The 113,038-nt window shown below is 47.2% G+C and overlaps 4 protein-coding genes across 20 annotated transcripts; 2 read left to right on the top strand and 2 right to left on the bottom strand.

Moving 5' to 3' along the window:
* Positions 1–16,804: 16,804 nt before the first annotated feature.
* Positions 16,805–35,641, bottom strand: AARS2 (alanyl-tRNA synthetase 2, mitochondrial). 2 transcript variants are annotated; one of them, XM_054195928.1, is made up of 22 exons: positions 35,392–35,641; positions 34,888–35,076; positions 34,088–34,233; positions 33,100–33,294; positions 32,447–32,591; positions 31,851–31,996; positions 31,435–31,543; positions 30,780–30,818; positions 29,908–30,019; positions 29,228–29,355; positions 28,336–28,486; positions 26,331–26,500; positions 25,249–25,362; positions 24,744–24,884; positions 23,966–24,103; positions 23,447–23,556; positions 22,217–22,325; positions 20,568–20,690; positions 19,537–19,647; positions 18,619–18,702; positions 18,361–18,471; positions 16,805–17,970 (listed from the first exon to the last, which is right to left on the bottom strand). In XM_054195928.1, the coding sequence occupies exons 1-22, from the start codon at positions 35,614–35,616 to the stop codon at positions 17,806–17,808; spliced, it is 2,961 nt and encodes a 986-aa protein (XP_054051903.1). In that variant the 5' UTR covers positions 35,617–35,641; the 3' UTR covers positions 16,805–17,805. The 2 variants fall into 2 exon arrangements, with proteins under 2 accessions (XP_054051903.1, XP_054051904.1); XM_054195929.1 differs by lacking the exons at positions 34,888–35,076; positions 35,392–35,641 and having other exon boundaries at positions 33,100–33,257; positions 34,088–34,232.
* Positions 35,642–35,791: 150 nt separating this feature from the next.
* RNF8 (ring finger protein 8) lies at positions 35,792–49,429 on the top strand. 10 transcript variants are annotated; one of them, XR_008465810.1, is made up of 9 exons: positions 35,792–35,973; positions 38,541–38,669; positions 40,186–40,926; positions 42,099–42,161; positions 42,982–43,071; positions 44,232–44,339; positions 45,298–45,509; positions 46,338–46,624; positions 47,402–47,536. XR_008465810.1 is itself a non-coding variant. In XM_054197457.1 (9 exons), the coding sequence occupies exons 1-8, from the start codon at positions 35,890–35,892 to the stop codon at positions 46,354–46,356; spliced, it is 1,446 nt and encodes a 481-aa protein (XP_054053432.1). In that variant the 5' UTR covers positions 35,792–35,889; the 3' UTR covers positions 46,357–46,375; positions 47,402–47,531. The 10 variants fall into 10 exon arrangements, 7 of the variants coding, with proteins under 7 accessions (XP_054053432.1, XP_054053434.1, XP_054053431.1 ...); XR_008465811.1 differs by having other exon boundaries at positions 46,338–46,564; positions 47,402–47,529; XM_054197457.1 differs by having other exon boundaries at positions 46,338–46,375; positions 47,402–47,531.
* Positions 49,430–51,544: 2,115 nt separating this feature from the next.
* Positions 51,545–79,887, top strand: CMTR1 (cap methyltransferase 1). 3 transcript variants are annotated; one of them, XM_054197453.1, is made up of 24 exons: positions 51,545–51,694; positions 53,137–53,271; positions 56,670–56,812; positions 59,206–59,364; positions 60,829–60,921; positions 61,647–61,718; positions 61,969–62,063; positions 62,168–62,240; positions 62,449–62,647; positions 65,118–65,236; positions 65,490–65,586; positions 66,834–66,966; positions 67,525–67,704; positions 68,109–68,165; positions 69,106–69,163; positions 69,825–69,893; positions 70,069–70,200; positions 70,702–70,824; positions 71,562–71,653; positions 72,261–72,329; positions 73,718–73,765; positions 74,296–74,408; positions 74,963–75,071; positions 75,851–76,752. In XM_054197453.1, the coding sequence occupies exons 2-24, from the start codon at positions 53,142–53,144 to the stop codon at positions 75,870–75,872; spliced, it is 2,385 nt and encodes a 794-aa protein (XP_054053428.1). In that variant the 5' UTR covers positions 51,545–51,694; positions 53,137–53,141; the 3' UTR covers positions 75,873–76,752. The 3 variants fall into 3 exon arrangements, with proteins under 3 accessions (XP_054053428.1, XP_054053427.1, XP_054053425.1); XM_054197452.1 differs by lacking the exon at positions 75,851–76,752 and adding an exon at positions 76,826–79,887 and having other exon boundaries at positions 51,546–51,694; XM_054197450.1 differs by lacking the exons at positions 51,545–51,694; positions 75,851–76,752 and adding an exon at positions 76,826–79,887 and having other exon boundaries at positions 53,106–53,271.
* Positions 79,888–80,328: 441 nt separating this feature from the next.
* On the bottom strand, positions 80,329–93,044 carry CCDC167 (coiled-coil domain containing 167). 5 transcript variants are annotated; one of them, XM_054197464.1, is made up of 5 exons: positions 92,975–93,043; positions 87,277–87,453; positions 85,687–85,781; positions 83,248–83,300; positions 80,329–81,123 (listed from the first exon to the last, which is right to left on the bottom strand). In XM_054197464.1, exons 1-5 carry the CDS (start codon positions 93,011–93,013, stop codon positions 81,020–81,022), a joined length of 468 nt encoding a protein of 155 aa, XP_054053439.1. In that variant the 5' UTR covers positions 93,014–93,043; the 3' UTR covers positions 80,329–81,019. The 5 variants fall into 5 exon arrangements, with proteins under 5 accessions (XP_054053439.1, XP_054053438.1, XP_054053441.1 ...); XM_054197463.1 differs by lacking the exon at positions 92,975–93,043 and having other exon boundaries at positions 80,329–80,946; positions 80,984–81,123; positions 87,277–88,105; XM_054197466.1 differs by lacking the exon at positions 87,277–87,453 and having other exon boundaries at positions 92,975–93,044.
* Positions 93,045–113,038: the final 19,994 nt, after the last annotated feature.

The following is a 113,038-nucleotide window of genomic DNA, read 5'->3' as shown; positions in this document are numbered from 1 at the left end:
CCGAGCGGAGCCGGCGCAGGGGACAGTGCTCCGCACCGGAGGGGACACGCTCTGCCGGCGGCCGGGGCTGCGTGGGGCGGCGAGAAGCAGCGGGAAGGCAGAGGGATGGGGTTTGGGATGGTGGTCCCGCCTCACAGGGCCCCACCGCAGCCGCTGGAACCCGCTGGTGGTGTTGGGAAAATACTGGAAGCGCAGGGTAAGAAAGTGCAGGGTAAGAAAATAGTGGAAGCGCAGAGAAAGAACAGGAGGATGCCATAAATTAGCCAAAATAAGGGAATACCGAGGAAAGCACAAAGGGAACAGAACTGCTACAAGGCCAAAGAAGAAATCACAGAAGCACAGAATGGTTCAGGTTGGAAGGGACCTTAAAGATCATCTCGTTCCAACCCCCCTGCCATGGGCGGGGACACCTCCCACTAGACCAGGCTGCTCGAAGCCCCATCCAGCCTGGCCTTGAACACCTCCAGGGATGGGGCATCCACAACTTCTCAGGGCAACCTGTTCCAGTGTCTCACCACCCTCACAGTAAAGAACTTCTTCCTGATATCCAATCTAAACCTACCCTCTTTCACTTGAACTATCCTAATTCACATAGTAAAAAAACCACCCTCGGGTAAGGAAAGCCCCCTACTAACAAAAGCCCCCTCCACAGGGAGCATTAAAAAGCGAGGATGCTGCGACACTAAGTAGAGACGAGGCACGGCAAGAACCCACGAGGATGAGGATGACTAAGCCTAGCTGTAGAAAGAGCTGATAACTATGGATTAACTGTTGCTCAAAAGGCATAAATGCTTTACCGTGTGCTAACTGACGCGTGCCAGCTTTGTGGATGAACCACCTAGCACCCATCTCTGCACAGAAACGAAATAAACATCTCACTTCTGGGTGTATATCGGCTTCTTGCACAGCGGGTTAAAAGAGCACAGATTTGGGACAACAGTGGAAACCCCCTTTTCCAGCACAGAAGAAGCATGTGAGTGAACCACAGCGTCCCTCGCGCCCCTGTGTTGGCCCGTGTTGCTTCTCCAGGGGTGCTGGTGGGGACATTTGCCGAGGCCCTGTCTGGTCCTGTGGTGGCAGCTGCATCTTGGCAGCAGGGAAAGAATGGGGCAAGCACTGCTCTGTGAATGGCTACCAGTATTCAAATGGTGACATTTTGGGGCCGTTGCAGGCAGGTCCGAGGGGGAGGAGAGTGAACCTGACAACTCCACTGAGAGCGAGAAGATCATGGTCCATCTGCTGTGTGCCCATCTTTCTCCTCCTCATTCTGCTTTTTTTTTCATTCTATGGGTGAGCACCTGCCTGTAGAGCAGGGGAAAAAAACTGAATCCTCAGCATAGCAGCCACTGCACACGTAATGCTGTGGAATACGGAGAGGAAACAAAGGGATGAAAACGTGCATCTCCTCTTTCCCATTTCTCAGCTCTAAGCATTTTTGGTATTCACCAGTAGATTTTCAGACTGAAAAGTGGCTTTCTTTCGCCCCTTCAAAATGTCGATGCGCGCAGTAGCGGGCACATGTTGAGCGTAGCCGGGCTGTGCCCTGTGGGAACATACATTATGCTGGTGCCAGCTCTCATGATAGTCCTGCAAATCCCATGATAGCTGGCATTTTTGGGAAGCTGCACTGGCTTTCATATAAAATACATCTCCTGGTTGTGAAGAAGACGTTACAAAACGTTTGGATTACCCAAAAGGCTTAGCAACAACGCAATAAATGCAAAGCCGCATGGATTAAAAAAAAAAGGATCAGGATTTTGGTGCCTCCTTTGTGAGTTTCAAAGATGGTGAGTTAGAGTTTGGCAGCAATGCATTTCTTTTCTAGGTGTGGCCTGATTCTGTCACTCAAGTCCCCAGAAGACAGTGACACCGCCTGTGAGTCCGGCTGGTGTTGAACACTGTGGGGGTGTCAGAAGCCTTAACCCTCCGCAAACACTGGCCCCGCACTGACCACGTCATTCCTGGGAACACACATCATCTTCAGGGCTTTCACGATCTTGAAAAGCAGAAGTGAGAGCAACACAAAACTAGAAATATTTTCTCTTGCACTGATTTCTGTGCACGTCTTCAGTTTGACTCCTGAATAGCAAAGGAGATAGATAAACCAGATCCACAAAAATAGCCCCCCTGAGTTACCTCCACAATTGTGCTCAATTTCTCGGCTGAGCTTTCAATAAGCCAGCAATGGGAAGTCTTTATCCCAGCTCACGGCTAATATAATGCAAATATCATGCTTTGAAGACTTCACGGTCCAATGGAGTCCAGCTGTGTCTGCCCGGAGTCATTGATTCCCAGAGACAATATTGCCCAAGCATTGCAGTCAATTGTTGAACTGGATACAATTAGGTGTTGAATCATACGCTGAAAACAAGTAGTGGCACCCCCAAAATGGCTTTGTTAACTCTTTATCTACCTTAGCATTTATTTCCATGCGTTTCCAGTGGGGGGTGCAGTGGCACACCTCCTCAAATGCTATGGAGTAGCTGACGATGTGGAGGGTAAAACGTCCATATTCATTCCCTTTCCCATTCCCATGTCTATTCCCCCTGTCCACACCTGAGGGAAGGGATGGAGGAAGACACGAAGATTTGGGTGCTGTTCTGGAGACAGGGCTATGGCTGTAGGGTGACAACCTTTTTTAGTGTCCCAGGCATGGTGGACTCGAAGCACGTTATCCTGCCTGGCTTCTCCCACTCTGATTACTTTGTCTCTTTGAGGGCATTTGTAAGGACTTGCTGGGAGATGAGCCGTGTGGGGATGAAGGCAGCACCATGTCATCCTGGGAAGGGGAGAGAAAGGAAAATCCTTGCTTTACCTGCCCATGACTTAAGCTCACAACTGGGTGTGATTACTAGAGCTGTGTCCTGGTTTGAGGTAGAAAAAAACCAATTTTCTTTTCAGTAATTTTACTTTTCAGTTAAGTCTCTCCTAACTAACTGCAGTCTCTGAAATTAAGGGTGTGTTTTTCAGACAGTGTCTGCTTTGAGCAGTGATAACTTCTGATGTTTATAGTTAATACTAAGGGATGGTACGCAGAGAGGCTCTAGCTTATACTTATTCCGATACCAACCAAGGTCAGCTAACTTTGTCATATGCCCCATTGGAAGGTCAGAAGCGGAAAAGCGTAGAGGGTTCCCAGCTGTGGGGAGGAGGGGACAGGACAGATGACCCAAAACTGACCAACCATTCCATCCCATCTGCCCCATGCTCAGTATGAAAGCTGAGGGAGCAAAGGGCTGAAACCCTCTTTTCTTCAATGGCTGGCATCGAAGGAAGACTCTACCCATTCTTCTGCCTTTAACGCTGGTCTGTGTGTTCCTAAATCCAGTTCCTGTCCGCCGCTGAGTTCAGTCTGGGATTTTCCCATTGCCTGCTGGCTATGTGATCATCATCCTGGTAGCTCAATATTGGTTTTGTATTTATTTGTATATATTTCATTATCTTCTTATTAATATTATTATCTTTTCTTTTTATTGTTAATATTTCATTAAAGCTAGTTTAGTTTTTTTCCAACCCATAAGTCTCTTCCCCTTACTCTTTCTCCCTTTCTGGGAAGGGAGAGGGGTTAAGAAAACATCTGTCATTTGTTTAGTGGCCAGCCCAGCCTAAACCTTGACAAGCTGGGACACCAGAAGCTCAGGCTTTGTCAGAGAGCTCCAAACCTCTGCTCCATCTCCAAATAGTCTTTTATAGCACCGCAGGCTGCGCTTGCTGAAGGTCGTCCAGGGAGAGAGACTGGTGGCCTGTACGCAGCCCGTGTGCTGCAGGGACCTGCAGAAGTTGAAGACCAAGTTGCCTGTCCATGGCTGGCCCGGGGAGCTCCCTCTTTTGACCCGAACCTCTGCTCTTAAGTTTCCCTTCTCTGCATCTGTCCTGGTTTCTTTCGCCAACAGGCTCCAGCAAGAAGCAGAGCCTTGCTCCTCTTGAAGAAGATCCTGGATGCGGCCCCTCACAATCTAGGCATCTTCCACTTCAAGCTTAGCAGCTGAGAGAAGGGGACCCAAGGGAAACCCTCGCCCCAGCGGCTCTGAGTGCCAGGATTGCTGACAGCCGTGCGGCACTGGCAGTGAAACTGTGCTGGGTGTTGCTGGGGCAGGGCCTATTGCCAGGCATTGCCTAATGCCAGAGCAGAAGAAGATGGTGCCCAGGCACAGAAAGGTGCCTTTCCCTCCTGCAGCCTGCTTTGCCCGGCCACCGAGATGCCCTGCAGCCAAGCAGCTCTCCTCTCCTCTAATCTGCTTCTCAGTTTCTCCCTGGTGGGGTGGCACCAGCAACCAGCTGTCTCCTTGGGGACTGCACAAACGCATCTGGTGAGGTTTATGCCCATGGCGAGCGGCAGGCTGTTTGTTTGCGGTGGCAGCTGGAGGTAGCAGGAGTAGAAGGGGGAAAAAACCAGTTCCTTCTGTACACGTGTTTACCCGGCCAGCTCTGCTAGTGCATCTCCTGCAGCCCCCTTTGTCCTCACATCACACTGTGACAGCCAGAAGTCACCATACCGGGTCAAGATACCATTTCATTTGAGTCCTTTACGCCCTGCAGGGCAGCTTCTCTAGCTCGTGCCTTCAGCGAGGCAACCCCCAATCTGTCAGGTGCGGTTCATCTCTCCAGGGGGGAAGAACGGCGGGCGCAGCTGAGGGTCCGGTTTGAGAGGAGGCAGTTGGTGTTTGATGTCTGCCTGACACTGATGGGATTCACTAGGGCAGGAACCAGCGAGGTTCATCCTTGGCGCCGGGGGAGTCCTCTTGCACGTATGGCTTCTACCCTTTCAATGAGGAGCACAGAAAGTTGCCAAAACTGGGGGGACTCAGCAAATTGAGGATGCTGAGGAGAGCAGGGTCTGGCTCCAAAGCCCTGTCTCCAGGCCCTTGTCTGGCTGGCTCCCTGCAGCTCTTGCTGGAAAACACTGCTTAAAAGCAGCCAGCATCTCCTGGAGTCCTTGGGGAAGCAGCAAAAGAAACGGCATCCTGGAAGGAGGAAAAAAAACCCTGCACAGCCAGCACTGAAGGACAGGGGAGCAGGATGCTCTCCGTGCTGCCGCTCCTCCCAAAGCTTTCTGCTCTCTCTGGGTCCCAGCAGGAACCGTGCAGCTGCTGACAACTATTAATAGGCAGGGAGAACGTGGGCTCTGTCTCCTACGGCTTCCTGGGATGAATGGTAATTACCCTTAATTAGACTGGATTTGGTTCCACCTCCTACCTTCCAGCCCCCTTGCCTGCGCTGGCAGGCAGAGACCGGCCCATCTGCTGCCCGCGGTGGCTCTGTGGGGAGCAGGGCCCGGCAGCGGGAGCGGAGACTTCTCTCCCCGGGACATCCTGCAGGCTTTGCCGGTGGATGCTGGGCACAGGGCAGGAGGCAGAGCCCTCCAGCTGGTGGGGGCTGCAGGAGCTCATCTCACCCTTTGGCCTTTCCAATGGCACACAGGAGCCCTGAGGGGTGGTGAGATAAATGATCCCACCCAAAAGCCGGAGGGTGCGGGTGGGTTGGACGCTCTCTCTTTGAGATTAATTAAAGAAACAAGACAGGGGAAGAAATAATCAGGGGATCTGGCCTGTCATTGTGGTTGACATGCCCACCACCGTGCATCGCAGCAAGGTCTGTGAAAAGGGGCATCCTTCCTCCGCTGCTGGTGCAAGCCAGTCCCAGAATACACCTGGACTTGTCCCCCGTCTCCCACGGGGCACATCCCGGGTGCCATAGGGTTAGTCAGGATACGACCTGCCCAAGGGGAATGCTTTTTTCCTTCTTACACCACTCCACCTCTGGCCTGAACTCCAGAGCAGGAAGGTTTCTTTCATCCAGGTAACTTTAATTCAGGTACAAAAATAGTGCGGGAGGTTTTCTTTGTCCACTGAGGCTGCGCCTCCGAGGAATCACATCCCAGGAAGACAGAGGCAAAGGTGGATGGCTCTTAAACCTTTCCTGTACATCCCAGACTCTGGCTCTGGGGCAGGACACCCCCGGCCCCGGTGTTTGCCCAAGATGCTTGCTAAGGCTGCACTTTGCTAACCCCACCTCTGTGCCATCCTGCCCATCTGAACAGCCGCACGGTGTCTCAACAAATCCTTGCTGCTTCCCTAAAACCTGGATATATCCCCACTTGGTTCAGCTCAGCAGCTGGCAACGCTTTCCACCACAGAGACCCCTTTCCTTCAGTGACCCTTGCTGCTTGTAGCAGGGTGAGAGGAAAAGGGAGGACACACTGCCTCATCCTGCCAAGCTGAAGCTCTCCAGGTGAGACAGTTTATTTGCCTTTCCTTAGGTTTTAATTATTTTTTTTTCCAGATTGTATGTTTTCTTGACTGAATCACGGAAACCCTTCTGTGGGCAGGATCTGTGCCCAGGGCTCCCGTTTGCAAACGCCTCTCTCCTTGCTGCTGGAGCCCTCTTTCCTTCCCTCGCTCCGAGATCCCTCCAACGTCAGGCCAGAAGACTCGGGTCCCTCTGCTGCCTCCCACTCAGCCCCTCGCGCTACATCCAAATGCCAGATGGCACACCAGGCTCCGGCAGGAGCTGTGCCAGGCTCTCCTCCCTTTCTCTCCACGCTTTCAATCTACAGTAAAGAGGCGGAGAACCAGCACAGCCAGACTTCAGGCTGACGTGTTTGCCCCAGCTTCCCTGGTCTTCAGCCCCAGTCGCGGTGGGGTTGACGTTGGGACCTGCTAGCAGAGCTCCCTGGCTATGCTATAATTAAGAAGCAATGCCTGGGCTGTGACCACAGCCCCTGCTTCCTCCACGCTCCCTTGTCCCCGCTTCCTTCCTTATTTGTTGGAAAAACATCTTGTTCAGTTGGGGTTGCTCACCACCACTGGGGAGTTCCCTGCCTGCAAAGCACAGGTCTGAAGGTTTAGCAAGCTCCTCTGGGGCAGGACAGGCCCCCAGTTCCCCCTTACCGAAATGAGAAGGAGAAGGGGAAAAGCAGAGCAACCGTCCTGCCAGAAAGTGTGACTCAGAGGCTGTGGGCAGCAGCAATGTCCTATTTGTGAGCCCTGCTGGGGGCTTGGGGCTGTGTTTGGGCAGCAAAAGGGACTCAGGAAGGATTTAATCAGATATTCCCAGCCTTTCGGCTTCAGATGGCTGGGTTAGCACAAAGTCCACTGCTTTTGGCACAGAACTGGGTGGCCCCTTGAGCAATCCCTCATATTTCCTGGCGGGACTCTGACACTTTCTGCTGGCTCTTCTTGATACCCCAGGATGGGCATCTCCATTAGCACTGCCTGAGCTCTAGAGTCTCCGCTGTCACTGCTGTGTCACAGCAGTTCCCACAGATCCTGTCCCTGCAGCATGTGTCCCCTCACTGCCAGGTCGCTGCCACCCATCTCCTTGGAGGTGATGGGGAAGACATCTCCCTTAACAGACTGCAGGAGGAGAAACGCACAGAAACAGGGCTAGCTGCAGCAGGTCAGGCCACGACGGAGGTAATTAGTATACAAACGCTGGTCACTGAACGCTTTTGCTAGCCCTCCTCCTCTGCACGTCTATTCCTGTGAAATGGGGTGCCATTGCGTCCTCACCAAGGGTGCTGGCTGTGGCCAGTTGCCCTCGGCTGTGCTGGCCATGCCTCTCCCTGCCCTGCACACTTGGCCGCTCTCTGCAGGGCTCTCCAACGCGGATGGTGACACCTCGCTCGACAAACCTGGCAGCGGGTGCGTGAGGCAAGCTGGGTGCCGTGCGGGAGAGGAGAACTGGCTGCACTTTTCGCTTTGGAGGAGGGAAAGCATCTAGTTAGTGACTTCTATTCCTGTCTGGGCTTGTTGCAGCCTTCACGACATTCAGAGCAGGTGTGAAGCTTTTCCCTTCCCAGGCTGGGGATGAGAGTTCGTGGGAGGCTGTTTTCCAGCACTCTCATGGAGATACTCTGTTGGTTTTGAGTGGTTTCTATTTTTCCCTGGGGTGGCCCGTGCTTTGCATTTTAGCTTGTGACTCTGTGTCATCCCCTTCCCTGTCCCAATTTATTTCCACCTCTCCCTGTTGTGCTGTGTTTTGATAAACCCAAGGTGCTTGCCACAGGGGTAAGTGCTCTAGAGGGACGTGGAGGGGGATCAGGTCCCACAGCACAGGCGGTGCACGGGGAGATTTTGAAAAGCCCAGGGCAGGCAGTGCAGCATCTTTCCCTCGTGTGGCCACCAGAAAGCAGCTCCGAGGTGCAGAGGCTTTGTTGTATTTGCAATGAGGGCATCATCCCTGCTTGACTCACCTCCGAGGCCAGCTTGCCTGTGATACCCCTTGCAGAGGGACATCCGATACGCCTTGCAGGGGTCCACCTCTTCCCTTGAAGGCTGGGGTTGTTCCTCAGAACCTTGACCCACAGAAGGCGTGCAGTGGGGTGATCTCTTGCAGCACCCCTGAGCCAGCTGGGCTGTGCGGGCTGGGGAGGTGGGAGCACCTGGGGAAGAAGGTGCCTTCTCCATCTCTCAGACCCTCGGTGTCCCCCAGCAGCAGCTTCATACATCTTACATGAGCAGTTGCAGGGTCTGGTGTGGGACAGTTAGGGTTGGCAGAGGGGGGACCCTGTCCACCCGGTCACAGCGAAGGACAATGTCAGGGCGGTCACTGTGGCGGGTGCGGGACGCTGATGGGATAGGACAGCTTGGGAGCTTGCGCGTCGAGGGCTGCTGAGTTGACACTGTCCTTTGGTGCCCTCTTCTCACCGCAGCAGAGCCCGGCACCGGCAGGGCTGGGGAGCTGCCAGCTGCCATCACTGTCCCTCCAGAGCCATGCTCTGTGACAGATCTGCTTCTTGCCGCTGCTGTGCCCAGCTCCTGGGCGCTCCCCAGCCCCGCAGCGCGGTGTGGGGGCCACAGCAGAGCCCCGGCCCCCTTCCTGTTCCCTTTCAGGCCTCAGCCAGTGGAGCAGAGGGGCCCCAGGCGTTTCGCTGCGTGCTGGGGGCAGCTGGGTGGGGGCTGCCGAATGCCTGCGGCTGCAGCTATCTGCCCCTGCTTGTCTGTGCGTCTGCCACGCCAGCAGCATCGCAGGGCAGCTCAGGGAGAACCACTGGGCCTCCCTCTGCCCCCCGTCACCGCACCAGGATCCTGCTGGCGAAGGGAGCTGGGCTCAGCCCTGGCACGCTGCCGGCTCTGCTTGCAGCTGCTGAGCCGGGCGGCCTGGAAAACGCACGCCTGAGGGTTTGTTCAAGGGCCAGAGCTCGCCTGATGCCTGCAAGGCGGCCTTTGAACCCACGAGGAGTGACCCAGAGTGCTCCCAAGGACTTCCTAAGTGCCAGCGATGCGCCAAGCCCAGCTGTGCCTGGCCTGTCCCTGGGTTGTGCCCCTTGGTTCCTCTTCCAGGCTACTGTAAACGCCTTCCATCCCTGATTTCCAAGCCCAGCTGTAACCCCTCGACTGTAAGGCCTCCAGCTCCGCCTGCTAGGGCCAACCCTTACGCTTGACTGTACTTTTTTTTTTGGCTAGGTGGGTCTCTCCGTCTTCCATCTCCCCGGCTGGGTGCTGCCCCGGGGCTGGGGGCTCCAGCCACAGAGCCCTCACTTGCGGTTTTCTCAGCAAGGAGCCACCAGCGTGGGAGCTCCCCGGCCCTCAGATGCGGACAAGGGAGGGAGTCTCTTCTCCTGGAGCCTGTCCCTCTGTGGCAGGACACCCCAGATATCCCACCCCGTGCTGCTGCTGCGGGGCCGTGAGAACCAGCAGCTCTTGGGTCACTCTGGGGGTGACCGTCCCGCTGCAGGGGGCTCTCCTGGCGAGGAAGGCCAGGACAGACCTCCTGTTCCTTCCAGGCAGGCAATTATGGTCTTTCTAACAAGGCAGGGGAAGAAAATTAAAAGCCCAGGTGGGCAAAGCAGCCAGGCTGAGACAGGAATCGTCAGAGATGCCTCTGTCGACACCGCAGCCATGGCAAGCAGGCAGGCAGGCAGCTTTTTAATTATTGATGGTGCTTATAAATAAATGCTGGGACAGGGAGGAGGTTACAGCGGAGCAGAGGAGCCGCTTCCGGGTGGGGGAGGGAACCTGCGGGCTCGCTTGCTTTAAAGGTCATTTCGTTTTGCGTCTCTTTCCCCCTTTCTCGGTAAAACTCGGTGATATTTGAGTCGGTGGATTATCTTCCTTGTGAGGCTTCTTCTTGCACCTGCCTATCCGAGCCAGCCGGGAGGAGGAGGAGGAGGAGGAGAAGGGAGGAAAGGCACCCGCATGTGGGGACAGCAAGGGAAGGAAGGGGGAGGGAGGGAACACCGTCTGAAATGTGGGACAAACAGGCAAACGAGGAGACAACAAAATTAGTAGAGCAGCAAATCCCAACCCGAGTGTAAATAATTCCTCACCATGTGAAAAGAAGGTCTACGTAGGCTCAGATTTATCTTCCCGTTCCTGGAGCTCAGGGCCAGGCAACCCCTGATGTAAAGCAGGAGGGAAGTGTGTGAAACGAGGCTGGGCAGGGACTATAAGGAGATGCAGGATCTTGGTCAGGGACTGGAATAGTAACCCAGTGTCTGAGTAGCCTCGGGGACTTTCTCAGCAGGCTCGGAGTGGAGCATCTCAGAAAGAACAGACTATCTGATGGCAATGGCTCTGGGACAGGGATCTCACAGCCAGCTGAAGACACAGGAAAGGTTTTGGACTGGAATTGCAGCAGGACTTCAAGGTCGCCAGCCCCCATGGGAGTCTTGGGAGTCTGATTGCGGATGGTAGGACTTCACAATTTAGGCTTGCAAAAGCGACACACAGGCGCTGGGTGCAACACAGACCCAGGAGAAATGGAGTTCTTTCCAATCTCCCCCACAGCAGACCCTGCAGGACAGGGTCTCCTTCCATCCCCTCTCCAGTCTCAGGGAAGCCATTACACATGGTGGGAAGCTGAGCCTCAATGCCTGGGGCTGGTCATGGATGTAGCTTTGCTCATCTTCCCCCTGGGAGCCTGCTCTCGTTGCACGACGGTAGGGTGAGGGGCTTTGCAGTGCACGAAGGATGCAGTGGTGCGTGGCTCTCTGGATGCAGACCAGGTGACACCGTGACAGCCTTACGGGCACACCCTCTGTACCGACATCCTGGGCCCCCACCAGTCACCTTCCTGTAGGCTAAGCCCCAGAATGGCATAAATCAATCAAACTTCATCCTTCAATTTCCCTCCATGGGGCTGTGTCCTGGTCAGGAGGGTGGGCTCGGTAGCAGGGGGCTCCCGATGGCGGTTGGGATGGTGGTGGTGCTGGTGGTGAGGAGGATGGAGGTGGAGTGGAGCCCTTTTTCCAGCCCCCCCTGGGTTTTCCCAGCACTTTCTGGAGGAGAGAGGAGCTCGGATTGCAGCGGAGCGGCAGGGAAACGCCAGCTGCAATCCAAGCTGAGGAGATGCCTGCAAGGTGCCATTGCTCTCGCTTGGGGAACGGGCTGGCTGTGAAGGGCAGGCACCAAAGAGGAGCTGCTGGGATTCCCTATGAAATGCCACTCCTGCCTCCATGGACGCTCGGCACACCGGCAGTGCTCCCTGGGTGCCAGGGGCCCAGGGATGGAGGGGTGATTCAGCCATGGGGCTGCACCTGCCTTGCCCGCACCCCCTGCATGCTGCCCATCCCTCAGCCGAACACCTCTAGTACGGAGCTATCCTCTCCTTTCCCGGGCAGCTGGGATGTGGAAGATAAGCGGCAGCACCAGCTCAAGGTGGCCATGAGCTGCTCCCGAGGGATGGGATGTCCTTGCCTTGCCACGAGTGCTCTGGGCTCGCGCGTTCACCGCTGCAGCCTTGTGTGTGCCGCGCAGGGGCTGCCCACGTGTGGGTGCTGCTCGGCGTGGGCACCCAGCTGCTCTGGGAGCGGTGAAGCAGGGTTTGATATATTAAAGCTTTAAACTAATTGAAGTTAGGTGCTTAATATATTAGAACTGTAAATTAGAGTAGGAGCTTAATTTAAGAGACTGGGTGCCTTAAGGCTGTACAAAGAGCAGATGCAACAGTTGTAGTACTAAATGTTAGAAATTATCTCCTATTTTTTTAAGAAAGAATGCTTTAGGTCAATATAGCCTTGTAGTAGAAGCTTATCTCTCAAAACAAGGGGCCCAGGGTTACTGAGGAATGCAGAGACTAGTCAAAACTAACACTTTCGATGCGCCAGCAAGAATAAAGAAGTAGAGCAGAGGCCTGCAGTTCACTCAGAAGTCACAACGATGAAGAGGAGTGGAGGAAGTAAACGACCACCAGATGTCTCTAAAGACCACCGAGAGACTCTAGTGTGCATGCGGCAGTAGGCAGTAACCTGTAATAATGAGTTAATGGATAGGTAATCATTTCTTGGAAAACCAGTGAATATGCATACATAGTATGTATTTAAACTGTACATCTAAATCCGTCGGGGCGCACATTAGGTGGAGCAATCCCCTGTGCGCCCGGCACTGCGATAAAGAATACCTGCTTAATCGTCACCAAGGCTATTGAGTCTTAACTTTGGCATTTCACGGCATCAGTGGGCAGCCCCGCGTGGGGAGCGGTGTGATGGTGAGAGCCTACAAGCGTATCCCAGAAACCCACACGTACGTGGATGTGTCCATGGGTGATGTGACTAGCTCCGGTGCACGCTATCTCGACACACATAGAATCATAGAATCGTAGAATGGTTTGGGTTGGAAGGGGCCTTTAAAGGTCATCTAGTCCAATCCCCCTGCAATAAGCAGGGACATCTTCAACTAGACCAGGTTGCTCAAAGCCTCACCCAGCCTGACCTTGAATGTTTCCAGGGATGGGGCATCTACAGCCTCTCTGCGCAACCTGTTTCCAGGTGGTGTGAAGGAAATCACACCTCAAATCACGTGAAGGGAGATCTGTGTAAGTGCAGGTGAGAATCCTTATGGTGGGTGCTTGAGAGGCATGTGCTGGTGTGCGAGGATGTCCCTGCACATGCAGGGGATCTGCTGCTTCTCCCTGCTGGTGGGCTGGTCCCCGGGGATCTGCCTTAGCCCAAAGGACTCAGTGCCACACTTTGCTGTGCGCTGGGAAAGCCCTTACTGCTACTATCCTGGGGCAAGAGGTGGTGGCCGATGGGTGCTGACGGGAACCCAGCTGCTCCTCATGGCCCACTGGCCACCTCTTGCAGGCACTGGTGGCAGGGATGGGGTGTCCCAGCAGGGGAGGAGCCATGCTCTGGTTCCCTGCACCAGCCTCTGAGCTGCTCTCCCACCCTGCAGAGCTGGGCTTGGACACACTGCGTAACATTCAGCATCTGCAGGAGATGCTCAGCTCCAGCCACAAGGGAGCAGGAAGCCCTGTGGCTTTTGAACCTGTGTCTCAGCAGGCGTTTGGCATCCTCTGTGTGTCTTGGCTCCACTACCACCACTGCGATCCTAGCACCTTCCCGCGGGGAGTCCCAAGGGACCTGGAGTGCAACGCCTTGGATCCCTACAGCAGCCAGTACCAGGGCTGGGGGGGGCAGGGGTGGCCAGGGAGAGCTGGGCTTCTCGCAGGTGCTGCGTGCCAGCCTCTCGCTCCACAGCCCAGGCTACTGAGGGAAAAGCTCCTGGAGCCAAGCGGGCAAGAAGAGACAAACACATAGTTTCTGCTCCCCTTTTGCCAAAGTCAGGTAGTTGCTTGGGATTGGGTCTGGCAAACTCTTGCATTGCACGTGCCCTTAAGGGACCTTGGGGTCCATCTGGACTTAAGGAGGTGTTGCCAACCTGACAGCACCTGTTCACAGAAAAAAAAACCCCATCATCTCTTTAATTAGTTTCCCGCTTCCTGCCGTCCCTGTCCCTTCTGTGTGCGTGTGTTTGGAGTTGCAAATGAGTGCCCAGGGTACTGCTCACACCTTAGATCCTTAATGACTGTGAGGGAATGTAGGCTGCTATTTTGGCTGGAGAACTACATTTAAAACTCATGTTTCCTTCCCCCAGGCCCTCCCAGCTGAGCACCTCTTGACCCGACACTGAAATACAGGGTGTCCCCAGGCAGAAACCTGGCAGCTACTGTGGCTGCAGCATGGGACGTGAACGTGTTGTCCTTCTGTGGCAGGGAGAGGGGAGGAAGGGACGTAAGCCTGTGCACTAGGGGTTCACCAGGAAAACGGCAGGAAATGCTGTCTCCAAGGACCAGCGATGACCTGGCATGGCCACGGCTCAAAACCCAGCATTTCTACTGCCGCAACCCACTTTACCAGCCTGGGGGGAAATGGGCACCACAGATGCCTCCACAAAAGTACTTTTTGGTAGGATAAGGTAATTTTTCTCCTTCAATTACAAAGCAGGTTTAATTCTACTGAGTTTATGAGATGCAGCAAGATCGTGACTTGGCTATGCTGTGAGCTCGTTGATGATCCACTTAAATCCTTGCAGGCTCATAAAGAGGAAAGGAAATACTGAATTTCATACCCCAAAAGGCCAAGAGCTGCAAAGGAGGAGAATGAAAATGGGTTCCAAGCTGTAAGGTGCCCCCAAGACTGCCCTGGCTAAGGCAGAAGAGCCAGCAGGCTAACCAGATGGTTTTTAACATTTATAGAAAGGCGGTGCAGGAGATGCAGCACCCCCGGGCGCAGAGGATGCTGGGGCTGCTGCAGATGCCAGAGAAGGGGCTGCAGCTCCAACTGAAGGTGCAGAAATTGAGGAACGTGGATATCAAACTGGTGTGGAGATGGTACAGGACTGGCCTGATGCCACATGGTGGGTGGCTGTTGCAGAGAAACTCCCCCCGGCCTAGGAAGGTCTTTCATCTGACCCCGCAGGTCAGTGGGCACGCAGAAGCTGGGAAGGGCCATGCAGGTGGTTGAGTGCTCCCCGCACAAAGGTGTGCTGCCACCACCTCCAGAGCTGTTTGATGAGCTGTGGGGACAGCAGCCTCCTGCCACTCTGGGCTGTCTTCTGGAAAGCCTGGCTGCAGAGGTCACCTGAGACCAACCACAGACCCCCATGTAGGATGGCCAGATTGACAGACCTACTCTGCTTTGGAGCCCTGCAACCTTTGCTGGCTGGTGTTGTGTGCAGGGTAAGGCTGTGGTGGGCCTTTCCCATTGCCCACCTTCCACCATCACTTGTCCAAGCTCTAACTTCCATCACATAAGCAACACCTTTTAGTTCCCCAAATGGCCAGGAATCGGCTGCAGGATTGTTAAGCCTTCCCATAGTGCACCTGCTTGGGAGGTGGGGGCTTATTTCTCACTGTAGGGCTGGGTCTGTCACCCTGAGGGCAGGGAGACACTTTTCCTATGGGAAAGGAGAGCAGAGCTGGGGTGCTGAGCCATTGGGCCTTTGCTGCTCACTCATCTCACAATGCTGAGAGCCCAACAGCTCCTGCAGGGGAGATGGACCTCCTTCCAACAGCCCCAAGGGCCACTGCTCCGGTTACCTCTGCAGCAGCAGCCCTTGGACCTCCAGGGGAATGATGAGGAGGCTCATCTTCGCCATCAGTGAAGGCATTCCCTTGAAGGTCAGTGTGCAGACTCCTGGCCCTTAAGGGGTTATGCAAAATGTTACAAGGGGCCAGTGGTTTTTAAGCTAGAAAGTCAGGCTGAAGGGGGTTAATTTTGTTAGGTTGGTGCTGGCAAGCTCAGGCTCTGGTTTTGGAGCACAGTGCAGGAGCAGCATTCCTCAACCCAGCATTCCTCTTCTCCTCCTCCTCACACCTACTCTCCAATACCGAAAGGAGACATCATCTCCTGTAGCAGCTATTAATACAGTAACACAACAGCACCCCGGGAAAGCGCTTTCCCGGTAAGACTGAGCACCCGTTCCCCTCCCTGCATCTGGTACCGCTGTGGCCCGAGTGAAAGACAGGAGCTGTGCAACACCGGGCACTAACACTGCTTTCAACCCATGGCAAGAACCCTCCCCTGGGACACCACAAACCCTCTCCAGCACCCTACCAGCCTTGTCACAAGGTCCCCGAAGCACTGCGCTGGATGTTCCAGCTCTCCCCTGCACTCAGGTTCCTTGCAGAGATGTTATGAGCAACAGCAACACCCCTACATCCAGAAATGGAAAGAAATTCGGGAAAGCACTGAGCTGTTCTGCTGCAGGATGTGGGAACGCGGGCAGGGTGTGCAGTGAGCAGCACCCTGCCCCGCTGGCGGGGTGATGAGAGAAAGGGGCCTGTGCACCCCTTCGATGGCTGAACACTTTGCAGCAGGGCTGGTGCCCAGGGACCTTGGCTCAGAGCCCCCTTTGCAACAAGCCCTGCTTTAAGCTCTCTGGGTAAAAGTAGCATTTACTGAATAGGTAAAGTCTGCAGTCCTGCTGTAACTGGCAGCCAGTGCTTTGGGGGAGCAGAAGAGGACAGTGGGGAGCTCTGGGGACAGTGGAAGGCTCCCTGTTCCACAAAGATGAGGAGCCTGAGGTACCACATATGAGATAATGGGCTGGACAGACACCGAAATAGGGAAGAAAACCCCTTGTCCTCTAGTGATGCATGCAAGTCCCATCTCCCTTTTTCCCCAGGTGAGCTGTTTGCTGAAGAGAGAAGGGAGAGGAGGCTCTGCTTACAGCAGCTATTCACGCTCTCCCCCTCGTGCAGACAGCTAAGAAAAGCGGAGGAAGTCTCTCATTAGGAGACTGGGCCATTGCCCACTACATCCTCTTCACCAATCCTTATCTATATGACAGCTATTTCCTGCTCCCCATCCATCACAGCATCACTATGCTTCCAACTCTCCTCCCCCTCTCCCCAAAAGCATGCAGCTACTGCCTCCTCCACAGTGCAAGTGACACCCTAACTGCTGGTGAAATTCATGCCCAGCAGGCTGCTGTTGCTGCTCACAGGGTGAAAACTGCTTGTATCACTATCCTGTTGCACCTTTGCATCACCTACCATTTGTGATCTCTCTTTATTTAGGTCAATGCAGTATCTAAAATAGCTGTGCTTTGCCTAAGAGCTCTAGACATCATGCTAACACTGAAGTCTGAAATGGCTTTATTAGTCGAGTTTACTGTGTCTGCTAGCTCTCATGAAAAGCGACCAATTCAGGATGGAAACCTGCTCACCTCACAGCTAAGTGTCCTGCTCCAGGGAGTTCCATGCCGCAACACAGCAAAAGTCCCCCCCCATTCGCACAACTCACCAGATCGGTTTTTAGGTGCTGGTAAGTAAGAAGCCAGGAGGCAGTGTGAGAAGGAAGGAGTTACAAGGGAGTAGGGGGAAGAAACAAGGATAAGAACATTCATCCAAAGCAAAGAGGTAGACGCTGGGGTGATTTTGTTCCCTTTGTGCTTCAGTACTGAGGACTGGCTTTGGCACCACTCATTGCATAGCCTAACATGCATAGGCTGAAAAAGCTGAGCCTGCAGGCTGCGGGGGGGGGTTCTCCCCCCATTTCTAAATTACAGGAGCATTTTTAGTCAGAGGGGTGTTCCAAGTTTTGCAGTAGGATGGGACTGCTTACAAGAGTGTGTGCTGACTTGTGGGGTTGCAGGGACAGAACCAGAGCAGGACAACAACAGGAAAAAAAAAAAAAAAAAAAAAAAAGAAAAAGATGCAGCTAACAAGAAACATCAGGGGATCAAATGCTCTCTACCATTTAATGGCTTTAGGATAACACTGTGCCATCTGCCTATGCTCTCACGAAGCCTCTTGGTGCTGGTCTTGTGACAAGAACTGCACCATTCCAGAAGTAGTAGATCTGCTGCTGCAATTGATGCTTTCCAAGGCTCAATCCCCATACGTCCATACTGAGAACAGGCAGCATCATTCCATGAGTGAGATCAGAAGTGGGGTCTCTGCTGATCCCTGATGGCCAGAAGGCAAATGCTCCAATGCAGTTGTTGTGGCAACGTTCAGTGTGAGAGCGGCTAAACCTTTCAGATCAGCAGAGTGTAACACGTGCTCTGCATCAAGTGTCCATATAGCTTGCAGCTGGGCTGCACACAGCTGTCCTGCCACCAAAGCATCACAGTTATTTCAGAGTTTGCTCTGAGCAAACTGCAGTGCAGTAGTCAGGGCTCCCTGCATGCCCTTGGCATTTCCACTGCCCTTAGCGACGACGGGAGAGCCTCCTGCCTTCCCTTCCATCTGCGTACAGACAGCCACGGCCCAGTCAGCAGCGGAGAACGCGGGGAGGCATTTCTGGGGAAGAGACACAGAGCAAAGTAATTTGGACTGTGGAGCACTCCGCAGGCTGGAGGAAGAAGGGTAACAATGTTCTTTCCTTACACAGCCTGGGCCCTCACCAACCTGAGGCAGCCGTGACCAGGAGGACTGCAAAGGCTGAGCTTACACACTAATGCTGTGTCCTGCCCCTGGGCAAACACAGCCTGGATGATCCAGGGATATCTGTGCCCAGCAAAGACTGAAAGCATACCTGGTACCACTATGGTCATCTCAGGTCCTACCCCTCCACGACTAACCACCACTGAGAAAAGTCCCAGGAAAAGCCTCAACTGGGACCTGCTGAGCAGTGGATCCAGTCCCCCTTTGCAGGCAGGTTCCCTGTATCTCTACCAGGGTTCTGCTTACCTTGGACACCTGACAGGCACAGAGCACCTCACCAGAAACCTGGGGGCTGAGCAGCAGGACTGATGTGCCAGGAGACTTGTCACACAGCTGGTTCACTACCTTCATTAGGATCTAGGAGAGGCAGGGAGAAGAGGGGTCAGGCTACAGCAAAAAACCCAACAAACGTAGCATGCAGCCGAAAATCTGCCCAGCAGCTCCCTCTTACTCTATGCAGCACCCGAGGTACTGCTGGGCCAACAAGTAATGTGGATTACTCACAGAGAGAGAGTCAGCTGCGACGGTATCAATGATGATAGGTTGGTTGCAATGTTTTGCTAGCAGGCTTTGTGCCTTCTCTTCAGCCTGGAGGAGGAAACACAGAGCACTTGAGGAGCTACAGGTGGCACAAGGTGGGCTGGATGGGGATATTACATATACAATGCATGTACAGAGGGAATGGAAGCGCTGCTCTGTGGGATAGAGGGGGGATGTATGTTAGCAGAAGTACAACCAGCAGATTGAAATCTTCACATGAAGACCTCTACAACCATCCTTTTTCAAAAGCAAGCAGAGATGAACCCTTTCAAAAGTGGAATAGAGAGTGACCCGTTCGGTCCTCAGCCTCTCTCCTGGACCTACACATTGCCTCATGCCTTGTGCAGGCTCCCGCTTCAAGAGAAGAATAGCTCTTGCTAGAACACTAAGTCACAAATAAGCATTTCCAGAGGGCTTTTAATGGAGTAACGTAAATTAGCAAGACACAAATGCAGCAGGAAGCCAGAGCAATATTCATATAGGGGAGAAAGGCTCTGTCCTGCCACTGTCTTACTGTGTGACCTTGTAAAGCCCATTTTCAGGGCAACTTCATCTTCCCCGTGTATAAAGAGCAAAGTGATGCCCATCTACCTGTTGGTGTTTGCCAAGAGTGCTGATACGGGGCTCTCCATCCACTCAGGCAGAGAGACACAGGGATTCTGCAGGTGCCAAAGCCCAGTCAGTCATTCACTGCATTTTAAATGATGGCCAGTGAAATCAGCCCAACACAGGGCTTGTGTTGCACCGTGTGTGATTGTACCTCCTTTCTTCTGCCTTCTAATGGGACCCTCACGACTGAGTGGCTGTGAAGAGTGACAGCGACACCAGGTCCACTGGTGTTTGCGCAGCAGGCTGCAAGTGAGCATGCTGCTGCCACAGTACCTGCTGCACCTCCAGTTTCTTGATGGCTGTGTTGGCTGTTCGCTGTAGTGCTTTGAGGATAGTCTGTAGTTCTTTTCTTTGCCACTGGGGCATTGCAGTGTTAGCCACCACCTGCAAGACAATTTTCTGTGTAAGGGCACTAAACTGTACCTAGAAATAAACTGCTAGTTCTCCAGGAGGTCAGGCTGGAGCCTGGCCTCTTCCCAGACCCTCTTATACTCCTATGTGATCAGGCCAGCCAGTCACCGTGGCATGTAGCTTTCTCTTTTCAGCTGGGCATATAAAGCCTGGGGACCTTTTTTCACTGTTTCACCCTCCCCACCACTGTCTTCTCTCACATTCCCTCTGATAGCAGGTCATCTGCAACAGAGTTACCTAGAAACCGGTTGAAATCTTTGTGACCAAAGTGGCACCAGCACTTAGCAACACACCCTTGCTATTGACCATGGTAAGACGTGAACCTCTGTCCTGGTTTCATCTGGGAAAGGGTTAATTTTCTTTCTAGTGATTGCTGCGAGAGGTTATGTCAATAATGCATATTGCTTTTGTTGTTGGCTAGACGACGTTTGCACTTTCCAAGAACTCTTTCCAGCTTCCCATAGAAGCTGAGAAGGAGCATAGACAGAACAACGGACCAGCCAACGGAACATTCTGTACCATAGAGGTCATGCTCAGCATATAAACGGGGGTTGGCTATGGGGCAGGAATCCATGATCACTGCTCGGAAAGGTACCAATTCACTGGGTGGCAAGAGTGACTTGTGTCATTATTTTTGTTATTTTCCTTTTCTGTTATTATTCTGTTAAACTGTCTTTATCTCAACCCACGAGTTGTTTTTTCTTTCCATTTCCCTCTTTTTCTCCCTCTTCTCCCTGCCCTTCTCAGGGGAAGGGGGAGAACTACAAGAGTGGCTGCATGGTCCTAGCTACTGGCTGAAGTTAAACCACAACAACCTGGTAGGGAAGAATTCATGTGCCTCAAGTGTACAGAGACCACGCTAGGATCTTTCTGTACATGAGTGTAATCCTTACTTTGGTCAACTGGCCCACTTCTTTGGAGAGGTTCTGCATCTCAGGAATAGAGGTAGTCCTCTGTTTCATTCTTAGGGAGACAGAATCCACTTCCATAGCCAAGCACTGGCCTACTTCCCGGGCCTGGAGAGGAGGAGGGAGAGAATGCTTCAAACACAGCAACAGAAAAAATGAACGGGGATGGAGAAAGCGGGGAGGCAGCAGGGTCATAACCACTGAAGTACTGCTCTGCATCCAGTGGAAAGACATCTACAGACAGAGGCTTTAAGAACGACTGTCCCTAAGAGACTCTGGAATAGAACGTTTCTCTCTAGATTTGCAGCCAACACTAGATGGTCACACCCAGGGGACCAAGCTGTTGTGCATTTGTGTTTCCTCAGTATTTCACACTAAATCATGGGGAATTCAATAAAAACAAACTTGGGAGCCCCGTTTACTTCTTAGTGCTCTTTTTTCATTAGCAAATACAATATTGAAACTAATGACTGAAGAAACAAAAGAAACACTAGAAACTAAAGAAAACTCATTAACTGCTCAAGCACATTTCCCAAGAACCAGTTCAGCTCGTCTTGGTGCATTTCTTATTGTCTTCCCCAACACCAATGCTACCGTTAATAAAAAAGGTAATACAAGCTTTTTTCATCAGTGAAAACCCTTACGGTTTGGAGCATCTCCTCTCTGCCAGATCTTTGTGCCCATGATGGTCCTGCTAGACTTTAGACCAGGACAGCAGAGAGTATATAAGAAAAGCTGTGGACAGCAAGGACTGCTCTGCCTAGCTAGGATACACATCCCTTGTTTCAAGTCACTCATGCCTGTAGTCTCCTCCCTTGTCTGATTAACACTGTTCCTCTCCGGGGCTCTCCAGGTCAGCACTTCCAGCAAAGCACACGGATGTGCCCTGAAGCTTTTCATTCTCTCTGCACCAAGAAAAGCCTTGCTGGGGACACAGATGCAGAGGGGACAGCCAGCCAAAAAGCAACAGATTTGCAGGGGTGGGCTTTGCTTTTAATATTCCCAGTTCCACTGACAGTGAGTCACTCTATTCTGACTGCAGCCTTAAAGGAAGCAGGCAAAAGGTTGGAGGGCCCCTGACACTCCCAGGTATTCAAAGGACAGAGCGATCTCACAGACACAATAATAGGTTGCTTACTTTTTATACAGGCCCATCCAGACCAGAACCACAGCCTAGCAGGGAAAAATACCAAAAAAGAAGCAAAAGGGCTGCAAGAATGAGGCCACAGCCCCGTAACCATAAAGTGCAAATCCAACTGTGATAGGCAGGAGGCGAGCAGAAGGTGAAACCAAAGCACAAAGGATCACACCTTTAAATACCTACCTGGGGGCTGAAATTTACAGTCTAGAGACTGCCTGATATTTTGTGCCAACTTCTTATTTTGGAAAAGGGGGTCTGAGGGGAAGAATGAAGGTCCAGGAGACAGGAGGCTAGGATGCGGGAAGTGGAGGTGAACAGTGAGATACGGCAGCAGAGCTGGGTAAAGGGGTGAAGGAAGAAGCCAGATCAGGCATAGCAGGGAGGCTCCAGCCAAAGCAGAGGGAAGATATAATTGTCTAAGAAGGAACCCACAAAGTTGGGTCCTTCTGGCACTGCCTTGACACAGCAGAAATCTCAGTTCCCCCTTTCTTACCTGTTTGGCTTGTCCCCCTGTCACTGCAATGACACGGCTAATCCCTTTAACAAGCTGACGCTCACTGATGATGGCCAGATCTTCCATAGCTCCTGTTTGTAGAAGGTGTCTGCAAAGTCAGCAGAGAATAGGACAGAAAATAAGCTGCTCTCTGGGAACAGAAATCAGGAAGCCTGCTTTCATTTTAGATGAGTCTCAAGTCCAGCAGCCCCTGCCCACTCCCAATAGCTTCAATCCTTTCCCATCCCTAAAATCCTGATGGCACCCTGTCAGGCAAGAGACGGCATAGTTGAGGCTACTCCAGAGGAACCTCTGTGCTACCTGCCCAGCAGGCTGCTGTCAAACAGTGCATAATAGCCAAGTTCTGCCTTGCTTTCCTCCGGCAGTGGGATGAATTGGGATTTTTCTCTTCTACTCAGCTGCTACTGAACCTTGTAGAAAGTAATTTTTTTTCCTCCAACTCCATCACTCTCTTGTCAGGCCAGTTCAGAGTGGCCAGCAGACTCCAGTCACAGGGTAGTTGCGCAGTCACGGGGCACTGACAACCTCCTGTTTTCCTTCTTGGCTATTCAACATTGGATGTTAAGACAACTATAGTGTCTCAGATTCTGTTACCACAAGTAATCGTTTCAGACAGCTTCACAAGAAGCTTGATCATCTCCACTCCCATGCAGTTTCTTGTTCCACTACTCCCACAAGAATGATCTCATGAATAGAAACTTGCTCATTTTCAGCTGTACCTGCTCAAAGGCCAATTTGTTCCTAGATTTTTTCTGTCAGCATCGTCCTAAGATTTATTAGCTCTTCCTCTACTCTCATTACTGCTAAAAGCAGAAAAGGGCGAAGATAATTAATTAAAATAATCAGAACAGTCTCAAGATCTCAAAAGCATCTCAGAGTCTCCTTCTGGGTCCCCAGCTCTCCTGCAAAGCCAAAGCCCTGTAACTGTAGTTTGACAGGCTCTTTCCCACACTCTGCTGGTGCCCTGCAGCTTTCAGGTTTTCCGTGATTTCAGACTATGAAGCAAGGAAAAATGCTTTGCATTTCACTGAAGTTTTCTCACCCTGGGACTTCCAAAGCTTCATAACTAGCCCATCCTGTCCTCACAAGATCTTTCTGGTGATGAAACTTGGTTGCACAGGGACAGGGAGTGGAGCTTGCAAGAATGTCTCTACCTCAGCCACTAGTGCCCACAAACACACCTTCTGACTGCAAGTAAAAGTCACTTACGTCCCACAGCAGAGCTCCACAGAGGTCTGCATTGCAGCCTCAGAGTCGCGGGTCAGCACAGTCTCCACAGGGACCCCCAGGGACACTATCCTCACTGGATCTGGATACCCCTGACAGAGGAGACAGGGATCAGCAGCTAACAACATGGTCCTTCAGGGGCACTTACAGACCAGCTACAAGGCTTCAGGTCTCTACCTCACTTTTCCCCTATTCTAGAGTAGCCCCTGAGTCAGGGGCAGCACTGCTTCTCCCCCGCGACCAGCCGCTATGGGGAGAAAGAAACAATTGGGTGACACTACAAGCTTTTGGTCCAAAGAAACGAGCTAAAGGCTATGCATTACCAGCCTCCACGTTTTACAACACAGTGCTCCTGAGATCTCATCTCTGTCCTATTTTCCTTCATGAGTTTTGGGAGTCAATTCCTTTGCAGAAGCCTCTTGCATCAATGCTTCTTGTGACCCAGGTGATTCCTGCTGGAGGAGAAGGCTCATGAAGATGTGTCCTGCCATCCTGTCATACCTCATCCACTGCACGGAGTCCCTGAACTTTTCTTGCCAGCGTGAGGGGGACCTCAGCGATATGCACAGCCTCATTTCGTTTGATCACATCCTGGACCACTTGCTCCACTTGCTGCAGCTGCTCCACAGTCACAGGGCCCTGAGGAAGTAAATCAGCCATCTTCAAGAGGAGCCTCCTGAGAGGTGCAGAACAAAGGAGGGAGAACTGGAGCAAGGACCACAGGCAACTCAGGTTGGGCACACCATCTTCCCCCTGCATCTCATCTTCCCTGCTTGTAAAAGGGAATTGTGAGCATCGTGACCCTCCCACCCCTTCCTCCCACAAGGGAGAAGGAATTTTTATCAGAGAGCATCAACCAAACTCTTCAAGAGAGACGCTGCAATAGGTTACCAGGGCCAGTGCTCAGCCTGACCCAATAGCTTTCAGTTCCCAACCCCTCTCCCCTGGATGACCAGCACAGACCTCTGATGCAGACACAGCCAAGCTGGTTAATGTCTCGGAGACCCCTTTACACTACTCAGGTTAGCCCCATGATCACTGGCCTTGCTAGGTCCTTTCCCTTCTGACCCCCATTCATCTTCACAGCAAGGCCTGCTCAGAGTCAGGTCAATGCAAAGCAGAGCCAGTCACGTCCAGGGAGCCAAGTTTCATCACTCAGATAAAACATGACCTGTCTCTAAAGAAGCCATTATGGTCAGAGGAGAAAAATCCCTGGAGAGAAGGCCAGTACTGGGATGTTGGTACTGCTGAGAACAAGAAAACAGAAGTCTAAAGTCACCTTGGTATCAAAGTCAAAGCGCAGCCGCTCTGCTGTCACATGGGACCCTCGTTGCTCTGTGTTGTCACCCAGGACGTGGCGGAGCGCAAAGTTCAGCAGGTGGGTAGCGGTGTGGTTCGTCATGCAGGCTAGCCGCTGAGCCTGAAAGCACAGACAAGTTGGCAGGGAGTGCTGGTGCTCCACACCTCGGGGGGGGGAGCAGGGGATGGCACAAAGAGATAAGGGAAAGGCTGCCTGTGAGGGGATGTCAGATGAATTTATGTCACAGAGCAAATTTAGCTTTTCCTCTGTAAAACAGCAAAGGGTAGGCTGGATACTTCTGGACAACTAATGGCTCACAGAAGATTACAGAGTTACTTGTGAGGTCTCCTTCCCATTGCACATCACAATGAAAAGCAGTCTCAGGAATACAAGGGACAAGGCTCTGCTGTGCCCAGGGTTACTCAGGACATCACAAAACTCTCCAGGCAAGGCCAGGAAAAGGTTAAGAACAGCAAGTTATCACCTCATCCACAAAGAGCTGCACTTGGTCCCCAGCACGCAGGGTTTCCACAGCGGTGACCTCATGGATCACATAACCACCACAGAGACGAACTGATTCTACAGGGAAGAGTATGTCCTGAGCAGAGAGACAGAAAGATGAATTAGGACACAGGGAACATCCAAAGACCTGTGATAGGTGCATACTTGATCCGACTAGGAAACACAACTGCCGTTGATCTCTAGGGGTGGAAAAAGGGACAAACTTACTGCCAACGTAACCAGAGTGCCTCAGGCTTTCCCTGCATCCAGCCACTCACTGCACAATACGTTGAGGCTGTCAGCTTGCAGCGGAGGGACAACACCACCACCCAGGCTGATGAATTTTTCTGACAAGGATGCTTGTCCATAAGAAAATGGACAGCAGCTGCCAAGGCACCTGTGTCAGGCATCCAAGGTGCCATTTCTGCCTCACTGGGCTGGCAAGAGAAACATGATCCCTGCTTCAGCTTGAGAAGTGCTGAGTAAGGCACTATCACATTCTGCAAGGCTAAAAAGGCTGCATCAATGCCCACGGGTGATTCTCAAGAGCTGGAATGTGGGAAGGAGAAAAAGCTGCTTCCCATGTAACTTCCTAGGAGAGGGTGAAAGCTCTCCCTCTGGCAAGGCACTGCAGAGGTGGGCGTCCTCCCTGATGCTTTTGGGAGGGATAAGAGCTTTTGCACTGGGTTGCAGGTTGGGCACTGCTTGCATTTATCCAGGACCAGTCAGAGACAAGTTACTCAGCTTGTGGGCTCTCTCATCATTGACTGCCTTCTCCTGCATTGCAAGCTCAGCTGGCAAGACTGCAGCACATTAAAGACCTTCCATCATTCTCCAGCAACAAGAAATTGCAAAGGGCTGAGAAAGACAACCAGAGGAACAGGTCCACCTCTGTAAAGTTACTGCTACTTCTCCCTCACTCCACCAACCCCTAGGCAAAGCCAAGAGAACTATCAGGAGTCAGCAGCTTACAAATTAACACAGTAAAACGGCATGTCACTTGGGGAAGTCTGCCTGGCCTCAGTATCCATGGCAGCCTTAGGTTCAGGCACCAAAGGGTCTCACCTGCTGTCCTAAACGTATCATGTAGCCTTGGTCACAGGCTTGTCCGCCCTGCTCTGCATAGAAGTTAGTCCTGTCCAAGATGACACCACAGCGTTGCCCTGCCCCAACCTCCTTCTGGAGAGACTGATCTCTGTACAGCATCAGGACAGTGGCCTGGCATGGGCTGAACTCTGTCAGGGAGAAGAATATGGCACCAATTAGAGCATATAACCTGTAAGATTGCAACATGAAAGGAGGGGTCACTTCCCCTCACCATCCCTACCAACACCCAGTCTATACTGAAAGCTGACACTTTCCTTTGCCTTGGCAGGAGAGGAACGGCTATTGGAAGAAAGCATAAAGAATCTGTTATTTGGAACCAAGTCACCCCTCGCTTACCTAGTGACAGACCTGCTGGGTAGCAGGTAACCAGGCTGGGATGCCCAGGCTGGCTCCACACAAGTCTGATAGAGCAAGATGTGGCACACACGTCTGCATCTTGCTACACTACACACTTGGCCAACCTGACTGCCTTCTATGAAGAGATCATTGGCTTGGTGGACAAGGGAAGACAAGGATGTCACTTTCCTTGATGTAGCAAGTTTCTGACATGCTTTCCTGTAGCCTCCTTGTAGCCAAATTCGGGTGACATGAACTGGGCAGGCAGACCATAAGGTGGGTGTATAACTGGCTGGGCAGCTGGCCCCACAGAGAATTGCTCAACAGTTCAATGTTCAACTGATATTCAGTTACCAGCAGAGCTACTTGGTGGCTGATATTAGGGCCCAAACCATTTAACACCTTTATTAATGACTATCCATGACAAGACAGGATGTACCTGTATTCTGCTTGTGTATGGCAATAAATTTGTGGGGACTGGTTGATATATTGAAGACCATGGCTGCTTTTCAGAGGCATCTCAGCAGGCTACAGAAATGGATTGGCAGAAACCTTGTAGTCCTCGGAAGCAAGCTGAGCACAAGTCATCAGGGTGCCCTTGCAGCAGGGAAGACTGACTCCCTGCTGGGCTGCAGCCAGCAGGTCAAGGAAAGCAGTTATTCATCCCTATTTAGCATTTGGGAAACTACATCTAGAGCACAGGAAATTCTGGTTGGCACATAAGCAAAGAAACTTTTCACACTAAGAACGATAAAGAACTGGAACAGGGCACAGAGAGGCTGTGGGATCCTTGTTCCAAAAGATACTGAAAACTTAAATGGACAAGGCTCTGAGCAACCCAATGCAACTGTGAAGCTGATGAAGATGATGATCAAGAGATTGGACATCCAGAGATCCCCTCCAACCTCAATTATTCCATGATTCAGTGACTGAGGAGGCGGGACAGTGCTAGCTTGGAGATTCCAGCCAGTGTCGCTGCTGGGTTTTCTTCCCTCCATTATGCTCTCGCTGTAGTATATATAGTTTGAATTGCCTCACTTTAATGTGGGTTGCCCCCAGCACACTGGGTAAGAGGGAGCTGGCTGTACACAGCTATCTCTAATTGTTTGTGACAGCCACACCACCTCTTACTCTCTGTGGTTTAGCTTTATGCTTTCCCTAGAGCATCAGAAACCCCAGTTACCCTCACTGATAAAAAGCCTGCGCTGGCATCTAGTGGTCTGACAAAGAAACAGCAAGTGCACTATTTCAAACAACTGCCTGAAGCCTTTGCATAATCATTCCTCATTCTCCCTAGCACTCACACCCAGAAGTCTAATTGCTGGGGACAGAATTATCTCTAGTAGGAATCAACAGTCCCTGCTTCACCACTGCACAGTAATACCAACCCAGAGCTCACAGCCTTGTCACCAGCCCAGAGCCTTCCTGGGGACCCACCAACAGTAATAAGAAAAGCATTTACTTCGGGATGAGGTACAGGGGCAGAGAAAAGATGCAGTAGCAAGGTGGGCAGGTTTGAACCACAAAGTACGTGTTCTGCATGCATGAGGTTAGGCAGTAAAAGAAGCCTTGTGAAGGATTCCAGTGCCCTCAGGCAGAGCCTTACAGACGGGACCCGTCCACTTACCATACTGTCCATGCTGCCCAAGCTTGTAGGCGTACTTTGGTGAATCATCAGTAGTAGGCACGTTGCTGTTCTGCAGCTGAGCCAACGAGTGCACATCAAGGCATGTGTTTCTGTTATCCAGCTGTCCTGCCTGTGGGCCACCAGCCTTACGCTACAGCGGAGAAAAGGCACAGTTAGATGGAAGATATACCTGGGGGCACTCAAATCGATAAATGGAGCTATAAGGCTAGGAACAACTTCTTCCACCTTCCTGGAAAAGGCTGGTTTAGATCCAGGCTGATAGAGGCTACTGCTAAACCAACCCCATTCCTTCAAACCCCACAAACACTCAATACCACCCTGTACTAGCCTTGAGGCAGGCCATAAGCAACAGGTAACAAACCCTCCCCCAGCACAGCTTGCTGTGTAGCTGTGAAACTTCCAAGCCATTAAAGCTCAGGAGAGCAAGGCCTTGAACTGATTACTACACAGGGTGGGCAGTGCAAGTCTTCCAGCACTACAGAGACCAAGAAGATTCTGTAAGCTTCATAAATCACTTGCGCTTTGGGCTAAGCTGGTTATGCTTTGTGTGATGAGCTGGAGCACATGACTGACAGATGACACTCCTAACCCGTATAATTCTATGATAATCTCCACTCTAGCAACAATGAGCATCATAAAGCGCTTCTACTCATTTGAAGAGAATCACCAGACAGTACTTTTTGGTCCTGCACCCACAAGCAAAGGCATTGTGACCACAATGCTGTTTCAGATCCACTTTCCCTTCAGGGAAAAGGCACATGGCCCCATGGTGCATCTGAAGAGCCTCAGTAGTGAAAGGAATTCTGCCTCCATGCTCACAGGTGAGAGGAAAGGCTCTGAATTCTTCTGACAACATGAATCTCCCCCTTACCTTTGCATCTTCCAGAGCAAGTTCATTAAAAGCAGCTGAATCCAAACTGATTCCCTTTTCTTCAAGCATCAAGCCAATCAGATCCAGAGGGAATCCCAAATTCCCATAGAGAGACCAGGCTACTTCAGCTGCAGGACAAAAAGAAGGATATGAACTCTGTGTCAACACAGAAAGCAAAGGCATCTCAAGATTTGTTTGGATGGGTCCAATCCAGTGTGTGTCTTGGTAACTCGATTCTCCTGCATTGTGTGCAACTACACTGGTAATGGGGACGGGAAGAGAAGCCATGTAATGATTCTTGTACAGGACCGAGTATTAATGATGCCCCACAACCCCATCCCTGCTAAAATTCAGTGCAGTGCATCTAGACAGACGGCTGCTCTGGTTGGGTCCTGAGCTCCTCCTTTCACCTGTGTCTTGTAAGGACCCAGTTAACAGGTCAATAATGCAGCAAGGGAATGCTTCCAACTTTCCTGGTGCCTAGTTTGTTTTGAGAACAAAGTACTAGAAAACAATTGTAATTTGAAGAAAGGAGCAGTGTCTGCTCCTCTGTCCAGGGCTAGAAGGTCGCTGAAAACATGTGGGGGAGGCAAACATCCACCAGAGTTTTGACTGCAATGCTTGTGAGGGCCTAGATCAAACCATCTTTGAGCACAGCTTGTCAGAGGAGCGAGACTCACCTGGGAAATTTGTGGAGGGCTCCATCTGCTGCACTGTCCGCTCGATAATGCGCCTCCCACGCTCAAGGGAAGACAGAAAAGCTACTTCGTTCTCATTGATGATACCCATAATCTGCCCAAGGATCAGAAAGGTTAGTCAGAATGCCTCAGGGAGCTCCCCAGCTCAGCTCAGCCCTACTACCACTGGGCTCCCTGCTATGGTCAGCTCAAAGCACATCAAGCAGGTGTCTAACAGGGGTGCTGTGTCTGCTTGAACAAGCCGTTTTGTTCAGTAAGTATCCATCACAACACGGCTCTGATGCATTACTAAACAGTGCCAAAGTCATTGTGCCTCCTATCACCATTCCTGTCAAGGAAATATTGACCATCCACCTGGGGAACGCTGGAGGCTGAAAAATGCTCCCTGCCAGACATTCATGTCTGTGACCCAATTAAAATTGCATGGCTGGAACAGACAGAGAAATTGCTCATTACAGTTGCTGTCAGCAGAAACAAGCCAGGACTAGCCTTAAATCACCAATCCACTTTGGACAAAAGGTATCCAGGCTAGGACAGGCTGTACTTGCACTCAAAAAAAAAAAGCTACCGTAGCTTTTTTAGAGCAACAGCTGCCTTATACCAGGACAAGCAGTGCCTGGTAAGGATCTAGCAGAGCTCCCACAAGGAAATCTGCCACAGATACATCTTGTGCCCAGGATAAAAATGTGTTCCCAGCACATCTCAGCCCACCCATAAGAACATGGTTACGGAGGTGGCTATGCAAACTCCTCCAGCTAAGTCCCAAGGAAGAGGTGACTTCTGCCCCTGAGAACAGCACCTCACTAAGATAATGAGAGAGGGGGTTTCTCTCCAGGGGATTCCACATTGCTCACCTGGTCTGCATTCTTCGTCAGCTCTGGATAGGCATCTCCCTGTGGAATGAGCCTCCATTAGTGACAACACCCTCATTATCTTCCTCAGGGGATCTCACAGCATGCCACAAGCGTTACAGAGGTTTCTCAGGCAGGTGAGCGTGAAGGGAGCCCCACTACAGAGCCCCAGGTACAGAAGTACAGGGGAAGAATCACACATGGACTTACACCTACCATCTCCTGGCTATTTCCCTGTGACCCACCACTGTTCACCCCTGCACAGCATCTCTTGGCAAACACATCCATCCACAATAGGAAGAAAGCACTGTCTTTTAGGATACTGTTAGTACTCACATGGACCAACTTCAGATAGTTTTAACCAGATATGACAGGTTGTAAGCCACTGCCCCCAGGAAACAACAACATGCACTTGCACAGACTTACACACACACTTGTGCTGACTGCGTCGCTGGTCACACTAGGCCCGCTCCCTCCCACCACAAATGATCAGGAGACAAGTGATTTTTATTGCTGTGATGCATAGCGCCAGATACACTCCTGGAGTTCCTTACATCCAAAATTGTCTTCTGACAGCGTACAGAAAAGGGACATGGGGATGAATAGGACATGTGTGATACTCTTTTTTTGCTCCCCCAAGGCAGCAGTTTTTACTCACCAGCACTTCCACTACGGTAGGCACCAGGGAGGCTAGGAGCCCAGGTGGAGCATGAAGGACTTCAGAACAAAAGCGGACAGCCCTGCGCAGGATCCGACGCAGCACCAGTCTGAAAGCAGAGGAGGATTCCCCAGGCAGCCATGTGAGCAACCCTGTCCAGCTCCCACGTCCAGCACAACCCCAACAGAGCTCTTCTGGCCTGATCTATTGACACAAGCCAGCTGCTCCCCACACTCTACACCCATCCGAGGATGAGCCTGCAGGCTGGAACCTCTTCCAGGCTCTCACCTTCCTGCCTCCTCAAAGCTCATGCACTCCTTATCTTGGTCTCATACCAGAACCTCTCCCTCTGGCTGTCCATATTTCTTTTCTAGACCTAACTTGCTCCACGCCATGCCATTTCCTTATGTCCTTACTCTGCTCCAGAGAGGCCTGGGTAGATGCCATCGGTGATGCACACGCACAAGGTGCGCACGTGATCTGCCACCACGCGGTAGGCCATATTCACACGCCCAACATCAGCATCCCCGACCAGACCTTGGTATCTGGGCCCCCCACAGCCCTGAAAGAGAAAGTAAGGAGACAGATCAGCAGAAATCAATGGCTGCAGAAGGAAATGTTTCAATGCAAGCAGCAGTCAGCTACACTTGACGTCATGCTTCTCAACTACCTCTGAGCCTTGTGCACCTAATATATGCTCATTAAATCCTTCCAGAGCATTATAGACCAAGACTTCCGTACCTAAGACAGCTCAGCCAATGCTCTTGCACTGAGGAATTTAAGAAACTATGGAGAAAAAAGGGATCAGCAGGGCTGGTACCCCAGTGGATTTCCAACCTGGAATTCTCACCAGTTTCCCTAGAATGCTGCTCTGGACCTGGCTGGACATACCTCCTGTCTCAAAATACCACACAGCAACACACGTAGAGAAGGCTGTACTATGGTACCAGGCAAGCAGTCCGCATTCAAGGAGCTTTTGCTTAGCTATGACTCTGAGCAGAAGCACTGTCACCTTGTGAATGGCATCCAAGATGGGAGTGAAGAGATCTGTGTCATAGTTGGAGCGTTTGTTCTGCAGAATTGTCACCAGCCTTTCCAGGCCCATTCCTGTATCCACATGGTGCTGCGGCAAGGGAAGCAGATTCCCCTCCACCTCTCTGACAGACAGCCAGCCAGGAAAAATAAAAGGCAAAATAGAAGCAAGGGTCAGTTCAGGGTCAAAGAAAAGGAGCAGGTGAGTCAAAGAGAAAGGGAGAGTGACAGGGGATGGAAATAGCAAGTGACAACAAAAGGAAGCCTTGGCGCTGTCAGACAGCCAGGATCTGGCCATTAGATAGCCAGGATAGACTGTAATGTAGGGAAAAAGGCCTTCCCTGAACAGGGGCTCAAGGCCTTCTACTTCTGCAGGTTTCTCCCGGCTGCTGCAGACCTCAAGAGACCTCTGGGATGCAGCAGTGAGGGAGAACAGGGAGCAGAAGTTGAAGGAAGACAGGACAAATAAAGCAAAGGGGAAGAAGTGCCACACTGGACACACCTCCACAGCTTCTCTGTTGCTCTTGTACTGCCACCTCCTGGAAAGCAGTGAGATGTCTGGGAATATATACATATGATCTCAGAGTCAGACAAGGGGGAAAAGCTCGGGAGTTCAGACCAGATGCTGGGTACCTGCTGTACTGCATGAAGACCAGGTTCCAGATCTCCACTACATCAGGGCTGCCCTGGTTCACCAGTGCCGCAGCATTTCTGCCACCACCCACGTGGTCATAATGGATCTCTGTGCAGGGACCACAGGGACCTGTGTCCCCCATCTCCCAGAAGTTGTCCTTCAATGGAAAAGGAAGCACGTGACTGACAGGCACCCTGGAAAGGCAAACAACAGAGGCTCTGGGGCATGCACACAAAGCACACAGTAGCCTAGATCGCAGAGAAAGTTCGAAGGAGGAATCCTTTATGACTACTACAAAATCATTAACCAAACGTATTAGGATTCCTTTGCTTCTGTTCACACAGAATTACTCTCCTCAGCAGGAAGAAGCTGGACCAAGCCAGACAGGATCCTACTCACTGCCCAGAATGGCTGGCAAACTCTGTCTGGCTCCTGCTGACAGAGACAGGCTCTCCACTACATCTGTGGAGCCGCCTTCCTCCTTGGAGGGAATCCCAGCAGAGACGAGATCTCATCACAATGGACAAGGCTGAACACCAGCAGCAGCACAGAGCTGGCTGCCTTGGGTTCAAAGCCCACATACAGCAGCATGGAACAAGCTCCCAAATCACAGCAGTGCTCCCTGCAACAGCTTCATCCTCACACTGAAGCAGCCATTGCTAGCTTTCAGAGGAGAATGTATTCTCCACAGCTCACAACGGAGTGGAAACAAAGGAGAGCCTTCACAGACTTTGTCCAGGCCCGCCAGTCCTAGCTACACAGCCCCCCAGACTGATAACATCTGAGAAACAGCTTATAGGTCAAGTGCCCCAGAATGCTCAGAGCCCAGCTGACTTTTAACAGCCCAAACAAACCAGAAATTAAATTAATTTAAAAACCACCTTTTCACGCCCGTATCTGACTCCACGAACTAAAGAACAAATGGGAGACTATGGAGACTGAAATGTTAGCACCTGCTGCTCAGAACCTCTTCTCTAACACACTTACCCGAGGCGTAGCCATACGTCCCTGCACTCCTCATCTGCGCTCAGCCCCAACGAGGAGTCTCCGCCAAAATAGGTGACGTAGAGACGATCTTTGGGGATCTCGTAGACCTCTGTCAAGAGCTCCCAGGCCATGCTACATGCCTCCTCCTGAGCAGGCAGGAAACACAAACGAAGCACATTAATCCAGGGTGCACAGCAACGCAGAAAAGCTCTTTAGAATGGGAGTCAATCACTAAAGACGTTTATTTCAGTTGCTTTCTCCCTTTCCAATTTTAAGGCTTATTGCAAAGAGCAGGATGAGGGTCAGGTTAGTGAGACAGCTCACTGCTGCCTGTGGAAAAATGACACTCCTAATTTGCTGACAGACCCTCAGGATCACAGCATGGTCTACACCCATGTGCTTACCAGCAGAGTTACATGGATTACAAGGGAAAAATGTGTTCACTGGCAAAACAACTAGCATCCTTTATCCTTCTTCCCTTTTCAAACTTTCTAGTTACAAGCATCAAATGAACCGGTAGCCTCTTTTCACCATATTACATAGTCAACACTGGTATTCACACAGAGAACTTTGATTTGTATGTGTTATTCACAGCTTTGAAAGGCTGAGCACTTTGAGAGTCTGCAGGGCACGCTTTGTGATTCATCACACCAGCTGACTATTTCTGCTCCAGGCCACAAAGCTCCCAAGAAGTAATTTGGAGCCCACTAAAATGCTTTCCACAGACAGTCCTGTGGCACTACCGCAGATGTCTGAAAGAAAGGTCACGTTTCCCCCTGGGTTTGCTCCTGTTGCCCCACCTTAAAGTAATCCCCAAAGGACCAGTTCCCCAGCATCTCGAAGAACGTGTGATGGTAAGTATCTCGGCCCACATCCTCCAAGTCGTTGTGCTTTCCTCCCGCACGCACACACTTCTGGCTGTTCACCACCCGCCGGTGCTGGGCCAACTCGCTCCGGGGGTGCGCCGTGCCCAGGAAAATGGGCTTGAACTAGAAATCAAGGCAGAGAGACGTCCGCTATTGCTTGATGCCACCCAGCGCGGAGGCAGGGGACGGGACGGACGACTGTCCCTGGGGCTCCCGAAAAGCAAACAGCGCGCTGCCAGCGGCGAACGGGAGGGCCGGGGGGCGATGAGCGCGCCCCGCCGCAGGGGAGCCCGGTAAACGGGGTCACGCCGAGACGGGCCGCGCTCTAAGGACGAGGCCTCGGGAAGCCGCTGGAGGGGACCTGCGGGGCCGGGCCACCGTCGGGGTCGGTCCGGAGCCCCGGGGGGAGGCAGGCCGGCGGAGGCATGGGGGAAGCACCTGGTTCATGCCCGCATTGACGAAGAGGAGTCGCGGGTCTCCGCGGGGCCGCACAGGGGCGGAGGGCAGACGGCGGTGCCCGTGGCGCTCCTGGAAGAAGCGGAGGAAGGCGGCGCGGACCTGTCCCGCCGGCGGGCAGCCGCTCTCCCCGCGGCGGGGGGTGCAGCGCCATCGCCACGGAACCGCCAGCAACAGCCGCCGCCGCAGCCGGCTGGCCGCCGCCATACTGGCCGAGGGCGGAAGGCGGGGCGGCGGCTTCCGGAAGGGGCGGGGCGAAGCGCGGCCGGCCGAAGGGGCCGACGGGATGGCGGAAGACTCCCCTCCGGGTTTCACTGCGCTCTTCCCCGCCGGCTCCTCCAGCGCATGCGCAGCCTCTATCCTGCGCTCGGAGTTCGATTAGACGGGCTGATGGGCGCTGTGCTGCTGCTCGCCTCGTGAGAGCGCTGGTACCGCCGCCGCCGCAGCGATTGCTCCCGCCTGTCGCGGCGGGCGGGCGCCATGGCGGCGAGTGGGGGCCTGGCCTGGTGCCTCCGCCGGGTCGGGGCCAGCGGCGACTGGCTCCTGCTGGAGGCCGGCACACAGGTGAGGGCGCCGGGCCGGGACCCCCACGGGCTCCGGCCTCTCGCAGGGGGCCGCCGGGGGCGTTACCGGTGCCGGTCTGCTGGCCGGAGCCCCGTGGCGGCCCGTGCAGGGGCCCCGCGCTCCTCAAAGTGCTTCCCGTGAGGAAGAAGCGCCGTCCCGGTTAACGAGAGGCGGGGAGGAACCGGCCGGTCGTCCCGGTGCACGGCCCGCCTCCCGCGAAGGGCGGCTCGGCGGGGCGCCGCGGCGGGCAGGGGAGGGGGAGAGCGGGCGTGAGGGTCCGACGTGCCGAGGTCGTGGCCGCTCACCGTTTTTAACGCGTTCTCGTATTTACGCAGGAGCTGTTGCTGTGGGGGGTGGTGGTGGGGAATCCTCAGCCTAGTTATCAGGGCGATGCTTTGGCGAGGGTAACAGCGCATAAAGCATTTTGGGTTTCGTGGCTTAAGTTACTCAGGTATAAACGCGGTCGTGTTTTAAATCTGCTTCAGTTGTGTTTCGGTATGGTACAAGAATAACCTTTTTTCAGCGATCGTGTTTTTCAACTGAAAAGCCCAAATAGGCCCTTGTACCCTCTCCCATACCCCCAGCGGCCACACGCCCCTGCGGAGGTGGGGGTGCTGTCAGGGGGTCGCCGTCCCAGCGGTCGCTATCGGGCATTTGGGGGTGGCGGGTCCGTGCTGTGCCTGATTCCTTTGTGCTGACGCATTGCAAGCGGCACCCCGCTCATCTTTCAGTGACAGGCAGCCCTTCGAGCAAATCTGTAGTTCCGTTACTCTCCCATCACGGATCTGAGGCCAGGAGGTGTGCAGGCGTGCTAGGTGAAGGGCTGGAGTTAATATGTCTGCTAATTGTGCAGCCGGGGCTCTGCTAATGGTGCAGAGAATCTTGTTCAAGGTGTTACGACTCCGATTGTCTGCACAGCGCTACAGCCTCTGTCACAGGTAACAGGGCGACTGACGGCATCCCCGCTGCCGCAGGCTTGCCAGGCCACAGTCTGGCATGTCAGCAGGGACTGCTTTCACTGGGGATTTAAGTGTCCACGCCAGACTGCACTGCTGAGGTGTGGGGATGTGCCGGGGTCTGCCAGGGCTCTGTGGGCAGCAGCTGCCTCCAGCAGGAAAGTGGTCTCGTCTTGGCCCCCCACCCCAGTTTGCGCAGTGAAGTTGATCGAGGGAAACTTTTGTGGCTGGCTCTACTTGGTATTGCTTGTACTAGTGCGTGAGGCCACGCAGGTGTGTGTGACCAGGCACTAATGACGGTTCACGTGGGTCAGGCATTCCTATTGCAACTGCAGGGACAAGCGTGAAGCCGAGTTTATAGCTGAATCTGCCTGTCCTTCTTACATGTGCAATCCATGTTGATAGAACACTAATGCATATGAAGCATTTAAGAGGTAGGGACCAAACATGGTTAACTTTGCTTTCATGATCTTAGTTTGCTTCCTTGCATTTAGTTGACATGGAAGTCTGAGTTCTTGCTTTAAACTCAAGGTGAGACCTGCTCAGGTGATGTGTAGCCAACAAACTTTTCTTGACTGCAGCATCTTACCATCTCGTAGGAATTGGAAGGTGTGATGCAAATGAGTTGGGATTGCAGGGGAAAGGAAGGACATCCTTCATCTAAGGCATAAAAAACAGTGCCCTTTTATAATATTCTTCATCTGATTTAACTGTGGGCTTCTGCTAAAAGGTGTTTGTCCTGCTTTTTTTGGCTGCGTGTTCCTGCTGTATTACATCGGATCCATGCAGTTGTCTAATGACATGATGAACTGACTGAAAACTTGCACAGATGAATAAGAAAAGTGTGTATGATCATCAGATCTTGCAAAGGAGGCAGTGGAGGGAGGGAGAGCAGAGCTGTGCTTTAAATGGGAGTCTGCAATTAGATCAAATTTAATAAGATACTGTGAAACGGTACAATTAAATTATGTCCCTTCTTCCAGAAGATGCTATTAGAGTCTAATCAGATTATTTAGATCACTTTCACTACAGGTTATGAACTGCATGTAGCTTAGTTTCTGTGCTGTAAGACTGATGGTGTGATTTACAAGAGTGTTGTGCGTTTAGGGCACGGTTACATGTGCGTTTTTTGATGGCAGTTTTCTGGTCTATTTTTTCCTGCATCTTTCCTGTTTGCAGACAGTGGAACAGATGCAACTAGTGAAAGAAGAGAGTGAGAAGTAATCCTGAGACCCAAACCCAATTGTACTGGTTTGCAGAAATGGTATTTAGTTAAGTAATGACTAAGGTGGGACATGGGTGGATTGAGAGTGGTTTTGTGCAGCTTTACACCTGAGGAAGATTTCCATAAAGCCAAGGCTGTAACCTGCCTTAGAGCAATCAAATTTTCCTCAACGGGAGAGGAAGAGAATAATTCAAACTTTGTAGGTTTCCATTTTCTGTCTACTCTTGAATTTAAGCGCAAAAAAAAATTTGTATTATCCTGAATTCTTTGGAAATAGCTATAAGATGCTAATCTAGATAGATTCCTGCTGTAGTTAAATTGAAATGACATAAACTGAATTTACCATGTCATTGCTGATTGTGGTAACTAAACTACTTTGTTTTTAGGTAACTATAGGCCGAGGATTAGATCTCACGTACCAGCTGGTGTCAAAAACCTGTCCCTTGATGATCTCTCGTAAGCATTGTGTTTTCCAGCAAAATGCAGAAGGGCAGTGGACTGTCAAGGATAACAAGGTACAGAGACTGATTAAAGACTTAGTGCTCTGAGATTCACTGAAGAGAGTGCCCTGTTTGGACTCAAACAATGTATAGGCTATGATACAGTATGGAATAAATGTGATAGAATGTCCATGGGAATGTGTCTTGCCTGTTGTGCCCTTCCAGCAGGAAGCTTCAGTCTGCTGCAATTGGGATGAAACTGTATTGCTTTCTCTATGTAGATTTGTGTCTCGGTTTAGCATTTTTCAGACAACTGTAGTCTCACCAAGGGCACTTTGCAGCTTGTGAACGTGTTTTGTGTTGCTTTCTTAAATAAAAAAATTCCTGTGAGTTTTGGCAGTATTCAAAAGGATAACGTACTGCTAATGAAAGGATAAACTGATACTCCTTATTGCTTTAATTATAATCAACTACAAAAAGAATCTGCTGTTAGAAAAAACATGCTTTGCATTATGTTCAAACAAGTTTCTTCTGAAAGTCTTCCTCAGCTGATTAGAATAAAGTGGTGACATCAGAGTCCTCAGCTAGGTTTCACTTTGACTTCAGAAACATGGGGTTTTTTTATATCATGATCTCTCCACTTTCTTATTCGGGCTGAAAACTGTCAAATCAGTAACTTGCTTTAAAACAGCACTGGTAGAACAAAAAATGTTCAACATGTCATGCAGATTTGATGGATGTTTGGGTCAACAGCAGATTACTCAGAAAGGAATGGAGTGGCTACTATTAAAATTACACTGCTCTTAAACTCTGTTGCAGAATTTAAACTTGAAAAACTTAGGGTTTTTGCATGATTGGAAACATCTATGGTAGATTAGCTACTAACACTTCCTCTGTGTTATCACTGCTACCATTTTCTGAAGTTGTTTTATTGAATTGCTTTGAGATATATCAGTTGTTAATGATTCTGCAGTTCATCTTGATCAGTTTTGCTGTTTTTCTAAATGATATCTTGAGCTAGTGCCTAATTTAAAACCTCTTTTTCTGCTTTGAACATTATCTCTAGAAGAACATTTTACTTCTTGTTTATATTCTTGTATTTATGGATTACTGTCTCTTTTTCTTTAAGCAGTATAAGCTCTGCTTCATTTTCTTTTCTAGTTTCTTCTTGGATTTCAGGTGACATTAATTGTCAAGAATAATTACTACAATATTGTATGTTCTTGACAATGATCTATTGCAGTCTCTTTTCTTTCTGTTGGTTAGTTCTTATTTACTCAGAAGCTTTTGGGCAGTTTTTTTCCCTTTAGAGTTCATTCTTTTCCTTCTGCACAAGTATATATATTAATGTTCTTAGTGATTGTACACAAAATCTGTAATGCAGGAATAATGCACAGTAAATAATATAATGCAGTAACTAATAAATGGGACACTAAGCCAATAAATTGGACACTGCAAGGTTTATTTAAAGAGGTGGCTTGTTCTGATTGCAACACTGAAGAGGTTGGATATGTTTACAGTTGCCAGAAATAACTTGCAGAGGATTCTGTAACTCCATATTAAATTTTGCTGATTCTCTGTTCATTTGCAGAGTCTAAATGGAGTCTGGCTTAACAAACAGCGCCTGGATCCCTCAAAAACGTATCCTATCACTGAAGGAGATCGTATTCAATTGGGAGTGCCTTTGGAAAACAAAGAGACTGCTGAATATGAGTATGAAGTAATTAAAGAGGAATGGGAGAAAATCAGACCCTTTTTAGCCCGAAGGAATGACCTGGGAAAAGCTAGGAGTTCAAGAACTAAACGTAAATTTAGTTTGGAGGAATCGGAGACATCTGGATCAGAAGGCCCTTCAAACTCCAAATCCAAAAGAGACAGAGTGTCCTGTGGCAATGAACCTTTGGGTGAATCATGGGGAAGGGTAGAAGAAGCCAAACACTTAACAGGGAAGAGGGACGTCAAGCTGCCTTCTCCTGGACCAAGCGAGGAGGATAGTGGTCCAGTGGGTAGTAGCCCTGTGCACTCTGAGAGAGCTCTGTCTGTCACCCATAAGGAGCCAAAAGGCTCTGGTCTTGCACAGTCATGGACTGGCTTGGAAATGTTGAGGAAAACTCTAGTAGACATAATGAAGTTAAAGGTCAAAGTGCAGGAGAAGCAGACAGCAGTACTGAACGTGAAGCAGAAGCGCAGGAAGTGTGCTCAGAGGGAGATCCTGGCAATGGAGCAGGAGCTGCGGGAGCTGCAGGACCAGCTATGCATGGAACAAGAGCATCAGCAGCAGCAGGTGGAAGAGCTGGAGAGGACATTCTCTAAAGAGCAGCAGAACCTTGAGGTATAACGGTGGTAAACTTTTTGGCCTGTGTCTTTTCACTTTTATGAAATGCCTAATATAAGACGTAGATCCAAAATAAGATCTTGAACCATACAGTGACACAAATAATGTTTGTGTGAATTACTCCTGTTAAAACTGTCATGGAAGTATTTCACTTCCAGGCATGTGTACCAAAAGAAAGTGCAGAGACAGAAGGGATTGGGCTGCATGTGGAATTAGGAAAAAGGCAGAAAATAAGGTTTTTTTAATTTTTTACAAACAGGTTCATTATAGCAAGATAGTAAATCATTTCAGTGAGTAAAAAAAGCACGTTTTAAATTAAAAAAAACAACCCAAGGTCTCTGCCTGACCTCCCGTGGTTACAGAGAGGCCAAGTTGAAAAGTATTCACCGTAAGTGTGAATTTCTCTCTAGTATATGGCTGAATTAATGCCCAGTTTGCATGGCAAATCCATTCCCTTTCCAAGCAAGTGAATTATTGTATGCCTTAATCCCTGGAGGCAGACCTTCCTTTTTTTTTTTTTTTATACTTTCAAGAAACATTTTCTTGCAATCTGTAAGTGTCTTCAAGCAGTATGTTGACAAGTAGCTTTTTTAGATAACAAACTAAAGCCTTTCAATTTTAAGTTTGCTCAAAATCTGGTTTAAAGGAAGTAAGAATTTATCTTGAGGTGAGTTTCATAATTTATCAGTTACTCCCTTTAAAGTGTGCTGCTAAAGGCAAGATACCTGTATCAGAAGTAGAGAGAGTCTGGAGTTGTGTGCGTAGGCACACCGGGAAGTTCAGCTGGAGCTGTGGGTATGTCTGGCCTCTTCGAATGTGCTTAAAGAGCAGGTTTTTCTCATGTTTAAGTTGTTGCTGACCTCTTGCTGCTATGAACATGCTGGTGCCATCACAGCTAGAATAGCTTGTCGGTGTTCCAGGTATGTAACTGGAAATGATATATGCATTTTAACTCTTCATAGTAAATGATGGCTCTAATTTCTGATGTACACATAGAGTGGGACATCCCAGGGTTTCCTGAAAAACAGTGTTGTTTCTTTAAGCATATCCTTGAAAGAGAGTGTGCAAAGTGGTAAATTTCTGTCCCTTGCTTTCTTAATTTTTTTTATCTTTCTCTGAGTGTTTTCTTCCAGCAAAAAGGCGTTGTTTTGTTGTTTTTTTTCCCTTAGGGAGTAAAGTGGCAACACAGGGAAGAGAATCTGAAGGAGCAACTGGCCCAAGTCCTGCAAGAGGCAAGTAGTTATGAGTCTAGATTTGGCCTAACTGTGTATCTTGGATATTTAAGTCTTTGTTAGTGCTGTGACCTCTTGATAGAAGAATAGGACTTTGCCTCAGGTGCAGATTGGGTGATTTTCATCTACAGACCAAATTTCTGTCAGAAAGTGGCATACCTCTCATTGTGGGAGTTGCTATTTGCCAGAAATATTGTGAGAATATGCATTCAGATTGAAAGCATTAAGTAGTGATTTTTATTTGCATTTGGTCCTTGGGCTGGTGGGCTTTTTTGTGAGGTCTGTCTGCTAGGTATCTGTTTTGGGGGAGTTGTTTTGGTGATTTTAACCAGATGAAAAAAAAAATTGGTTACAAACACTCTTGGTTGGGAATGTTTTTGAAAGAGATTGCCACACGCTTAGGTTTCCTAAGCTTTTTCCAAAAGGCCTTTGCTTTTGTAAAGCTAATCTGAAAACAGCTTCATGTAACCCTGCATACAGTAGCAGGATTTTATGATCCTTATGTGTCAAATACCCCTTGAGACTCAAATGTCTCAGATGCACTCAAAATGGTGACTGTAAAACCTAACTGAAATGAAAGAGTAACCTGGGAGAGGGAATGAGAAGTGCCTTGACACTGGGAAGGTTATAAATAACTGGTACTACATTCCAATGTTAAGGCTAAAATGCCTTAACACTCCAATTTATGTAGACGTGTGTTGCTTTTCTAGGAGCAGAGTAGGAGAAATGAGTATGCTGAACCTCATGATTATGGCCACGTATATTTAATAGGATAGCTGATAATGGCACTCTTATAATTTCTGGGATGGTATTGTTACAGCATCATGCTTTGATGGAAGAACTGAGCCGTAGTAAAAAAGATTTTGAGGAGATAATTCGAGCCAAGAATAAAGAACTGGAAGAAACCAAGGTAAGGTATAACTGAATTCTTAATTTTATTCGTAAGTTAAACACCATATGCTGCAGCAGAGGAAATGGTTTATTTATCGTTTGTCTTGACTGTACTTTGCCTCCTATACTGAAAAACTCCTGCATTTTGAGGTGGCAGCTGACTCTATTTTCCAGGATTGCGGGTAGGTACACCTTGCCCTCTTCATGAAGTAGTATTGAAGAGTCATTACTAGATCTTTCTCGGTCATAAAGAAAGCCCAGGGCACCTGATCTGTATGTTGTGCAGGAGAAGTGGGCCCATTCCACCCTTCCCTTAAAAGGAAATAAATAAAAAGAGGAGTGTGTTTGAAAAGTGAGGGGCTTCATTTTCAGTTAGAGTGCACTCAGGTAAAACTGCAGTGTTCCAACAGTCCTGCAAGGGAGTGTAGGACTGAAACAACATGGAATTTGAATAATGAATGAGATAAGCCGCATTTCTTCCTGCCCTTGGCACAAGGTGATGAGTGGAAAAATAATTAAGGAGATCCTTTCCCGTGTCTTACTCTTGGAAATTAGCACATTATCTACCTCTGGGTGTTTGCTTTTGTTTTGTTTTGTTTTTTTTAATGTCATCTTTGCAACTCTGTTGCTGTTACAAGTATAGCTTGAATTGGAAGAATTTCTCTGTTATTTTTAGAAGATAGAGGAGGTACCTAGGAGCCTAATCCAACTCCAAACAGCAACAAAAAAATATTGTCCAGTTAAATGCAAATAAATGTTATGATTCCTTTTTTTAAGTATTTGAGGTATTTTGTCTGTTGGGTGTTTCGCTCTTTACATCAAAGGACTGTTTGGTTCACTTAAGCCAAAGTCCTGCCAGGAAGAGGTCGAAAGAGATTCTGAAAAGATTGATCCAGCTGGTAGTTTCTTTAGGCTGAAGGCAATTTTGGTAACGGCTGCTGTTCTTGCTTGTAAGTTCCCTACAGTGGTCAGGAATATTCTCAATAGTGCCGTGACTACAAAGAGGAGAGAGGTTGCAAATCTGGGTATATCATAGACAAAGACTTGACATGTGGAAACTGGCAGTTGTATGATTTTCTACTTGTACTATCTTCCCCTGCACATGCGCTTCCTTCCAATATTATATTGAGTAAAATCTTGTTCTTTGTTGATATATGACCATGTGTACTTTGCCACTAGGAGGAGAAGGAAAAGGTGAGAGCCCAAAAAGAAGAGGTGTTGAATCAGATGAATGACGTGTTGGAGAATGAGTTGCAGTGCACAATCTGTTCTGAGCACTTTATTGAGGTATGTTTAAGCCGGTATGGGTTTGCCAGTAAAGAAGAGACTTGAGAAGCTTTCGCTAGTTGTATTAAAGTAATAGTCAAGCTTATTTCTTTCCTTTGCTAGTTTAGCAGTTGCAGCAGACCCACAGTGAGTCCCGGGTAAGGGTTTGTCCAGAAATTCATTCTGTCTGCCCTAACTCTTCTTCTGGGCAGCAAATTCAACTTTAGTGTTCCTACCTGCATAGAGATGAGTGCTTAATCCAAAGAAGCATATAGGCTTGCAGCAGTTTTGGGTGGTTTTGCTGCTGACAGCCTGCTTGGGGAAGAACAATTTTATAGTGGATCTTGCTTTAAGTTGACTAGGGTTGGAATCCTTCAGGTTTAGATATAGGAAGAGGATGGTAAAGGGAGGGGAGGTGCGGTGTTCACTCAAGTCCTGAACTGTTTATATTGTTCAGATAAACTCTTTTTTGAGAAAGAGAAAGTGGCCTGCTTTCATTTGAATCTGTAAGTAGTAGGCAGGCGACACCTGAAATGTAGACATTATTTCTGTTTGTGTTTTGCTATAACTTCAGTTTCATTACAGTCATTTCTACTACTTGGTGTGTTAACCTTGTTATAATGACTTAAGAGCTAGCTGAAGCTTTATTTTCTGGTTTCTCAGTGATTTAAGATGCTATTCTGTAGTATCTTGAGTTTTTCCATAATTCAGTCCTTTTCACATTGGAGAAATTTATAATAAAATTAGTTCTTTGTGTTTCTGACTTGCTATGATCTACACTGAATCCATTAACCAACTTGTAAAATGTGTCTGCACTCTGGCATGGGAGAGTTATTTTACGTGTAACCCCTAAAAAGACTGAAGATGGGGGCTTTGGGCTTCCTCCTCTTCCCTTAAAGGAAGTGTTTATCTACTGTTTTTCTGACTTAATGCTTGTGTGAGCGTGCACTGATACGTATTCTTCCCTCAAATTCCACAGGCAGTCACTCTGAACTGTGCGCACAGCTTCTGTTCCTACTGCATCAATGAGTGGACGAAACGTAAAGTGGAGTGCCCTATCTGCAGGCAGGAGATCAAATCAAAGACACGCTCTCTGGTGCTGGATAACTGCATTGACAGGATGGTAGAAAAACTGGATGTGGCAATGAAAGAGCATCGCCTGACCCTTATCAGAGAGCGGAAAGGTGAGAGGTGGGTGGATGTGGCATGATGAGTACAATCTCTCATTCCATCTATTTTGTACAACTTTCTTTGGCACCTATATACCAAGGAGATGCTCAGGGAACGCAGCAGAAACACTAGAAAATTGATTTTTTAAGGTATTTTGTGTAACTAGCTTTACTGCACATTAAAAAAAATAATAAAATTAATAAAAAGTTTGGAAAAATAAGTCAGTGTGAACTGCGCAGTCGAGCGGGACAACTTAACCGTACTAAAGGTTATGCTGTTTCAGACAAGATCACTAAATAAAAGCAAAACTATAGAGAATGGGCCTTGAAAAATTTACCAGGCACCTTTTGATTCAGCTGTTGACTACATCATTGCAAAAACTCAGCAGAGCAGCGCCTGATGAGAAACTCTGAACTCTCTTCTGTGTGCTCAACTCGTATAGGAAATCTCTGAAGGGAATGTCAGTGTGTCATCTAAGAGTGTGGCTGAGCTGGTAGTTGCTTTGCCATGTTAATTTTTATGGAATTGGCCACTGTGACTTAAATGCATAATCTCTTGCCTGGTTGTAGCTAAAAGACTGTGCATTATGGTGACAGCTTTAAGTAAAACTCCAGTATGGAGTATTCCTGTTCTGCTTCCCTTTTCCAAATTTGTTTCTAGAGCACTTGACACTGGTATCTAGGTGCCGAAATATAGAAATCTCTTCCTGCTGCCCCTTAACAAATTTCTGTTGCTGTGTTCCCTTAAGTAATTGGCTTGTTTTCCCCTTGTAGAGGTGAATGCATGATCCTTCATTTTGCAATGTGTCAAGGCTTTTACCTAATGAAAGGTGTTTTTGAAACATTTCAGGTTCTCCATGGTGACATAGAATGACATCGCTAAGCAGTGTTAGTTCAAATCTGAAATTGTCGCTTATTTAACCAACTCAGTCTGATGCCCTCAGGAAATGTTACATTGCTCAGAGGCTGCCCAACTCGGCTTTGTGAGTTGCTGTCACCTCTGCAGAACTGACGCCGCTCTTGTGTAATATGCACGTCTGCAGAGCAGGCCGTAGCACGATTGAAGTGTCTCATCAGGTAGCTAATGGTGACGGGATGAAGTGATGCCTTTGTTGGAGCCCCCTTCATTTCTGTTTGGTAAACCAGTGGTCTTTGTGCTTGTTTGAACAAAAAGGAAAAAAGCTCATAGCCTATCTTTGCATGTGATAGGTGCTCTAGTTATTTAAAATGATTATTAGTTAGTAGGAAATCACTTAGCTTCACCATGACATGCTTCAGGAGGAAGGATGAATCGTTTATGGGTGGTCTTTTTATTCAATGATGGAAACATGTTGATTGAGATGAAGATAACCATGTGTCTAGTTAAACAAGAATTCCTAAGAAGAAATCAACTGAAAGAGAAATAATGATCCAAGAGGCCCTTGGGAAGTTCAGTCAGAGCTTCCCAAGAAGCCTTTCCAAGAGCTTTAGTATAACAGGCACCAATAGGACAGGCTTTCACTCTTAAATGTGCGGAGGTTTTGATGGGACCGTAAGTGTCCTGAACAACCATTGTTTGAGGGCTCCTTACCACATTTTGTTTCCCTCTTTCTTACCTGGCAAGGCACTGTGACAGTTAGCCACTTCCATTGCCAGTTGTGTGCCACTGAAGGGATGGAGAATGTCTCCTTCTCGTCTTTGCTATCTTAGCAGGAAAAGGCATATAGGAAACTTAAGAAAACAAACCAAAAAAAGCCCTTTGGTCTTTTAATGCTGAAAATTGACAGGAAAAAGGCCTATGCCATACAGCTTGACCAGACCTATTGCAAACTGACGGTGAGAGGCTATAAGTTTCAAAGAGAACTAGTAATTTAGCAGCATTTGTAGGTACAGTGGTCACTGCTAACTTTTTGTATCTGTGTATTTTGAATGCAGAGAAACAGAATGCGGTGGTGAAACCAGCCATGGACAATGATGGCAGCGTCATTTCTTCCGTCTCCTCCATCTTTTCAGTGAGCAGTTGTGACAGTGAGGACTCTGAGGAGGATTCTTACTATAATGAAAGCTACTACATCATCTAAAAACTGTTACTGCAGACTTGTTTGCCTATGTGCTGCCCAGAACCAACCTAATGGTGTTTGGTTGACTACTGCTGGATGAGTGGACTGGACGTCTGAAAGGAGAGATTCTATGAAGAGGCTGGAGCTGAGAACTAGCAGCATTTGGAAAAAAGACCTTTATTTTTTAAATGAATGTACAGAAGCTTGATCTCTAAAACAAAACTGGGATTGCGAGAGAACAAACCGCCATTTTGCTAGATGGCTGACCTACAAAACTTAGGCTTCCATGATTGCTTGTGACCTATTCAGTGTAATTTAATAGTTTGTACGCATCACTGCCCTTTCCTTAGTGAATGACATGTTTAAATGCTTCCCTTATTTCAGGCAGCAGAGGGAATGGCCCAAGCTATTTGAGAACTTGGCCATCCCTGCCAGCAGGCAGGAGAGGTGTATCAGGAAGAAGTGCCAACATGGGTTTTCTTCTTGAATTTCATATGGCAGCTAGAGTCATCTCAGGCCTCTGGCAGTAAAGGAAACAAAGGGTGGGTTATGGACCCTGTCAGCTTAAGTACATTGTAATCTGAGCTGCTGGCCATCTGTTTGTTCTTGTGATGTTACTCATTTTCAGTTAGATAGGGATGGAGAAGATGAAATCTTCCAAAATTCCTTAGCTAGTGCACTTTTCATGTAGTATGTTTGGTTTGTTCCCTCTTCAGGTTTTTGCATAAAGAGGTTTAGAATTTGAAAGCAGCACATCCAGAAGGTACTAGCAATGACTTCAGAAACACGTATAGTTCTTGTCAGCAGCAGAGAAATATCCTGTTGGCAGGGGAGAAAAGCAGCATCTGTAGGCAACCACAAGATACAGAAGGAAGCATTTAGTTTTATTGTTTACAAAACGTTGCTGTTGAGCCGTGGGTTGTACTACCCTCACAGCAAATCACTCATCCCTAAGAGACTGAGCGAGTCTTGCCTCATCCTATCATGACTTTGTCTATGAAGTTCCATGTTCAGTAGCATATGCTTTTGACTTAGCTGTTACATGGAAAGGACTGTTTTACACTGTGAGAAGAGGATGGGGGAAGCTCTTCTCACCTGTAATATTTCTTTGGCTATTTGTATGTACCTTCTTGTTTCTATGTTTATTTTGTTTAAGAAGAAAAATATAAATCCATTTCTGCATTAGTCTTCCTTGATACAACTGAGGTGTATATCTTTCTCCTAGTTTTCTTTGATTTTTTTTTTTTTTTTTTTTTAGAAAACACAGACTGTCTCATTATAATGATTTTGCTTCAGGTTTTAATTGCTGTAAGCAGTGTGACTATTTTAAAGTTCTTTGAAAGACTTGTGTATTCAGGAATTGATAAAAGATAACCCAACTCTTCAGGCCTGTGGCTACCCTAACAGTAATTTAGTAGGTACAATCATACCTCTTATCTTCTTCCACTAAAGAAAGATCCCATTAAAAGGGTGCATGAATGATGATGCTGTCCTAAGGAAGCAGTGCATTTCTGACAGATTTGATTGGTAGGACTTAAACAGGGGAGGTAGGTCTGATCTGTGGGCCAGGAAACTTTCTTAAAATCTTAGTGTAAGGTTTCTTTTGTGAAGGAGGCTCAACTCAAACATCTTGAGTTTTCCTCTATCCCTTTTAATGTTCATTTTCCATATGTGCTCTTAAAAGTTTCTTTTGCGAATATAGGCTCTAGGATGTCTGAGAGAAGAGTGTTCCTCAAAATGCTTGTGAAATAGGCTGATGTTTGGAACAGGCATTCCTGATGAAGAGGAGTAGGAGGAAAATACTCTGGTTACCTAGGACTGCAAATTCTTCTACTCTGTATCTCTTCCATGTTGCTGTGCTTTTTTCGCTCCTTTCGTTTTGCTAAATATATTTATTTTGTTATGTTGGTGTTTATGCATACTGCAGAGAAGGACAATGCTTCTCCTAGTAACAGAGTAGTTCTTTGGTGTGATTTCTGTGTGTGTCCTCTTTTCACTATAATATGAAGACTATAAGCGGTATAACAAACCTTTTCCACTGTTACCAGTAGGTGCATAGTGTGTAAAGGTCGAAGGAGAGAGATTAAGTAATAATACTGTTCACTTGCAAAAGAATTTCACTGACAAAAGCAGAGCTCTCCTCCCAGTTCACCAAGTTCCTGCAGTAAAACTACTATCAGATTCAGAGCTGATGCCTAGACATACAGAAGTGTCAGGTGAACTATTGAGCTTCTGGAAAAGATATCCATATTTCTAATACTAATTCTAATTCTCCTTTGGTCTGAGGTCTGGATCCTTTCTTCGACTCGATTGTCCATCTGAATGTCCCCTTGGAGATGTCACGTAGTGTGATAATCAGGGTAATATATTGCTTATCAAAATCAGCAGGAATAGCTGGGAGGGAGTGCTAATGGATCGCGGAACGGGACCATCACAGGAACGGTGCGCTGCTTAACTCCTGCAGATCTATGGATTCCAAGATAGTTTGACAATCCTTTTCTCTTGCATGTGTAGTCTACCACATTAGCGTATGGTGAGCCTTAGCAACAACTGTCAGCTAACTTTGCAGAACATGTAACAGGCAATTTAATAATCCAGCTGTGTCATCCCCTCAGTATAAGTGTTTTTTTTTTTTTTTTTTCAAAGATAAGCTCTGACTACTCAATGTTTTGCTTCCTGCTCATAGCCCTTCCGTGCCACCGTTCCCTTTTGCCATAACTTCACATATTTAGATGCATACCTTACAGGGACTAGATAAATCCTAAACTACACCTCTCAAATAGTATACTGCTGTCCCTTGGTGCTACCATATTTGTTTTGTTTTTTAAGATTTAAGCATTTATGCCTGTGTATTGAGCTGTATGCCTCTTAATGTGATTTACAAGACAGCTCAATTAGTGTTTGAAACCCTCACGACAAATAATCTGTAGACACGTATTAGGCTTTTATTATGTGAAAAGCTCTGTCATCACTGGCCTTACAAAACCTCTTCTGGCTCTGCTCAGGTAATGGAGCTGTAGGTAATTAATGGTGAAGTGCCCGGTGGTGAGCAGGTTATTGGCTTCTCCACAGGCAGCCAGTTTCTTAGGAAACCTTCACTTCCTGGAGGAACAATGACATTTCCAGCCAACAGCCAGGGCCCTGAGCCGGCATGGGGGCATGCTGCCTGCAGTCACCCCCACGGCAGGGAAACTGCTAGGTTTGTCTCCTTCAGTAGCATGAAAAAAGCTGTTTTTCTAAGAAAGTGACACTTCTAAGGCAGTGGTTGAATTACCTGTGTGTTAACACACTATATACACTTTTTTATATACTTTGTATACATTTTTATACACTCCATAATTTTTTATACACTTTATATAAATTTTTATACATGATATATTTACAAAAAAATATACATAACATTTTACATAGAATTTCGATATATTTGCACCCCTACCTCATCTCCTGGTGGAGGTGTGTGAACACACTTTATATACATTTTTTTATACACTATATATATTTTATACACTCTATACATTTTAATACACTTTATATACATTTTTATACATGATATATTTACAAAAATTTTATATATATGTAACATTTTACATAGAATTTCGATATATTTTCACCCCTGTGCAGCCCTACCTCACCTCCTGGTGGAGGTGTGCGAACACACTTTAAATACTTTCTTTTTATACACTCTATATACATTTTAATACACAAAATATTTACAAAAATTATATATATGTAGCATTTTACATAGAATTTCAATATATTTTCACCCCTACGCGACCCTACCTCACCTCCACCGGGAAGGACTGAGGCCGGCGGTTACGCGCTTCCCCAGAGAGCCGGGCTCTGCCGGTGTCCTCGCAGCGGGAAGACCGGGGCGGCCCAGGCCCAGGCCTAGGCCCTGCCCGCCGCCATGCTGCCGCACTGCCGGCGTTGCTTAGCGACGGGGGGTAGGGGAGGGCTAACTTCCGGTGCGTCACTGCCGCGCGCCGGCGGCCTGAGGGAGGACCCGCGGGCGAAGGGGGCGGCGACGGCGACGGCTCCGAGCGGGGAAACGAAACCGCCGCCGGCGGCGGAGGAGCAGCAGGAGCGGACCCGCCTCACCGCCGCCGGGCCCTCGGGAGACGGACCGAGCAACTCGCCTGTCTCTGCTTCGCCGCCTCCTCCTTCTTCCGTGAGTGCCCCTCGGCCTGAGGGGGGCCCGCCGACGCCTTGCCTGGCCTCTGGTACCGGGAACGGGGGGCCCCGTACCAGAGGCCAGGCAAGGCGTCGGCGGGCCCCCCCCTTGTGGGGTTTTGTGCTGCTAAAGGGCTTTTTCCTTCCCAGCTGGTGTCGCCTGAGGGATGGGGTGCCGCTTAACCTGCCGTTAATTTTGCGTCGTTTTGAAATGTAGCGGGAAAAGGGATGCGCTGAGGGACCCTTGGTGGGGTCGGGAGGGTGGGGGATCTCGAGAGAAAGGTAGCAGAAGTGAACTAAAAATGTGTTAACCTGAAATAATATCTCAGAAGAAACCGAAAATGGCTCTCGGTTTCTTAGAGATAAGCAAGCAAGGAAAAAAGACAAAAGCAACCCTAATTGATACAAGAGCAGATAAACATGAGTTGGCTGTAGATGGAAAGGCAGGGGAAAGGTTTCTTAGCCACAGTGCAGTGAAGTCGTGGGGTGATTTTGCAGTCAGAGTCGTGGGGACGAATAAAGGAATTGATCTTTAGCTGCCCTGTATGTGTTTGCGGAAATAAGTTTGATAACAGAGGATTCAAATTGGTGCCCCAGGACATCGTTTCTAGCCCTAGCTAGAAAAACATAGCATAGCATTGCTATGTAGTATAATAAACGCCAACAGGTTTTTATTAGTTGTTATCAATAGCAGGGAGGTTTAGCTAGTGCTCCATATATCCGTGCCTTTTAATTTTCACCTGCTTTCCTGTTCCTTGATTCTTGTCCTCTGCAGGCCTTCCCAGCTAGCTTCTATTAACTCCGTCTTAAGCATTAGTCCTTTCTCTGGGTTTATGCAAAGTTTATCAGCCACATCCAGAAGCTTGATATCTTGCCAGTGATTCCTGGTGAAAAACACAAACACCCTCCAACTTGAGCACACATATTTAATAAAGTTCTGCTATGGCAGTAATGTAGAAAAGCTCTTTTATTAATTCACGTTTGCAGTGCGGAGGGCAGAGGTGTTCTGAGGCTCTTGTGAGAAACTTGTTCCACCTTGCATGTTCTCCTATTTCTTCTTTATTTTTTTTTTAGTGTTTGGATAAAATAAATCTGTGATCAATTGTCATATATTTAAGTTATCTAAATGCTGACATCTGGGTTGCCTTTATCTACTAGCATTTAATGATAAGTAGGTTGTAGAAATGATTTGAAATTCAAGTAATCAGTAACAGAGAAGCTTCTGCATAGACTTCATGTTTGTTTAGTTAAACTAGCTATTAAAAAAGGTAGGTTCAAAAGAAGCCAATGCTTTTACCTAAAGCAAACTTAGGTTGAGAAGCATAATACTGAATAGTCCATAAAATCATCTATGCCACAGTGCTGCTGTGCCTTACCCTTCAGCATGCAGGAGAAAGTTAATTTGCTTAATGTTTACCAAGTGTGATGCTCTTCTTTCAGCAAAAATGAAGAGAAGGACAGAACCTGAATTTAGCAGCCCCCAAAAGAAGCAGAAGAAGAGGATAGAAGACTTGGGATTGACCCTCAGTTCTACTTCAGATGATGAAACTCAATTTAGTAATCATACTACTCAAGGTAAGGTTGGAGACAACGTATATGCTGCTGCGAGGAATCTAAATAACTAGGAATTGAACTCATGTCTGCTAAATCATCCTAATTGATAGCCTGAATGTCAAGGGCATACTCTCTCTTTAGGAGAAAAACTACATTAATTCTGTTCACAACCTTGGATTGGTGTGAATTTTTTTATGCTTTTTTAAAAATCTCACGTAAACAGTTTGGTCTGTGAATTGTATGAATTCAGACATAGAAAACAGAACTTGAGGTAGATGACAAGTGCATGGTCCAAAGCTGTAAAGATTCTTATAATATATGAGCAGCATTAATGTTCTCAGTCTCAGCAGTTATTTCTGTTTTGGAAGCTTTCAGTAGTGAGGAGTTGTGAGTGTTGTGCTGGAAAGAAATGTCATAATCCCTCATTGTTCAAAAAATAAAAATAAAAAATCAGTAATCATCACATTTTTGCAGATGGGAGAAATTGAGATGAATACAAAGGGCAGGCTGATTTGGACTCCTGCATTGTAGCACCATCTCTTTTGCCAGCTCACTGTGATTTTTTTGCGGGTAAGGGGAGTTGTGAGAGCTCACAGGTGTTTGGTTTCAGAAAGAAAAACTGTTTCAGAGTTAACTAAATTGCCTAGTTTTTCTCAAGTTGGACTGTGCTTTCTGATCTGGAGCTTGAGGTATACCAAAGATGAGGCGAGTGCCCTACACAATTGGTATCGCTGTTGCAGGGTGCTTTAAACTCTCCCAGGATGGTACTTCAGGTTGCCTCATGGTCATGCCTGCTACTCCTGAGTCTTGGGATTTCCTGTGGTCATAAAGTGTTAGTGAGAAAGGGCCTGAATGCAGAAAGAAGCCTCCATCTTGTGAAAATGGAAGGAGATGCGTATGGAAGATGAGTGGGTCAGTTTGGGAGTAATTGTAGTGACAGGGTATGGTGTGTGCATCTGTCTGGCAAGGCTGTAGGTGGGTGAGGAGGTTAGGGGTGCAGGGTGCGAGAGCTGGGGTAGGGAATGCTGTGTGCACTCAGGGCTGAGCTAAAAGATTCAAACCAATATTTTTGTTATTTTTTTTTTACCCCTCTTTTGATTATTGAGTTCATGTATGGGTCAAAATAGGCTGTGAGTCCTTAGTGTTTAAGAAACAAGTTGATACAGTTCAAGGACAACATTTCGGGTAGGGTTAATTGCTTATTAGTCTGTTACACCCACTGTAGTTTCCGATAAAAGAAAGAAGGTTGGGGGAGAGAAGTGATATGAGATCTGATCTCAGCTGAGCATGGCCTAGCAAATGTTAAAAGCAAGAGTTGTGAAGGGACTTTCTTGAGACTCGTGTAGTGGGTGTGGCCTTTGAGGCACATCGTGAGCCTCTGGAAAATAAGACACAGCTCAAAAGCAGGCAGCAAAATTAATTGAAACTGTGTATTGGAGAAACAGAAAGTATTAACTGACCCTAAAGCAAAATCCTTTGTGATCCTGTTCATACCTAAGAACTTTGTGAAGGAAAGAGACATGTAGGTTGTGTGACAGACAGACATTTGAAAATCAAGATGGGTATATAATATTGCAAACACAAGTTAAATCATAGCCTTCCATGTCTCAAGCTGAAATCCTCAAAGGTTGACACTGTAAAACTCTAGCATAGGAGCTATGTGGGGACACAAGTCATGAATCTTAAAAGCTGATAGTTCAGCAATAGGCACTGAGAACACATTGAAAGGGTTTTAACTACAGTCATATATTTCCCTACAATGTCTTTCATTTTCACTTCACTTTCTTGTAATGGCCTTTCTTTACTGATTGTCCAGCTGTTTCCTGTTACTTCACTGATGCTCGGTTTTCCAGAACAGGAAAATAGATCTGTGAGTTGGGAGAGAAATAATCTGTGTTTTTTCTTAAATGAGAAAAACGTGAGAGAAGTTCAGTCCTTCTTCTAGATAATTATAATGTGTTTTTTTAACACTTCTATGTACCTAAATAATTCCTTTTTAAGCGATAAACAGAAAAAGATTAATTCTGCTAACAACAATTTTCTGCATTATCCTCCAGGTAACTTCTGTAGTTCAGCTTCTTCTAGTTGTATGAAGTAGCGCAGAATGTTCTAGCGCTCGTCAAACAAGGCAGGCTCAAGAGGCAGAGGTCCAATGAAGAGCGTGGTTGTGCTTGCTGTGGGTTGCTGCTCTAGTAGTCCGTATGGCCTGCCCCACAGCATTAATTTTAGTATGACTGATGTGGTGCTAGGCAAATTTCAGGAAGGAAATACATGCCATTGCTTCATCTTGGTAGTGATATTACCAGAGGAGAAGCAGAAGGACTCAGTGAGTTGTAGGGCCTCCCTCGCTACCTACCTGGTGCGGAGCAGGCTGTGAGACAAATAATTGACTGCCACGATTCCTGCCCAGATCCCAGTTACATCCAGCGTAGAGCAAATAGGTTTGGGCATCTCACAATGCTAGAGCAGGAGTGAGGACTATACAGCTCATACAGGCCTGGGCTCTTCCCAAGTAAATCCCAGGGTGCGGCTGGGCAGCGACAGAGCTTCATTGTTTGGTGCCCATGAAGGCTGTGCTGCATCTGTCTCAGGTGACTTTCAAGCAAGAGAAGTTTATTTTGAGTGCCTGTTACGTATGGTGGTAGATATTACCTTGATTGGACCGTTGACTTGACTAACTTCTTCCTCAAATCTTCATCTCTGTCAGGGTATTTTTAAAATAGATTGGTGTCTTCTGACATTATCTGTCACTTGGGTGAAAAACTGTCTCATTTGCTGTAGTGAACTTGTGGATCCTTGCTACTAAGGTGGGAAGTGGGATCAAACTGAAGTTTAATATGGGGACTAAGTGATAGTCCCTTAGTCTAGCAAAAAAAACCCTCTTTTTTTTCTGCAGTGTTGGCCATTTGGTAGATGCCGGTGTACTCGATGTAGATTTTTGGTTAAGTTAGGATGCGTTTACACCTGTAGTTAGGTAGGAAACTGAGGAAAATCCAGTATGTTTTATCAAGATGTCAGTAATAGTCATTATTCTTGGGAGAGAATCTCTGTGGACTTTCTCAGCTCCTCGGGATCATTGCAAAGGTCAGGCACACCACAGTGTACTATCGTGGTCATGCTGTGGCCTGCTCTGCTGCTGTATTGGGGTTTGCCCAGCGCTTTGGGAGGCCGGGGATCCATTGGTTCAGAGAGTTTGTGTGTGGGGCGGATAACCAGTTGTTGGTTCCATGAGGTATTTTATATTACACATGCGTGCTTCCCATAGCGCATTTGAGATACTGAAGTGTCCTCTCTATGTGTTTTTTGAGAGGATTTAATGAGTCATGCTGTATATTTCTTAATGTGATTACTGAGATGTCTTTCTTCCATTTTATTTTTATTTTCTTACTCACTTTTCTCACTCTTTTTGTTGTTTTCAGAGTCTTCCAGTAGCAGCAGTGGGTCTGACAGTGAGAGTGATGAAAAAAGACCAGTCTTCAGCAATGAGTTCAAACAAGACTCTCTCGTGGAGGGTACTTCATCTCGCTACTCAATGTATAACAGTGTCTCCCAAAAGCTCATGGTAGGTCAAAATAGTTTTGGACCAAACTGTTAGAACCTGATGAGAGCAAAGTGAGAAGACCAGTCTGTTTTAAGAGATTTTGATTCTGATTATCCTTGTAGCAGGATTCTGTGCTTCTTTGAGCCAGCTACTGAGCAACTGGAGGAGGCTGAGATAGCTTGGTTTAAGTGGACCTGTTAAAAAAGAAAGTTGATCCATATTCAAGCCCTAGGAGCAGGGAGGTGAACGTGAAGGGAAGGATGTCTGGGTCAGGCAGCTTGCTGAGCTTGAAAAGAGAGCCCTACCATGTGTTATTTTGCAGTGCTTGAGTTAACAAATGCCTTGTAGGGAAGGCCTTAACAAATTATGTGATTGACATTAATTTGTTTCGTCTCGGAGGCTGGCTGGCATACCCTTGTAGAATTATTACCTCAATTATTAAGGTATTTCTTTTTCTTTCAAGTAGTGACACTCTGCTTTATGTAGAGCCAGAAATTTCTTGGAAAGGCAGGGAGTTGCGAATGATAGCGAATGTGACAACTGAACTTTGAAGGTGATCGCCACCCCCTTGATTGCATAGTGTTAGTGTGTGGGGGGGGAAAAAAAGTACTTTTAGAAAATTCTAAGAAAATAGTTGATTGTCTCTGTCTCATGGTAGTCCCAAATTCAGCAACTTGTTCCTGAGTTTAAAGGCAATAGTAGGCTGTAGAGAAGAGGAGTGTCTTTCAGTGCACACCTTTACACTTTTTCCTGATGCAAACTTTGTCACTGTGGTATTGCAAGTATCTTGTAATCCTGAAAGAACTTCCATTATTGGTAATGGAGAAACAACATGTTATTTCCAAGGGCAGTAGAGAAGATGAGATATCTAGTTGTGCATTACTTGAAATGTGACAGGAAGTTTAGGACTCAATGGGGGACTGAATTCGGGTCTCCTTTTGTTCTGTGCTGGTACTGTACTCACAGGAGCAGGCGTCAGCAATCTTCATGTTGCTAGGGCAGCTTGTGCCTGCCTTTGCCAAGTTTGAAGTTCAGTCTTCTAGAAGCTGGGAAGTGCTGGCTGCTCCTAGGAGTGGGAACAGGGAGATGCTGCCTCTCAAGGAGGTGGAATGCTGCTGACCAGCAGGATCACACCTCTGCATGAAAAAAGAACTTTCAGCTCTTGCTGAATTCAAAATACCATGGGATCCATAGGCTGAGAGTTGCTGATTGTGCCTCTCTGTAGATAAATCCTGTTGCTGATGATTCAGAATCTGTCCATGGGCATTTTTGGCATGGGGCTGCAGTTTGCTGATTCTAGCACAAGACTATGTTTCACCTGGAGAGTTCTCTCCTGAGTCAATTAGGATGTGTGTTTTCAATTGGCACAATACAGGAGCTTTTACTACTGAATTTGGGAGGCTTTTATTTATAAGGCCTCATAAATTTGAATATAAAGATTGGTGTGGTGTCAAGTCCGGTTGAATGATTTGGTAGCATTAGCTAAGTAAAAGGAAAATAGTCTTTGACTACTAGGTGTTCAAAATTCTGTCCTCAAGAAAACGTTGTGTAACAGGCTCCGTGGCTGTCACATTTGGTGTATATATTTCAAGGTCTGATTCAGACCCAGGTAGCAAAGGCAGTGGGAAAACACCATGTACTTTTGTATAAAACCTGTCATATGTTCTTGTATTGTTTCTCATACAGATTGGTAATAAACAATGTTTTTGTTGCTTTTCACAGGAAGGAGTATGGGGATAACATTCATTCAAAGTGAAACTTAATCTTTGAGTCTTTTATTTACATATTGTCTTGTAGATGCATACTGGAGGGATTGAAATTGACTGCATTCATGCTTTTTGTTGTTGTTCTCTTGTTGCTAAAATTTATGAAGAGAAAAGCCTGAAAAACTAGCAGTTAATGAACATACTTCTTTTAACCTAAGAGATGAGAATGTGCTTCAGGAGCAGTGTGTGTCTTGCATTCCTCCTCTGAGTTTTAGGTCAAGTTTTAAGTGATGCTTGAAATGTATGTGAGTGCATGTTCACAACAATGAATATCATCGCAACATGATTTTTTTTCCTGTGCCAGCATCTTTTGTTTTATGAACCTTCCATGCTTACTGAATGCTGTGATGAATGGCCCCAGGCTCCTCACTACTTCTCCCTCTGAGCAGGCTGTTCCCGCATTACTGAACCTTTTGTAATTTGCTGTTGTCTCAAACATCGTTCTTCAGATCTAGTTTTTATGTGCTCTGCTTCAGTGAAGTGAACTCGGCATTAAGTCCTGAAAGCCACAACTGAGATTAAAAATGCTCAATGCCTTCGAGTCACTTCAGGGTGATGCGCCATTTTCCCTTGTAGTCTTTGAGCCTAGTAGTAGTACATAAACTCAAGTCCACTTGCCTCAGTGTGCTCCCTTTGCTTTCTTTATAGGCCAAGATGGGCTTCCGAGAAGGAGAAGGTCTGGGAAAATACGGCCAAGGCAGGAAGGATATTGTTGAGGCCTCCAATCAGAAGGGAAGGAGAGGCTTTGGGCTGACCCTCAAAGGATTTGATGGGGAGCTCAATATTGATTGGCAGGATGAGCCAGAGGTAAGTACTTCCTGATTTGAATCCTTTTTCTGTTGCTGTGTTCAGGATTTGCCCACTGGGAATGGTGTTTAGTGTTGTCTGCTAAAACTGCCTATCTATTAAGTGACCTTGCTGGGTGGACCCAGGCCTTATTTTGTCCCATAACAGCATGGCAAAACTTGTTTTCTGTCATGTGTATTAATGTTCTGGCACGAAATTGGTTTCAGGTGGATTGTTGCTGTGGTCTGTAGGATTTGTTTCTGAATTTGCAGTAGTGAATGTGATAGAAAATTGTTATCAAGCTCTTTTGGGTTTACCATTTTTATTTTGTATATCATTTTCCATGCCTGTCTAGGTGATATTTATTTTGATTATTTAAATCTTTTCCGGGTGTGTTTAATAGTCCCAAATAAAATACTTAGATGTTCTATTCCTGTGTCTTGTCAAGCTCTTCAACACGGAAGAACATTGGGAAATAGAAATAGATGTTGTCAGGAAAGTAAAGCCCAGTTTTTATATTATTTGGTGTGAAATAGCTGCTGTATGTTTGTATTTAAAAAGAAAAATCAAACCACAACACTGAATCCTAGGGATGTGGCAGCCGTAGAGTAAGCCAGAAGGTCCCAGCCGTTGTTAGTCAAGGATGGCAATGCTTGTCAAGCCATGTATGGTGCATGTCGTGGTACTTTGCTCTCCATTCTTTGAATTGCTTTCAGCAGTTGAAAATAATAACAGAGGTTATTCCTTGAGAGCCAGGAGAGTTCTGTAGGCTCATTGGTTTAGGTCTCATTCTCCAGTGTGTTTCTACGGCTCACAGCAGTTCAATGCATGATTAACCCTTGTGGATGATACTACTATAATAAATATAAGAAGGTTAGTAGAACTTAGCAGCCTCTCTTTGTGGAGGAGTAGCATTACTTTGATCTTAACTGCTACAATTCCTTCCCGAGATTATAAAAATTGTTTGAAGCATGAATTAAGTTGTGGAATGAGGGAGCCTTTCAGAAAGAACTGGGAGAAAGAATATGTAAAGCACCATCACGAAGTTGGGTTTTTTTTGGCACACATCTCTTTTGCAGTGTCTCTAAAATGTACCTTGAGGGTGGTAGGCTTTTGCTTTGTCTTGACTATTTATCAGACTCTTCTCATTGGAGAGGAAAGTGGTATGGGTTTTTTTTTGTGGTGGAGTGGTTTTACTTGATTTTTGGTTTGGTTTTTTTTTGGTTGTTGGTGATGTGTGTGTGATTGGTGGGTTTTTTTGTCATTTGTTTTTGTTTTTTTGTTTTTTGTTTTTTTTTTTTTAATTTTTAAATCCAAACAAATAAGACCTCTTCTAGAGTAGGAGAAAAAACCTCTATGGTTGGTCCTAAAGTCATGGCATAACCCCTTATGCTAGGATCAGGAGGCAAACTTTTAGGGAGCAATTAGTCATTATATTTTGCTAACAAAAACATCTTTGGCTCTTCCCATGTCTTGTGTTTGCAGCCCAGTGCCTACGAGGAAGTGGACTGGTGCCTCGAGTGTACCACGGAAATCCCTGATGCCCAGGAACTGAAGGAGTGGATGACTGTGGGGAAGGTAATTTTTTAGATCCCAGTAGTTACCAGGCTAAGACAACGCAGAACTACTCAGCCTGAAACAACTGCCTTGTCAAAGAGTTGTAGAATAACCTAAGCTGGAGGGAACCTCTGGAGATTGCTAGTGCAGCTTCCTGCTTAAAGCAGGTCCAACTACATGTTGCTCAAGGCGTTGTTTTGTTGAGTTTTGAGCATCTCCAAGGATGGAAATTTCACAACCTGTTTGGGCATCTGTTTCAGTGTTTGATAACCTAGTTGACAAAAGAAAATTTCCATATGGCTGATCGGCCTGTTTTGTGTTGCAGCTTGTGTCCATTGTTTCTTGTCGTGTTGCTGTCCGTCTCTGATAGTCTAGATCAATCTTCTCTATTTTCTGCCATTAGGTACTTACAGACAGCAATAGGATCTCCCTCTTTCCATTTTGAACAAACTGTTTCTCGCTCTCTCCTTGTACTCAAGGTGCTTCAGTATCCTTGTCATCTTGGTGGTCTTTTTGCTGGGCTTGCTCTAGTGCGTCTGTCTTGTACTGGGGAGTGCTAAACTGGATGCAGTATTCCACATCCGGCCCTAACAGGGGAAAATAATTCCTCAGCCTGCTGGCTACACTTTTGCTAATACAGCCTAGTATGTGGTTGGCAGCCTTCATCCATTACCGGTATATGTTGCATTCTGAAATGATTGATACCATGTTTGCTACTTGTTATCTGTGTTCTCATCCTGTTCCAGAGGAAGATGGTGATTGAAGATGAAACAGAGTTCTGTAATGAAGAGCTTTTACGTAACGTCCTGCAGTGCAAGGTAAGTCCCCTTCCTTAGAGAGGAACTGAAGTTTTGGGGAAGCAAGTGAAATAATTTGCTAAAGAACTGGGATGGCTTAGAAGACGAGTGAATATCATGATGTGACAGAAAAACATTTTGTATTGGTGAACCAAACCCTGCACGGAGTTTTCTGTCTAAGGAGAGAGAAGCATGAGGATAGGAAATGCTCATGACTACCTATCCCTCAAGCCTTGCCAGGTCCAGCTCAATTTTTTTTCTGTTTGTACAGAGTGTATTTGATGAGTTGGATGGAGAAGAAATGCGTCGAGCCCGAACAAGGTCTAACCCCTATGAGATGATCCGTGGAGTTTTCTTCCTGAACAGGTTTGCAGAACTTCTGGTAGTGTAGCCCCTTTCCCATTTATGTCTGCTTTCAGCCTTGGGAGCCAAGGTTGAAACTTAATAGGCCCCTGTTCATGTGTTCACAGGGCTGCAATGAAGATGGCAAATATGGACCATGTCTTTGACTACATGTTTACAAACCCTAAGGACTTCCATGGGGTGAGGGCCTCTAATTAACTTTCAAACAGCAGTGCTTTGTCAGAGAATGGAGAAGGTGGGGAGAAAGGAGAATCCTTAGGATACTAGCTGGGAAAACAGGTGCTCCAAAGAGACTTCTCTGACTGGGTAGTGCAGTTTATGGTGTTTGTCTTTTGACTGATGGGAGCTGTTACTGGGTCAGTAGAATTTCTTCAGTTTCCTTTTGCAGAGGCCCTTGATAAAGGAGCGAGATGCAGAGCTGCTCTACTTTGCGGACGTGTGTGCTGGTCCTGGAGGCTTCTCTGAGTATGTCCTATGGAGGCGGAAGTGGCATGCGAAAGGATTTGGCATGACCTTGAAAGGACCAAACGATTTTAAACTAGAGGACTTCTATTCTGCTTCCAGTGAGCTCTTTGAACCTTATTATGGTATGTACTGCATGCACGAGTGTTACTTGATGTTTTTGCTTATGCTGCAGCCTCTGTATCAGGAGCAGGGCTGGTATTGATACCAGCATGGGGATCTAAGAGAAGCCTGTTTATAGGGAACAATTTTGCAAAGTAGAAGGGCGTTGCCATCTGAGAAAGGGGTTCAGATTGGTGAGCTTTCATATCAAGTCACATTTCTGCACAGATTTCCAGTCTGCCCTGTGAATGTGTGTTCCGTTGTAATAGTTGATACTTGAGTGCTTTACTTATCTGAAAATTGTAGAGTCGTTTAAGATTGCTTGACAGTATTTTTCCCACTTCACTGATGTCAGCCTGAAACACCGTGAGTGAGATGACTTACAGAATCATAGAATGGCTGGAAGGGACCTTAAAGATCATCTAGATCCAACTCCCCTGCGGCGGGCAGGGACACCACCCACTAGACCAGGCTCTCAAAGCCCCATCCAACCTAACCTTGAGCACTTCCAGGGATGGGGCATCCACAAATTCTCTGGGCAACCTGTTCCAGTACCTCACCACCCTTACAGTAAAGAATTTCTTCCTAATATCCAATCTAAATCTCCCCTCTTTCAGTTTAAAAACATTACCTCTCGTCCTATCACTACACTCCCTAATAAAGAGTCCTTCCCCATCTTCCCTGTAGGCCCCCTTTAGGTACTGGAAGGGGCTATAACATCTCCCCGGAGCCTTCTTTTCTCCAGGCTGAACAACCTCAGCTCCCTCCGCCTGTCCTCATAGGGGAGGTGCTCCAGTCCCTTGGCTTGCTCAAAGATCTGTTAGCAGAGCCAGAAGTAGAAACCTTACTTGCCTGACTGGCAGTATGCTTCTATATCAGACCTCCCTAGCTCTGCTTTGATAATTGATTGTGAGCTCTTAGTAAAGATAAATAAAACAGATTTGGGCTAGAGGCTGTATCTGAATCATTGTTACTAAATTAGCTTCCTAATCTAAAGAGGTTTTACCTTGCTTTGAGACAGACTAAGCAGGTGTACACAGACAATTGCTGCATCTCGCCTCACTGGATGGTAACTTGTTAAGCTTGCTGATATGTTTGAGCCCTCTATCTGCATATCCTCTAGAAATAGGAAGGGAAATACAAGGCTTGTTAGTATTCTTGCTTTCTCATTTCAGACTGTATATAGGAAACTCGAGTGTGACTATTTTGTAGAGAAAAGGGTTTGCTTTTCATTGTTGTGCTTTGTTTTTTCCCTCTACCACTCTGACTCTTGTTGACTGCCACTTTTGACACCTGACCATGAACTCTCTGAGAATGGTTAGTGCTTCAGGATTAGTTCTGTTAAAGAGAAGGTTCATGGCAAGGGCAGCAAGGCAGATAAACACATTGTTCTAAGGCCTGCAGCATTTGGATCTTCATAACTCACTGCAAACTGGTGTTCTTGTGGAGAGATGGAGATACCTGGAGAAATGAATAGCCCAATGACTTTGATGCATTTTCTCGATCCCTTTCTGTCTGTTGTGCTATAAAATCTAGTGAGATGTGTACAAACTCTCTTCCAGTGATGGGAAGGAAGTAGACTGCCATGATATTTGTGTTGTGAAGAACGGTAACAAATTCTAGTGTCACTTCGCATACTGACAGGATGATTGACGAGGAATTTAGTTATCAAAGCACTATCATGCATCCTGATCTCTGCTGCTTTCTAGTCCTCCAGTTCAGTTAATAGAAGCTGTAGTTGTGGAAGATTTATAGGAACTAATACCAAATAGAAGTTCAGGCTTCTTCAAAGTCAGAATTGGTGAGCTCTAGAGTACACCTTAGGTTCGCTTTCTAAAATACCAACCTGGGTGACAATTTACTTCTCTCTAAAAAGAGATGTATGGGAATACAGTATACACAAACCCTATTTTCCTTTCTCTACTCCCTTTATAAACTTGTTGGCAGGGTTTTTTGTGGTTGCTTTTTAAATTACAGATTACATTGTGTTTGGAAATAGAGTACTGTGTTTCTTTGTAATGATTTGAATTCTTAAGAGAAGATTGTCAATGCACAATGTAAATAATTTTGCCCTGTCTGTAATAATGTGTTTTTACAGATGAGCTGTGCAGTGAGATTGAGCCTTACATTTTTAGTAGGTTCAGCTATGTGTATGCCTACTTGGATGAGACTATTATGTCGTCATGTATTCAGTTCTCATCTCAGGGGAGGGTAGTGAACCATTTGTCTTTTGCTGAGGCTAATGTACAACTCATAATTTGAGCATGGTTATTATATGGCTTTGTTTAGCCCTGACCACACAATCTGAATAGTTTTCATTAACTGACAAGCAATCTTCGGTGGTGAACAAGGGAACGTGTTACGGCTTATTTGCCTATCAAGGTCTGTAGTTTCTGACTAAATGTTGATTGAATACAATAGATCACCTGCACATACTGATCTTTTGTCTGTACTTGCAAACATGTTAGTAATTGTCTCCTCTTTTCCCCCTAGGAGAGGGAGGGATTGATGGAGATGGAGACATCACTCGCCCAGAGAACATTACTGCTTTCCGGAATTTTGTTTTGGACAATACTGATCACAAGGGAGTGCATTTCTTAATGGTTGATGGGGTTGGTCCATTTCTTTTTCTTCCTGCACTAATGACCAAAACTGATACCTCAGTCTGCATGTACTAGGATATTTGACATGTGTCTGTAGTTACAGTGTGAAATTCTTCAAGGCTTGCCTTAAAAATTCCCGGTGGCAGTGTTTTCTATCTTAAAGAAAGAGGAATTATCATGATTCTGTGATTTAGCTGTACAGAATTCTTTGCTTCACGAGCAGATTTGTGGAGATACTAATCATATGTTGTGTGCTCTGCAGGGTTTCTCAGTGGAAGGTCAGGAGAATCTGCAAGAAATCCTAAGCAAACAGCTCATGCTTTGCCAGTTCCTTACAGCACTGTCCATCGTCCGGACAGGTATGTTTTATCCATTAATCTTCTTCCTCCTTCTCTAAGGTGTGGATGGCATTGCAGAAGGATGCTGTACAATTTTTATTAACCTGCCACAAAGTCCGCTCTGCGGTGAGGCTAAGTTGCACAGAATTAAGTGTGTATGGATACATCCTGAGATGGTTGTCACAAAGCTAAGAGAACTGTGGCTGAAAAATAAGATTATCTATGTCTGTTTTGCTTTAATTAAAAGTATGAGGTAAAGTGCACTAGTTTAAAGCTTTTTCAAAGTGTTATGTTATGTATCTGTCTTGGGCTCAGGTCACTAGTGTGATAACTGGACAGTATATCCGAGTTTTAGGTGGACCAGCTGCTTCCTGAATATTTTAACAGGCTGGTTGGAACAGAGTGGTGTTTATCCAGTTCATCCTTCCCTCTAAATTGTGGCTTTTCTCCTTTAAATCTGCCATCTCTGAGATCAGAACAAGAGATGTCTCACACTGCCTTACCTGTCCCTGATTATGGCCAAATGATGGACGCTATAGCTCTATCTGGTTTTGATGGCTCCTCTCTTCTGCTGAGTTTAGTTAGCATTTGGCACTGACGCAGAAGATAAAAATGTTCATTATGTTATCATTTGTCTTGTGCCTTATGTTTAGAAGTACCTGAGGCAATGATTTACTTAGCAGTAGTCTCAAATGTGGTATGGTAAAAGGAGCAACCTTCTTTAAGTCTCTCCTGTCTGGGTAGATAATAGCTCTGTAAGACTGACTGCTTTTTGCTTGGGGAAATGGGGAATCTTGTTTGAAGGCAAGGGGTGACATAGACCTTTTTTTTTTTTTTTTTTTTTCTAGATGGTGAGTTGTTCTGATTAGGTAACATCTGTTAGTTTTCTCCTCCAGCCTGAGGTTCCTTGTTGCACATATCAGAGCTCTGCTTCTGTAGAGGCTTTTGCATAGCATGCTGCTGTGCCACAGGGCGCAGTTTGGGCCTGAAAGGGGAGAATAGGGGGTAGATAGATGGTTTGCTCGTGAGACAGCATGCATACTGATTTGATCCTGGTTGGGGAAACGCTTTTCTCTTCGCAGCAGAGATGCGGGGAAGATGGTTTGTGGAGCCCCATTGGCATACTTCATGAATGTGTTTTAGATGCTGTTTAACTGTACAGAAACACTCTTGCCAGTTCTGCAGAGGAGAAAGTTATTGAGGTGCCTAGTATCTCCTTGTTTCCTTATAATCTGCTGGTATCGGTGTGCTTCCTCTCTTTTTTCCAGGAGGACATTTTGTCTGCAAAACCTTTGACCTGTTTACTCCATTCAGCGTGGGACTTGTTTATCTGCTGTATTGCTGCTTTGAGCGAGTGTGCATCTTTAAACCTGTGACAAGTCGCCCTGCTAACTCGGAGAGGTGAGATTTTTGAGTGTGAGGGACTACTAAAGAAACCCTGTCTTCTACATACGGTGATAGATGGATTTGGGTAAGTGTAGTGGAAGCTCTGTGACCTGCCTGAATTAGCAGTTGTCTTGGAGGAGGAAACATTTTAGATGCTTAGCAAATTATGATGTTTGAGAAGGTAAAGCGGATATTTGCCAAATTACCCTTCTGGGGAGAAAGCAGTGGAACTAAATATATAACAAATTCTGTTTCACATGAAACAGTTATGGTTTCCAATGAAGCTAGAGCATATTATGTGTGTTATCATTGTACCTGTCAAGTTTAGTAGAATTGATTTACTACTTGAGGGAGATCTGTGGGGTTTTTCAATAGGGTTGAGTTTCCCAATCTTTCCCGAGTCTAGAACATGTATGATGACTTTGTGATAGGTGGGATTGCACCTTCCTAAGAATACCCAGGAGGAAAGAATTCCTGGGATTTGGGAAACTGTCCTGATAAATGGCAATGTGGCAGGAAAGTTGGCTGTGTGGAAGAACTGAACCCACATGATCTTTCTGCCTTGCTCTGCAGGTACGTGATATGCAAAGGATTAAAGCTAGGTATTGATGACGTGCGGGACTATCTCTTCATGGTGAACATCAGACTCAACCAGCTGCGCAACACTGATGTGGATGTGAATCTTGTTGTCCCATTGAATGTGATCAAAGGCGACCAGGATTTCTATGATTACATTGTCCAGTCCAATGAAAGGTGAGCGCCCATGGGCAAGGAGGGCTGCTGGCTGTAGGCAGGTTAACCAACATGGCTTTCAGTTGTAGCTTCTTGCGCTCATGGAGGTACTTGCTGATGCTGCGACACCACTCTGCTTTTGCTCCCTGAGAGGCTTAGCAGAGCAGAGGGACCCTGCGCAGAGAGAAATATTGTTAGTAACTGTTTGGCCTCCAAGTACTGCATAAAAAGGAAAAGAGGCTACTGCCTACTTCTTTCCAGTGGTCTTGCTGTCACTTTGAATCATGTTGTCAGTGATCTACTGCTGCTTTGAGGATCAGACTGGCTTCCTCCTCTTGTCCCAGCACTCTTCCTTGTTTTGAACAGTAGAACAATCTTGGTGGTGATTGATTTGCTCCCTGACTGAAGCTTGTTCTCTTTTTCAGCCACTGCAAAGTTCAGATAAAGGCACTAGCCAAAATTCGTGCCTTTGTTCAAGACACGTGAGTATATTCCTCTGGCTTTTGGTGAGGACTGACTTAACCTACTGTAAATGAATTGCTTTGCCCTTCTCTAGTGCGTTCTTGATTTGAGCTGGTACTTGGCTTGGCCTTTGGAGCTAGGAAAGTGAATAGTGCTTTTAGGTAGCTCAGTTTGTGTCTCTGCCTGAGTTATTTGCAGAAATGTGTGGGTGGCTGGAGGAGTCCTGAAAGTTGGTGGTCTATTATCACCCTTGTTGAGAAGGCTTCCATGTGTTGCATGATTTCCGATTACCATAAGCAGGCCTGCTTCTTAGCAGGAATGCAAGCAGAAAAGTAACTGCCAGCTGCTATGTTCAATTCTATAGTAACCATCTAAGTTGAGTGTGGTTTATAACTCTTCATTTTCCAGGGGCAATTCAAAGCATCTAAGTTATATACCTAGACTTACCTAAAGCTTATGACATGAATTTCTTATGTAAAACTAAAGTCATTGCAATGTATAGCTGTTTCCCTGGCATGACTTTTCTGTTCAAGTCTCATTCGGAGAGAGTATGTAGTAGAAAGTTGAATGAGTCTGGTAGCCTATCTAAGAGTTAATCCTAACATTGACATTGGTGTGTGGCCTTCAGCAGGTCTTCACTGCCATTTGTAGACAGGGCTATATACCCAGCTCTTGGAGATTAGGATAAGTTAATATTAATACATAACTCCTTGAAAATACTTGGTACTTTCATGTGATGGAGTAGTGCAGACCATGAAACAAAGCCAATACGGGGACTGGAGATGGGTGGAGGGTGGGGAGGAAAGGCAGCATCCTCTTTGGTGTAACCTGTTGATGAAGAGTGTGCATTTGTCATTCTCAAGCCAGACACTGAAAGTTGCGAGTTTTATAGGGCTGGGATATGTAATGCTGCAAGAGCAAGGAGGTTTCACCATTTAAGAGTTTTTTGTCTTTCTCTAGGACGTTGATTGAGCCACGGCAGGCTGAAATCCGAAAGGAGTGTCTCCAGCTATGGGGGGTAAGCAAGCTGCCAAGCAGGGAGGTTGTGAAGGTGTCCTTGTTGTGGTGAAACAAGAATGGAGCTGCAGTACAGATAGGACTTTCTAACCAGAGGTTTAATACGTTGTCTTGTGGGAAATTCAGAGACCATTTCAAGCTGTTTATGTAAGCAGACAGGATGTTTCTGATTCATTATGTGTATGGCTTAACTGAGCAGGCTTCTTTGCCGCAGTTGCGAATATTTCATTGCACACACAGTGAACTCAGCACCTAGATCCCAAGCAGCAGAGCTCTCCAAAGGGTCTTGTTTTATGACTCTGCAGTTTCTCTTTCCTGAGCTTTTGACTGCAGTGGGGCCATAGATATGGCAGTCAGTTTCACAGCCTAATTGTGTGTCTTCAGTGAAACAGTATTTCGTTGAAACATGTATGAAAGCAAAGATTTAGCCTGAAACTTTCTGAAGTTGCCAGTTGTTTCCTGTGAGATGTGGTATGCCTACATTAAATTTGCAAAACACGTGAGACCTTTTATTTGCCAGATGACCTCTCCAGCCACTGGACTCCCAAGAGCAGGAGGAGTTTCAGGGGGCAGGATGTTCTGTCATGTATTGGAACCAGAAAGGTTCTTATGAATGTGCCAAAGAATAATGCTTATTATCAATTGTTTGGATTTGTTTTCAGATTCCTGATCAGGCTCGTGTTGCTCCTTCATCTTCAGACCCTAAGTCCAAGTTCTTTGAGCTGATCCAGGTGAGACCTTACCCAGAAGCTTGTTCTGAGTCCTTTCATACAAATAGAACTTTCCCCCATAGGAATTTAGAGATGAAGAAGCTAGTCCTGGATTATTGTTTCATGTAGAAGTTGCATTTACCTACCTGTTTGATGTATTTTGTCTAATTTGCCTTTTCCTTACTTTGCTTTTTAGGGTACAGACATTGATACCTTCAGTTACAAACCCACTCCTCTGAATTCCAGTACATTGGAAAAAATTCGCCAAGTGTTAGATTACCGGTGTATGGTGTCTGGAAGTGAGCAGAAGTTCCTCTTGGGGCTAGGGGTAAGTGCTGAGAACAGTCCGGGAGTTTTGCTTGTTCATTTTAATGCTACCGTTCTGCCTTGCAGTTTCATCCCATCCTTTCCTGTCCTCAAAGGCCGGAAAGGATCCCCATCACCAGTCCCTGAGACTGCTATTTATTTCATGTTTCTTTCTCCTGACTTCACTGCTTTTCACACTAATTAACCCTGTTTTTGTAATCGCAGCCTACACAGAGACCTGTACTCTTGCTAGTGCCTCTAATTATCTTCACTGTCCTTTTAAAGCTGTTCTATTTATGGTTCTTTGTGTGGGTATGACAAGTCACTGTCAGATTAGAATCAGTGGTTTTGTTCCTTTGCTGTAGAGATTAAGGTTCTTCCTTAAAACTTCTGACAAAGAAACTGCCTGTGACAGCCTAGGACAAAAAGATTCTCTGAGGGCTGCTCTACACTTAGTCAGAGGTCTCCCCTCCACCCCTGGCCTCATGAGGCTTTGGCTGAATCTGACTCTTCCTACACACAGAAATCACAGATCTACACCTGGGATGGTCGCCAATCAGATCGCTGGACAAAGCTGGATTTGAAAACTGAGCTGCCACGAGATACCCTTCTCTCTGTGGAGATTGTTCATGAGCTGAAAGGAGAGGTAGGAGGCTATTCTCTCCCTTACCAAGTGGCTGCAAATATAATGAGCAGTTTCGCGTATTCTCTGTAAGATACTGAAGAATAAATGTTCCATCTGTGCCAGGTGCAAGGTTTTTTTGTATATGATCTTTAGAGAAACTATTTTGGACTAAGTTCCTTCTTTATGTCCATTGCTAGAGATATGAGCTTTTAACATTATTTTGAAATTATTTTGGACCTGACATGCTGCTCTTGCCCTATGAGCAGCAGCAGATGACATTGCCAACATGACTTAATGGGTTCTGTGGCTCTTTGAGTACATAACTGCTCAGTAGTGCTTGCAGGCTTTGGGGAAGACACTCATGGTATATGCACAGTGTAAGGTATTGCTGCCTGGGATTCTGCCTGTCCTCTGACACCTCAGGTGAGGATGCTGTAGTTGCACTGGGCTTTGTGCTGTGGTACCTGACCAGGCACAGAGAGCTGGTGATGCCAGCTGTGGTCCTGCCCTCTCTCCCTCCCCTGAGACAGAGACGTATAGTTGAGATGCATGAATTCTAGGAGGATGGCATGTTACTGTACAATGGGCAGCAGGAAATTTGTGTGCTTCTAATACATGGAAAGGTCCCTTCCAACCCTATGATTCTATGAAAGGTGCTCTCTTGCTAGAAGAGAACGATGTCCTGTCAAAAACAGGCTATAAATCAAAGCTGAAATAGCATCAATCTGAGTAGTAAGTCTCTGTATTACCCTCCCTAGGGGAAAGCCCAGCGAAAAATCAGTGCCATCCACATCCTTGATGTCTTGGTGCTGAATGGCAATGACGTTCGAAAGCAACATTTCAACCAGAGGTATGTAGGATCTGGAGAAGCTTCTTTCTTGTACATGGGTACGAGTGACTGTAAGCAGCATTCAGCAGAATGCTGAGCACAGGGAGACAAGTGCATTCAGCTGAAACACTGCTATAAAGATGAACTGTGAATGAACCTGCTCTGAAGGGAACTGTGTATAGCCTTTTCCAACTGTACCCTCTGTATGAGGGCACGTCTAGCTCCTTTCTTAGTCTGGGGTGAACCAGGCACAAGTCTGGATAAACTGAGCATCCTGGGTATATGAATGAACATAGCTGATAACTGTCTGAGGGAAAAGGAACGAGCCCCGCTATTTCCTTCCTCAGGGACATGATGTCCTACGTTCCTCGTGATACCTCAATGTGTTCAGTAGCATGTGGGCTTGTAGAGGAAGCTGTAAAGACCTATTCCTAATGGGTAACAGCCAGTATCACTGGGCACTGAACTGGAGGGCAGGGTGAAAAAGTCTTGCTCAGTACCCATTGGGTTAGCAGTGGAGGCAGTCTGCATGAACTGAAGTGTCTAAGCAGTTTCTCTGCTGAAACTGCTACCTACCTGCCATGCCAAAGATCTCGCGAAATTGCTGGATTCTCCTGTTTTCATTCAGGATTCAGCTGGCGGAGAAGTTCGTCAAAGCTGTTTCTAAACCTAGTCGGCCAGATATGAACCCCATCCGGTGAGTGACATCTCCTCCCCTCAGCCTGGTGTGCTTTGGTTTCAGTGTGTTGGAGGATGAAGATAAGGAGCTGAAGGAGAGTTAAATTTCAAGCTGAAATTCATAGTTCTGTTATGTTCAATGGAAAGAGGCTAAAAGCCCTTTAAATACCTAAGATAAAGGTTGATAGTGGAGAAGTACGCTCCGTTCACATATTAGACAGTCATATTTTCATCATAGGTGGATTGGCTGGTGCTGATTTCAAGTATGTGCTACAGTAGGTCTAGCACCTAGTTAGCTTAATCATTGCAAAGACTTGTCACAAAGACAAAATCTATGTCCTTGTCTGCCCTGAAGGGTCAGCAGCGGTACAGAGATGCTGACTATTAGTAGATAAATGAAGTGCTGGCCAGCATTTACAATCTCCAAATGGTTAGCCTGAGGAGAAGGCTTTAGTTACAATCCTGAAAAAGTTCCTGACAAAGGGCTTCAGCTTTGGACGCCTCCTGACCTTCCATTTCACTGATTCTGCTACGGTGGAGCATAAAAGCATCATTGTGCTCGGTATCAGGGTAGGTATTGCAGACAAATAGTTTCACAAGTTAGAAGTGCCATGATATTGTGAGAGAAGCTGGAGGAAGGGAAAGAGGATGTTCTCCTTGGTGGCTTGTGAAGTGAGAAGGAGACCTGTAGAAATGGGTTGTAGAGGGGTTCTTTGCTGCTTTTGCGAAAAGGTGTTCAAACAGTGCTCTTTGCAGCCTGATGCTTGTAGCAGTGTGTGGGAAATGGGTGTTCGGGGTGTCAGATCAGAGGCAGTGCTTTTGAAACTTCCTGATTGTCTTTCTGTGTCTCAGAACAACAATAACAAAAGCAGTTTGACATAATGATAAGAATGATGACTCCAAATCATCTTTACTGATTTTAAAAAAAAAAAAAAAAATCTGTTTTTACCTCGGGGTAACTAGTGAATTTGTGGTGTCCCTGAGGATAATAATGGTGAATATCAGGCAGTTTAGTTTTACTGCAAGGCCAGCATGCTGAGGCCTGAACCTGCATGGGGCTGACCTTGGTGAATTTACCTCATAGGAAAACAAAAGCGCCTGACTTTCATAATTCTTCCTCTTCTGCATATTCAGCCTGAGGTAAAAATGCACAGCTTCCTTAGCAGCGAGGATGCTTGTATGCTGCTTACAGCAACCCAGCTGTGAGCATGCAAGAGTCAGGTTTTCTCAAACCAGGAGAAATGAGGCACTGGAGGAGATTGAGGAGAAGGGTGAACCTCAGTCATGCCTGACCACCTCCTGCTGTACAAGATGAACTGTCTGGCTGCTCCCCGTAGCTGAGACAGAAAAAGAGGACAGTTTAATTTTTTTTTTTTCAAATCACATTTTTTTCTTTCCCCCCCCCAGAGTGAAGGAAGTGTACAGATTGGAGGAAATGGAGAAGATTTTTGTGAGGTAAGCGATGGGCACAAATGAGAGACTTCAGGGCCCCACCCGATGCACAGCTGCAGGTGGGATGTGCTGATCTCTGCTTGAGGAGTCCTGGAGAAAGAGCTGTTGGAGCTTGTGCAGCATTCTGAGATGCTGATGACTCAGAGCATCATCCTGCTGAGGTCTAATGCCGTAGATGTGGCCAAAGTGCGTTACAACACTAGGAGTAGCAACGGCGCTTGAGTTTATGTGCAGCAGTGTCAGTGGCTTGAAAGATTAAGAGTTCACACCTGAAATGGGAACGTCATTTGGATTAAGTGTGGTGGATCATCATAGATCCTTCATGGCAACACTCGATTTGCTACCTGATCTATAAAACCCTGCTAGTCATGTGGGGGAGGCAAAAGACTGAATTCTCCAGGATGTGATGATTTTTTCCTGTCATATGCAGTGCTGTCAGTTTTCACTGTGATACTCTGGAGAGGGTGTGCAGGTGGCAGGGTGGTGAAGGAAGAAACAAGGAATCTCTATGACTGTCTTCTCTCAACATTTAGGTTAGAGATGAAAGTCATCAAGAGTTCAGGGGGAATGCCCCGGCTATCCTATACTGGCCGAGATGACCGACACTTTGTGCCCACAGGACTCTACATTGTACGGACTGTGAATGGTATGTAGGAGGAGAGAGTCCTCACTCTTATTTAACTTTTCTTTCTGTCTCAAGTAAAAAGTATTGACCAGGCTCGCTCCTGTTGAAACTTAATAAAAAATTAATGGGAATATTCCAATGGCTAGAGATTAACTGTTTGCATGTGATGAGGGTAGCCTGGATTTGGATAAGGTTTAGGGTATTTATATGATAGGTTTTTCTGTTGTGGGTTGATTAGCTATTGTGTGGGTAATTCCATTTATTTACATGACTGATGACTTTCTTGTTTAACGAGATCATAATTTTTCATCAAGAAGACATTTTCCAGAGTAATAGTATATGGAAGTATCCTATTTGGAATGTCAACTTTTAAATGCAGTGAGAACGGAGTTTTCTCAGTGACTAGAGAACAGCTTGGGAAGCAGGTCTTCTTGAGCGAGGGAAGGGAAAAGGAGTAAAAGAAGGATCAGAGAGAATTACAGATTCCTCCTCTCTCCTTGCACTATGTGTATTTATACTGTGCTTTTTTTTTTCCTGTTCCATTTTCTGTCTGATCCCTGTGGCTCTTCTGCAAGATCCCTGGACAATGGCATACAGCAAAAACTCCAAGAGGAAATTCTTCTTCAACAAAATGACCAAGAAAGCAACGTATGACCTCCCTTCTGAATCCATTGCACCCTTCCAGTGAGTATAAGCCAGAGCGGAGGCTATGGCAGGATAGCTGTGTGTGGGTCTGTGTGTGTCTGGGTATTTGGAAGGGAGTTCAGGCGTGCTGTGCTATGTTCTTGCAGTCGTTTGCAGTGCAAGTGCAGCTTGGTCACCAGCAGGGTGTGCTGCAGAAACTGGTGCGTTCTCAGGCTTTTAGGAAACTGCTGATCTGGATTCGTGGATTTTTTGCAATTAACTGCTATGAATAACACACATCTGACAACTTTGTTCCCCTGTCTGCAGCAGAGTACAAGTTACAGAACCTCCCTGCACACAGGGATGTGGACATTGAGCCCAGCAACTGTAATTTGCTGTATGCCTGTATTTTAAGATGTTTGGTTGGAAGTTGCTAATTTAAAAGCAAAGCCCAGTTCATTTAGCCCAGGCTCTGGAATAAGCTGTAGGTAGCTGGGAGCCATTTAAAGAGAGAGTGGGAGAGAAAAGCAGCAGCTCTTTAGGAAAAGATGGAATGGCTTGTCATTGGACAGTCATTGACATTGTGGCTGCTGAACTCCATCTGTATCTATTGAGTACTAGGCTAAGGCCACGTCTTAAGTACAGCAAATCCTGAGTCTGTGTGACACCTCAGGGCTCACGGGTGGAGATGTTCTGCACACCCTGCCCTCAGGTAGTCTCAAGAGATGCCCTCCACTACCACTGCTCAGGACTGTGCCTCTGAGCGAGAGCTTCATATGAAATAGGGCTCTGGATTTTCTCAGATTTTCTCACCTTGAATCTCCTTACCTACTTTACAGCAGTGCTCCTAAGAGTCCTTAAGCTTTCCTTAACCAGCTAAATGGAAGAACATGCTTAAAACTGTAAAAGCAGAGGCACACGATACTTTTTCCCTTCGTGTGTCGGGATGGAACTTGCATGAATGGCTGAGGAGGCGGAGGGAGTGCTCTTGTGGGACTCCAGAAGGGATGTGTTGTACTATGGTTAGTGAGTACTAATGTGTCTGTAATTAGCCACTGACATGTGCTCTTGTTGCTGTGCTAGTTCTGCTTTGTTAGAACAGTAGCACTAAATAAGCTATGAATATTAAGTGTCAGTAATTGTACAAAACTAAAGGCTGCTGTGTTGGTAGTAATTAGCAGCTCTGTTTTCATTATGGCTGGGACTATGTTGATGCAGTGAGGACGGGCTGTGCTTGATGGATGGAGTGAGAGATGGCGTTGTAGGACCAGAACTCTCAGTAGCCAAGCGGAGCTCTGTTATTTCACATGAGGGGAAAGAGGGGATGATCCTACCCGCTTTTGTACAGCGTGAAGTGCTGTTCATTTGCAAAGCTCCATAGGACAGCTATTACTGATTCTAGTAGGTTTGTGGTGAGTGATTAGATTGCTGCTTGCTGCTGCTGGCGGACTTTCTAAATTCTTCATTAAGGCCTTTCCATTGCCTGCAATGACAGTTTCATCCTCTCAAAAACTTGGAGGGAGGTAGGTTTTCCCTAATGACCTGTCTCCTTCCAGCAGATAGTGAACTGAATCTTGAGCGAAGCTAGACTTAACACGTTTGTTTCCATGGAAATCTCTTAGGTTTGGAAGTTGCTGTAGTTTGTAAGGTGAATGAATGCACTGGTCTTTTTCGAAGACACCCCTTGGATTGAGTATCTCTGTGTGGCTCCCATTGCAAGGAGCTGTCTCTGTAGTGTGCTTTGTGGCTAGGATGACAGTGTTTTCCTTCCCCCTCCCCAGCCAAACTAATCTTGCTTTCCTCTCTGCCCACAGCGTCTGCCATTACAGCCGCCTCTTCTGGGAGTGGGGGGAAGGTGTCAAAGTGCACGACTCTCAGAAAAGGCAAGATCCAGAGAAGCTATCAAAGGAGGATGTCCTGTCTTTCATCCAAGCACACTACCCCTAACTCTGCTCTCTTGAGGCATGCAGGGGAAGCTGAGCCCAGCTTGGATTCTTCAGGGAGTGATGAGACTGTGGGGAGGCTCCACAACATCTATCCTGGTCTTCTCCAGAGATGATTTCCTGGAGATGATCTAACCAGGGGGTGGTATGCAGAAGGCGCAGGACGAGGCTCTACCCTGGCAAGTGTATATAAGAGTATGGCCTAGGTAGCGCCTGCTGCTGGAGTACCTACGGTGACTCCTGGAGCCAAGGCCTAACGCCCTTTTGTCCTGACCTACTGCATGCTTGAGGCCAAGGGGCTGGCAGCTTTTTTTGCTCCTGTTCAAACATTAAGCAAGGTTTGTGGAGCCCTGTGTGTACCAGAACTCTCCAGGCTTGTGCTTCCTTGGCAGTATGGGAAGGAGCAGATACGTCCTGGTGGCAGAGCTGGGCAACAGCACATTGAAGCAGCCCTGCATTGTTCCTGGTAGCTGTCTCTCTCCTTGGCCTCATCACAGGCCTACACAACCCAGTGGAGGGTGTTAACTCATTGGGGAATGCTAGCTTTGGGATGCAAGTATGTATTCTTGATGGTGTCTCCAACACTTCTGCTTATCAAGGCACTTGGCTGGCCACTGGCAATTCCTATATGATGGTATCCTGTTGGACAAAGACCAATGCAGGTGATGAGTAGAGTTCCTGGCACGGATTTGATGTGCTCAGTGCCAGGGCTTTCTCAGACCTCTAGAAGCTGCTGTGACAAGGATTTCCCCTCTCCAGGTCAGTTACTGATTCTGACCCAGCAGCCTGGGGTTAATTTGTGAATGTGTCTATCCCTCATGGTACTTGTGAGACCAAGGTGCTTTCATTCTTGGTACTTGACACTATTACTCAGTGTTTTCAGAGAAGAGAGCGGAAGTGGGAGGGAAGGCACAAGAAGGTTGGGATGCTGGAGGTCTTTGGAGGAAATGATGGGAACATCTGACTTTGTTTAAAAAAAAAAAAAAAACAAAAAAAACAAAAACCAGGGCTTCAGTGAAAAGAGATCCTGACGTTGACCATGTTGGTTAATCAGAAGAAATCCTGTCCCTTGACAGGAGATGTCCACTGGAAAGGTTACCAAACTTTCCTTTTAGATGTCAGAGTGGGCTTTGAAACCCTCCATGTCTCATTTGGCCCTAGAGCAGCATCTGGGGTGAAGGCACAGAGCTGTGAAACTCTCAGCATGGTATTTGTGTGCCAACAGACTTCTCTATGCACTTCTGTGCTGGGCTCAAAGTTGTCTTCTGTTGCATGTTTTACCTTCACTTCTGGCTTCTATGGCGCTTTTGCCAGGTCTTCCACGTAAATCAGAAGATAACACACAGTTGACTGCTTTTGGCCAAGCAGCAAAATTGCCCTTTTATTTGTTTGTTTGTTTTTTATTCTTGGCTTGTTTTTAAACAGATTGGCAGAAGGGAGGAAATGATTTAGGGGTTGTCTGAACTGTGCCTTAAAGCTATAGCTCTCCTAGAATCTATAGCAATTGTTTAGATTCTTGTTTCTTTCCACACCCATATGTATGATTTGAACAAGCTTTATATAGCAAGATATGGAAATTTTTACTTGTAGGTGTGCAGGTGCTTGGGTGCCCTGCACCCTACCCAAAGAAGCCAGAGCAAGGATGGTGTGTTGTAGAAGCCCACCTCCACCCTCTACAGCCCAGCACCATGTGTAGGTTTTGTGCTCATTCTCAGCATGCAGTCAAATGTCATCCTACGAGTAGGCTGTGCTCTCAGAGCTTAGAGCACTTCCATGTTTTGACAAGTAAATTGTCTCCATATACCCATGTATTAATTCTCTACAGTTTGGTATAAATGAACTTAGCAGCTGCAACTCCTTGCACCAGAGAAAATTATATGCAGGCTTGATCACTGCAGAACCACACCCTGGCTAAAGGAGCAGCACAGAAGTTGGCATGGTCTGTTGGTCAATGGAAACTGGAGGAGGCAAAGCTCAGGAGTTGATGGGAGGTAAGCTTACAAATAGGTAGCCCTGAATATTTTGCAGGGCAGCTATTCTGTTTCTTCTGAAGCTCTGGCCAAAAGTGAAGTGGGTCAAACGTGCTTTTTCCACATTGGTGATTATTAGTCCCCAGACAGAGTTAGGTCTACCAAAGCAGCTGAGGGTCAGCATGCCGTTAATGCATCCTCTTGCTGATGTAGACTCCCACTGCTCTCAAGCATCAGTAAAACACAAATGAAAGAAATGGTGGCCCTTCCCGCCCCAAAGGACAAGAGCTCACTGGCAGTTTTCTTTTGGCAAAGGCACTTCCGTGAGGGGTAAGGAGAAATCTCTCCCAGTGGGCAATAAAGAACCTCCAACAGTGTGGTTCCCAGGCCTGTGTGCAGTTAGCTTTTTAAACCAATCAGTAATTTGAGTTCTGGCACTTGTTGGACCGCCTTGAGGCTGTTCCAATGCCAGCAAAGCATGCTGCTCCCTTTGCGAGGCTTCCTTGCTAAGTGTTGCGTCCTCCACTCAGGTCTCCTGCGGGCTGGCAGACAGAAGGGTGACTAGGAAGTACACTAGAGTGAGTGTAGGCCTCTGAGGGTACAAACCAACCTGCTTAGTCTACAGGGTAGCTTTTATGAACAGATACTTTCTGTTTACCCAGCTGCCTCCAGCTCCTCCTGATTTTAATTTGCTTTTACTTTTAATTTTATTTTTGATGCACTGAACCTTGATTCTGAATCCCCCTTCAAGAAGGCACGCGTGAGGCACCATGCTACTTGCTTTCCTGCTGCAGGGTAAATACAGAGGGATTATGTTGGGAAGGGGGGGTGAGGAAGGCCTTGCTGAAGGGAATGTTTATGTACATTAATTGCACAATGTATTGTTATTAGGCTGTGTATCATTTTGTGTTGACTTCTCTGCTTTTGTTGTCTCTATTACCAATACAGCCCCTTTAGTTTACAGCAGTGCTTGTTTACTTTGCTTCCCACAAAATTCTGGCCAGCAGTGTGTTAGCATGGAGACAGAGAAATGCTTTACACAAATTAAATTTTCAAGACAGTCCCCTTTTAAAGGCTTTCTTGGCAAGTTAGAGCACGCTCAGGGCTACCTCTAGTGTACGTGACTGGATCAGAATGAGAGGGGACTACAGAGGACAGTCTCCAGCGCTCCTCTGCAGCATGCTAGGCTGCTTTTCCACTCAAAGGAAGCGAACACTTGTGTAGATACCACGCCACAACAGACCAATAACCCACTGTTAAGACCTCACTGACCAGTGATGTTAAGTGCCTAACCCAGTCTAGGCTTAACTGACACAGTGCGTGCCAGCAGGGAGATGGCAGGATGAGAATAAAACAGTGGCTGAGAAGTATGTTACAAAACAGAAAAAAAAAAACCCCAAGAAGTTACAAGGTCAAATTATTTTATTTAAAGCCCTGCAGAGGCACTTCCATCCCTAGGAGTTAATAGTAAATTCTCTTTTGCAGTTTTTGATTCTCAGAGACACAAAATGGCTACCAAACTCTGATACACTGGAGACTTCCTCAAAGCCCAAGCACTTAGATGTCAAGTTGGAGAAAAGGAGATACCTACCTCCCATCTGTTTTGTGGAGGTAGTAGGATTCCTTTGGTCCTGTAAGTCATTGTGGAGGAGAAAACATCTCTGTTTAGCTCAGCTTTGGGGACAGGTAGAGTCTTTAGGTCACAGGAACGGAACCGAGAAGGTGGGATGTATTCCAACTGGGCTGGGCGGAGAGCACTTGTCTGCAACCACAGAAGTCCTCTCCAAAAGGGAGAACATACTGCCTTCCTGCTTCAGGCTGGATGGTCTTGACTGCATTTTTGGGTTAAGACAGCACCACTTTGAGCTCTGCTTGACCTGATTTCCACCTACAAGTGTGCTTTGATTTCTGGTTGGTCTCCTGTCCCCCTCAATTCTCAAAGAAAAAGCTTCCCTACAAGGAGGCTTGGAGAGGATAAACAGGAACAACAATTTGAAATGCTGATCTTCACCCTTGCGGGAGGCACAGTGGCAAGAGGAGGAAGATCTCCTTGCGGGAGAGTCATTGGGTCAGCAGGGAGAATTCTGGAGTGCAATCACATCGTCCAGCAGGCATAAATAAGAGCAATCAGTAACCCCATGGCCACAGCAAGAGCAGCATTCTTGCGATTTTCCTTACGAAGTGCACTCAGTTCTTTCTCTGAGAAACAAACAAAAGCCTTGCTTGTGAATGTTATTCGTATTGCAGCTACATCTCCTTTCAAAACAGTCCTAAAAGCACAATACTACCTTGGCCATGGGCAACTCTTTTGGGATCAGTATGCACAGCTGCTAATAATAAGATATGCTGAACAGGAAGTAAACTAGCAGGAACCCTTTCATTTGCAAACTCTTATCCTGTCACTCTCAGTCGCTGTGCTTAGGAATACTTCAGTGCCAGAGCAGTTCCTGTTTGCAAATGACCTTGTTCTGGGACCCTACTAAGGACAGAATGGGTCATTAGAATGACCTTTCCCCTAAGAGAATGAAGAAGACAGAGGGTAGAGAGCTATTTTTACTATCTTCTAGACATAACAGCTCAGCACCTCTTCCTAGTGCCTAAATTTACTTAAATACAACTCTGGCCGCCTTTGAATGTTGCAGAATCTGGGTTTCCTTGTGCCCCAGAAGGATGAGTGTGGAATAGGCCTAAGCCTGGACACCCATTCTGTTGGGGTCTGCAGCTTTTTAGAGACAGGTCACTTTCCCTGGCCTACAAAAGAAGAAACACAGATGCAAAGAGAGGAAGAAGGTGGCTACCAAAAGTATGGAGTCCTACTGTTCTCCATTTCTGTTCCGTTCCCTTTACCAGAGATGAGAACCAGATTCTTGCTAGTTCTGTTCCACAAGACTTTGCTTGATGGTATAGGTGAGAAATGAGGCCTAAAGCACTACATGGCCCAACAGCTATAATTATTTTCCAGGAAAAGGCTGGGTGCAGACTTTGTCTCCAGAGGCAGACTGCTCTTGCTGCTGAATTCAGCTTCAGTGACTGCACTAGTTACTACCTCTACAGTTTGCACTAGCAGCCTCCAGGGGGAATTCACTGGTGCTGCAGGTTCCCAAACTGATGCTGGTAGCCAAAGAGGCTTTTAGCTGTTCTTTCTGCCCCCATTCCTCAACATGGTACAAAGCATTCACATGCAATCACAGAGCAAACTGCTTGAACCTGCAAGGCTACAGAGGAGGTGGTAGGGGCAGGAGGCCATATAACTCCAAGCACAGCAGTGCCAGCTTAAACTGATGGAGCAATGCCACTGTTAGCAACTGCAGTTCATGGCCTCAAGCATGTCAGCTGGAATAAACAGAGATTTAATCAGAGGCCATAGCAATGATCTAAAAAGGCTGTGGATGCTGTCTCTTCTGTTCCAGGAGGAGCAGCCGTCACCATTAGGTGAGGCTGTTGCTGCTGTCTGAGCAGCCTGTCAGACTGCTCTGTTGATGCTAGCAATGATGGCTGACTGCTGGTAAAAGGGTAGCAGCAACGTGCATTCTTGTGCCATTCTCTAGTGGTAGGCCCTTAGGGAACAGCTTTGAATCTGTTTAAAATAACTGTTAGTCTTCTGGAAACAGTCCTTTAACATGAGTCAAAATTATAAATTTGCCAGCCACGCCTCAGCTTTCAACTCTCCAGGTCTAGAACACTTCTGGTGCTTGCACTGCTGCACAGTGCTGTCAAGCAGTTAATACACTGATCAACACCAGGAACCTGAAGACACACAAAGCAGCATCCCCAGGGGAATGGAAGTGCTGTCAAACGTGTGGCAGCTCAGAGGGACTCTCATTTTAACTGTCTACAGCACATCAGTGGGAATCCCTATGCTCCTGTTCTGAACAGCCCCAGAAACTGATGCAGTGAGAAACTTCCCTAAGGAAGGTATATTTTGCTATACTCCAGGTAGCACTTGCCAGCTTGCTTACCAAACCTCTATGAAAAAACAAAAAGGAAAAAAAAAAGGGGGGGGAAGTGAGGATGTTAAAAGGCCACTCAAGTCAATCTGTTGGCTAAGATTTTCTGAAGACTGATAATTTGAGGTATGTGAAAGGGAAATCCTTCCCCCCTCATTAGCTGATGCTTATTTTTTTCCCTATGATAGCACAGCTCAAGCGGGAGGATCCAGGCTCCTATTATAATATGCTGACTAGATTTCCCTCAGTCTAGCTCCCTTTGGTTGAACCTAAATTCAAAGGCAGAAGTCAGAGGTGGCAGGAGCTTGAAGACGAAGCTAAGCTGCAGCACTGATCCCATCCAGCCCAGAGGGACCATTTTTAATGAAGCTCTTACCATAGTTGTCAGCTTTGGTCATTAGTAAGTTTCTCTCTCTCTCCAGTGACTTTCTGTAATGAGAAGAGGAGCTCATTACCTGCGAGGCACAACACAGCCTATTTCTTTGCTTATATGATGGAAGAGAGACTGTCCTACTGCCGAGGATATCTGCTCACAGAATGAGCCCCTCACCCTTCACTGTGGAGAGGTGACAGTTTAGAAACCCCCAGCTGTGCAAAATAAGATATGCAGCAGTTTTAGATTACTTTTTCTCCCCCCAAATGGCTTCATGTCTGTCCTTTCAGGACAGTGTCAGCGTACGCAAGTAGGCTAGAGTGTGTCAAAGCCCCCTGCTCTGTTTCCCCAGGTCGGGTAGGAAGTTCTGACACAGCTGGGGGATGGGGCAGGGTCCCTACACACACTCTGCAGGGTCCGGCCCCTGCAGTACATCTGGCTCAGTGCTGGAATGCTAATTCTTCTCACCAATTGATGCTGGGATCCCTTTGTTAGAGGTATCCAATATACACAAATTGGTTAACTCAAGGAAACAAGCTGAATCCAAGCCCAGTAACAACCAGTTAAATAGCATGTTATTAGACTGAAGACTCAGGATAACAACAATAAAGAATAAGTCAGGCCAACCCAGCCCTTGTCTTAAACTGCACAAGATGATTAATTAATATACAGTTTAAAATATAAATGCAAAACAAATTGCCTGAAAGCAGCAGCGTTTCCATTACAGCAGTGACGACGCGGTCACTCCTTTCAGACTGTGTGCATATAAATTAACATGCACTAACAAATTTATCTCCCAGTTCAGATGAGACAGAGCAGGCAGTAAGTGTAACAGAGTTTGTTGTTCCCCTTGGGGCAGAGCAAGAACCTGTAGGAGGAAAGAGATCCAAATCTATGTGTACAGCTAGTTAAGTAAGGAATGGCAAGAAAGCAAGCTACGTCAGAGCAACAGGAGAGGAAAGGCAACTGGGGAAAGGCAGTGTGGAGTGCAGCCAGGAGGAAGTGAGAAGACAGATTTACCAACATGACTGAGCTGCTACTCAGAAACTTGCCTCGTGAAGAGAGTCAAGGGAAGAGGCTCTGAGAATGAGACACGAAGAAACCATGACAACTGAACTTCAAAATGGGAAAGCAGAGCTCTCCTTTGTATACTACTCACTTGAATCTATAATTTTGATAATGGCACCTTCCTCCAGGGTTTTTCGAATGGTCTGGATTAGGTCAACAGAATTTCTGTTTCCATTTCCATACAAGTTGTAAAATTCAGAAAAGGCCCCAGGACTCTCTATTCCTAATTCTTTGCTCTAGGCCCTATATTTCAGAGAGAAACCATACAGATATATTCCCCCTTGTCAGGTTACCACAACTGTAGGTTTGGTACAGATAAAGAATAAAGTATCAGATAAAGAATAAAGACAGGAAACATAAGAATAATTTAGGCCTAGAAAAGGACGGTTGAGAAAAGGAGCTAGAGAGATGAAGGTCAGGAAGATACAGAACCCTGTCAAATTATGGATGGGGATATAAAACCCCAGTAAAGCTGGGAAGTTAAGCTGAGGCTGATAAGTATCAGGATGTGGAGATGTCACCACTGCTAGGATCATTTCTAACTGGGTTCTGTAGGACAGTACTGTAGACACCAGGACCAACAGGACTGCTCCCTGGGCCTGTGATTGAGTTTACCATTATTGCTAGGAGCAGAGCAGTAGGATGCTGGTGACAGGAAGAATGTCCTCAAGCAGAGAGATCTGAGAATCAGCTGGGTGATCTAGGATCTCTTGCTTCACATTCTAGAGAAAAAAGCAGGTTCTGCCTGTGTCTGATACAAAATCCAGGTCAAACTCCTTGCCTGAGTCCCAGCTCTAGAAGCCTACAGTTGCCTCTTCTATGTCAGTGACAGATTTCAGGGGAATTGTCCCTCTTCCCTTTCCCAAGAAAAGCCAGCGTGTCACTGCATCCCTACATCCAGGCACATTTGCAATACAGGCAGAGAGTAATTTCCCTCAGCCCCTTTTCCAGTTGCATCCCACCTGGATTGGCCCTCAGTAGTAGTTGCTGCATGTCTCCCCTGACTGAACCCAGGCAGCTTCAGCAAGGCTTGAACAGCAGCGTGCAGTGAACCTTTGCCAGATTCACAGAGCTGTTTCCTAGCAGACCAGGAGCCAGCTCTGCAAGTGAACTGGCAAGTTTCGGGCACTGCTTTGCTGGTTGTAATGCAGGTTGGAGAGTGAGGGTGTTTGTTAGTAAAATAAAGCTCTCTCCATATACCGCTGAACTTATCCTGGAAAGTTCCCCAAGCAAGTTCCAAGCTCAGGGAAGAGAGTCTTGTCACAGGAAACCAGACATCCCCATCCCTTCATGAGCCCTTGCTGAGTACTACAGCAGGATGACAGCTAGCTGAAGTCCACAGCTACAGCTGTGAAAGGAGGCAGTCAACAATACCTTCCTTCAGGGCTGAGCTTCTCCCTGCGCAGTTTAAGATCCACCTCCTCCATGCTCTGTCTGCAGTGTGCCAGCTTCTCCTCCAGTCCATCAATCTGAAAAACAGCACAGCAGTCACTGTCATTTTCTCTCCCAGCTAATATGGATCCATCCCCACTCAGATGGGGAGGGTGGCAGCTCAGCCACTCCACCTCCTTCCTCCCCAAATCAAGGGACAAACAGCCCCAGCTCTGCGTAGACGTCACAGCACAGAGAGCCCATCGCCTCCCGGATCAGCGTGTATTATACCCCAGGCAACTGGGACATTGCAATCCCAGACATGGCCAAGCCAGCTCTTACACTCCCACTTGTGTGGCTGGCCAGGACCTTTTTGCTAAGATCTGATCCTGTTCCAGCCTGTTCTAGTTTCTTTGCATGTGGCTCTGCACGCAAAGATGTGATCTAAGACATCTTTATGCAATTAAAAGACGATAAAATGAGAGAGATGGGCCTTGGCCAAAGCCTGAGGGACAAGGTTTTGATTTAGTGCTATGAATGGATGCAGAAGTTCACAGGATGTGACTACAAAGCACTCTCAGCTGTCTGCCTGGATGAAGAGGGGATAAAGGGGAAACACTGATACCTCCTGTCTCATTTACCTAGACCTACAACACCAACAGCAGTGTGCACAGTATGCTCAAAAGAGCATTCACCACTGCCTCCACACCTTCGACCTGCACCAAGTTTTGGAAGCAACACGTTCCCGTGCAGAAAAACAATGGTCATCTTATTGTGTCTCCTTGTCAGGTCTCCTAACAGCCACCCTCCCCCTGTGTCTTCCTGTGGAGGAGAGTAACTGTGGATACGTACAAGAAGGTTGATCGACTTGTGTGCAAATGGATTGCCCAGTAGGGAATCCTACCACGGACAACAGTTCTGGGAATTGTTCCTCTTTTCTGCCTGACAACCAGAGTGTGGACATCTTTAGGAATAAAGTTTGTCTTTCAGGCTTGCTTCCAGCAGGGCAACAGTGGGACTAATCAGATAATAAGAACAAAATATCCTAGCCTGAAAGAAAATACCCTTGGTGACCTGAGGTGGCAATCTTTTTAGTTACTCAGTGCAACACTCCTGCTGTGCCTAGTTCTCCAAGCAAGGCCAAGGCCGACTAGATGGCTGGCAGCACGGCCTCTCTGTGGTGGGAGCCTTCACAAACCAGAAGCTAAGAGGCAGCATAGTCCCGAGCAAAGTACTGAGGTGGAATGAGACACCGGCTGCCCCGGACATCAGCCTCAGAGGTGACCCAGAGCACAAACACTTCCATAAACAGTGATCTGGGAAACAAAATCAAGTAGTGATCCCTAATTATTGCTACTTTGGGGATCATCTCTGTCCTGAGCTCATTAGCAATCTCACACTTTCTACTCAGGAAAGGTAGGCAAACATTATAAATAAGTAGGATGGGAGAACAGGCTTGACGTAAAGGAGAGAACGAAGCAGACTGCCAAAAGAAGTTTAGCGAGTCAGCTGAACAGTCTCACTGCAAGGAGTACAGCAGACCTGGGGAAGGGTCTACCTACAACAAGGCTCAAATAAATCTTTGCATCTTACCAGACAGCAATTTCCAAGTCCCTTGTTATTAGGCAACTCTGCCAGGGCTGTTGAGATGCCAAGCTTCCCAGAGGCACCTGCACAGCTTCCTCTGAGCCCAAGGGGAGCACCACGGCACGTCACCTGATCCCAGAGCACAGGAATGGCACTTCTGTGTTTGGCAATGCTTGGGTTTGCCTGGATGGTGACACGGATATTTTTGAAGCATGTTAGCTGAAAATGCATTCAGTTAGGGCAAAGATAATTGTCCTCCTCCATATCCAGCTGTACCAGTTTAGAATGTTAACTCCAGCTGCTCATCACTATCTGTGATCCACTACAGCTCAATCAGCGAGATGCATTGCCCCAGTTTGCTTCAGGGCCAACTAAGAGCTTCACCCACGTCAGCTCCGACCACGCTTATCAGCAAGATAATTTGAGTGCAGTGCAGTGGAGGTGGGGTGTCCATCCAGTCCTATTTAAAAATTACTATCTCCCTCACCAGTTCCTACTGTTTGCAAATGGCTGTGTCTCTGCTCCCTTATCTGTTGCAAACCCTCACATACACGCACAGCAAGAGGAACTTCAGCATGTGTTACCTGACTCCTCTTTAGCCAGTAAACTTATTACAATGCACCACGCCTTCTCTGGAAACACATTTAAAACTCATGTTAAATAATACGATTTAATGACAGCTTTGGTTGGTCAGCTGCCAAACCCACCACTAAATTACCCGTATCATTGCGCTTCCTATCCTCTCCAGGACTGCTCCTCCTGCTCAGTTTGCAGTTGCTCTCACTAGTAGATTCTCTGCCCATACTTCTGTCATTTCATGAGACATAACAAGAGGATATTCCACCCAACTCTGCCAATGCTTTTACTTTCTGCTGACTAAAAATCTCCAGATTCCACATAATACTTTAAAAGTTTCAACTGGCTTTACTGCACTTAAATCAAAACCAAAGTTCGGGTCCCCTGCTGGAGAGCAATAATTTGCTAATAAACTACATGCCCTAGAACTGCACCATCAGCTTTGCTGAGCTGGGGGCACAAGGGACAGAAAATAATAAAAAAATAAAATAAAAAAAAGCAAGGAAGGAGGAACAGATTGCTGAATTAACAAAATATTTTTCCTACAGAATCTCACTATTTCTTTTCTTCAGACTAGTCTGAGGCATTAGGGGTTGTAAGGAAGGACAAGAGTGAGAATTCCCAGATGTTATCCATGTACTGTGCCTCAGTTTCCCTACTTCTAAATTAGGACAATACTATCTGCCTCCTAGAGGTGGCTCATTTACACAAGGAACCTCAGATGCCAACCTAAATTATGGGCAGAGCACTATCTTGATACGTCGGTGCCACTGCCTCACTTGGGATTTGGGATCTGTTCCTGCAAGCTAGGAGTCTCTCAGCAGCTCAGCCATCCAAGTAACTCTTCACTGTAGGGCAAAGGAAAGAGAGAAATAGAAAATAAGCACAGGGAGAAATCAGAGTAATGCCTGGGAATTACTGATTACTCTGTGGGCTGCTAAGGAAACTCCCAGGGGGCTGTAGCCTGTAAAGCTGTAGCACAAGAAAACCTGTAGAGCTTTGGCATAATTCCCTGCAGCAGCTCTCCAGGAGAGCAGTCCTAGAAGCACGTCCACACCTGAGCTTGTTGTGGATGGAAAGCTTTCCCTCCCACTAATACATGAGAAGGTCAGTTGAGATATGCACCTAGGCCTACTGCAAGCCCGCATGAAAACAAAGGGCCAAGCTCACTTAGCCGAACCATCACTGCACTTCACACTGACTTATCTTTTTAGTGGCAATCTCAGCACAGTGGCTTACAAGTCACAAAGACGAACCCTCGCTCTTTCTGGCTCTGCTTTCCATGAAGAGGATCCTCTGGGACAGAGGTGAAGTGCAGCACGCAGAAAGCTCACATGACAGCTCCTCAGGTTCACATGGCTTGTACCAGGGACGCAGGACTTCACGCACAGCAACATCTTTTAAGTAGTGTCAGTTAAAAGGGGCAAGTGAAACTGGTGCTTCACATCCAGGCAGCAGCTCAGGGCACACAGAGCTGCCCTTCTGCTCCTCAAGAGCCACTCCAGAAAGTTAAGTCCCAGCAGCTTTGGACACACACAGGGATCTAAGACCAGATGCCTCCCTTGCTCCACAAGGTATGACAAGGCACTGAGCCATTTTCATTGAATTCTGGCAACGCTTGCTCGCAATCTGGAGACCTTTTTAAACCAGAGAGACCTGGAGCGGATTTCAATCCAAACTGACTTACATGCGTATTACAAATCTCATTTGTTGGGACCATCTTGGGCAGGGAGCCCGAAATGGCTCACATAAAGGCAGAGACAAAGAGGCAAGGAAGCAGCTTTGCTTACAGAGTTGAGCTGGATCCCTTTTAATACATTTTGTAATGAATTAATAAAAGCTTTCTTTCCAGCAGAAAGGCTAAAAGCGCTTTTCAAGAACTGGCATCCACCCTCTGCTTTTATGAATTCCCTAATTAAGATACTGGCAAAGAGCCATATCACACATACGTCGATATCCAACAGCGTTAGGTAATGAGGTTTTCGTCTTCTGACCCTCATAAAACAGATCAAAGCCAACTGAAGAGGTGGGGGCAAAGGAAAAAAAAACCTTCCCCGAGCAGTCTTCTCATGCCTTGTCACCTGCCAGCACACTCGAGCAGTTATTTTTACAGAAGAATCAGTGGTTCCTGAATCCACAAATTTGGCTGGATTATTAAAATCAGTCCAGCAGAGATGAGTTTTGTTTAAATTCAAATGATAACTTGCAGTTCATGTACACACTTCCATTTTCGCCATGCTCTTGGAATCATTTTGCATGCTGGCAAATCGTTTTGTGGATGCTGTGCCTGCAGCGTGCTTCGAAGTATTTACTAGGCAAGCTACTACACAATAGAGGATGATCCACCAGCAAAGTTGAAGACAAATTCTGCACATCAACCCTCTGTGTTGGTAAAGGATAAAGGGATGGATCCTACCTGCATCTCCTCCTTCAGCCTTGCAGAGACTACCCAGTTAGTCTTCCCACCCTGCCTCAGCTCAGACCAGTGACTTTGCAGGATAGCACACAGACGTGACCGCACGGCACCACCCACAGCTTTTTGAAAAAAGCTGTAAGAACAGCTTAACTGAGTGAAGACTATGTTGGCCTTTTCCCTATTCTTTATACTCTTGCATACACTGATCAGCCACTGCCTTGTCAGAAGCAGCAATGCACGTTAACAATACTTTCTCCAAACACACGCTTGATGTTTTGCAGCTCAGGCATTGCCTGAGCACAGGGTGTTCTCTTTGTATTTAATAGCCACACTTTTTTGCTTTCATGATTTTTTTTTCCAGTTGTCTGGGCCACAAGTATATTTTTAAGGGCTACAACATCCTGTGGCAGGGAGTTTCACAGCACAGCCACAGATCATGGTAAGAACCAACCCCTCCTGTTTGTTCTGAGCTTGTCAGCTGCTAAGTTTTATTTGATAGCCTTAGTTTTGTATTGACAGTGAATGTTCATTCTCTGTTTAAAACTACAAATAGCATACAGAGGATATAGACCTATTATCAGGTCCCCTTGCAGTCATGTTTTCAAGCTTAAAAGGACCTGGTATGCTTAGTTGTTTCCTGCATAGAAGTTTTCCACACCTTTGATCATCCTTGTCACTCTCTTAAGCTCGTTCCGTGTTTGATATTTTGCTACAAAATGAACCAGTCTTCCCAGTTTCATTTTCCTGATGGGTTTCATCAAGAACGTTCTGCGCAGCTCAGCACTGTCAATGGGGCTGGCTGTCAAAAGACTATGGAGCTATATGAAAGGAGAAGTGGCATGAGTTTAAACCACCACCACCACATTATGGAGACACATTTATATCAGTTTAAACCAGGTCATATCAATTACACCTGCAATTTGTAAGTGCAAGCTAATCTGATAAGTGTCCATATAGAAAATTGCATTCATTTACCATCATGACTTCAGTTAAACAAGCATGACTCTGCCTAGATTAGGCCTTTCAAAGCTAGCCATGCATCATGTCATATTAAGACTCATTTAGACAGTTTTCTTTACAATCATAACAGCTCAGAAGGTAATACTGAACCAAATGAAAGTTTCAATTATGAAATCAATATCTTCGTTGTCACGCATTTCTGACACCTAAAACACAGCCCTCTCTTCCTCTGGCTTAAAGGGTTTTTGTTTTCTTCCTCCCTAACTTCTATTCAGTACCTTTCTCATCACTGCAAGGGGGAAGAATTTTATCTTTTAGTACTATCTTTGCAGTGGGAGGTTAAGTTTTCATCTATAACACACTGAGGAAGAGTAGTTCTACAGTCCTTTCAAAAGTACTGTATTCTATATGACAACTTCTAAAAACATATATAAAAATCTAGAGATACCACAAGTCCCCAAACACTTTGCAAGAATTTGCTGTGGCAGCACGGCTCGCCGTTTTTACCACCGCTCTTTTTGCAAGGTAGACCCTAATAGCTCAACTCTCCTTGTCTGTCACATCTCAAACAACAAACACCAAAAATTCATTATTTCAACTCTCCCTGCTAGGCTTAGTGAAGAGAAGCTTGGACGGTCTGCACACTCCCCTCTGGACTCCCTTTGGAGAGTGGTTATACTTGGGTTAGAGTGCCCAGCAATGTCTGTTTCTCTAATGAAAGCCTAACTAGATGAAATAAACCAGAAAACTACTATAAACCAAACTCCCATTCATATGACGCAGAAGGACACACATCTTTACGCTACTGGCTGATGAAGCATATATAACAAGACCCAAGTTCTGTCCCTGGCCTTTCTACCATGGCTATCTTGGTCTGCTGCACATATGCTCATCTGAAAGACTTCAGGACAAACAGGTGACCAGTGGATTGACTCTGCCCCATTTCAGCCATTTGTTAAGAAGGTTCAGGCTTTTGCCATCCCCAAAGTACCCACAACCCACAGACTTGAACTACAGGCTCTCCACTGCCTCCTCCAAGTCAGTCCAGATAGCACTGCCCAGGGCAGGAGCCAGAATTAAGTATGCTTCGAAGAGACCTTAACTAAGCTCAGATTGTTAATGCAAATAGAAAGCTTAAATGAAGCTTACCAGCAGCCCTCCTGCCACTCAGGAGATTACAAAACACCCAAACACAGCAATAAAAAAAAGCAACTTTATAAGGAAGGCACACTCTTTAAAAACCAGTCCTTTCCCCTTCTCCTTGCTGTGATTTACAGGCCCCTCACGTGCTCGTTTATCACTGTGTTCCTCAAAAGCAGCGGCCTGTGCCCAGCACGCTGCTGGCTTCCACCACCGCACACACAGGCCGGGCTGCGCACAGGTTTGCTGGCGAGGGGCAAGAGCTCACCGCAGCAGCCGCCATGGGCGCAGGCACTTAACTGCCTCTCCCTGCACTAGCTCGAAGGCTCAGCGGGAGCAAGGGCACCAAACGCCATCCCTCATCCAAAGGCACGGGACGAAAGACAAGCACCGAACTTTCCAGTGCGAGCTGATGCCACCTCAGCCTCCTCTGCCACCCTCGCACGTTAAGATGGCGGCCGGGCCTCCACCAGCACAGCGCAGCCTGGTCAGCGCCGTGCTCCTGAGCCCCCGCTGCCCCGCTCCTCCCCAGCACCCACCACTCTCTTACGAAACGCCTCGCTCCAAGCCAAGCCCGAGCCGGGCGCCGCCACCACCGGCCCCCCCCCTCACCTCCCGGGCCACGCTCAGCCCCTCTCGCCTCCTGCCCATGGTCCCCGGCCCGGCAGCGGTCGCGCATGCGCAGGCGGCCGCCTCCGCGCCACCGCTCGAGAGCGGCCACGTCCGCGCGGCCGCTGCCATCTTGGTGAGGGGCTGCGCTGTGGGGCGGCCGCCATCTTGGTGAGGGCGCTGCTGCCTGATGCCGCTTGGGGATGGAGGCGGCGGTTCCTCAGGCCGTGTGAGCCCGTTTTGGCATGGTTTGAACACAGCCGAGGGCCTACGGCAGTCAGAGCGGCGCCTGCTGCTTTGTGCGGGTGCTGCCCGCAGTCAGCTCTGCCTGCTCCAGCAGCGGCAGTTGAGGGACGGCTGGGGAAGGACCAGCAGGCTGGGAAGCTGCAGTGGGGCCTCTTGGACCTGCCTCTCACCCCCTCGGAGACCCCTGCTCCCTCGGGAGGAGCTATTGGAGGGGGTTCCCAGTGTGCTCTCTGGCCAGGCACATCCTCAGGGCCTGTCAGAAGGCAAACTTGGGCTGATCAGTTTGTTTTCCCCCAAGGAGAGCCAGCTCTATGCAGCTTCGAGCTTCTGCGTTGCTTAGGCCACTCCAGCCCAGCTCTTGTATTGCTGGGGGCCGGGGCTCGCCTAGGAAGAAGGTGATCCCCCAGAAAAACAAGGCACCGACAGGACGACTGTTTTGCTGTGAATTAATGATCACTGAAAACTTCAGGTTGTCCTTGGGCCTTCTTTCCCAAACACTAGCTTTATGCTAAAGCAGATGCAGGAAAAGCCACGTTCTTGACCTACCAGGAGGCAGCGCTTTGTGCACACTAGCCAGTTCATTGCAAGATGCTAATCAGCACGTTACATATGCATGGTAGCTTTTGTCCTGACCCAAGAAGGCTTTTTGTGAAACACTGCTATCTTGTAGAAGAAAAAAAAAAAAAAAAAGGCAAGAAACACCACTGAAATGCATCTGTTTTCAGGATAGGACATGACTGCTACATGACAGAGAACAGAAGAGCTATTTGCTGACCAAAAAATGGAACATTGGGCAGCAGCAGCATTTATTAGAAACACAGACTGAATTTTCATTTTAGCTAAGTACCCTCTGCTGACTGAAATTTTGCTAGGATGGCAGGAGTGCAGATGCCTGTCATTGAAGGAGTGATAATACTGATACGTACTTTGTGTGTTTCACTTTTCTTTCAAAAAAACCCCTACTTTTTTTACTAGGGGAGGTGGCACGTGTTGGTAACAGCATCAGTCTCATTTTCTGTCTGGAGAAAATGAGGGATAGCTGTACTTTTCTCTGCTTCCCAATCTGGTATTTGACTCTACGTTACAGAGCCTACACTGCTGAACCCAAAGGAGCCAGAACTCCCACCTCCAAGGTGAGACACAGATAACTGTCTTCCTAGCAGAAGCAGCTCAGTCAGAAGGCAGTAAAGAAACTGAGTAAGACCCAGACAACAGCCATAGGAAAGCACAGCACCAGGGGGAGAGAGAAAATGAAGAAGTGGGAGAATGTTATTTTTTCCCCCTTTAGACTTGTTTGGTGAGTGTAAATACAATCTTAAAATGCATAGAGGTTTGAAGAAAACCCATCTGTTATGGTTTGCAATGGGATGAAATAGCCATCAGTTCAGCAGAAAGCATTTTCTCCTTTACAAAGGTGAGTATTGATTCAGGGGAGGACTGTCAATTCTTACATACACGCTTCAGCACAGAAAGACATACTATTTTGCAGGCAGATGAGCGTCACCTTTGTTGTCACATCTTTTGGGAAGACAGAAAAGGGGAACTGGTTCCCCCCTCACAAGCAAGCCACCATTGCAAGTAGCAATTTTCGGTTCATGTGTTACTCCTCCTGGCCCTCCTGAATACATTAAGCTGATGACCTCATTATGCCTGTCACCTGGTCTTGTGTCTCTTGGTTCTGCCTTCAGCTGGCACCCTCTCTTCAGCCTTTCCTGTGTTACATCTTCATTTCTTTTGTAATGTCATTCAGGTCATCTATGTGCTGACGCAAGAAATAATAACTGTTCCTTTTCTTCAGCAAATTTATAATCTTTTCCTCCTTGAAACCTAAAGAACAGATCTGGAAGTTTTTCACATACAATGACATCAGCTTCTGTATGTTAGAATATCCACAGACATGAGTATGAATTTGATACTCCATATCAAGTGGCTGCTGACTGGCCACAAGCATATTTAAGCTGGGAATCAGAAGTTTCTAGCTGTGAGATCAATCAGGGTATGGAACGAACCTTGCGCAAGAGAGATGAGAGGAAAAGAATGAAATAGTTTTTAGTAACGTCTTGAATGGGATGGTCTAACACAAAGCCTGTAAGAGGAAGGTGCAGGATGTGATGATGTACAGGAGAACACCAAATAACATACCCAGTAACAAGACTGGATAAGGCCCTCATGAGACCCTGCTCAGGGTCTGTGATTAGGCTGTCCCTGCTGCATTGGGGGTCAAATCCCTGCTGCCAAAATGAGTGATGAAGTGATGTTAGAGAAACTAAAAATTTCGCAAGTGTCAGTCTGAAAGGAACATTCAGAAGTCACTCCATCTACATGCCCAGAAGCAGGATCAGATACACTGACAACACCCAAGCAGGTGTTTGCCTTACCTGCCCTTAACACATCAGGGATGCTACCACCTCCTTGGTACCTGTTACACTGCTCATTGACTGATAGCTGGGAGGGTTTCCCTCCTCTTTATAACCTAATTGATCTTGTTGCATCTTGACCTATTCTCAGGAGATATCAGGAACAGTTGATCAGCACCTTTCTTATAACAACCTGATATATTTCAGGTTCATCATTCCCTCTTCTGTTTTCTCCCTGCTAGACTCAATCCGCTTCTTTCAACACGATGTGTTTTGCACCTCTTACAGTGTTTGTTACCTTCCTCCAGTCCAAACTTAGACTAAGCCTGTCTTACTAAACCTCTCTAACTTGGGGGTATTGAGAAAGCAAAAAATCACCTCCCTTGTCCTATAGGCAGTATGCCCTAGTAATACAGCCAATAATGAAATTTGACTTTTTATGCAATACCTTCACAATGGTGATTCATATTCGGTTCATGGCCCTGTAATTCCTCAATCCGTTTCCTCAGTGCTGTGGTCTAGCCAGCTGTTCCCCATTTCTTTAGTGATGCATTTAATTTTTTCTCCTTCTCAGTGCAAGATTTTGCACCAGTTTTATGGAATTTTAGCTGGCTGATTATGAGCCATTTATCCAATTTGTCAAGATAATTTTTTTTCCTATCCTGCCTTCAGTCTTCCAAGCTATTCCAGACTTGGGGCCAGTCATGTATTTTATAAACATACTTTATTTTGTAATCTAAGTCATTGAGAAAACTAGTTGGTAGATCTGGCCAGGCAGTCCTGGGACTGATCTCTGTAAGTCCTCCTCGTCTGACTGCAAACTACTGATAACTACTTTCAGAGTGCATACCCGTGACAAATATCATACAGGATTTTTTCAGAAAGCCTTTACTACACATCAAGATAGCCTGAATTTCTGCACCAGCTCTCTCCACTATTCCAGTTACTGTGACAGGGAAAGTTAACCGATGTGACATGATTTGTTCTTGGCTTTCTCTCTGCTGGCTTTTTCTTATCACCTGATTATCTTTAAGTGATAACGAATTGATTATTTAATAATTTGTTCCACATTCATTGAGGAGATGGAGAGGTAATGACTGAGGAATCAACATTTTCAAGAAGGTTTAGGGACACTTGCTGATTTTTATCAGGGCAATGCTGACTTTGAGGGTAATTTAATAGAACAGATAGTAAGTCTTCACTAGTAATTAAGTCTTTACTAGTAAATTAAACAACATCAGGAAGTGTTCCCAGAATACAAACTCAATCATCAGAATTAAGTGTCAGCACACCCCAGGCATGGTTTGGCTTGGTCCCACTAGGACTGCCCCAGACAATTTCCAGGCATGAGTTGGGAGTCATTATAGGTAGAGGACCATTCCCAGTGGGCTTTTGCGTGAGGTCACTCTGTTTCAGAGGTGAAGAGAGTTTAATAATATGGATGTGAGCCATTTGGTACTAATTTGCAGGATGTGTCTAGGAGAATGTTTCCGGGCACTCCTGATCTACTGCCTTCCTACCTCTTTTTGCCTTCTCCATCTGCAAGGTTCACTGTGCTTTGTAAGCATAAATGAATCAGTCCTCTGACAAGTCCGAGCGGAAGCTGAGGCTAGATATTCACTTTATAGATGTGAAGTGTGAGGCAGTATCTGACCCAGTCTCTACAGCAAGTGGGTAGCTGGGCTAGCACTGAATCCAGGGTCCTGACCTCTTATCCTTGGGGATACCATGGGGAACCCGTTCCCCAAGCGTGTCCTTCCCCAGCTTGTTAGGCAATGCCTCGTGAAACATGAGACAGGATGTGACCTTCCAGGCACCTTCTGAGAACAGGTTTCCCCAACATAGCGGTTGTCCAGCTCTAGCCCAGTGCCATGTCTCCTCTCCCCTCCCAGCTGTACCAAATGCAGCTGGTTACTGGGATCACAAAAGAAAGGAAGTCACTACCCTGTGTTAAGGGGCAGGGGAAAGCCAAGGTGAGAGCAGGCAGAGTAAGTCTTCTTCTGTCTGTGTACTTGCACCTGTGAAGAGATGGTGGGAAGCGTCTTGCTGCTGGGGGCAGCCAAGGATGGGGGATCCCAGGGACAGCATGACTCCCAGCACAAAGGAATAAGCAAGAGATGTCACCAGGTGCAGAGGCTATGTGTTGACCTCCCAGAGGAAGAGAAAACTGAGTGCAAGGGAGTCAGACAGCAAGCTGAGAGGTGCTGTGAGCTAGAACTGACCTGTGGAGCTTTGTTTTTCCCCCACTTCCCTCCTATAGGACTAACACGTAAATTCCCTCCTTTCTCCCCAAGCCCTATAAGCAGGGGTGAAATTGCATCTTTGTGATGATGACCAGGGAACACAAATTCCACTTTAGAAGTGTCCGTCCCTAGCGGGGACAGTTGCAGAATTAAATGCCACCAGGGAATAGAAGAGTGACAGAAAACACCATCAGGCTTTTGCAGGCTGAAAGGTGCTCCTGTAGGGTGGAGTGTTTTTTTCCTCTGGGAAGATAAATATAGAGAAGCCAATGAGCTGCATCTTCAGTTTGTGTGCATCATGTTCTCTGCTCCCACCTTGACGGGTTCCACACAAATTCTGGGAACAGCTTGAGATGATAGAATTAATTAAATGAAATTAATCAAAACAACCTACCCAGAGACAAAACTGGCATCGATGAAATGCAGAGTTGGGCCAAGAAGGGATTCTGTAGCAGGGACTGATGTTTGCCCTCATCAATAGATTCTGTTTGGATGAAATCCTGTGTCCTACATGCCTCGGTCAAACATGAGGGGCTCTGAGGAGTTTTGTGCCTCATGCAAGATCATGACTCTCCATGCAGTGCAGTAATTGCAGTGGGAACAGATGGAGTTCTGCTTTTCACAGAGCCAGGCACAGCATGTAATCATAGATCTCGCTTTGATGCTGGATGAACCTGAACTCCAAATCGTGCTGTGTTAGTCTGGAGGACGTGGGAGAACTGGAGCAACGGCTTTTAGAGATGTGATCTAAGACAGATCTGTGGGTCCGGTGGGTGCGTCGCACTCTGAAAACCTGAGAAAAGGGGTACAGATTTGCCCAAATGAATTACTGAAAATTGGAGATTCCCCTTTGCTTTAGTCTCTGCCCGTTCTCCCAGAACACGTCAGCCCAAGTTTTCTTATGGTAGGGGCCAGTTTGGAGGCATTTTTAGGGGCCTGTCCCAGCCATTTATGTTCTTTGTTTTATGAAAGCATTGCTGTCCTCCCCAAAACATACTGCATCACCTCAAGGGTCTAAGAAGCTGTGTGGGCATAGTTCCTATCTATTGAGCAAGGGTAAGAGCACAGTTACAAGAAGAAATATCTGATCGTGTGTGAAGTGCTCAGATATATTGTGGAGATGCGTCCCTTATAAATATCTGAGAACACAGAGAGAGACCCAAGCAGCTTTATGAAGTGCTGTGTTATTGGGGCCACAACCCCATGGCCGAGTTTATTCTGCAGCCAGCAGAGGTGCATCCATCACAGAGACGGGCGCCGTGGTGCAGAGGCAATACGGGGTCCCGCTGGTTGCCCAGGAAGTCATGGGGAGCTGTGTATTTCTGAATCATGGCATGGCTGAGTGGAACAGTGTGCCCTGCATTTAACATTTGGCAAGTATCAGGGGAGGGAAAACGTGGCTGTCGCAGTTCCCTGGGACAAGTTTGCTTCTGAGCTGTGTGTGAGGTCTTGGAGAGTCTCTTGAGGAGACCCTCCCTGGGCTTCCATGCCACTACAAAATTGTGTGACTGGCTTTATAGCCGTGTTTTTACCTTGGGGTCCCTCAGCTACATTCAGAAGAGCCTTAGCCTTTTCCTGGAGATGTGTCCCCTTGAACAGGCTCCTGGGAGACAGGAAGTACTTATTTGGCAAATGGGCTGCAGACATTTAGGGTGATGAGGTTGGCCTGGTGAGACAGAGCTCACACATGCATCTGTGCTGGCATCGGAGGCAGCGACTGCATTTCTGGTCCCATGCTGGGCAGCTGGTTTCTAGTTCAGTCATCTGGTGACCACAGTCTCCATTTCTGGCCTAGTCATCCCGTTTTCATCTCCTCCTTTGCCTAGCAGTTGTTAGGAGTTAATGGGCCAGTGCCCAATTCTCTTCTGTTTCCCTCTTGACTTTCCCACTCAATTTGTGTGTGGCATTTCCCCATCTCCTTGTCCAAGGGTCATTAAGATCTCTACTTTTGGTTGATGGTGCTGTGAAAGGCATGAAGAAGCTGAACCACATCTGCTGCTTGTCAAAAGTGCCATGTTCTTTATCCAGATTCCATGGGGTATTTGTCCTACAAGATTCCCTGTCACCCTCCTGCTTCAAAGCCCCCCTTGCTTAGCTTGGTGCTGGCTACTTGTGGGCAGGCCCTGTGATCCTAGAAGGACGTGGCCAACACTTTGCTTCTCGTTTCTTCTGGGCAATGGGAAAGAGGCTTGTGAGGACAGGAGGTGTGCCCTGGGCTTCCTGAGCAGGGAGAATAAAGGAGTTTGCTTCTACACCGAGATGTCTGCAAATGGGAGGTGACAGCCCTCTGCATCCCTGCATGCTTTTGTGTTGTTTAGGTAGAAAGAGAGTGGTTATATCCTTCCAGGTTTCTGCTGAGCTCCATGTGTGGCTCACTGCCTCTGATCAAGGGGCTACTAGAGAGTCTGAAAATAGCATTATTTCTCCTGCTATCATTTCTGCTTTCTCAAATGACTTCCTGGGTGATTGGTGGAGACAAATGCTCCAGAAATGGGAACCTGGCAAGGAATCTGAATGCCCCCAAGTCTGAAATGGCCAAAGAGCTGAAATTAGACAGACATGCACACACACATCATTAGCTGCTAGCCTGCATGTGAAATGAATTGAGATTTCCTGAGCTGGGATCCAGCTGGCGCCCTAACGAAGACTTCCCTTCGTTCTTGCAAGCAGACAATATAAAACAACCCAGATACACCCCCGGCTTCCCCAGGCGTTTCTGTTATATAAGTAGTCCGGGTCTTGATCAGTGTTTCTTTGATTATCTCTGTGCGCCCACATGAATATACTGTGTGTGCGTACACACAAAATCCATCTATTTATCCACCCCACAAACCATTTTGCTGGGAGACAGCGTGGTCTCCTGAATTTTTTATGGCTCCGCTTAGGTTGGAAACAATCCAAGGGTCAAACATTGTGCTGTATCTCCAGTCACCTTGCCAGTCAGTGCGGAGCATGGGTCTCTGATACTTTCTGAATCTCTGATCACCCACAGGGCACTAAATTACAGCTATTACACTGCAATTCGCTGTACAATTTTATTCTTTGATACACTACCTGTCTTTGTCTGTCTGCATAGCAGTGAGAGCAGTATGCATTATTTACCAGGCTAAGTACACTGCTGCTGCTAGTGTTGGGAAAAAAAAAAAAAGATAAGAGAACTGGAACAGGCTTGAAATATAAAACGATGGCACAAATACAGCTTCCTGGGAAACGGCTTTGCAGTTATATAAAACTTTCGGAGATTTTGCAGTCCCTTTTGCCTCACTGCACAGGGGTGTGTCTGCGGCCTTCTGAAACTCTTCAGGAAGAACAGAGGTACTGGGGCAGATGAGGAGTCCAATCTGGCCAGTGCCCTGGCTTCAGGAGGACCCCATGGCAAGCAGTGTGCCTCATGAGGGGGAAGAATGAAAGGCACCTGGTGAAGAGAGCAGGATGCCACTCCTCTCCTCATGGGGCCTTAAATTGGTCTGTGCTCCTCTCTGTTTTGGCCAGAAATCCTTCTGGGCACCAAGTAGCCATTCCTGTGTTACTTTAGTTGATATATTCCAGCCTTTCTCCAACCTAACCACGGTTCATGTTCACTCCAAGTTATCCCTTGAACCTACTGGGGCAGGGATTTGGGGAATAAAATCAGTTCCAGAAGATTTCCATTTAGTGCAGAGATTATCAAAAAAGATCACAGTTCTTTATTTTGGCAACCTGAGAAAGGCCAGCAATAGCTGGGCTTTGCTGCCCTGTGTGACTGCTGTGTCCTTCGGGCTTCCTTCCAGGGCAAGGGTCTGTCTGCAAGGCAGCTTTTGGACCGTGCCTGGGCAGAGCTGGCTGGGTGATGCTGTCCCCAGCTGACCTGCTGAGGCAGCTCCAGGCTTCTCTGCAGTGTAGGCAGCTGGTGGAGATTCCAAGGCAGAGCCGGCCGAATCCTGGCAGGAGTGAGTGGTGGAGCCAAGGCCAGCCCAGAGAGGGAGAGCCTGGGAGAAGCAGGAGGTGGGATGTGCCTGGTGACTGAGTTGGTGCTTTCCTAGAATCATAGAATGGTTCGGGTTGGAAAGGACCTTAAAGATCCTCTAGTTCCAACCCCCCTGCCATGGGCAGGAACACCTCCCACAAGACCAGGCTGCTCAAAGCCTCATACAGCCTGGCCTTGAACACTTCCAGGGATGGGGCATCCAGAACCTCCCTGGGCAACCTTTTCCTTCCCAAATGCCCTGCAGATATTCCCTTCACTTCCCCCTCATCAGTGGCAGCAATAGCCGGACCAGCTAGCTGTGGCTCTGGTTTAGGCACTACACAGAGCAATGGTCAGACAGCACCTTATCCATCAGGTTGTGTGTACAGTGGGTGCTAATCTTGCAGGGAGAGTGAAGGCAGCTGTGCACAAACTGTCTGTAGACAGAGCTGAGCAGAGTCACGCACTCAGACCAGCTCCTGTTCTTTTATTTGTTGAGATAAGCTGCAGCCAAAGTGGTTTTAAATCTAGTGTGTGGTCAGGAAAATGTTTGCTCACTGGCTGAATGTCACGAGGCAAACGTAGAGGCGAGAGAGAGCTGGGGCTCTGATTATTGCAGAGCTGGTTGAAGTGGCCTTGGCCCGTATTGTGGCAGTCAGTGCTCTGATTGTTTCCGCGCTCCCCCCAGTGTTTGGAGGCCTTATTCACTTTCTCTCCATCTGCTTTCCATCTGAGCTGGCCCCATTAGTGCTCAGCAATACAAAGTAGATTGCAGGTTGCTTTCTCCATTCGGGCCCCAAAGCAGTCCTTACAGGAGATGGATTTCTGATTGAAATACTCCCTGTCAATTGCTGCTGGGATTCTTCCGACACAGCATGAAGGCACTTCTCGTGAAATTGCTAGCAAGAGAGGGCTGTGTTTCCGCAAGGCTCAAGCTCCCACTTCCTCCCTTTTCCTGGCAATGTGACACTGTCCCCATTTCAGAGATGCTTTGCACCCCTCCCTATCTTTTGCAAGACCCTGAAGCGTGAGCATCAGAGCAGTCCATGGAGGAGTGCCCCCAGTCCTCTCCCCTCAACAAGCAAGACTGTGGGCTGTGCCTCCTTAGATAGGCATCTTCCTGAAATCAGTGCTGAGAACTGAGTATTTTCCCTTTCGTGCTAAGGTGAACCACCTCTGGGTGAACCCTGAAGACTGTTTCTGATGCAAAGTATCAACTGTATTCCTGTCCCTTGCAGAGAGCTGGGCTCAAGCCACAGGCTGTGAGCTGCGCTGGGCAATGTTGCCCTTCCTTGGGCCTGAGCAGTCCTGAATGTGGGAGCAGGAATTGAACCCACATTCGGATGGGATGCTTACAGGGTCTGTGCCCTTGCTGAGATCCCATTCCAGCTCTCCCCTTACAGCCAGCCTCCCAGCATTCCTTCAGGGTTGATAGTGTATTTTTTTTAGCCTAGTCAAACTGTGTTCAAATATGGGATCCTCAAGGAGATCGAGTGAACCTGTGCATACAGGTTAAACACAGCCTAAAGGTTGGATGGGGTCCTGTGTCCAAGCTGTGCAGGGGGCATGCAGGAACATGCTTTTTGTTGCTGGTTCTGGAAGCTGCTCTGACAGAGCAATGTGGATACAGTCCGAGAGACTTTTTACCTCAGCTGGGAGGCAGTTGAGGCGGTTCAGGCACAGTTTGATGTGCTCCTGCCTTGTTTCAAGGGTGGCACCTCAACCATCAGGATGCTGGTGTGAAAGGGGAGTTGCCTTTGCTGCAAGGTTTTCCTTCTGTGGACAGCAGAGGCTGCGGCTGTGTGAGGCAGGCTAATAGCCTTGTTACCTTTTCTTCTCAGATTGTCTGGCTGATTAAAGTAAAGAAGTTAAACATCAGCGCCATCTCTACTTGTGTCTCAGACCTGAGAAAAGGTTTAAATGTCCAAAAACTCATCTGTCTTTTCCAACTAGAGAACATCCCTCATATATTAGGGATAAAGCAGCTGCCCTGGTTGGGCTCATTCCTCTTGCAGGAAGAATATGACCGCCCTGTGCTCCTCTGATGGCTCTGAACCTGAGGCAGCGTGCACATCTCCAAGATGAGGCCAGGTATAGCTGGCTGTGCTGCTCCAGGCTGTGTCTCACAGCCACCACCTTGGCTGTGAGTGTGGCATTGGCAGGCAGTAGGGACACCAGGGCATGGAAGGAAGCAGTAGGGGAAAGAGGCAGCAGCACAGGGCATGCATTTTCTTTTCTAATTTGGGATTTGAACTGCATGTGGCACATGCAGGTGGGATTTGAATGCTTTTTGATGACTTTACAAAAGGACTCCAGGACTCCACTGTTCCCAGATTTCACAACCTGGAGAGAAGGAAATAAGCCAAACTGCTTAGCTACAACCTCCAAAGTCCAGTCCTTGAAATGACATCAAGCATATTGCTTCAGAGATGCTGTCAGGGTTTGGAAGAGGCTGGAGAAGTGCCATTTAACAGAGGAAGACATCTATAGGGGAAACAAATAGACAGACAGAGCCATTTTGCATACCAGCTGCTGCTAAGACTGACAAACATGGCTTAGACGTATTTTGCTCTCAGGTGGAGAGCACTTGGGTGTTTTCCACACATGTTTATCTTCGAGGGGAGCACTTTGACTCTGTTTACATGCAACCCAGCAAACACCATGCCTTATTGACCTCACTCGCACTTATAGATGCTCTTCTGAGGTCTTTACAGATAAACTGACCTGTGTCTCACTGGAACATGTTGCGACCTTGTCCTGGAGCACCAGTGTCTGATGTATTAGGGTTGCTGTAACTTCCTTTAAAGAAAGAGGACCCAGACTGGGACTGGAGATGTTGAAATACCATGAAAGTGTTAGGTCCCAGAGCGCTCCTGCCACTCTGCTCCTGTGAGGTGGGTTGCTCCCCATCCTGGGAAATTTGCAGGTGGAGGTCATTTGGTTCCTTCCCTGAAAAAACATGCCATTCCCTTGCTTCGCTTTTTGGACTCTGGAGGTCTCTGTCAGCAGCAGAGCTTGCAGTGGATTAGAGACAAGAAGACCATGAAGGGTTCCCTGTTCTCCTGGGATTTCCCACATGCAGATCCATGGGGTACACTGAAGGCAGCACTTTCCTGTGCAGGCTGTCCTGACTTTGGGCAGCCCTGGCAGCTGACAGCTTTGTCCAAGTGCTCTTCATCCCATGGTGCCCAGTGTGTGGGCAATAAAAAGACAGTGTGATGGAGAATCCAGCTTGTGGCAGCCCTAACTCCATGTTGAGCCTGCCTGTTTTTCCCTGGCAGCCCTGAGGGTCTGTGGGGAGTAGTGGAGCATGTGGGTGAATTGATGTCAGGGTGAATTGATGTCAGGGTGAAAGAGTGGGGCAGGGGGAGCAGCAGCTGCAAACTCCTTGCCTCTGTGCTTCCCTGCCACAGGGGCAGAGGGGCCATGGGGAGCAGAGGGTGCTGCAGAACCTAGGTGCAGGAGGAGTCCCCAACACCCAGCACCTCCAGGTGCATTGCCCTGGAGGAGCCTGGGGCACGGCTGGGACCTATTGCGTCCTTGTCTCTGCTGAGGGAAACGCTTTTTCGCCAGCAGGCATATGTTTGGCATATGAAGGCAGCAGGTATGCCAGCTGAGGCAAGACCCACTCTGTGAACTGTCTGCATTGAGGCAATGCTCCTTCCAACTCCAAATGTGCTCCATGGGAGACCTGACTTTTAAATTAGCAAGAACAATTTTTTTATGATTTCTCTTGCAGTCCCTGAGTGGCTGCCAGCCCTGCAAGCAGCAGGGACCCAAAGCTGCCATTCGAATGCCCCAACAATGGGGGACTGGCAACAGAAACACTCTGGATGAGCTGCTTGGAGAAGCCCTCAGAGCCATTCCATTCGGAGACTGATATTAACTGATTTCTGCCTCCCCTTGCCATTTATTATTAGAAACCTGGAAGCAGACACCTCACCCCTTTGCAATGTCTCCTGGCTCTCCCCCTCCAGTTTCCGTCTCCTGTCACCAGCATCTCAGGCACCTCCAGGGAAATGAATGGAAAAGCTGTGTGTGGCAGATCCACAGGCCTTGGCAAGAGAGCAGACACCAGGAGCTGGTAGCGGTTTGGTTCAGAGGATAACATCCCAAACGGTAGTGCTCCAGGAACACAGATGTGGGCAATACCTGCTAAGAAAGCAAAATTTACTCAGCAGGATGGTAGTTGCGGTTCACAAGGAGCCAACACCTCATTAATTTTCTGCTGTGTGTAAAATAAAGCTGTTAATGATGTTTAGTCCTTCTTTTGCACCTTTCCTTTGAGGAGCTTGAAAGCATTTTGCAGACACTAATTAGTAACGGATTGCAGCTCCTTGGGAAACACAGCAGAAAAATAATCGGTTTTTGTACCTGGGGAAACTGAGGCACACGGACAATACATTTCCTGCATGATGCCAGGTGAGCACGAAGCAGCAGGTGAATAGGTTGGAGGCACTGTGGGGGAAAACAACCTGCCCTGCTTGCTCAGAGCATGGGGCGATCTGCAGCCATCTCCTGAGACAACTGTCCCAGAGTTTGTAGGAGCAGCTTGCAGGACTGTAGGAAATCCTGACCCGTGCTGTCTGCCTCTCTCAGCTTGAACTGCAGTAGCTTTGGCTGCCCTTCTCTGGCAGAAAGCTGGAAGTAGAGATGAGTAAAACTGTTTTGCCTATTGAAAGACAGGCTGAACTGAGTACACGCCAGAATGCTTTGAAAGCTCCTCTGCTGAGGGTCAAAGTACTAGAGGAGTGAGGAAAACAAGAAAACCCCCCTATCACTGGGTGGCTGGTGCCTCTCTAGAAGTTTTTTGTGCGAGCTTTTCTTTTCTCACTGCAAGCTTGGGACTTACCAACATGCCTCTATTTGGTGAGCTGCAAACCCAGCACATTCAAGAGAAGATGAACAATAGACAAATCCCCTCTGTCCTACCCAGGAAAGATACCAAATTGAGTGCTTTTAATTGGCAGAGTTGTGGGAGCAGGGATATGCTCTCCAGGTGATCAGGCACTGGTCTACAGGTGAGGCTGTGTGTGTCTGAGGTGTGTTTGACTCCCTGCCTGTGCCTGTGAGAGGGACACATGGACGGGAGGCAGGCAATGACTCTTTTGTGGTCACTCTGGAGTTTTGAGTGACCGCTCTGGAGGTTGCTCCAGAGTGCAACTCCGGAGCACTCTGGAGGTTGCTCTTTCAGAGTTTTACAGGCACAGCCAGTGGTTCATAGGCCAGACAAACCAGTATCTCATCCCTCATGCATAAAACAAGTTTCTGCTGGTCCCTTGTATCGCATCCAGCTGCAGAGATAGTCACACACATCAGCCAGAAAGACCGCTCCCTCCGCTTCTCTACACTGAGCTCTGTTCCTCAGTGCTGGCTGGGAGGATTTGTCTCTCCTGTGGAAATGTTTCTGGCATTTGATTCTTGGCTTCCTCACCTCCACAGTGACAGGCACAGTGTTTCCCACCTTCCCTTTTGCTGAGCACTGCTGCTGCAGGATCTGTTCTCCAGGGGCTCTGCTTGAGTAGTCACCCTGAGACCTAGCGTAAGCCCTGCTGTAAAGGACAGTGGGGTTTTAGTCACAGGAGGGAGACGGGAAGTTATTTGCTTTACCTTTTTCCAGTCTTATCTAAGTTCAGTAGAGGAAACCTTTCATGTAAGGAAAAGGCAAATTGTCCTCTGCTTTATTCAGGTGAGAAGAGATTCAGGTCTTCTAGCTTCTCTTGGAATAGTCTATTTTCTATTTAGCAAAATCTTTGTCAGCTAGTGTTATTAAGGCCTGGTGAATGCATGGCAGCTTCTGTGTGAAATGAATTTGGCAAGCTCGTTTCACATCCTGAGGTGTAGGTATAGGTGTCAGAATCCAAGAACTTGTTTCTTGCCTGGCTGTGGCCAGTGAAGAATCCAGCAGCCTTTGGGATCTGGGGCCTTAAGAACTGCAGCCAGATCTGTTGCAAGGCAAGGCAGAGGGAGAGAAATCAGCAGTGGTCTTCCCTAGCTTCTCTGGGGAGGAATGACAAGCTTTTTGGACGTTTCAGCTGGCCACCTTTGTCTGGGGCTACACAAGAGAGTCCAAGAAGAGGCATTTCAAGGTCTGACAGGCTCAGTATGTAGGCAGTGCAACAGCACCATGCCTTTGCTACCTGCTTTAGAAAGGTTGAGTGACTAAGGGTTAATTGCTGCTGAAAAGCCTCCCCCAGGTAGCTCTTACCCTAATGTAACAACAGCATGGCTGCAGTATCCTCTGATCCATTAGAGCCTTATCTAGAGTTCTTTATTCATTTTCTAAAATCCCTTTAATTCATGTCTTCCCAGAAGATGATCAGCCCTCTTCTGACTTCATCCTACTTAGCTGTGTATATAATCGCCTATAGTAATCCACAAAAACGGCACTGATACCTTGCTGCTTGAGTTATATAAAAAAACCACTTTATCCTCTGTAGGAGGAATATTTTTATCTCTTTCTTCCTTTTTATTTAGACAGATTAATAATTTCCTGGATTTATCACAACCCCCATGGGTGTTGGACTATTCCCCATGCCTGGTATATACTGTTCTTTGAGGCTAAGTTCAGCATCTCTTCCAATATTTTACTAGCACTCCATCACAAGCAGTTGGTTTTTATTTGCTTTGCCTTCTGCTCTTAGTTCCTTCCCTTCCCCCCCCCCCCCCTAGTATCACATAGGTTTGATTTGTTCCGTGTGGGTGACCCTGTGATGTGACTTGGTGTATCCCTCAGCAATACCTGGGAGCAAGGGCTACTGGGTGCAGTAGTGCTTGATGCGTGAGAGCGAGCAAGCATCTGCCACTTGCCTGGACCTGCAAAGATGAGTTGATTGGTACCTCACCATAGAATTGCCTGGCCCCACAGAGCCCCAGATTTAGCACCTTGGCTTTCTGATGGGGGGAGAGAAGGTCACAGCCAATCCGCCCTTCCTCTGGGACTTGTACGTGTGATTCATTCTCTGCTGTCCTCTCCTGAGAGCAGGAAGCAGTGCCTGAAACACAGCCTCTTCTCAATCTGTCTTCCACTTCTCACCTGTCCAGTGCAAGAACCAGGAGCTCATCAAGCCATGCTGACAGGTAGCAGGTTCAAAAGAGGAAACATCTGTTCTTCACACATCATGTAGCTAAGTGGTAGAAGTCCTTGTCATGGGGTGCTGTGTGTGCTTAAACTTTACTTATGTTCAAGGGGAAGTTGGATAGGTTCATAGAGAAAGAATCCAAATTAGTTTACTAAATATACAGAAATGAAGGTAATTGGCTAGATGGGTTTTGGTGTGACCGAGCTAGCCTCAGGGTGTTTCTTGCACTCCTCACCCCATGGGGAAAACAGGTTCACCTCCCAGTGGTGTGCTTTGCGGGGATTGAGCCCAAATCTCACAGGAGCCAGCAAGATGAACACCAGAACTGGTGGCAATAGGTCATTCCCTAGTCCTTCTCCAAGGGCACATGTAGAAACCACACTTGGGCTTGCCATGCTTTGGCTGTGCCTGTTACCTACGGCGTTACAGGGAAGGCAGCAGCACCATTTCCCCCAGCTGTGCTTTTCATGGTGGCTGGCTCTGGCAGCACGCTCTGAAAAGGCCTAGAGGGGGAAGGAGGCAGGTGGAGGGTTGCCTGGTTGATGTATTGCTACGCTCTTAGCTGCTCATGGAGCAATAATTGTAGCTTATAGGCTCTGCAGGGATGTTTTAAGTATCTGCATTTTGTGCTCACACATGCCGCTTAATTCACATGTTAATTTTTCAGTTCCAAATGGAGATGGTATTCACCCACCTGCTTTCTTGGCGTGTCAGGCTGCCTAGGTAATCTTAATGAAATGCTTTGCATTCTTGGGATGGAAGATGGTCTGCAGAGACAAGAGCTGAAATGTGATCAGCCGTAGGCAGGGAAAGGTGGCCTTAGTGTGGAGGCCTAGGATATACGGTGAACTGCATCCCTCTGCCACACTTACTCCTTCTGGAAAGAAGCGATAATGCAAAACATCTTATGGGGAGCCATCAATGCTGATCTCAGTGAGCAGTGGAGCTCTTCTGAGAGCGGGTAAATACTGAATGCAAAACGGCACAGAAGCAAGTCCAATCTCCCCTGATGTTAAAGAGTTGTTAGCACCTAAGTATTTACTCTCCATCTTCAGATAACTGAAGTTATTTTAAAACTTTTGCTTTCCTGTGAAAATGCTAAATGTATGGGTGATGTCAAGATGACTAGCTGAAAACTGGCCAACTCTTCTGTTAAGGAGGGATGCTTTGGTCAGATTTCCAAGAGATAAAGCAAAAGCCTCATCTGGCAGAAGGCAGGCTGAATTCTCCTTTCCTCCAGAGACACCAAGCTTCTTAGGCTTTGGGAACCGGCAGATGGCTAAACAATGCAGACATGGAAATGAAAAGCAATTAAAATCCCTGTACCAGAACACTGGAATTATCATATGAGAGCGGTTCTGCTGTCCCTCAGCCTGGTATCTGTCCTCTTTCTCTTACCAGCACCGAGAGTTGCAGAGAAGGAGGTGGCAGCTACTGCGGTGGGCATCCATACGCTAGAACAGAACACATGCCCAGGAGACATCTCCTCTTTCCCCTCCTAGTCAAGTGGCGGGGGTCCTACACTGAGCCAGGAGGGGTTAAAATCCCTTCCAGAGAGATTTTATTCTGTCAAGCGTAACAGTGGATATTTTCATTATTCATGTCAATGGCTTTTCCTGTTCTGAATGCTGCTAAGCCTCTGTCCTCGGTAAAATCCCGTGGCAGTGAACTTCACAGGTTAATTATTCATTGTGTAAAAATAGTCTCTCCTTTGATCAGTTCAAAATGCATTGCCTTTCACTCTAATTGCATATCCTCTGTTCTGGTATTATTGGGCAGTCTATATGATTTACTTCTGCCTGTCCAGTGTTATTTTGTACCTATTTTTTCCATTCCTTGTATTCATCTTGTTTCTATATTACCCTGCCTCAATCTCCCTACCTCTCCCCATTCAGAAAGCTCTACTGGCTTTGGTTTTGCTACGCTCTCTGTTCCTCCTGTGTCATTTTGGAGGCAGAGCTGTCATAGTCAAACCCAGAAATGGGACTCACCCCTGTGTATCCCAGGTTTCAATCCCACAGAATCCAGTACGGCTGCACTTTGGTGACACAGTGACAGAGAAAGGACAGGCCATTATCAAGCTTTTGTTCTTTGTATGTCATCCTTTATGCACCCAGATGCTGTGTTGACCTTGGTGACACATGGCCCAGATTGCATTGGCCTTATGGACACTTATGGACAACCTTTGGGGTGCCACATCTGGCAAGGAAAGGTGTGCTTCCTATCAGCATTGCTTGCTGTGCCCCCCTCACATTTGTCATTAGAGTCCTGCATCATCACGGCTGTTGTCCAAGGCAGGAGGCAGCTCCAAAATAAAGTTGGCTTCGAAGTCACGTTGCTGTAAATAGTTTTTTGTTGTTGTTGTTGTTGAGTTTCCTTTTATCTGGGTTTTTAAAATGCAGCTTCCAGCTTTCTTTTCCGTAATCATGCAGTTTGAAAATCTACAGGGAGAAGGCAAGCTGAGATGCTCAGGAAAGAGCGTGCCTCTAGGAAGTGAGGATTTGAGACTCTCCCTTTTTCTATCCATTAAATAGTATAGGATTTACAGAAGAAGGGTGAAGGCTGATAACACAGGCTCAACTGGCTTTCCACAGTTTCCTCCAGGACTGATGAACACAGACGCTCTTGTGTGATCTGAAGAGGTGGCAGAGGTACTCTTGTAATAGAGTTACATAAAGAGAGGAGGAGATTGCTAAAGTCTTCTTGCCTCTGTGATCACTTGTTAATTCTATTACCCATATAGATGCTGCTGCATGTGAAATCCCTCACCAGATTGACCACTGATTGTGTTTTAGCAGTTCTTTGAACCTGTTTTTCATCTTCAATAGCTGCTTACATCTTACTTTTGACTGCTTTGCTTTCAAATGGTGCTAGTCAGTGTGAGGAGTGTAGATGGAGGCTTTTTGAAAGTCCAGATAAACCACCTCACTTTTCCTTTATCTGCTGTTTTGCTGACATGCACAAAGCATCCTATTAGATGCGTGAGGCGTGAATACTTTTGCTGAAGCAGTGTTGGTTTGTTCCTGTTATATCACCACTGTCATCTAGATGTTTTATTCTTTGCACTTTAATTATCTTTTTAGCTAATTTGCCTAGTTCAGAGTAAGGCTCATTGGTCTGTAATTCCCAGGATCACCACTAATGCCAATTTTAAAGATAGATATGCTTTTACTGCCCTCCAATCCTCCTTCAATACAGTACCTTATTTTAATGAAATATCAAAAGCATTAGAAGACCTGGATAAACCACTGAGGCTCTGTGCCTTCCTGATCTCTGGATGCGTTAGGTTGTTCCTGCCTCTCAATCCTTTGCAATCCCTTTTTCATTTTGCTGAAAAGAGTGATCCTGGTCTAGCCTCATACTCTTACTCCCTGCGTGCTGAGAAGGATGCTGAGGAGAGATCACCTTCTTTCCCTGCAGTGCCTTTCCTCACTCTGCCAGTCCCTTTCAGTCCCTTTCAGTCCCTTGCAGCTGACTCTTGGCAATGCTTCCTGCTCCTGGCAATGCCTTAAACAGAGATTTCCCAGCTGTTTTGATCCATGGACCGAGAGTTGTGGTCCCCCAGTGGTGATAGAGACCAGTACTCACCAGATGTAACCTCAGATGGCCAGTGTGCACTCCTTACTCCTCTTTACATCCCCAAGGAGGACATGAAGGCTGTGGACGGAAATTGCCTTATTGCAAAGCTCGTTTCTTCAAGGCTGAGTCTCTGTGACTCAGAGTGGTGTCTCTCGCTTTTGTGGTGCTCTGTGAGGCTTTTGGGGCCAGTGTTTCCTCAGGTCAGATCCCACAGGGCAGCAGAACTGCTGCAGGCTGGTGCCTAGGCAGGAACTGCATTTCAGATAGTAGGAGCAAAGGGAGGATAAACTGCTTCACTTTCTGGGTCTACAGACTGCTGCTGTCTTGTTTCTTGCTTTCTTCAGTAGTGCTGAGATCTCATAAGGTGAGGGGAAGAGCCCCAGAAAAGAAAGGGTATTCGGGGTTTGGTGGCTGACTCAGGTGGAGGGCTGGAGGTCTAAGCCAGAGGAAGTGCTGTGTGTGAATGCTGGGGGGGGTAAGACGGAAGCATTTCCTGTTGGAGAGATGAGGTGGTCCATGGTACCTCCAAGCCCAGTTGCAGGAGGCTGAAGAAGCTTTGCACGGGCTACATCAGGGACTAGCACAAGATACTGTTGTTGTCCAGCTTCCCTTAG

Source organism: Rissa tridactyla, chromosome 3 (genome assembly GCF_028500815.1).
Source record: "Rissa tridactyla isolate bRisTri1 chromosome 3, bRisTri1.patW.cur.20221130, whole genome shotgun sequence".
NCBI classification, from domain to species: Eukaryota; Metazoa; Chordata; class Aves; order Charadriiformes; family Laridae; genus Rissa; species Rissa tridactyla.
This window is presented reverse-complemented; position numbering and strand designations above follow the sequence as displayed.

Coding starts and splice junctions, on each gene's coding strand:
- AARS2 (XM_054195928.1), bottom strand. CDS start 35,616: ATGGCGGCGGCCAGCCGGCTGCGGCGGCGGCTGTTGCTGGCGGTTCCG. Junction 32,592..33,099: donor GTCTTCATGCAGTACAGCAG/GTACCCAGCATC, acceptor GCTGTCTGTCAG/AGAGGTGGAGGGGAATCTGC. Junction 19,648..20,567: donor AAGTGGGCCAGTTGACCAAA/GTAAGGATTACA, acceptor ATTGTCTTGCAG/GTGGTGGCTAACACTGCAAT.
- RNF8 (XM_054197454.1), top strand. CDS start 35,890: ATGGCGGCGAGTGGGGGCCTGGCCTGGTGCCTCCGCCGGGTCGGGGCC. Junction 40,927..42,098: donor AAGAGCAGCAGAACCTTGAG/GTATAACGGTGG, acceptor TTTTTCCCTTAG/GGAGTAAAGTGGCAACACAG. Junction 42,162..42,981: donor TGGCCCAAGTCCTGCAAGAG/GCAAGTAGTTAT, acceptor GTATTGTTACAG/CATCATGCTTTGATGGAAGA.
- CMTR1 (XM_054197450.1), top strand. CDS start 53,106: ATGTTTACCAAGTGTGATGCTCTTCTTTCAGCAAAAATGAAGAGAAGG. Junction 70,201..70,701: donor AGTTCCTCTTGGGGCTAGGG/GTAAGTGCTGAG, acceptor TCCTACACACAG/AAATCACAGATCTACACCTG. Junction 75,072..76,825: donor GAATCCATTGCACCCTTCCA/GTGAGTATAAGC, acceptor CTCTGCCCACAG/CGTCTGCCATTACAGCCGCC.
- CCDC167 (XM_054197463.1), bottom strand. CDS start 87,501: ATGCATTTTCAGCTAACATGCTTCAAAAATATCCGTGTCACCATCCAG. Junction 83,301..85,686: donor AAGCTCAGCCCTGAAGGAAG/GTATTGTTGACT, acceptor TTCTCATTACAG/AAAGTCACTGGAGAGAGAGA. Junction 81,124..83,247: donor GACCAAAGCTGACAACTATG/GTAAGAGCTTCA, acceptor TTTGTTTCTCAG/AGAAAGAACTGAGTGCACTT.